The sequence below is a fragment of the Adiantum capillus-veneris genome, chromosome 6 (genome assembly GCF_014529385.1).
Source record: "Adiantum capillus-veneris isolate H3 chromosome 6, ASM1452938v2, whole genome shotgun sequence".
Taxonomy (NCBI): Eukaryota; Viridiplantae; Streptophyta; class Polypodiopsida; order Polypodiales; family Pteridaceae; genus Adiantum; species Adiantum capillus-veneris.
In genome coordinates this window covers 149,811,241-149,955,419 of record NC_140936.1, presented here as the reverse complement: position 1 = coordinate 149,955,419, position 144,179 = coordinate 149,811,241, and the positions used below count along the sequence as shown (strand labels likewise).

The following is a 144,179-nucleotide window of genomic DNA, read 5'->3' as shown; positions in this document are numbered from 1 at the left end:
ATCAACATCTACTGGAGCTACATCTCCACAATCAATCTGGGCTAAGTCAATGAGATTAATCCCAAATAGATTCTAAGCTTACCCTGAAGAAAACCAGCAAAATTTTGCAAATTTTAGTATAAATATAATCAATTCTTCAAATTTTGACATAAAAATCGAAAGAGATTTTAGTGTGCCCCTTAGTTACTTTAAAATTATTTCGATCAATAAAAGATTTGGTGCCCTTTTTGAGACCCCACTCTCCCCCCCCCCGGTTCCTCTCTCTCTCTCTCTCTCTCTCTCACACACACACACACACACACACACACACACACACACACACACACACACACACACACACACACACACACACACACACATCCTTCCATTTTGGGATTGTTCAAGAGGGCCTAGAGCCTAAGGTAAAGGAATAATGAGTGCCCGCATAAACGGAGACACTCTCGATGTGCTCGTCCTCTAGCACACGACCAGATCATAGGTGCATGTGACCTCGACACTCTAGAGGTATTGGTGAGTGCTCGTGAAGGCCGCTCACCTAGTTTTTTAGGTGTTTACAACTCAATTTTTTTTGGTATTTTTGGTCCCTTTTTTTTAACCGAGCCATGGAATATGGCGTGTGATAGCTCAAAACGAGCATTTTGGCTAGGGAGACGTGCCGTGCTTTATAGCCCCCGATTCGGTTATGTACAGCCCTCGGAATCCTAAAACTAGTTTTTTCCTAAGTGTGGGGAGAGGGCTAGAATCCAAAGGGTGAGTGTGAAGGGGATGGTGGAGGACTTGAGGAACTTGTCCCGCATGCCCTCCCTTCACTTGAGGTCCTAGTCTTTATATATAAAGTGGTGTGTATAGTATATCATAAGACTGAGGACTAAGGCCTAGGCTTGGGCTTGGGCTTGGGATAAGGTTTTTTTGTCGATCCTTCCTTTTAGGATAAGGTTTTTTTAAATTTAATTTCCGAATTTCTTTTCGGTCTCAATATTCTCGAGCGTTTTTTTAATTTTATTATTATTTTTTTAATTAAAAAAAACTTTTTCTGAGGATAATGTGACCGTGTGAACATCGAGCTCCCACGCGCACACAAAAGCTCCTAAGAGCTTTGTCTAACCTCCTTGCAACTAATTAACAGCTAATTAACTGTCTAACACAAAATTGCACACTCATAGACACTCAACTCTACTGCTCACTGTCTACTCTACTTCTCACTGTCTACACTCACTAACAGAATTACTAACACCTACACATTACAGATCTTGCAAAACTAACAAACACAGTACAATGCAACACTAATAGAGCTTACAACCACTCACAAAATTTGACAAAAACCTTCTAAAACTGCGCATTACAGTTACTTAATAGAATCTAACTGAAAACCTGCTAATCTGTCCATTGTAGCCACTTAACAATTCTCACAGAACTTAGCACAAAAAAAAGTAGATGGAAGAAAGGCTTCCAGAGGTAGCACTGAGTGCTCCTCAAGCTTAATGCAAGGATGTCCCCAACAACCACGCCAAAAATGTACGCTTTGTCGTACGTGTCAAAGTTGGGAACTTGCTTGTGCACTGTGTGCGAGCCTTGAAAGGCTGCAAACACACAATTAGAAGAGTCTAGCAAGCTCAAAGGGGTAGGGACGTGTCACTTACCGCTCAATGCTTACGTCGTGAAGGATCTTGTGCTACGAAGAAGAAGGAGCCGCTGTCGATCCCGCGCTCAACCGCCTCGCCGCCACTGATACCGCTGCAATGCTTGATCACACACTCTCTCTCTCAAGCGTGTGACAGCGTGCGCACGTGCGCGCGCGCGCACACACACACACACACACACACACACTTGTGAGCACACGAAGGAGAAGGAGATAGTGATGAAGTAAGAGCACTTCTTAGCTTACACCTCAGAAAATGAGGATTTTTAGGTCAAATGGACCTTTTATAAGAGTTTGGCCCATTTACACATGGACGCCCACAATGGACGGTCGTTGCAAAACTACTGTAAAAATAAGATTAATGGTGCATCTCTCATCGGCGATCACCTACACACCTATTGGATCAACAAGCCCGGCCCATGACTCAATCAAATAAATAATATGCATCCGTTGAAGGTTATAGAGTGTCCATGAGGATTAACAAGGCCATTGTTTGCTCGATGGCAGGCTAGCTGCCAAGGCTGAGGCGATAGGGGAAGCACGTTTGCGCACACGAGAGAGTGTGGGACTATGGACACGGAGACATGGGGGCATGATAGCGATAGGGCATACAATTTTGATTCAAAATTAAAAGATTCCTTGAGCATCCAAGGCACTAATTAATTGAATGTTAGAAAGTAGAGTGATTGTATTATAATAGGTCTATCCATAGAGAGAGTTCAAGTAAAATTACATAAACAACAACAAGATACAATGTAACATGCATAATCCATTTGAGTTGATTTGAGTCTGGAACTATTCTTTCCTATGTTTTTTTAATGCAAGCATGCGTCCTTTTTTTATACCGATCCTTGTAACATTGCAGCCAAAACCTGTGTTGGATACCATAGTGGAAGTAGACGTCGTTTCGACCAAGAGAGGTTGCATAAGATGAAGTGATATGTCTCTATGTGAATGCAACATGTACCATGATCCACCTACCTTTGCATGACTCACTCAGTGATGGGCAGGATGATTGCATGGTGGAAAGCATGCTAACACACATTTGCTACATTGCATCATACACCAAGGTGGCCCAAACAAATGCAAGAGATGTGTCTAGAGTAGTATATGAAAATGGTATGAAGTAGATACTATAGAGGATGCCAATAATTTAGTCATTCACAAACCAATGACGTATACATAACGTCACGTGAGTTGGCTATCGAGAACGTTTGAAGGGGTGAGTCAAATTGAGGCAACATCAAAGGGGAGAGTGGGTGGCCACTTGCCAATATTTAATGGAAGAGACATAGAGAGAGAGACAGAGGAGAAGAGAAGAGACTAAGAAGATGAGATGCTTTAATGGCATAGCAACAATATAAGGGACCTCATACCTACCCAGAGTGCTGAATTCCAAATTTCTCCTCAAGAGGGAATCTATCTATACTATTATAAAAGGGGGAGGGATTCCGGCCCCTCCCCCTGCCACATGGCACGACCTCCTTGATCCGGCATGTGTGCTTGCATCGTCGGCATGATAGTGGACTAAGCACTCGCGAGAGAGAGAGAGAGAGAGAGAGAGAGAGAGAGAGAGAGAGAGAGAGAGAGAGAGAGAGAGTCTAATAGTGCTTCTGACATGCTGAAAAGCTTTCGCTTTTATCTCTGAGTTTGTAATTCGCAAGCTGGTGGGTTTAAACTCATAGAACGGCACCTTTGTCTCTCACTCACTCTCTCTCTCTCAATCATACCTTTGAACGGCTCTACAGTTCTACCCACTTAGTTAGAAGGTCCTTGCATTGATATGCAAGTTGGGTAGCGAGCCTCAGCATTGATGATCACTTCCTATGTCTACTAGCCCTACTTCTCTAAACAGCGACATCTCGACAGCATCATGAGTAGTGTTCGGGAAATTTGTGAAGAGTGAGGAGCTTGATGGTAAGAAGGGCTATGCCGCCGCCGAAAGCGGCACCGTTTTACTAGTAAGTTTAACGGCTCATACATAGATTTCAATGATGAGAAATTTGGATTTGGTGCCTCATTATCCTATTATCTTCTTAATTGTATGCTCTCTTTGTCTCTCTTTGAAAGCTTGCTATGTAAAGGAGTTGCCTATGTACAAAAGATTTTGTTAGATTTCTAGAGCCATATTCTGCTTATATTTCTCCAAGTAGGCCCCCAAAACGACTTTTTCACAACGGCATTAATTAGTTTGGGGGGTGGGGGGAAGAAAGGAAAAGGGAAGGGTGGGGGAAAAAAAGGGAAAGGAGAAGGGGGGGTAGGGTAGGGAAGGGTAGGGGGTTGTATCCTTTTTTTAATGGGTCAAAGGGAGCTCAAGGACCCTTTGGTTCAAATGCTACTCATTAAGATTGGTTTTAAATGGTGACGTGCATGGACATGCTAATTGAAGATCTTAAAGGATCTTGGGGAGATTCTATGTAATGAAAAACAAAAGTAGAGCGAGTAGGTAATCTATGAAGTAGTCTGAGGTAAAGTTTACACACGTAAAAACACTTATGTCCAAAAATGTTTTCTTTTTCTCTTTAAAAATTCTCAAAACTAATTCTAGTGTTTAACGATCCTCAAAAATAATTATAGTCTGAAACACAAAAGAAGATAAAATATGAGTGCAACATATTTATCAATTCATAGATTACCTACTCGCTCTACTTTTGTTTTTCATTACATAAAATCTCCCCAAGATCCTTTAGGATCTCCAATTAGCATGTCCATGCACGTCACCATTTAAAACCAATCTTAATGAGTAGCATTTGAACTCATCACGTACATAGTATGAAACTCAAGCTAAACCACTAGGCTAAATGCGTGCGTTGGTCCTTGAGCTCCCTTTGAGCCATTAAAAAAAGGATACAACCCTCTTACCCTCCTCCTCCTCCTCCTCCTGCCCCTCCCCCCCCCCCCCCCCCCCCACCTTACCCTGCCCCCCCTTCTCCTTTCTCTTTTTTTCCCCCACCCTTCCCTTTTCCTTTCTTCCCCCACCCCCCAAACTAATTAATGCCTTTGTGAAAAAGTCGTTTTGGGTGGCTACTTGATATGAGAAAAACAAAACTTACATGAAGTATTTGTCTCTTTGTGGATTCTCAAAAACAATCCTCGTTTGTCATCGATCCTCAAAAACAATTTATTATGTAACATTAAAGAAGACACAATAACATTCCAATAATATCAACAATATCGTAAGACTCTAGGGTTGTGGGAGTAGCTTCTACTCGAGGTCTGCGGCTTGCAAAGGGCTTGGGGGTGGCTTGCGGTAGGGTGGGCCGATTCGTTAACTATTGGCCAAGGGAGCGCTATGGGGAAAGGGAGATGCCCGAGGGGTTGGGTGCGCCTCTGGAGGGAGGCCCATGCAACCCCACCTAGGGTTTTCACCATGGTCTTCACCCCCCCTCTTTTTGGCATGTCATGGGAGGTCGCCCTCCCGCCCCCCTCTCGGGAGGAAGCTTGGTGGCCAGTGCATGCGAGGAGGAGCCACATATTTGGTCCTGCTACAGCATGCGACTGATGTGTGGCAGACATTCACCACATGGTGGCAATATGCGGTCCGAGTTTTGACGAGTTCGTGGATTTTCGAGATGGAGCGAGGCTCTCCTTCAACAGCCTGGTGGTTGTTTCTTGATACTGGTAGTTCTCTGCTGATGGTCGGGTCGTCTCGACATGCTCGGGTTGGAATGTCGCCTACTAGGTATGACACTCGAGGTGATGAGACAAAGAACTCCACCCTATCTGCCGTGTTAACTGCCGTGTTCCAACCTATGGCCTGTCTGCGCGGCACTCAAATGGCTTCCTTTGTGGGGTGGCTCCCTTGTTAGCCGACCATCGTTGTTGGACCTCTCTGGTTAGTTTGGTCATTGTCATGGAGATTTTTTGTGGGGTGGCTCCCCTGTTAGCCGACAGTCTGTGGTGTTGGAACTCTATGGTTGGTCTAGTTGAGTTACTTGGATGCCATGGCTCATGTTGAGCATGGCTATCTTTGTAATTCTTTTTGTTTTCTGATATATATCTACCACTCACAATTGTGAGTACTGCAAAAAAAGAATAAAAAAATTCCAACATTATTGTCAATTCATAATGAGAGGAAGAGTACGCCTGACGGAGCCTTTTGCACTCTTCCTATCTTCCTTGGCAATAACATAAAGAAATATCATTTATGTATTTTCACTAAAAAAGGCACAAACTTTGTGTTACTTATAAAAACAAGGTAATATCATCATCCAAAGTATCAAACCACAAGCCTCTAGCCCAAGTAAAAGGTAATGCAAAAAGACTCCACTAGCCAGTTTTACAAAATTTGCAATACATGCATTTGTTGGATTGTGTGGCCAAACACACACATCACACTAGGAGTGAGAATATTTGTATTTTGTGATACAAAGATGAATTACTGCGATGCATTTGTTGTCTTACTGCACTATTATGAGGTCAACTAATGTACGAGCATTAATAAATTTGGAATGGCATGACATTTGTTGACTCCTCGATCGATTAATGGGTTTACTCGATAAGATTGAAGGTGTGCATAAGTCAAGGGATACAAGGTCTCATGGTAAACTAGGATTGCACTTTTCATTGTGAACCAAATTTTAGGCATTTGGGCATGCAAAATTTGATGCCATCCATAGGTTGTTTAATTAAATTTGAAGAGGTGCAATTGTATCATGTTTTTAGGGAAAAAAATTGAGGATTCTGATTTCCTTACACAATAAGTGGTTGTACGTGTTGAGAAAGAAGTGCATGTCATCATGGTGTGGCAATAGTTGTCAAGCAACCACAATACCAGGGAATGGAGTCATTGGCTCCCTTTGTTGGCTACATTTTGGAGGTTAAGTTTCCACAAGGCTTCACAAAGGTACAAAAGAGGGGGACTCATGAACAAGGCAAGTTTGTATCTCTTCCTAGAAGACACCCTCTAGGAAAGGATCGAGTGTTTAGAAGAGTACCAACAATTAAGAAAATTTAAGCCATTCTAAAAGATGTTCATAAGGAAGCGTATGGTGATCATTTTGTCCAAGAGTTAGTGAAGAAGATTTTTCTTGTGGATTATGTTTGGACAAGCTTGCATGTTGATGTCCAACATTGGTGTAGAAGCTATCACGATTGCCACGTAAATGGAAATAGAAGGCTGGTGCATGGTCCAAGGCAATTAGTGGTTGCAAATGGACCCTTTAAAAAATGGGGTAATGGTGCTATGGGTCCACTAACTAGAACTAAAAATAGAAAACTCTACGTTTAAATGCCTTAAAGTACATGACCAGGTGGGTGGAGGCTCAAAGAACGGTGAAGGTAAATTAGAGGATGGTGAGTTACTTTATCTACACTCATATTTGCTGCAGATTTGACACACCTATAGAGATTATTTTAATGGTTTCAGGATTCAAAGAGAGTTTATTGACAAAATATTTTGAAGAGCTTCATATTGTACATCGTTATAGCACACCCTACTACCTGTAGTCAAATGGGTTAGTGGAGAAGGCTAATCATGTCATTGCAGGAATTATAGGAAAAATGGTGAGAAATAAGACCAAATGATGGGATGGCTTCTTGGACGAGGCATTGTGGGCTTATTGTACCACCTATAGGGAAGCAACCAAGTTCACACCTTTTCACTTTGTCTATGGTCAAGAGGTTTTGCAGCCTATCAACAATGCAACTTCACGACAGCAAAGGGATAGAGGGAGATCAAGATGCATGGCCATCTCACCCTCTTACCTTGGTTGAACTTGAGTAGAAAAAATAAATGGATTATAAATGCTACAAGAGGAAGGTCATGCAAGAAAAGGAGAATCTTGAGAAGACATTAAAGAACACATGACTCAAAGAAGGTGCTCTTGTGCTAAGGTATGACTATTGTTTTGATAATAGATTTGATGTTAAATTCAATATTAGATGATATGTTGCTACCAGCTCATGGACTTGAATGGCAAAGAGAATTCTCGAATGGATATCGGCTAAAGCCCTACTTGAGTTGCATTCTACCAAAGGATCTACAAAAGACTGACCAAAAGACTACATCTACATGTAAGTTCTATTTTCTGGTTCATGTTTGTGATACCAACCATGGGGAGCACGAAGAACCAATCAAGAACCTTGTTGAAGGAAGCAATCATAAAAGCAACATTGCACCACCACTTGCACTATAGAAGAGGCCTTATGATGGTACATGGATATACCATCATCTAAGGGGAGGGCTAAATGATAGTCATTTTTTGGCTATCTATGTATGCCATAGTGAGTTTCCTCACCCAAGCAAAATTACCTTAACACTATGGCTATCCTTACCTTTTATTTGTACATAGGTGCATATGTGCTGGGGCACTTTTTCCATATCTCTTTGAAAACCCTTAGCTAACTAGTCACTTGGATAGATGAACCAAAAGAAGAAATTTTAAAAAACAAATAATATATTATTGTCCATTTGTGTGTAACTATTTCATCTTATAAAGGGCCTAGATATAATTTTTATTCTCATTTTGGTAATTATTTAAATAGTTGAATTTTGATGTGCATTATGTTTGGCCTAAGTATGGCACAAACATTGGCTCATTGCTTGCATAAGTTTCCTTATTTTTGTCTATACCCTCTATTCTATAAAGAAACCTATTCAAACAAGCCTTCTTGAATTTTTTTGTTTAATCCAATGTAGGAGACATTTTTCACTCAATCATTCATTTTTTTTGTTAATCCACTCTAAGAAAAATGCATGAAACACTTTTCACTCAATCATTGTTTTTTTTCAAGATAATTATTTTCTAGATACACTTTTGCTTTACATCAAATTGCATCAAGAAAAAAACAACTGTGGATCCTCTCACTTGATTTTCTTATATTTTCTATGTCCTTTAGCTCTCATGCACCATTTTTATACAGGTGCAACTCCATGTCTTTCTCTAAAACCCTTCCATACTACCATTTTATCTTCACCTACTCCACAAAACCACACAAATTTAGCAAAATATCCAAGTTAACCTCTACAAATGGAGAACTTTCAGCATCAAGTACTCCAAATTCTTCACCTCGATGGAACTTCAATGACAAATGAAAGTATAGAGGAGCTGTGTATACTACCACTTCATTGGTCGATGTACATAGGTGAAATTTTTCAATTTTTTCATACATTGCATTTCAAACACTCCATGTGATTGTTCATCCCTTTTAAGGACTTACCCATGTAAATTCTCATGTAATGCAACTCGTGTGCATATCTTAGTCATCTATCAAGTTACTAAACATGAAAAACCATCAACTTAATCATACAAGAAAACTCACCGCAATAGACATACAAAGTGAAAATTCTCTCTCTCTCTCTCTCTCTAATTTCATCTTCATCTACCATCAATAATGCCCTTCTCTTGAGCCCACATTCATGAGTCAAGAAAACAAGAAATGCCATACATATTTTGATATTCAAAAAATTCTAATCTTGATTATTTTTCTTGTAAAATAGGATTATCAAACCAATAATTCTAATGAGTGGTCTCAAACCTATAAATATGCCTCTCTCCTTCCTTGTAAATCATCTTTCACATAGCACCCTAACTCTATATGTGTGAGCAAAGACTATGTATAGTCACTGTATTATGGGTTTCACATACTGGTGCACTATACTTTTTGATGCTATACATTGCAAGTGAGAGAAATTGAGTGCCATATCTCAAGATCACCAATGTACATGATGTTTCATCATCAATAAAATTGAGGTTTGGTGCTTCAAAGGTGTGATTTGACTTTCAAGTCTTCCTCCTTCTACTTGTGCAACACAGTTTGATAAATTCAAGGTGTTTTGTATCTTAAAGTTGTGTCACTTGACCTTGTTGTGAAAGTGTTTTAGTGTTTTCATTGCCTAATTCTTGTCCATTTTAAGAGGGTATTGTGGTGAGAGATGTCCCACAACCATAAGACAATGTGTGTGTGATAGCAATGTTTAACACTCACCAAGCATCGGTCTAGTTTTATGCAAGCTCCATGATAGCATCATAAGAAACAACATTAGTGTGCAAGTTGCAAACCAAGTACCACACAAGATCCATTCCTTTCTCTCTACCCTTGCTCTACATATTTCTTACTCCACTTGATGAGTGTGTTTGCATAAGGTTGCTTGTGTGTGTTTTGTTGCATCTCTTCTTGGTGGTGACAAAACCTCTCTTGTGTTCGAATTCTCATGAGATCTGATGCACCAAATACATCTATCTCTATCTGAATTTTTGCATCCTTGTCATCAAAATCCATGGCTCCATCCATCTGTGCGTCTATCTATGATGCCATCCATCTCTACATCTATCTCTGTATCTGATCATTTATCTTCAAGTTCAAGTATCTACTCACCAAGAGCACCGACTTCAAACTCGATAGCCTCATCCCAGTCATTGGCAATCCATGTACGTGCTCATGTGTCTTTTTTTCCTTAACCTCCAATCCTTCACACATATTTACTCCATGGAGCAGCTTGGACAACAAAGAGCCAGTGTGGTTTGGTCAAATCATCTTCATCTTTTTCATTCCATAGTGGACATGTGATAAAACAACTTGTTCACAATGTCGCAAAAGTACAAATGTATCCCGATCAATTTTCTACAAATGTATCCAATCAACCGTCTACATTCCATAGTGGACCTATGATAAACACAGCGTGTTCACAATGTTGCAAAAGTATAAATGGATCGCGATCAACTGTCTACACCCACTAGAGTTCACTTGAATTAGTCCACTCCTATCTTTGTGCCTAATCGCATTGGGACCACTAGTAACAACCTTGAACCACTGCACATCAAAAATAAAAATATCAAACTTTCTAAAGCTAATTTTAAAGATTTCTTGGATGTAGCCAAAGATTTATTCAAGCTGGCCAGTTTGTATATTTTCATCCCTGGTACTACTCCGGCATTCTTAAACAAAGCTTTCCCCCCCTGAAACCACTGTCAAAAGTGACCCTTCATTCGTCTATCCATTGCATTTAAAAGTGTCGTCCATGTGATCATAATGCTCCGTATTTTTGATACTACAAGCACATAAAACAATATCAAATTCTCGCATTCCCTCTTCTTCTTTAGTGAACAATATTTCATTTTGCTTTGCCTAAAAAATTGTTGGTTCTAGCCAACATCTAGTAGAAAAGTGTAGCAGTTTTTGAAGATGATCTGGAAAGGGAAAATTTATACTGATAGGACTGTGCTTGAATTGCAATCGATCAACCAAATGTTTTTTCTTTTCCACTTCATATTTGTCAATTCACTTTTGCATGACCTCTAAATTGAGAAGACACAATTTTATAACCTTTTCACACATTTTGACATCCATCTTCATCATGATGCCCTATCCCTATGGCTCCTCCCCAGTTACCTTGGCGTTTGTCTCAAAAGTCCACATTCGGGGCATCTATGGGTCAATTGAACCCAAAAATGATAAAAACAAGAGACTCTTGCACAAGCCATCCTGCGGCTATGCTACCCTCAGGGCGAGCTCTTTGATGAATGGACCCTTTTAAAGTCTTCATGACTCTCTCCAAGAAGAAATTAACCTATAATCGACCATTCTAACTACCGCGACTTCATCAACCACATACACAAGTAAATGAATTTGGAAAGTAAGAATGTTTGTTGGAAAATACTTTCTCCACGATACACACTGCCCCTGTAGCGTTTAAGCAAGCTATATCTATGCAGTCTCTTCTGTTTTGATGATATTTAATGCACTAACTCACTCATCTTGTAAATTGTGATTCTAATGCCATCTATTAAATAGTCTTTGATGGCAATTAATAAGATAAATTGTAAAAATTTGTGCCAATTATGAGACTTAAGACCCCTTAGTTTATCATCTCTAGTAAAAGCTATTTTGAAACATCACATGCACCCAGTAGAAGTCTCAAATGTAAATATGGTATTCTTCACTTGTTGCTCCTCTATACGACTCAAAACTCAAGGAGCTTTTGGAATAGCATATTTTCTATTGGATTCAACGCCACATTTCTGACATTCGTCCCATAGCTTGCATGTGGTCTCTTTGGGCCTTGCTATCCCTTTTTCCAATAATGTTCTTCCATAAGATCTCCCCCACATTCTTAAAAATATGCAGTGGGTCGAGCAAATCATTGATAAGTAAGTCACTCCAATATGGGAGGTCATGAAAAATAGAGTGTCTTTTCAGGCCAAGTGGTATAAAATCTCTTGATTTTTACTACATGTTCTTCCAATCACTCGCCTTCAATGGTGCATGTCGTGTTTGCATATATTTGGTCCACAGAGCTCATGTCCTTCTGGCAAAAATCATCCATGCTTGTCATAAACTGTCTTGCCCAAATAATCAGAGTGACAAAATCCATGTCAAGGACCACATGCATGGTTGCCTGAGTATCTCAAAGCTTAAAATGAAAAACAAGGGAAAAAAAAGCATTAGGCATTGACCAAGCTCCACCTATAGGATACATATAGGTATGGGTTTCAAAGTACTTATCTAAACACTTACCAAAGCTTGCCCAATCGTGCATAGTCCATATGAGAATGCCTTACACATGGACATATCGTCGACTGACCGGTTGGGACCTGTCAACCACATCAATCCCTGTCCACAAGATTTGAAGCTCTTCTATAAGTGGTGCCAGATAACATAACATTATTTATCTTGTACTTCCCTAGAACAATTAGTGACAATAGCAGATGGACCTTCTTGATAGCCAATCACGATGGAAGATCATAGTTCACCAAGAAAATAGGCCATGTGCTCCATGAGAAACTCCAAATTCCAAATGGGTTCAGTCCATCCATTGCTAAACCAAAATGGACACAAAGAGGTTCTTCTTTTCATGTTGGCCATCTTTCTTCTCTGTGCTTCCATACAAGAGAATCAACAAGCATTCACACTTTCTCCACCACCACCCAAAGCTCTTTCAAGTACATACACTCTACTCTTTGATGGTGCTTTTTGGAGAGCCATAGGTAAAGAGGAGGGGAGGGGCTTATTTTGTTGAGCCCAAAAGGCGTAATAAATGAAGGACAAGTGACGCTAAAAGGATTGACAAGCAACAAAGATGATTCCATTGTCTTTTCCTTGATAAATTTTATACCCAAAATTTCTATGAGAAACAAAAGACAAAGGATCATTATTATTCTTTTTTTTGGTAATCCCTCAAAAAGAGGGTGAGAAAATAAATTAGTAAAGCCATGAGACTAGACATTACAACCTCCCCACCATCACCACTTAGGAGTTTCCAACATAGCCCAAAAATAATTATAAGGTGAGGATTACCCATCATGGAGCTTCATGCACCAAAGTGTCCTAATACCTATAAAGACAACAATAAATTCATACCACCTCATCAAGGGAGCCCAAGTCTCCATCACCTATCAAAGGAGATAGATAATCAAGGATGATGAGGATGTTTGTTGTGATTGATTGCTCACTTTCTTCTTTTATGGAGATACAAGCCAATTCTTGTCTGTTCAATTTTAATTGGGCTTCATTAAAAGGAATCTTAGGAGATGCTCTTTTTAGATAAAAAGTGATTGGAATAGGAAAACTGCACACGACACATGGGAGAGAGAGAGAGAGAGAGAGAGAGAGAGAGAGAGAGAGAGAGAGAGAGTGGTATATTTTTTTGTGTCGACTGGATGGAGTTGCAGTGCATCGGTTCAGTGAGGGACCAAATCTAGGTGCAAATTATTTCTCTCTATCCCCTTTGTGTGCATGTGCAATATTTTTCTCTGTTGCAATAGCGTGTGTTACCATATACATGTGGTAGTGATGTGTGTGAACACACTTAGCACCAGTGGGGCATTTTTTCCCTCACTAGGAGGTTTTTCCCTTCAGGCATTGTACATACACCCATCACTCTAGGGCTATCTTATCTTTCCATTGCATCATATAAGCCAACATAGGGTAATTGTTCCTTTGTGTAGAATGTCCTTGATGCTTTTCCAGATTCTGAACAGACTTTTGCTAGTACTTGGAGACTCATGATCCACAAAAATCCAAAAGTTGTCAAGTTTGATGCATTATGCACATTGCTAATGCAGGAGACTCTTTCAAGAAAAACCAGAACTAGACAAAATGCAGTTGAGCATGCCTTTGTTGCTGCTCAAAGAAAAGGTGGTAATTGTAATGAAGCCACTTCTCATGGGTCTTTTGTGAGTGGTAAATCACTTGTTCCTAATGCTTCTGCTGGCATCAATTTGTCTGGAAATTTTGGTGATAAGGGCAAAAAGAAGACAAGTTTCCATTATTATAAAGAACTTGATCAAGCAGTGTCCTAAGTTGAAGGCAAAAGAGGCTAAGAAGAAAGAGTCTGATTCCACTACAAATGCAGATATTCTTGAGTCTTCTGTGAAAGGAAATTGTGATGCTATGTTGATGTAGAATGGGCTTCTAGTGCAGAGTGCACTTATGATTCTATTGTCCATGATGCATGCATGCCAGTAGTTGTTGCAGATTCACATGTGTGGTACTTTGATGATGGTGCAACAAAGAACATTACCTCACATCGTGATTTGTTTATGTCTCTTGAGTCTGTCCCTCATGGGAATTCAGTCACTTGTGCCAACAATGCCTCTTATCCAGCTCAAGGAGTTGAAAAGATTGTGCTTACTGCTGCAAATGGCAATTCTTTCACACTTGTTGATGCATTGTATGTACGTGGGATTAAGAAGAATCTTTTGTCTATATTTGCACTTACTAGACTTGGTCTTGTAGTCAAATTTGTGGATGACAGATGTACAATAAATGATCTTTGTTTTGGTGATGAAATTGTTGTATTTGGCATTCTATCTCATGGGTTGTATAAGCTCACTTTGTATGACAAGTGTGAAAATGGTTTTGTGGATTCTAAGGCTATTTCAAATGCAAAACTTTGGCATGCACGTTTTGGGTATCTGAATTTTGCCAGTGCTGCGTTTGCAAAAATATGATATGTTTGCTTCTTTTCTACCTCTTGAAGCACCTGCCAAACATGTTTGTGAAGACTGTATTTTGGGTAAGATGCAACGTTTGAACTTTTCTAAGGATGGTTCAGTTAGGGCCACCTGCAGGTTGAAGCTTGTGCATAGTGATATTTGTGGGCCCATCCAAACTCCATCCTTGGGAAATTACCTTTACTTCGTGACTTTCATTGACGGTTACTCTATGCATGCATGGGTGTGTCTGCTTAAAGCAAAGTTCAAAGTATTTATGTGCTTCAAACAATTTCTAGATATGGTTGAAAATGTTTAAAAATATACTATGGGCACCCTCCGTTTCGATCGAGGGGGGAATTTAATGGATTCCTTGCTAGTTGTGGGATAAAATACCAACGTACAGATTCTTATACGCCTTAGAAAAATGGTGTTGCTAAGAGGAAAAATAGGTCACTTACAAAAATGGCATGATGTATGGTCAAAATTCAAGCTTTGCCGCATTTGTTTTAGCTTGAGGGCATCATGTGTGCCACTTATGTACTTAACAGTGAGAGGCGGAAGTGAAAAAATAGACCCGGTGGCCCCTACACCAAGACTATGCACAATGGCCTCATCATGGGGAATACACAATAGGGGCACCACCTAGCAAGATATGTGGCTAGGACACATACATATACACAATGAAGCATGCATGGAAAACAATTTCAAGATCCACGCCCAAATGTGGAATGGGGTGGTCGGAGAATAAGGTGAGAGGAGTGGTGAGTGAGTGAGAATGGGCTCGCTACGCGTGCATGTAGTAAGGAAGATAACGAGGTCAGGGATACATGCAAGTATGCTCACTTCTCATACAAAAGGTGGCGAATCCGCACACCTTAAGATGGAAGTAGCAAGATGATAGGAATATGAGAGGGAGAGAGAGTGTGTGTGTGTGGTGGCGAATCCGCACACCTTAACATAAGCAGAAAAAAAATGGCAAGGAACAAGCATATACCATACTCACAATGAGATGTATCCAAAGCGACACAAAGTATGGCACCAAGATGGAGTGTGTTGATTGCTTGCAAAAGATGAATACAATAGGTAGCGTATGACAGAAGAATGAGAAGGGAACAAGATCGTAGGAGGCATAATGGAGAGATGGGAGTTGATGGCGAGGAATATCACGAGTGTGTCCACCCTTCTTCTTCTTGAAATTGTGCCTTCAACCCTTAATTACAAGTGGTGTGGAGGTGTGGTGCTCATCTTTTGTGCATGGTGATGGTGATGATGATGGTGTTGTGATTATGTGATTCGGGTTCATGCTACAAGCATGTAGCACAAGAGTGTGTATGGATAGGTGTGTGTGAGTGTGTATCTCCCCCCAAGTGAGCTCTCATGGCCTCCTTATATAGGGAAGGAGGGAAGGATTTAGCAATATTTCTATTTGAGGTGAGTGTCCCACTTTGGTGACTAGGAAAATGGGGTGCATGTGACTGTGGCTCCCATCTTGTCTCCTCATTATTTAAAATACCAGAGTCAATAGAGAGAGAAGAAGAGAGAATGTGGGTAGGATGTAGAGGATAGGAAATATTTACAATAGTCTAGCTTTGGATAGAAATAAGCTTATTAGGGAGAGAAGAGAGAGGTAAGAAAATTATAAGAGAGGTTGTCGAAGGTGAATTATTTGTTGATGAGGATGGATCCTCCAAAAATGGTGATAGAATTACTCTAGACTAGCCAAGACCTCATTAAAAGAGCCTTGTCTCTTATAATCATGCTTGAAGACTTGTAGAACCATAGCCATTCTAGAAGGAAGAAAAGTGGGGATGGCCTGTGTCACCATTACACGAGAAAACTGGGGTCCACTACAAAAATCATATCTCCGTGTTCATAACTCCAAAAATTCTGAAAAAAATTGAGCTAAAAGTTGAGATCACGAGCTACATCTTTCATGTTGAACGCTCCTTCAGATTCGGGGTTCTTTTTTACTTAAAAAATTCAGCCAAATAATGTATTATTGTGGCTGCAAAAGTCTTTTGGTGGTCCCCTTTGAGTGGACTTCTCTCTTGCCTTCAAGTGTAAGCTCCTTCATGTGTATGAAAACATGACCTAGAGTGTTGAAAAGATTGGCAATCATCTAGATGGAGGTATTATTGAAATTTGAAAGTGGGGTTGAGGTTTGAAAATGAAAACTAGTGAATAAAATATTTGGTAGAGTGGAATAATATATATACATGAAAAAAATATATTAGAAAATACTAAAATATATATATATTTAATATTTAAGGTCAAAAGAGAGATCAACAAAGAAAGCTTACTTATTATGTTACATCGTGATTGGTTAACATAAGTATTATTTATTTAATAAAGGCTAAAACGTTAGTGAAAAAGGGAAGAAAAAATCAAAAGTAACTTATATAATAGGAAATATTTTTGGTAAAAGAGAAAAAAATATGGGGGGTTTCCCATGCATGGAAAAGCATGCCTCATTAGCCCTCCCCCTAAGGCTAGAGGTATTCATGCCTCTAGCGTTGTACCTGATTCTTCTTCAGTTGAGGTGGAGCAGTCTCCCTCCTCGGGGATTTCCATCATAGGTGTTTGATCAAATCTCAAAAAGTACTGCTTCAACCTCCATCCATTGACACGTGTTTTGTGGAGCCTACCATCTGCATCCATCAATCGGTAACTGCCATTGGCGTAGCGCTTTCTAATGACAAATGGCCCCTCCTATCTGGGTGAAAACTTTTTATCCTTCCTAGTGTCAAACCTGTTATCATACCGTAGGACCAACATACCTTTCTTGAGACCTTTTGCCCTAAGTCCCTTGTTGAAGGTAAGTCGACGTTGCTCTGCCTGTGTTGCATAATAGTTGATAGCATCTTCTCTGTCTAGTTGAAGCCTCTCTAGATCAAGCATGTGGTTGTGGAGATGAGCATTAGGACGTTCCACCTGCCCAGCTAGCACCCTGAGACTAGCCAATTGTACTTCAATGGGTAAAATGGCTTCCTTACCAAACACCAAGTGATATGGTGTGAACCCAAGGGATGTGCGAAATGAAGTGTGATAAGCCCAAAGTGCAGCCATAAGATGCTTGTCCCAATCACTTTTGTGATTGTTTACATGCTTAGTGATGATCTTGCAGATCATACCATTTACCTTTTCCACCAAACCATTGCATTGTGGGTAGTAGGGAGTTGAGTGTCGTCGTGAGATACCTAACTTCTCCATTAGCTCTCCTACAAGGTCTCCTCTAAAACCTGGTCCCCTCTGAGAAATTATTTCAAGAGGAGTGCCAAAACGGTAACAAATGTTTTCAAATACAAACTTCGACACTTCCTTAGCTGTAATCCGGGTGGTGGCAACTGCTTCAGCCCACCTGGTCATGTAGTCCACACCCATGATGATATAAAATTTACCTGATTGGCTTCTTGGAAAAGGCCCAATAGCATCAATTCCCCATTTCTCAAATGGTCCATATGAGATTATAGGAGTCTGTGGCTCATATGTGAGCCTCCTATCCCCTGCCTTTTGACATTCCTTGCATGTTTTACACCAATGATGCACATCCCTATGTAGACTAGGCCATACAAACCCGGCTTGTAGAATCTTTCTACTAGTGATGTCAAGTGCAAAGTGTCCTCCTCAAACACCATCATGGCAACTTGAAATGATTTCAGTGATCTCTCTAGAGAGAGGTACACGCCTAAGAATTTGATCCTTACCCTTGCAGTAGAGGTCGTCATTGATAAGGCGGTATTTTGTTGCCTTGCGCACAAGCCACTGCTTTTGGCCCTTAGTAAGATCCTTAGGACACTCTCCTGTGTCCAAGAAACTCATGATGTCAGGCATAGCATCGCTACCTTGGAAGAGAGGCAGCTTCAACTTGATAGCACCCACCACTGAAACATCTTGCAACTTCTCTCTAGCTAGAGCATCTGCTTCTTGATTTTCTGCTCGAGGGACATGATGTAATTGTACAACTTGAAATTTCCCTAAAAGTTCCTTGACTTTGCGCAAATGGCCTAGCAAGATATGATTTTTACAAGCCCAAGTTCCTTGTATTTGTTTTATTAAAAGCATGGCATCACCAAATACATTTAACCGTTGAATGCCCTGTGTCACACACCACTCTAACCCAAGAGTTAAAGCTGCATATTCTGCCTCATTGTTAGAGTGAGAATCCAAGAGATTCCCAATGGAGAAAACCTTGTCCCCTTGCTCGTTGAAGATGACAATGCCTGATGCAGCTTTGTCCACTTTCCTCTTGTAGGCTCCATCAAAGAAAAGAGAGTGAGCCTCCTCTACCTTAGGGACTTCCAGCACAGGTGTAATATCTTGATCATTTGGCTTTATCTTTAGCTTCTTTTCATAGTGGCGATGAGTGAGAATGCCTCCTAGACTGGCCCTTGTGGAGTTCTCCACTTGCATTGTGTAGTCAAACTCTTGTAGCCTTGTGAGCCATTTGGAAATCCTAGAAGAAACATCCATGTGCTGCATTACATAAGGAAATACTTCTTCCATTGTTAAGATTATGAATGGTCTAGACAATAAATAAGAGCAAAATTTGGTGGTAGCAAACATTAATGCAAGCACCATGTGCTCCATTGCCGTGTATTCCTTTTCTGATGGGGTCATCATTCGACTAGAGAAGTAGATAGGACGCATGAAAGAAGTTTGAGGATCCTTTTGCATCAATACAGCCCCAAGTGTGTCATTGCCCACACTAGGGTTTACATAAAATGGCTCGTCCCACTTTGGAGGTGCTATGGTGGGAAGTGAAGCTAGAATTTGTTTTACCTCATTGAATTGTTGTTCATTTTCTTCACTCCAAGTGAAGATCTCTTGATGGGTAACTTGTTGTAAAGGGAGAACCACTTGGGAGAGCAAGTGAATGAACCTACTCAAATACCTCACCTTTTAAAGAAAAGAGACCAATTGCTTTGTTGTGGTGGGAGAGGTCAAAGCCACCAAGGCTTGAACCTTGCTTGGGTCAGCTTCAATGCCATTGGCCGAGATCACATGGCCAAGAAGAGTAACCTTGCTTTCACCAATGTGGCATTTCTCCACATTGAGTTGGCCACCCAAAGCTTGTAGCCTAGCTAGACCTTCATAAACTTTCTCCAAATGAAGAGAGCGAGAGCTATAGATGCAAAAGTCATCAATAAAAACACGGATTGATTTTCCAAAGAATGGCTGAAAAACAAATGTCACATATCGCTGAAAAGTGGCTGGAGCATTAGTGAGACCAAAAGGCATAACCCTGTAAGAAAAACATCCCCATGGTGTGATGAAGGTTGTCTTCTTTTGATCTTCTTTAGCGATGCTAATTTGGAAGTAGCCTGAGTAGCCATCACATACCGTGTAGCGCTCATGTCCTGCTACCTCATTGAGTATTTCGTCTTGAAAAGGAAGAGGAAAATGGTCCCTCTTTGTGGCTGCATTAAGAGGCTTGTAATCAACACAAACCCTCCACTTACCATTCTTCTTTGGTGTGACTACCACTGGAGAAACCCACTCCGAGTCTTCAACAGGATAGATAAAACCGGCTTCTAGCAATTTCCTCACCTCTTGTTGAATTACTCCTAGCCGCCTGAGCTTCTGCACTACAGGTTTACTTCCCTCCTTGAGCTTAATGTGATGTTGAACTACTGTGATGCCAGTGATTTTATCATATTCATCAATGAACAATGTGGTAAAATTACTTAGCATCAAAATATAATCTTCACGCTCCTTCCCACACAAATCACTAGAGAGCATTTGATGTAGCTTACTTGCTTCTACCAGAGGTTGTATACCTGGTGTCTCCCCTTGGCTTGATGATGAGGCATCAGGTTGCTCCATCTTCTTAGGGTCCTTGAGAATGATCCCCATCACCTCAATGCTACTGTCACTTTCTTCACTCACTGTTGACTCCTCCTCTGAAGTGGTTGAAGAGTCACCACTAGAAAACTCATCCTCGGAGGTTTCTAGATCCATGTCGCGTTGTTGACCTATCTTCATGTCGTAAAGTATTGGCCTCCCTTTTGCATCCTTCATCTGGATTATGCCGGTGTCCCAGTCCTGCTTAGCTCTCATAGCCATAAGCCAAGGCCTCCCTAGAATGATAGGGTAGCCCTCCCCTTTGTGTGGAATGACAAAGACGTCCACATCTACCTCGGTGTTGAATGCCTTTATCCTAACTGCATTTATGACACCAACACATTGAACTTTTAAATTATTTGCCATTTTGGCTCGGCATGGTGCCGGCCGACTCACCTCTAAACCCAAACGGTGCATCATTTTTTCACTCATGATGCATATTTGTGCGCCACCATCGATGTAGATATTGGAGATGTGTTGCCCTTTGATGTAAGCATCCATCACTGGTAGTATGTCGTCTAGATTCCTCCCAGAGATAGCCCCAACTATCTTTGGCTTTGGTCGCCTCGTGTTAACCATCTTTGTCCATTGTCTCCTCACCCTAGGTGCTAGGTGGAGTAACTGGGGCCAGGTGATTTTTGGGCCCTGCACAGAAACATTTTGAACCAAATCATATGGTTTAGAACATTCACCCAAAGAGAAATCTACAATGTCAATTTTACGTCGTGACTTGGACGGCTTTTTGCTAGATTCCCCTTTAGTCTTCATCTTTTCTTCCTTTTGGGAAGATTCACCATGCCTAGCGCGTTTTACCCCAATGGCATCTACTCCTTTAACCTTGGTCTTATCCTCCTCCACTTTCTCCTTTCCCTTACCTTTAAGATTGATGACGCTTACTGTTTGATTGCCAACTGGTGGTGGGGGTAAGGGTGGAATGAGAGGTTGTGGTGGTGGTGGTGGTGGTGGTTGTGGTTGAATCGGTGGTTGTAAGATTTGCAACGGTGGTGCTTGTCGTGGTGCCCTCGATGGTGAAACCTGGTTTTGCCTGGCTCCTCTGTTGAAATTTTGCCTCCTTGGGTGTGGACAGTAGTACATGCCATGACCATCCTCCCCACAATTGTAGCAGTGGTATTCTTGGTTTTGCCTTCGTTGTCCTCTCCCTTGCTCTTGGTTGCGATTGTGTGCATGCCCTTGTTGTATCAAATGGACTGAGAGATTCTCAAGTTGATTGGTGATTCGGTTGAGTAGGTCTTGCTGATCTTCAATTGGTTCTTGTGGTTGAATCCTCTGGGTGACTATTGTAGGTGGTGCTAGAGGTGGTCGGGTCCTAACGGCTTCCTCTTCATCGATATTCCTGGCTTGTAGGCGCAACTTCTTGTCTTTAAGGCGGGCCACTTCAACTGCTAGCTCATACGTAGCAGGAAACCTTCCCTTCACCTTCTCTTTAAGAGTTGGCCATAACCCAGCCACAAACCAATCCTTCTTTAGGAAATCAGGTGCCCCCTCATCCTCTCTTAGCGATGCAACCCATCACCCCCATAAATCTACAAACTTTGACTCATATGATGCGTATTCTAGCATACTGCCCTGCTTCAACTCTGTCAACAATTGCCATAGCTTCTCTGATGTTGTGCCCTCTCCAAAACGCTTAACAAAGGCTGCCCTTAATAAGTCCCACCGTTCCTTGGTTTCTTGTGCCAAGGCATTGTACCATGATCTTGCCTCCACCTTCATTAGAAGTGGGAAGATGCGCAAGCGCGAAGCATCATCATCTCTCGCAGAGATGACACATGCTATTTCCAAGTTGTCTAGAAAGTCTGCAGCATCCTCGCCACCTTACCAGTAAAGGTTGGAAATGCTACACTTGCCATGATTACTGAGAGAGAGCTAGAAAGACACACTTCTTAACTTGTAAAATTTTTTCTTCTTTACAAGGAGGAGTGTATACCCTATTATACTAGGACATAGATTAAAACTTCAAACGGTACATTGCCTTGTACCAAAGGTAAAACAAATGGCTGATCTGATGCCAGAACCTCAAAAAATCGCTCCCCACCCGGCATGGTGTCAATGACGTGCTGGTAGTGAATCTTCAAGTCCAATATTACCTTGACTGAGCATACACGTGTTGGTATGTGTGATCTGTCTTGAGGTAGGTTGTACTGATTCATGTGAAGCTTAGAGGTGCTTAGTCACTGTCCAAGATTGTAGGAGAGGGTGGTGTTCTTTCCTGAAACAAACTCAGTAGATCCCTAGTTTCTCTAGTGAGAGTGTGAGCCAATGCTTCTGTTATCTGTGCTACAACATCAGGTGCGACTTGAAAACTGACTATGATAATTACCTCGGTGACTTGAGTTACCCGATTCTCAAAGTAGAATAGTGTTGATTCTCTATTGTGCAGAGCTCCTTCCATTTTGTTGTTGTTCGTTGGTTGTAGGTTGCGGACATGGTTTCCACCTTCTCCTTCTTCTTCTTGGCACTTGGCCTATGTATATCCACTGGGTTTGGCATGTTGGTTGACTCTCCCACTTCAAATCGATTACCGTTACGCCTGGCACTCGAGCTTCGATGGAGATGCGGAGTTCGTCTAGTTGTGCTTGGAGCTCTTCTTCTTCTGTCGTCCAGTTAGAAAATCCTTCATACTCATTCATCCATTCACAATAGTTTAGGGTTTTCAGTCTTGTAAACTGAAGGGTTTCAAGAGCCCTCCTCAGTGGGGGCACCAAATGAGAGGCGGAAGTGAAAAAATAGACCTGGTGGCCTCTACACCAAGACTATGCACAATGGCCTCATCATGGGGAATACGCAATAGGGGCACCACCTAGCAAGATATGCGGCTAGGACGCATACATATACACAATGAAGCATGCATGGAAAACAATTTCAAGATCCACGCCCAAATGTGGAATGGGGTGGTCGGAGAATAAGGTGAGAGGAGTGGTGAGTGAGTGAGAATGGGCTCGCTACGCGTGCATGTAGTAAGGAAGATAACGAGGTCAGGGATACATGCAAGTATGCTCACTTCTCATACAAAAGGTGGCAAATCCGCACACCTTAAGATGGAAGTAGCAAGATGATAGGAATATGAGAGGGAGAGAGTGTGTGTGTGTGTGGTGGCGAATCTGCACACCTTAACATAAGCAGAAAAAAATGGCAAGGAACAAGCATATACCATACTCACAATGAGATGTATCCAAAGCGACACAAAGTATGGCACCAAGATGGAGTGTGTTGATTGCTTGCAAAAGATGAATACAATAGGTAGCGTATGGCAGAAGAATGAGAAGGGAACAAGATCGTAGGAGGCATAATGGAGAGATGGGAGTTGATGGCGAGGAATATCACGAGTGTGTCCACCCTTCTTCTTCTTGAAATTGTGCCTTCAACCCTTAATTACAAGTGGTGTGGAGGTGTGGTGCTCATCTTTTGTGCATGGTGATGGTGATGATGATGGTGTTGTGATTATGTGATTCGGGTTCATGCTACAAGCATGTAGCACAAGAGTGTGTATGGATAGGTGTGTGTGAGTGTGTATCTCCCCCCAAGTGAGCTCTCATGGCCTCCTTATATAGGGAAGGAGGGAAGGATTTAGCAATATTTCTATTTGAGGTGAGTGTCCCACTTTGGTGACTAGGAAAATGGGGTGCATGTGACTGTGGCTCCCATCTTGTCTCCTCATTATTTAAATTACCAGAGTCAATAGAGAGAGAAGAAGAGAGAATGTGGGTAGGATGTAGAGGATAGGAAATATTTACAATAGTCTAGCTTTGGATAGAAATAAGCTTATTAGGGAGAGAAGAGAGAGGTAAGAAAATTATAAGAGAGGTTGTCGAAGGTGGATATTTGTTGATGAGGATGGATCCTCCAAAAATGGTGATAGAATTACTCTAGACTAGCCAAGACCTCATTAAAAGAGCCTTGTCTCTTATAATCATGCTTGAAGACTTGTAGAACCATAGCCATTCTAGAAGGAAGAAAAGTGGGGATGGCCTGTGTCACCATTACACGAGAAAACTGGGGTCCACTACAAAAATCATATCTCCGTGTTCATAACTCCAAAAATTCTGAAAAAAATTGAGCTAAAAGTTGAGATCACGAGCTACATCTTTCATGTTGAACGCTCCTTCAGATTCGGGGTTCTTTTTTACTTAAAAAATTCAGCCAAATAATGTATTATTTGTGGCTGCAAAAGTCTTTTGGTGGTCCCCTTTGAGTGGACTTCTCTCTTGCCTTCAAGTGTAAGCTCCTTCATGTGTATGAAAACATGACCTAGAGTGTTGAAAAGATTGGCAATCATCTAGATGGAGGTATTATTGAAATTTGAAAGTGGGGTTGAGGTTTGAAAATGAAAACTAGTGAATAAAATATTTGGTAGAGTGGAATAATATATATACATGAAAAAAATATATTAGAAAATACTAAAATATATATATATTTAATATTTAAGGTCAAAAGAGAGATCAACAAAGAAAGCTTACTTATTATGCTACATCGTGATTGATTAGCATAAGTATTATTTATTTAATAAAGGCTAAAATGTTAGTGAAAAAGGGAAGAAAAAATCAAAAGTAACTTATATAATAGGAAATATTTTTGGTAAAAGAGAAAAAAATATGGGGGGGTTCCCATGCATGGAAAAGCATGCCTCAACAGGTGTCCTAAAAAATCCTTGCAGTCTATGACTACATATGAAGCATGGCATGATAGAAAGCCTTCTATTGACCACATGCGGGTTTTTGACTGTTTGGCATATGCTTTGATGCCACAAACGCAACACAAAATTGGATGATAACACTGTCAAATGTATTTTTGTTGTGTATAGTACTGATGTGCAAAGGTTATAGGTTGTATCATCCACAGACAAAGTGTATCTTGGTCTCACAAGATGTTGTGTTTGTGGAAGACTCTATTCAGCCCTTGCTGTCATGTACTAGAGACAATAATGTAAGCTCACATCACATTTATGACACTTTTCTGTCTCATTTCAATGGTGGAAGTTTGAATGTAAATTCCAATGAGGAAAATGTACAACCTATGGGGGTTTCAAAAAATATTACACATCAGCCTATTACTGATGTAGATGTACATCATTAGATGTACATGATGTACTTGATGAGGAAAGGGCTGAGAATGAGAAGGCTAGAGGTATGCCGAAATGGCTGGTGCATACTTTTCCTGATAGTAAATTGGATGCACCTTTGTCTAGTCGTACTTGTTTAGGTTCTCGCCATGCATCTTATGCAATAAATTGTTATGCTTCGGCTGTGTCTAGCTTATGTGATGTTGTGGAACCTTTGTCTTTTGATGAAGCACAAAATTCAAAAAATTGGATGGCTACCATGCAATCAAAATATGATGCACTTATAAAAAATGACATATGGGCTTTATGTGATTTGCCTCCTGGCAAAAAGTCCAAAATGGTGTTGGCTGCCTTATTTATGTATGCAACACGAGGCAGGATATTCAATTTGTTGTCTCACAGGTCAGTAGATTTATGCATATCCCAGGGTCTAAGCATTGGTAGGCTGTCAAGAGAATGTTTTGCTACTTGAGTGGCACTTTACATCTTGGCTTGTTTTATCCCAAGGGGGGGATCATTGCCGCTAAATTTACATGCTTTTTTGGACTCAGGTTGGGCTAGATATTTTGACACGCAAGTGTCCACGAGTGGTTTTTGTTTCATGCTTGACAGTTCATGCATATCATGGTTGAGCAAGAAGCAACCTACTGTGGCCACTTTGAGTTGTGAGGCTGAGTACATGGTAGTCTTCATAGCTACAATTAAGTGTGTATGGCTTGTATGCCTTATGGATGATTTGGGTGTTGGACAAGACACTGGCAACACTATCTACACTGATAATCAGAGTGCATTGGCAGTTGCAAGGAACCCAATTTTTCATGTTTGCACAAGGCACATTGAGGTGCATTACCACTATGCATATTTTTTCACTAAGGCATTGTATCGTGAGAAGTTTGAAAGCCTTCCACAAATCTTTGGGCTTACTCCCCTTTGTGGACTGATCATGTCCTCAAGGCATGGCACTTCCCTATACTCTATGTTCATCGAATCACTCCCAGGGGGGATTTGTTACCATATACATGTGGTAGTGATGTGTGTGAACACGCTTAGGATCGTCATGGCATTTTTTCCCTCACTAGGAAGTTTTTTCCCAGTGCATTGTATACACGCCCATCACTCTAGGGCTCTCTTATCTTTCCATTGCACACTAAGTAATATACTCTCTGTTGTGTGTCTTGAGCTTCCTTCATCTTCTCCAAGCTGTGTGTGTTTTCCTGCAACCCTAATTCCAACAACGTGTGTGTGCAATCGGAGCGGGGTACGAGCATGAGGTGATCGCCGTTGTGGACAGATATAGGTGCAACATTGGATGGTGATGGCCGTTGTGCGTGTGAAGAGCCTTGCTAGGAGGAGGTGCAACGTGTTAGGAAATAAGACGTAGCTAAATAGATAATTGAGTAGATTACTTAATGGAGAGAGACAGATTTATATACACGAGATTATAGAGTAGAGAGAGAGAGAGAGAGAGAGTACACACGATATACGTGGTTCACCCAATGTGGGCTACGTCCATGGGAAAGCAGCCACTCAATGGCTTTAGTACTTCAAAACAAGAAGTAGTTTACAAAGGGATTATACCCTTAATGGAGCTCCCTCCTTGCTTCACTCTCACCACCTCACACTCACCTTGTTGCATAAACTTCACACTATGAAATGTGTGTAGAAATGGCCTCCTTTTATAGGCCAAAATGGCTGCCCTCTCTTATGAGAGACAGCTATGTGTAGCCGCCCTTGTGCGAATAAGTCCAAATCGGACCCTCCAATCCGCCCATGTGTGGCCGCCCTTGAGAAGACAAGTCCGCTTTTGAATTCGGCCACCGGCCACCGGCCATTGACTTCCGACCACCGGCCACCGGCCATTGACTACCGGCCACCGGCCATCGGCCATTGACTACCGGCCACCGGCCAACCGACCGGTTGTTTTCCGACCACTTTCCGACCGCCGTCCGGCCATAATATTCCGGAGAAAAAAGAATATTCCGGCGAAAAAAAAAAGTCTCTTTAAAGTTGCCCCTGATTCTTCTCCACGAAAATTTTGGTTTCCGGTGAGTGATTTTCCTTCACGCACGATGGCTTCTCCTCATAATGGGGGCCTTACAAATGTGCGTTTTTACCACAAAAAATTACAAGGGTAAATCAGGCTCCATACTTAACACAACGTTGCAGCTCATGGTGATAAGGAGAGTAGGAGGCAAAATTGTGTGTGCATGAGCTTGAGGAATAACAAGGAAGCCGGTAAGGATTTAATATTTACATAATTATGTAAAATTTTCTGTGATCACAAGGACTTATTAACATATTACGATCACAATTAAAATAATCACAAAATAAGCCGATTGGAGGCAACCTCGTAACCCAAAAAAAGTCCACTGGGCTTCTGTCAGGCTATGACAATTTACCACTAGGCCCATCGGGAAAATAGAAAAGCTCAACAAGTTTGTAACTTAATATATAGACGGGCCTGGGCGGGCTTGCTGGGTGTTTTTTTTGAGCCACACACACACACACACACACACAGAGGAAGGGAGGGGTCGCGTTCTCTGGGTCACAGTGCACGACAGTAGCAGAGCACCTAACCACACAACTCGAGTGTGTGTATTTTTGTGCATCGTGTGGTAGCGTGCCTATTGTCATATTGTACAAAAATGACAAGGTACCTTACCACACAATGTGAGTGTGTGCGTAAGCTACTCTATGGAATAGTGCTTACCACGAGGGCATCACCTCGGTTACGTGGGGAATATGATATCCTTGTGGTAAGTATTGGCTCCCCATTTGCGTACCACGTTAATAACGAGACGATATTGGTATCCATATGGTGATTCAACTTCACTTCCCCTTGCCAAAAAAACATATGGGCATCGGTCTGTAATGCGGCCATATGATGCTCGTATGTAAACTCGCTCAATAAGACGGCTGTAGAGTGTCGTTTGATAGAAGCATTTGTTTTACATAAATGTGGCATTCAGTTCGTTAACCGGAACTTATGAATCCCATATAATTTGTATGTGCATGCGCATATCATGTTTTTTAAGTATTTATGAAATACTTGGTCGGTAACGCGGCAGTGAAGAGTATTTCATATACAAATGCTTAAATTATTTGTAATTGTTATTTTTAAGCGTTCTTGTCAAAATTTATCGTACCCAATCATATTCAAAAGAAAATTTTAATCATCTAAAATGATCTATTGAATTCTTTATCAATCAACATTGCTTTATTAAAATGTTACATTTACAGAAGTCCTAAAAATTATAACGGATCTCTTTTGTACAACCTCACCAGTGTCCACACCAACGAATAACATTTTTGCAATACAATAGTTAAGTGTTTCACTAAAATTCATACTCTGGTATTCTCTATGTCTACAAATAGCTAATATATACATTCAATTAGAAAATTATATTTACACACTTTCATTAATTTTTTCATAACAATTTTTTTCAAGAAATTATACGCTATTAATATTTAAAATAAGCTAAAATTTATGAGATGTTTGTGAGTTTAAAACCTTGAATTACTTTGTTATTTGAGGTTAGCAATTGATACATTACAAATCTCGAGTATTGCCTTGATATCATTCCAAAATCTTTTTGGATGTGAGACGTTCTATTCAATATATGAATTGTTTGTTAAAATTGCATCAAGGATCTCATGAGCACTATTTGGGAAAAAAGAGCGTAGATTGCATGCCAAAGGCCGCACGAGTTGTTGCTTCCTACATGGATAAGAGAATTCAACCCCCCCTACTAGATTAGGATAGTGCTTGAAAATATGAAAGTATGGTGCAGAGATCTGAAAGAAGATCTCCCTCCCACTTGCGATATGGAAAAAACAAATATGTGGGATAAGCAATGGGAGGAGCAAAAGATAAAGATGAAGTGGGCCAGTCTACCTTACCCAAGCGACTAAAGATGGCACAAGATGCACAAGATGGCCACAGATAGTCGATTAGATGCTACTAGCACTGGCACAATCATGTACATAACATTGAATTCGAAGTGTGCACATCTCATTGGAATTTCCCACAAAGCCCTGGTGGAAGGTACAAGGATTAGAGAAAGATATTTTGGTGTTTACAGATTATGCACCATTAAAAGCATTTTTTCCTTTCCAGAGCACATCACATATGTAGGAAAATGCTACAAGGGAGGGGTTGAAGCAAATTTTAATAGCTTCCAGATAGAGCAAGACATGGAAACACTTCACTCCTCCCTTATAAGATGCATTGGATTTACCATGGAGGCCCCCTGGAACAAAATCTTCTTATACTACAATGGGGTACCATCTGGAAATCACCCAAGGAGCGTTCAGACTCTGCATGCACATGCTACAATATGGCTGGAGGATTTTGCCACGAGCAAATCAACAATTATTAGAGATAGAGACTACACAACTAAAAGGAGTGATTGGCTCATTGTTCTGCAGTAGTGTACAGTGACTTACATCCCTTCAACGTAATGCTAGATTTTACTCATGCAAATAAACCCCGCATATGCATTATTGATTGGTACATGATGCTTAGAACCCCAGGCAAGCATGCATCAAACAACTTTGTGTATCATGCAGCTCAATCCGACTTTGCAATTTTGGAGGCAAAGGAAGCAGGGGAACGAGAGCTCGTAAAACGGCCGTGGATAGCTCCAAAAATATATGATCCATACTGCACAGATGCATACTCAAAATCTAGCAAAATTTATACACTAGATTTTCTATTTGATATGTTAATAGACTTTTGGAGTGCAGTTAGGAAAGTGTACTTCCCAGAAGAAGTATCTTACCACCCCGACCAAGATTCTATGGGAGCTATTCAACAAAAAGTGGACAGCTAGATGAAATTAAGAGAGCACGAAGCTAGAAGAAATGCATATAATACTTTGATATTCTTTAAAGATCATTTAAAGATTGACCCTAGAGGTCTCTCATTGAACTTACAACATCTTTTAATCCGGCTTGAACATTTTGTAATTTGCTATTGACTTGTGTCTGGGTATTTAATTTGATTCAAGTCTATAATCGATCAGAATATTGTAACTTGTGGCTCACACCACTTGAAGTATATTTGGATCAGTTGTCTCTAGTCAATTGTGATTTTGTTTCTCACTTCCCTTAAATACATTTGGATACATTGTCTTTAGCCCATTGTGATACTGTTGCTCACCTAGTATAATCCTGAGGTACACAAAGAGTGGAGCATTCATGGCTTGAATTATAATAAATATGAGGGGGGTGCATGACCTCATGACCATTCCTTCACACTGTGCACACAGAGCCTTCTCTTGTAGACGTTTCTCTTATATCTTCTTCACCTTTAGCCGCTACACAACCGGATACACCTACTTGGTTTGGATCACCATCATCATTCTGTAATGGATTCTCATTCTCTACACAGAGCTTATCGTAGAGCTCTGGGATGATGAAAAGATGCACCATGACTTCTTAAGCCATGCAAGTGGTAATCAACAAGAAAAATCAAGAAATTGTTGACTTATAGCAAGGCTTGATGCCAATAAAATTGCAATGCGCAGTGCCTCACTAGAATAATATCAGCAAATATGGGTTTGGGGGGGGGGGGGGGGGGGGGGGGGGGGGGGGGGGGGGAGAGAGAGAGAGAGAGAGAGAGAGAGAGAGAGAGAGAGAGAGAGAGAGAGAGAGAGAGAGAGAGAGAGAGAGAACTATTACATATATGGGGCATGCATGTGGTAGTAGAAGCTACCAGGTTAACATTTGCTTCCACCATTATCCAACAAGTCATATACACCTTTGACTTTGACACATGAAGAGTCATAATCAATGGAAGCAATCTTCAGATGATTGCTGTGACCATTTCACATGTATTCAGGTTACCATTTGATTAGAAACTCCAACCCTGCACAAGAGATACCATCGATAGTTTCTTGAATGAAAATGCTCAAAGCAAAAAGCAATGCAAGGATGGGGGACAAGGCTAGTGATGGAAGCACTAAAGACATCTAGGACAAGCTTAGTGAACATAGTAAGAAAACTATTGCCACATCAATTGATGATAAAATAGCAAATCAGCATTTGAAAAATCTCCTAGAACATCAACACAACAACATTTGTGTTGCCAGACACCACTCTAGAGACTACAATTAAATTGCAGAAGAGTCTAGAATTGACAACGACCTCTTAACAAGCCACTATAATTACCTCCACCCTCAGTGAAATATCAATGGATAGGTTACATGCACTCCAAAAGAATAAATTGATTGGTAGTATGATCATGGGCACATCTCAAAAATTGCCAATTCCACATAAAGTCTCAATACTCACATACAAAATTGACAATTCAGACCCAGAGACATCACAAATGGTCATGTCTCCACAATCTAGATAGGATGGAATACAATAGTCAGTGATATTGGTTATATGATGGAAGCACAAACCTCTATCAAGCAGTCTGACATAACCCATATGGAGGCAGAAATGCAAAGAGAGATCCTTAAGTCTAAATAACAGAGAAAAGAGATCATTTCAATAAAAGAATATTTAATTAATGTAGCATGTAGTCGAGAACGAGATCAAAATAATATCAAGGCACTCCAACAATAGGTGGAACACTTGTCCAAAACTCCACTCAGTGGATAAGTGGAAATTGACCAAGGATATGCATGCATAGTAGTTGCAGCTAGACCAAAAGACCGCTTCTAAACAATTTGAAAGAAGTCCATTATGTCTTAAAGCACTCAATCTAGGATAAATACATTTTACCTAGTGGACATCTTTGATATTGATGGAAATCTCACTTTGAATTTGAAAGACTTGTAGAACCTAGTAAGTACCACAAAGGAAGATCCAGAAGAGAAAGCTTCACTTTACACTGGCACATTAGGCAATCAAGCTCTCATTGGATATCTCACTCACAATGTGGATGAAGATGAATACAATGAGCAAGATAAAGATAGGGAGATTGGGGGGGACCCTCAAATCAAAAAGCTGATGACAATGACCAACCGCCTCTAGCTCCACAGGGGACAACTAGTCGAGCCCTACTCAAAGAGGAGCTAAGAGTCCTACGGACCAATCACCTAATTAAGGGATAAATTAGGGTAACCAAATCCAAGAAATTAAACCAAAGACTACACTTGATCAGCCACTATTAGGTCAACCATAAAGCAGGGCTGCTAACTAGATTAGATAAAGGAAAAGGTTGTGTTGATTGAGCTAGATGTAGAGGCTGACCTAGAATATTCTAATCAATGTTTAGGTTTGAACAAAATCCCATGCCGAGAGAAGCCCCTCTAGATCATAAATTTCTTACATAATAACAATATGTATTCGAATCGAGAGAGATTTTAGATGCTTTTTGTGGGGGCAAAGAGGATGATTGAGTAGTGGATAATTATCAGTTACCATAAACATGCATCTTGTATCATGCATCTTGTAGCGTACTCCCACGCCCGAATGCAATTTAAGAACTGGACAAAGTTCTAGAATTTGTCCTGACAAAATACAATTTAATGGTGATTTCCCAAGCTCAACAATCTAGTACAATGAATGTACAAACTTTGGGTATCTAGTTCAAGATGTTGCTTGACAATCATTTATCCTATTAATGCATGAAACATATCAAATTAGAGACGCTAGCTCTCCTCACAAGATGCAGATTGCCAAGGACCAAAAGATAATGATGCTTTTGGAGAGCAATGGGTCCAGCAACAAAGGCAAAAAAATCAGAATGAGTCTCCAAGAGTAGGAGATTGCACTAAAGTGTTTGTTTCATTTGGTTTGCATTCTAAGAAAGATGATGCAAAAACAAAACCAGATTTTCATGAACTACATTAAAGCAGTACCTAATTCCTCTGTGATGATGTATGCTCTACCCATGAAAGATGATGAATTAATACGATTCTATCCAACATAATATCCTAAGTACAATGAACCGTCTGATAAACACATGTATATGATAATCATAGATCAAATAAGAGAATGGTAAGAGCAAAGAAAGGCATTGTGGGCATTCTTTTAGAACATGATAGATGAAACAAAACAGAAGACGATAATTTCAAAACTAAAAGATGAAGTCATGAGCTTTAGAGGAATAATGATGCAGTGGTAGAGCCAGATAAGTAGGCCTTATAGTGAAAGCCTCAAAAATTCCCTGAGAAGGACTTGTCTAGAAAAGCCAACTGTAAACCCTAGGTCAGAGAAATGAAAAAAATACTTTTTGAAGCTTGGATCAAGACCAACCAACCAAATCTAGCTAGTTGGATGCATACTGTGTCAATATGTCACAAGCTGTCCACAACTAGGCTTCCGATGGCAAGAAGACATTGTATGATCTTAGCACAAAGACCTAGAACGTGCTAAACCCCTACAAAGTGGAGATGATGACTGAGCATAGGAAGTAGCTAGAATAGGAGGCCATTTACCAAATCATCAAAAAGGAGAACATCAAATCAATGCTCAAGGAAGTAATCAACTTGCAACACTTTAGATTCCACCCCAAACAGTTAAGAAGGCCACTCCGAAGAAAGCTTCAGATAAACAAAAGTGGAAACATTGACATCAATGTGCTATCTTGATTTTTAGAATGCACCAAAATTCAAGGAAATGGGAGGAGGATACAGATAGTGGAAACTACTAGTATACAAGCACTTGCACATAGTTAAGTTTAGCATTTACCGGTAGTAATTACTGTAGTGATTGTATCGATACACAATCGATTAGAATCCAAACTTGCAAACACCTATAACCGCTACTTTGATTTTGGGGTTGATATCACTTCGTTAGACTATCTTGAGCCTTTTTAATTGTCAAGTTGTTGCTCTTGTCGTCATTAAGCTCAATTGTATAAACAACACTCAGTGCCAGTTGTACTCTATCTCATCATTTGAATATATATCAACTCCAATACTTTGTGTCCAATATCTAACTTTGTACTTTTAGTTCAATTCATATCTGATTTCCTATATTCATTTGAAGTCTGAATCTATTTTCTCTCCATTTGATTTCATATTTGAGTTTAAATCCCCAACCTGGAATAGCTGTCTGGGGTGACCAACTCATTCTAGTTACCATTCATTCAAGTTCTTTTTTCCTTTTTCCTTTGTTTTCAAAAACATAGATGAGGTGAACCAACATGCTCTCAAACCCACAAAGAAATATGTATCGAAAACAGAGACGATTTAAGTTCTTTTGTAAATTTTAATCACCAAGGAAGAAAGAACAACAGTTTTCCCCAACAACCACCCATGAAATCCATCATTACATAAGATAGTAAGGATCAACAAGTAATATATGTGAAAATGAGTGGGTGATATATGCAATTCAAAAGAATGAATTAAGGTAAATTAAATGAAGAAAGAAAAACTCTATACCAGGCAATCAAGAAATATCTTTTTTTTTGTGAACAACCAATAAAGCACACTTCAAGCTTCAAGTATCCAAAATTCTTGATCATTCTTATTCAAAGATGTGTGAGTCAGATCAAGTAATAAAAAAAAGCCAAGTTAAGGAGGTTATTTTGGTAAATTAAACCCAAGGTTACTATAACTTCTCTAGTATTCCACACGCATAGCCCATATAGGTCAAGCTTGATAAATAGAGACAATGCATGAAAAAGTGTTTAGAGAAAGGAAAAATCTTTAGGCATTAGACCAATAGAGGACACATTAAACAAGATCAAAACACTCAAAATTGAGATAATGGTCATGGCTAAGGTTACAAAGCCAAGAAAAGGCCCAATAGCAAGCAACATGAAGCTCGTCAATAGTTTTATGTCAAAACAACATCACTTTCAACCCTTTTTTTTAGTAAGTATTAGGTACCCCAAAGTAAAAAGCAACCCCAAGGCTTGACTCAAGAAAAACTGCTTAAACTGAATGGCCAAATAATGATGCAAAAGCCCCAAATCTGATGTCTCAAATGTGGCATTCAAATTAGTCTTAAATTTAGCAATATGTGTCTCATTTGAACCACTAAGTAGTAAATCATCCACATACACAACCATGATAAGATATACATCCTCAGTAAATTTTACATACAGATACATCATTCACATGTTTTACATATAAAATGATCTTAGTCGAATAATTCAAAAACCATGTGCAGTTGAATGATTATCTATTTTTTCATACCAACCACGAGAATATTTCTTTAAACCATATAATGTGTTATTACATGTGCACACTTTCTTTTCTTGTCAGTTTTAGACAAAACCACAAGGTTGCATTGTTACCATATACATGTAGTAGTGATGTGTGTGAACACACTAGGACCGTCGCGGTATTTTTTCCCTCTTTAGGAGGTTTTTTCCCACGTGCATTGTATATACGCCCATCACTCTAGGGCTATCTATCTTTCCATTGCACACTAAGTAACACACTCTCTATTGTGTGCCTTGAGCTTCCTTTGTCTTCTCCAAGCTGTGTCCGTTTCCTTGCAACCCTAATTCCAAGAGTTGGTATCAGAGTAGGTTACATCTTTTAGGAAATAAGACGTAGCTAAATAGATAATTGAGTAGATTACTTAATAGAGAGAGACAAATTTACTCACAATTATAGAGTAGAGAGAGAGAGAGAGAGAGAGAGAGAGAGAGAGAGAGAGAGAGAGAGAGAGAGAGAGAGTACACACGATATACGTGGTTCACCCAATGTGGGCTAAGTCCACGGAAAAGCAGCCACTCAATGGTTTTAGTACTTCAAAACAAGAAGTAGTTTACAAAGGGATTATACCCTTTTGGAGCTCCCACCTTGCTTCACTCTCACCACCTCACACCCACCTTGTTGCATCAACTTCACACTGTAAATGTGTGTAGAAATGGCCTCCTTTTATATGCCAAAAGGGCTGCCCTCTCTCATGAGAGGCAGCCATGTGTTGCAGCCCTTGTATAGATAAGTCCAAATAGGACCCTCCAATCCGCCCATGTGTGGCCACCCTTGGGAAGACAAGTCCGCTTTTGAATTCAGCCACTGGCCATTGAATTCGGCCACCGGCCACCGGCCATTGACTTCCGGCCACCCGACCGGTCGTTTTCCGACCAGTTTCTGGCCGCCGGCCGGGGTCATAATATTCTGACGAAAAGGAATATTCCGGCTCGAGACTGGCCGTGAAAATTTTGATTTGCAACGAGTGATTTTATTTTTCGGCGAGTTATTTTCCTCACGCACGATGGCTTCTCCTCATAATGGGGGCCTTACACATGTGCATTTTTAATGCAAAAAATTACAAGGGGTAAATCAGGCTCCATACTTAACAATCTCCCACTTGGAGACTGATCTCCAAGCCAAACTTGTGACTGCTTTTCATCCTGGCTTCTTATCCTTGAATTCAGATTGAAGATGAGAAAAAACTCAACTTCCCCTTGTTGACCACCTTTGTAAACATGTCTGTAGGATTTTCACTTGTATGCACCTTTCCTAGCTTTAGCTGTCCCTCTTCCAAAAGAGTGTGTATGAAGTGATATCTCACCTCAATGTGCTTTGTCCTTGAATGAAAGGCTGAGTTCTTTGGAAGATGGATAGCGCTTTGTCTATCACTATAGAAGACACAATTGTCTTGTTTGTATCCGAGTTCTTCTAAGAATCTGTGAAGCCACATAATTTCTTTGCTTGCTTCCATCATTGCGACATACTCTGCTTCCGTAGTAGAAAGTGATACCACTTTCTACAACTTTGAAGCCCAGCTTACTGCTGTGCCTCCAGCCATGAAGACATAGCTAGTAGTGCTCCTTTGAGTGTCTTTGTCACCTGCCATATCTGCATCAACATACCCTTGAAGAAAAATATCAGTTCCTCCAAAATACAGTCCCTTTTAGATACCTAAGTATCCACTTCACAGCTTACCAATGCTCTTTACCTGGGTTGTCCATGAACCTACTCACAACTCCCAGTGCATGTGCAATATCTGGCCTTGTCCAGACCATAGCATACATTAGAGAATCTACCGCTGCAACATATGGAACTTCAGACATATAGGCTATCTCCTCTTTGTCTTTGGACACATATCTTTGGTTAATGTTTTTGCATTTTTCATTGCAAACCTTTCTAGTACCTTCTTGATGTAATCCTCTTGAGATAGCTTTATTGTCTTCTTCATCCTGTCCCTTGATATTTTCATACCAAGTATCCTCTTTGTAGCACCTAAATCTTTCATTGAAAAATATTTAGACAGCTCCTCTTTTAGGTCTTTGATGTCCTGCATGTTAGCGCTTGCAATCAGCATGTCATCAACATACAACATTAGGATGATGAACTTCCCATCTCCCAAATTCTTTGTGTAGATGCAATGATCCGAGCTGCATCTTGTGAATCCATGATCCAAAATCCATCAATCAAACTTCAAGTACCATTGTCTTGATGCTTGCTTTAAACCATACAAGCTTTTTTTTTAATCTGCAAACCATTTTCTCCTTACCTTTTACTTCATACCCCTTTGGTTGAAGCATGTAGATTTCCTCCTCTAAGTCACCGGTGAGGCATTTAACCTTAGTACATGTTTCATTCTCCACAAAGGCTTTCCACCTTTGAAATATGGAAAACACATCGGATTTATTTTTCATTACATAAACCCATGTTTTCCTAGTTGCATTGTCTATGAATGTTACATAATACAATGAGCCACCAAGTGATGGTGTACTTGCAAGACCCCAAACATCAAAATGGACCAACTCAAGTTTTTATTTTTTCTTTCATTTCCTGATTTTTGAAATTTTACCCTCTTTTGATTACCATAAACACAATCCTCACAGAATTCTAAGTCCACTTCTGTTAAACCTAGTAGAAGATTCTTTGTTTGAAGGATTTGCATTCCTTTGGCACTCATATGCCCAAGCCGGTAGTGCCACACCGCATTGTCGACTTCTGCAGTTGTTGCATAAGCTGAAGGTTGCGTGCTAACAGTACACAAGTAAAGTGTACCAACCTTTTCTCCCGCGGCAACCACCAAAGATCCCTTTGAGATCTTCCACCGTTGGTCGTCCAATTGTCCTGTAGAGATCAATTTTTTGCAAAGAGAAGGAACATGCCTAACATCTTTAAGCTTCCATTCATTTCCGTTAGCAGTTTTGACACAAACTATACCTTTTCCGACAATTTCACAAGCTTCATCATCTCCCAAGTATACATACCCAAAATTACCTTTGGTGTAATCTTGGAAATATTGCTTGTGTGGTGTTGCATGGAATGAAGCCCTGGAATCTACTATCCAGGAATTAGACACATTGTCTAATGAGAGAATTAGAGCATCTTGCTCTACTTTACCTACCACATTGGCCTCCGATGTTGGCTTTTTGTCTTGAGACTCTGACTCCTTCTTCTTCTTGGATCAACAATCCTTCTTGACGTGGCCCTTCTTGCTGCAGTTCCAACATTCAAGAACTGACTTTGTGCGTGACTTGCTCCGTCTTGAGCGATCACGGACTTTTTGGTTTTTGAACCTCTCCTTAGGCCTTCCTCTTGTTTCCACTGACAGTACAGCACTTGATGATTCTCTTGTGCTTCTTCTTTGCATTTCCTTGCTTAGGAGAACACCCAAAACATCATCAAACTTAAGAGTATTTGTGCCAGAAATAGAATTACTTAAAGCCATCACAATGTTGTCCCAACTATCCGGTAGAGACGACAGTATAAGGAGAGCTTGCACTTCATTATCGAAATTTACTTTCACCGACCGAAGATGACTTATGTTTGTGTTAAAGTCATTTAGGTGTTCTGCAACTGAACCATTCTCTGCCATCTTTAGATTGAACAAGCGCTTCATGAGAAATACCTTATTGGATGCCGATGGTTTCTCATAGAAGTCGTCAAGTGACTTCATCAAGTCCTCCGTGTCTTCATTTCCAAAACATTGAAGGCCACCGTTGATGCCAAGCTTAACCGGATTTTTCCCAGTTCCTTTCAATCAAGGACAATCAAGGACGTAGCTGAATAGATAATTGAGTAGATTACTTAATCAAGAGAGACATATTTTCTCACATGAGATTATAGAGTAGAGAGAGAGAGAGAGAGTACACATGATATACGTGATTCACCCAATATGGGCTATGTCCATGGGAAAGCAGCCACTCAATGGCTTTAGTACTTCAAAACAAGAAGTAGTTTACAAAGGGATTATACCCTTTTAGAGATTCCGCCGTGCTTCACTCTCACCACCTCACACCCACCTTGTTGCATCAACTTCACACTGTGAAATGTGTGTAGAATTGGCCTCCTTTTATAGGCCAAAAGGGCTGCCCTCTTTCATGAGAGGCAGCCATGTGTAGCCGCCCTTGTATAGATAAGTCCAAATCGGACCCTCCAATCCGCCCATGTGTGTCCGCCCTTGGGAAGACAAGTCCGCTTTTGAATTCGGCCACCGGCCACCGGCCATTGACTACCGACCAAACGACCGATCGTTTTTCGACCACTTTTCGGCCGCCGTTCGGCCATAATATTTCGGCGAAAAGGAATATTCAGTGAAAATTTTTGATTTTCGGTGAGTGATTTTATTTTTCAGGGAGTTATTTTCTTCACGCACGTTGGCTTCTCATAATGGGGGCCTTACACATGTGCGTTTTTAACACAGAAAATTACAAGGGGTAAATCCGGCTCCATACTTAACAACGTCCTTCCAAGCTTAGTCGCCAGCGATGCCAGAACACCCTTGTTCATTTTATTATATTTCAATGAGCTTTGGTGAGCATCAGCAGGTCGACAAAAAATTTGGGCAAGCTTGTAGAGCTCGGTCTGCTCAGAATTTCATTTTGGGCTCATTTTGACCTTCGTTTACACTACAACCAGGTTTGCACAGGTAATTTTGTCATTTTATGCAAGATTTTTGTCAGTGTCAATTACTGTATAACATGTACTACAGTCTACTTCGGGTTGTGCTATATAGCACATGCTGGTCTCACTTGGTTTCTCCTCATTTCGGGCAGTTTTCACATTAGGTGCATGCATTTTCGATGGCTAACAACAACACAGATGTGTTCAAGATGTTTGTTGTTGAGGATAGATTGGATGGGGACAATTACCCTATGTGGGCTAACATGATGCAACATGTACTTGTATTGAAGGGAGTTTGGAACATTCAGCAGGACATTGATGTAAGTCCTGGTACTGTGGATGCAGGCGATGTTGAGGATGCTCCGGGTTTTGTTGCCATGGTTGTAGGCTCATTGGGATGTAAGAGATGCGCACGCTTATGCATTGATTGCATTGTCTGTGAAGCGCACTATCACTCCTCACATCTGTTGAGCAAAATTTGCAAAACAAGCTTGGGATATTCTAGCAGGTCTTTATGCAAGCCGCAATGAGGCTTAAATTGCTTTGCTTGTAAAGAGCTGGAATCAAAGATTATGCATGAGGAAGATGAAATGGACACTTTCCTTGCTAGTGTCAAGGATGTTAATGAGCAACTAATTTCTATAGAAGAAGTCATTTCTGTCACTTCACTTGTGCAGACTGTTCTTGATGCTTTTCCAGATCCTTACCAGACTTTTGCTAGTACTTGGTGACTTATGACCCAAGGAAATCCTGAAGTTGTCAAGTTTGATGCATTATGCACATTGCTGTTGCAAGAATCACTTTCCAAAAAAAATAGGACTAGGCAGCGTGCAGTTGAACAAGCTTTTATTGCAACTCAAAGAAAAGGATGGAACAACAATGTAACCACATCTTATGGTTCTACTGCGAGTGGCAAAACTTCTTTTCCTAATGCTTCTGCTAGCAGCACCTCGTCTGTTAATTTTGGTGAAAAGGGCAAAAAGAAGATGCGTTGTAATTATTGTAAAGCTAATGATCACTTGATCAAGCAGTGACCGAAATTGAAGGCAAAAGAGGCTAAGAAGAAAGAGGTTGGATCCACTACAGGGTCCAATACAAGTGCAATGATTGTAGAGTCTTCGATCAAAGGACATTGTGATGCTGATGTTGATGTAGAATGGGCCTTTAGTGTAGAGTGCACTTATGATCCTATTGTCCATGATGCATGTATGTCAGTTGCTGCACATTCACATGTGTGGTATTTTGATAGTGGTGCTACAAAGCACATTACCTCTCATCGTGATTTGTTTACATCTATTGAGTCTGTCCCTCATGGGAATATGGTGATTTGTGCCAACAATGCCTCTTATCCTGTTCAAGGAGTTGGAAAGATTGTGCTTACTACTACAAATGGAAATTATTTCACACTTGTTGATGCATTGTATGTACCTGGGATCAAAAAGAACCTTTTGTCTGTATATGCACTTGCTAGACTTGGTCTCATAGTCAAATTTTTGGATGATAGATATACAGTCCATGATTGCAGTTTTGGTGAGATGAAATTGTTGCATCTGGCCTTTTGTGTCATGGGCTATCTAAGCTCACTTTGTATGACAAGTGTTGACAAAATTTTTCAAATGCAATTGCAGATTCAAAGGCTGTTTCAGATGCAAAACTGTGGCATGCACGTTTTCGGCATCTGAATTTTTCCAATTTGCTGCGTTTGCAAAAATCTAATATGGTTGCTTCTTTACCGCATCTTGCGGCACCTGTCAAACATGTTTGTGAAGGCTATATTTTGGGTAAAATGCAGCATGTTAAGTTTCCAAAGGATGGGTCATTTCATGCTACATATAGATTGCAACTTGTGCATAGTGATGTTTGTGGGCCTATGCAAACTCCGTCCTTGGGAAATTACTTGTACTTTGTGACTTTCATTGATGACTATTCCAGGCATGCATGGGTGTATTCGTTGAAAACTAAGTCCGAAGTGTTTATGTGCTTCAAGCAATTTTTTGCTATGGCTGAAAATGTCTTGAAATGTACTATGGGCACCCTCCGTTCCGATCAAGGGGGGGGAGTATATGTCTCATGAATTTAATGCTTTTTTGGCTAGTCGTGGGATAAAACACCAATGTACGGTGCCATATACGCCTTCAACAAAATGGTGTTGCTGAGAGGAAAAACAGTTCTTTTTCGGAAATGGCATGATGTATGGTGAAGAGTCAAGCTTTACCACATTTGTTTTGGCTTGAGGTTGTCATGTGTGCCACTTATGTACTCAATAGGTGTCCTACAAAAGCATTGCAGTCTATGACTCCATATTAAGCATGGCATGATAGAAAGCCATCTATTGAGCACATGCGTGCTTTTGATTGTTTGGCTTATGGTTTAGTGCCACAAGTGCATCACAAAAAATTGAATGATAAGGCTGTCAAATGTATTTTTGTTGGTTATAGTGTTGAAAGAAAAGGTTACAGGTTGTACCATCCGCAAAAAAAAGTGTAATTTGGTCTCAAGTGATGTTGTGTTTGTGGAAGATTCTGTTCAGTCTTTGTTGTTATGTACTAGAGATAGTAATGTAAGCTCACAGGAGATTTATGACAGTTTATTGACTCTTTTTAGTGGTGAAAGTTTGAATGTAAATTCAAATGAGGCAAATGCACAGCCTATGGGGGTTTTTGAAAATGTTATAAATCAGCCTATTACTGATGCAGATGTAAATGATGTACTTGATTAGGAAAGGGCTGAAAATGAGTAGGCTAGATGTATGCCAAAATGGCTGGTGCACGCTTTGCATGACAGTAAATTGGATGCACCTTTGTCTAGTCATACTTGTTCAGGTTCTTTCCATGCCTCTTATGCATCAGATTGTTATGCTTTGGTTGTGTCTAGCTTATGTGATATAGAGGAACCTCTATCTTTTGATGAAGCACAAAATTCAGAAAATTGGATGGCTGCCATGCAATCAAAATATGATGCATTTATAGAAAATGACACATGGACTTTATGTGATTTGCCTCCTGGCAAAAAGGCCATTGGTACAAATTGGGTTTACAAGTTGAGTGACAGAAGTTAGATGGTGAGGTTGATCGCCATAAGGATCAACTTGTTGCAAAAGGCAATGCGTAGCAGAAGGCATAGATTATGAAGAAACTTTTGCTCCCACTTGAAGTATGACTCTTGTTCATTTTCTATGTACATTGGCATCTCATTTTGGTTGGGGTGTACATCAATCGGATATTGTTACTACTTTCTTGAATGGTGACATTTTTTAGGAAGTCTATGTAACACAGACTTGCTATTTTGTCAAGAAAGGACAAGAGGACAAAGTGTGTAGATATAAGAAGGCTTTGTATGGGTTGAAGCAATCTCCTCGTGCTTGGTATAAGAAAGCTGACACTCATTTGGTCAAACGAGGCTTTTGCAATATTCCAACAAAAAGCACATTGTATGTCAACCGTGAGGGCAATGTACTTCTCATTATTGTTCTTTATATGGATGATTTGTTGATCATTGGTCCCAATGAGGCACATATTGCTGAATTTAAGACTGATTTGAATGCTACGTTCAAGATGAAAGATTTCCAGGGCTGTTGCATTATTACTTGGGTACACAGTTTAAGCAGTGTGATGGTGGTATTTCCTTGTGTCAGAAAAGTTACATAGAGACATTGGTATGTAATTTTGCACTTAAGGATTTCAAACCTATTGCCACTCCCATGGGAACAAGTTTGAAGTTGCGTCTACATAATGTTGGTGATCTTGCTGATGTCACTCTTTACCAAACTGATGTTGGCTGCCTCATTTATGTATACAACACGGGGCCGGATATCCATTTTAGGTCAACAAATTTATGCACAGCCCAGGGTCTAAGCATTGACAAGCAGTCAAGAGGATTTTTCACTACTTGAGTGGCACTTTTCATCTTGGCTTGTTTTATCCCAAGGGGGGATCATTGCTACCAGATTTACATGCTTTTTCGGACTCAGATTGGGCTGGTTGTTATGACACAAGAGTGTCCACAAGTGGTTTTTGTTTCATGCTTGGAAGTTCATGTATTTCATGGTTGAACAAGAAGAAACCTACTATGGCCACTTCCAGTTGTGAGGCTAAGTACAGGGTAGTCTTCATAGCTACGACTAAGTGTATAGGCTCAGACGCCTTATGGCTTATTTGGGTGTTGGACAAGACATTGCCAACATCATCTACATTGATAGTCAGAGAGCATTGGCAATTGCGCAAGGAACCCTGTTTTATGCTTGCACAAATCACATTGAGGTACATTACCACTATGTTAGGGAGAGGCTCTTAGCAGGAGAAATCAGCTTGGCTTATGTGCCAACACAGGACAACCTTGCAGATCTTTTCACAAAGGCATTGTCTCGTGAGAAGCTGGAAGATTTCGTAAATCTTTGGGCTTGCTCCCCTTTGTGGACTGATCATGTCCTCAGGGCATGGCACTTCCCTTTACTCTTTGTGCCAGCCCTCGTTCATCGCATCACTCCCAGGGGGATTTGTTACCATATACATGTGGTAGTGATATGTGTGAACACAGTAGGACCGCCAGGGCATTTTTTCCCTCTTTAGGAGGTCTTTTCCCACGTACATTGTATATACGCCCATCACTCTAGGGCTATCTATCTTTCCATTGCACACTTAGTAAAACACTCTCTGTTGTGTGCCTTGAGCTTCCTTCATCTTCTCCAAGTTGTGTGCGTTTCCATGAAACCCTAATTCCAACATGCATTACATACACCTCCTCATACAAGCTACTTGGGGGGTTCACTATGTGTAAAACTACCATATCACGTGTATTCAAGACATGTTTGTAAAACCCCTTATCTGTGAATTTTGTTAAGAATATAATGTACCCTTTTCTTTTAAAATCTGTAAGTTTTTTTCAAATTTGAAAAAATAATGCCCTTATGTATATATATTTCTGTAAGTTTCAAGAACTTTAAATACCCTTCTGTTGAACTCACGTGATATGTTACATTTTGATTAGGTGACCTCCCCGGGACAAGCTACCATTCAAACAACAATTTTAATGTCCGACTAATGAACATTCAATCCAAAATAATCTCCAAATGCACAAATGATTCAAATAGTTTTCATACAGCAAGTGGGAGGAAAAGTTTCTTCATAATCCATGCCCTCTTGCTGAGCATAACTTTTTGTAACAAGCCTTGCCTTGTAGTGATCAATACTACCATCCAACTTACGTTTTGGCTCATACACTCAAGTAAAGATCAAGTTTTTACATACCAAACATCCAATTTTTTAACCTTTGTGCTTCACCAAATGTAAGAGGTTTTTGTCACACATACTCGGCAAAGACATGATGAGAATCCAAACAAGTATGATTAGACAAAGGTGCATCTAATTTATTGTCATGAAAAGTATGAACTAGCCATTTTGGCATACCTCCAACTTCCTCATTTTCATCCTTTCCTCATCAAGTACATCATTAACATTTGCATCAAAAATAGAAAAGTTACATAGATTGAATGTTTGCCTTATTTGGACTTACATTTATATTCCCACCATTGAAAAGTGGCAACGAGGTATAAAACACGTCCTGTGAACTGACATCTATTCTTTGGTACATGACAACAAGGACTGAACTACATCTTCCATAAAAAAAATAGCTCGAGAAGTCAACGTACATTTTGACTTTGGATGATATAGCAGTCAACCCTTTCTCTCAGCACTGTAACCAGCAAAGATGCAATTAATAACTTTATCATCCAAATTTTTTCAGTGTTGTTGAAACACTAGAGCATAATGCAAGCAACCAAAATGACACAAGTTAACAAGATGGCTTCTTATCATGCCATGCCTCATGTGGAGTCTTAGAGTGAAAAGCTTTGGTGGGACATCTATTAACCAAGTAGCATCACACATGATAGCCTCTAGCCAAAAAGCATGTGGTAAAGCTTGGCTTCTTATCATGCCATGCCTCATATGGAGTCACAGACTTCAAAGATTTTGTGGGACATCTGTTAAGCTTGTAGGAATCTCACATGATAGCCTCTAGCCAAAAAGAATGTGGTAAAGCTTGACTTTTGACCATGCATCATGCCATCTCCATAGGTGACCCATTTTTCCTCTCAACAACACCATTTTGTTGAGGTGTATAAGGCAATGTACATATTTGTCTCATCCCATGACTAGCCAAAAATGCATCAAATTCTTTTGACATATATTTACCCACTCAATCAAGATGGAGGGTGCCCACATTACAATCAGATACATTTTTGGTCAACTGCAAACTATTCAAAGCACATAAACACTTTAAACTTAGCTTTAAGCAGGTATACCTATGTATGCCATGAGTAATCATCAAGAAAAGTCACGAAGTACAAATTATTACAAAAATAATGAGTGTGCATCAGACCATTAACATCATTGTCTGCAAGCTACAACTTGCAAATAGCCTTCACTAAACCATCTTTCAAAAACCTAGAATGTTGTATTTTCTCCAAAATATAGAGTTCACAAACATGCTTAGAGTGTGCCTCCAAAGGGAACAATGAGGTATCCATATTACATTTCTATATATGCATCAAACTTGCAAAATTCAAATGCCCAAAACATGCATGCCATACTTTAGTATCTAAAACAGCTTTAGAATCTATAATTATGTTTGTAAAGTTTTCCACACAGACTTGTTAATAAGAATTAAGCTTGCCACAAGACAACATACTTGAATCCCCATTAGCATCACGTGAGCTAAGATCATGACTAGTGCATTTATCATCCATAAACTTTATAACAAGACCAAGTCTTGTTAATGTGAAAACAGACAACAGATTCTTCTTGATTTGAGACACAAAAAGTGTGAAGGAATTGCCATTAACCACAATGAGTACAGTCTTTTCAACCCTCTGAAGTGAATAAGAGGCATTGTTGGCACAAGAGACATTGTTCCCATTGGGGACAACATCAAGAGAAGTGAACAAGTCATGATGAGATGTAATGTGTTTTGTAGCACCAGTATCAAAATACCACATATGTGAATCTCTAGTCTCAATCATGAATGCATCATGATCAAAAGGGTCACACTGACACTGTGGACTAAATTCTATTCTATGTCAACAACTCAATTTGCAGATTTTGTAATCCTTGCATTTGAAGAAGATTCACTTTCTCTCTATGTGCATGTTTAGCCTAGAACATTGCTTTATCAGATGATTAGTAGCTTTGCAATAGTTGCAACACAAATTTTTCTTTTCTCTTTCAATAATTGTTTCATATGTATTGATGTTATGGAAGGAATTTGTCACATATGATTTGCTACATGAAGAAGAAACATTAGAACTAATAGTGTTGTTATTGCTACCTCTTCTTTATGCAGCAAGAAAAGCCTAATCAACAACACGTTGCTTAGCCCTATTTTTTCTTGACTGAGCCTCTTGTAATAGCAAAATGACCAACCCATAAAACTTAACAGCATTATCATTAGCCTATTCATCAAGCCTCAAAGTAAAAGTCTGATACAAATATAGTAATTGTTGGGTTCAAGCCCTTGTCGGTCAGCCCGTGGGAAAGCCTCTTATAGGCATGCAATAGAAAGATCAGTTAAAGTCAAGTTTTTCATGGTTTTTGTGGCTTTATATACATTGTAAGCTCTCTCATAGAATATAGCGTATTACTTTGTATTCATACTGTGTCGAGTTTCTCTTTCCCTCTCTCTCTTTCTTGTTCTTTTCTGCTGCACCATGCCATGGTAGTCCTCTGGATTCATCCTCCCTAGCCCGTTGTCCCAACAACTGGTATCAGAGCGTGTACGTGTTGCTAGGACCACCTCCCAAGACGCTGTGGGCAGGGGCATCAACACAAGCGGCAGTTGTTCCTAGGCGGCACCACACGTAGGAAGGTAGAGCCACAGATGGGGTAGCATCTCAAAACGTTGCTAGCAAGCGGTTGCTCAAGTCGATCTTACTTGCATCTCAAAAGGCCACTGTGTGGCGGAGCCCAGGTGGGCATCTCAAGACGCTCAGTGGTGACTGATCTTTGGCGGGCAAGAGCACTTCAGCATATCGAAATGCTGCCCTAAGCAAGGGACATTGTCACAGGCAAATCGGACTACATCTTAAAACGTGGTCCATAGCGCAGGGCAAATTGGGAGTCACAGCAGCATATCAAAACGCTGCAGAGAAAAAAAAAACTGCTAGTGGGCAATAATTCCAGCATATCAAAACGTTGTTGTGTGTAGAGAGCCAGTGGGTGAGCTTTTCAAATCAATATAGGAGGTTGGCTTGGCAACTAGAAGGGGATTTCAAAGAGAGCTAGGCTTCCTTTGACGCTTAACAACGAGCAGCTCAAAATGCCTACTACAGAGGGGGATGAGGCACAAGTAAAGGTAAACAAGCTTTTATCCATCAGCTCCCAAACAAGTATTACGCTCTTGAATATTGCAGGCCTCCCAAGGTTTCTAATACTGTTAAATATGATCGAGGTCCTGAGAGGTGATCATGTTGAGAACTCTCCGTGTATGTTGCAAATGCAAGAACAGAAGCTATGCAATCTACCTTGCAAAATTGACAAGCTAGATCTTACCACAGAAATGGTAAACAATTATCAACGTGATTATCCCCTTGGAGTCAAGATCCCATTCTTAAGGGAGATGAAAACCGCCCAAATTGAAAGTTTTGCTACAACAAGTTGGTCAACCAACACATGCAAAGTCCACAAAATATTTTTATATGTTCAATGTCATAGATCTCTTATGTTTTGTCCTTTGTCAACACAATTATGTTTTTCAGTCAAAGCCTCTTTTACCTTATTTGTTGTCAGTCATGCCATTTCAAAAGTTGTACGTCAAAATTTGTACGGGTTATAGACACTGCCACGACAATCATGTGGTAAGACCTCCCAAAAGTATTTGTTCTCAGCCCTATTGTTTCACTTTCATGAGGTTACTGGGTACACCTTAAACCCAAGGTTTGGTAGTGAATCAAAAACTCCATTTTTTGGTAGCTAAATATTTTGGCCTACACCCTATCTGTTCAAGGGGGGGTTACTCATCTAGCACTAGGTTATGGATACACCAAAAATCCTTGGTTGTGAGAGAACCTAAAACTCACGGTTGTCGAGTATAACAAAAACTCGAGGTATCATGAGAGGGTCTGTCTAGTTCGGGCTTGAGGGGGGGATTGTTGGGTTCAAGCCCTTGTCAGTCAGCCCGTGGGAAAGCCTCTTATAGGCATGCAATAGAAAGATCAGTTAAAGTCAAGTTTTGCATGGTTTTTGTGGCTTTATATACATTGTAAGCTCTCTCATAGAATATAGCGTATTACTTTGTATTCATACTGTGTCGAGTTTCTCTCTCCCTCTCTCTCTTTCTCGTTCTTTTCTACTGCACCATGCCATGGTAGTCCTCGGGATTCATTCTCCCTAGCCCGCTGTCCCAACAGTAATGCATCTTGGACACTCTGCACATAGAGAATGACTTCCCCTGTAGTAATAATGGGTTTCTCCTTGATATCTTTTATTTCAAAAAGATAAATGTATATTTCATCTTCTTCATTCATGATCTTTGATTATTTCTATTTGTGCAAAAATGATATTTTTGTCTCATTGTGACATGCATACAACGTAGTTAGAACATCCCACGCATTTTTTTCTATTTTGGTTGAACGGATGCAAGGAGTAATGGTGTGCTTGTCAGACAACACAATTAATGCATATGCCTACATATCTCTACTATCCCAATGAGCCTATCCAGTTGAACGGATGTAAGGAGTAATGGTGTGCTTGTCAGACAACACAATTAATGCATATTCCTACATATCTCGACTATCCCAATGAGCCTATCCAATTGTAGTTAAAACAATACTAATAGTAAAAGTAGAATTGCTAGAAATATCCTCTATAGAACTTGGACCCATCAAAATTGGCGTACATAAAAACCTTTAACAATGTTCCATACACCCTTGGAAACTAAAACATGTTGCATCATAGAAGTGTTGGGATTCAGGCCAACTAACCGGACATCCCGTTTACTACTAACCCATCTACTAACTTCACTCATGTATACACTTATTCTTTAATACACAAAAGAATAAGGAGCTGCAACAGGATAACGTTGCTCTGTGCGCTCCACCCAAAGCAGGTCTCTCTCTCTCTCTGCTCTTGCACTTTCACTCGCACACGCTTCCCTCGGTACCTTCAACTGGTATCAGAGCAAGGTTTTTGCTTGCCGTTTTCACGCGTACGTGCACACTTTCAAAAGTGCAAACAGGTTTCCAATTTCGGCATCGACAAATTCAGCGTTCCAAGAGCATCTCCAGCAGGTGTCCTGGATTTTCACCCCCCTTTCAAAGTTGTTCGTGCAGTCAAAAGCTTCATCCGAGCTACACTTCAAGAGTTGTATTTTTCAACTCCACTTTTGCTACAGCTACAGGTACATGTAAGGACATAGGTGCAGGTTGTTCAGAGAATATTTTGGGATTGTATTTAGCCGTTTTATGGCTATTATATGCTATTGAGACGGTGTTTATGGACTGATTAGGAGCACTTTTTGGCATCGACATTGTCTCGGGTTTTTCAGGCATCCACCTCCTCATAGATTCTTGCATACATACAGGACATCTAGGTTTCTTACAGGTTGCAGTGTTTAGCATCAGCACAGATTTCAATGGGGGTACTTGATGCACATATGCATTGTTTTGGCACTTTTGATAGTGCTTGAGCTCTTTTGAGAGTGGTTTTACTCCTCGCAGGGATTTGCTTACTGATTGCACATTTGGTTTGGCGTCTGTTTGAGCGTGTATACTGCATCTTGCAGTATTGTTGACAGTGGATGTACGTTGAGTTGTGGAAACTGCCATATGTACCTTTTGTGGAGCCGATTTGGCTTGTCTCTCACAGTCTCAACCGTTTTTGAGATTCGATTTGGAGGCCCTTTCTGAGACTGGGCTGGTTTCTTGTCTGCATAACCTTTTGTGAGGGTCGACAGCGTGAGGTTTTCTTGAGTTGTGGGATTCTCGAATGTTGAGATCCTTTCTGTGATACAGGTTGCTAGAGTACCCCTTTTTTGTGGCCTCGCCATAGGATATGTATAGAGAGGGCTAGGTGCATTTGACGCCGTGTTGGTAGTCTTGGGTCAGCTTTTGACTTTTTATGCACAGTTAGTGGTTGATGCGCCTGTCTTATGCTCAAAGAGCATTACTTTTGATGCGTTACTGATCTCTTGTGACACAATTTTGGATTGAGATTCTGTCAGTTTTTTTGGGGGAACTCTACGAATTTTTCCCAGAATTACCAGTGTTTATTGCCATATTATCTTTAGCTTGCAGGCATGTCATCTAGCGGTGAAAAGGATATTCACAATATCCGAAAATTTGATGGGACAAATTTTGCTATCTGGAAAGAGAATATTCAAGATGTTCTCATAAAAAAGGGCCAGTTGGATCCTATCATGGAGCGCCCAGAGGGCGAGTATACAGATGTTGAGTGGGAGAGACTTGATGCTAAGGCCAAATCTACCCTCCGTTTGCATTTGGCCAAATCTGTGTACTTTACTATAGTTGGAGAAAGGACTGCTAGAGATGTATGGGATAAGTTGTGTTCCAGTTATGAGAACAAAAGTGCCACTAATAAGGTTTTCTTGATGAAGAAGCTGTTTGACCTCGTATGAAGGAAGAGGCCACTATTTCTACTCACATTAATGAGTTCAATATCATTTTCACTCAGTTGACCACTCAGGGTTTGGTCTTCGATGACAAAATCAAATGTATCTTCTTGCTATGCAGTTTACCCTCCTCTTGGGATACGTTCTTTACTACGATTAGAACCTCAACACTTGGTACCAGTCTAGTGTACAATGAAGTTCTTGGGAGTCTGTTTATCAAGGAGATTCGAAGGAAATATCTCGAAGGTAAGAAGGATGGTGATGTGTATGTTGCTAGTGATAGACAAAGGGGTCGCACTCAAAGTCGTGCCAAAAGCAAGGAACGTGGGGGCTCACGCAGTAAGTCTCGGGGTTCTATGTGTAATCGAGTGCTATCACTACCATAAAAAAGAGCATGTGAAGAAGGATTGCAGGAAATGGCAGCAAAGAAATAAGGATAAACAATCCGGTGACACTTCTAAGTCCGATGATTCAAACAAGGGCAAAGCAAAGTTAGAGGAGATCAATGTGCTAGAGTCTTCAAATTCTCTTATTGTAGAGACTCTTCCAGTGGTTTTTATGCCACTTACCTCTGACGAATTGATCCTCATAGCAGATCTACCTATTGAGGCTCTTGTTACAGAAGATGCGCAGTATGTATAGAATTGGATAGTAGATTCTGGTGTGAGTTTCCATGTGACACCACATAGAGAGAGTGGTCTCTACTTATTCTCACTCTGGTGGCAAAGTGAGACTTGGTGATGCTTATGAACTAGATATTGAGGGTGTCAGAAACGTCAAATTGCAGTTAAGAAATGGCACGCACTTTACTTTATGTAATGTCAGACATGTGCCCAAGTTGACTAAAAGCTTGATTTCTGTTGGTCAGCTTGATGATTTGGGCTACAACACCACATTTGGCAATGGTTTGTGGATAGTACGCGAAGGTAATCTTGTTGTACTCAGAGGTCAGAATCATGGTACCTTGTATTTCATGCATGTGTCAGATGTTGGTCATGATACATATCTATAGCCAAGCTGCCATCTATTGAGTTGTGGCATTGCCGGCTAGGTCATATTAGCCAAAAAGGAATGAGAACTCTGACCCGTTTTGGCTACTTACCTGTCTTGTCTTATGTTAACTTTCATGTTTGTGAGCACTGTATCTATGGCAAACAAACTAGGTCTGTGCACTTACCATTGGGTCAAAAGCGAGCTGAACCTCTAGATTTAGTACATAGAGATGTTTGTGGTCCTCTGTCAACCAAACCTCTGGGTGGGGGGGTGGGGGGGGGGGGGGGGGGGGGGGGGGGGGGAGGGGGCAGCTATTTTGTGACATTCATAGATGACTTTACTCGAAAGGTGTGTCCATATCCTTTTAAACATAAGGATCAAGTTCTTCCTGTGTTCCAAATTTTTTTGGCACTTGTTGAGAATCAGTCTGGCAAGAAACTAAAGAGGTTGCAGACTAACAACAGTGGAGAGTATGTCTCCAAGGAGTTTGACAATTTTTGTGCTAAAAGGGGGATTAAGAGGCATTTTACTGCACCATACACACCAGCTCAAAATGGAGTTGCTGAGTGCATGAATTGTACGATTCAGGAAAGAGTCACAGCCATGCTTTCTAGGGCAAATCTCACACAAGGATTTCGGGCAGAAGCCGTCTTGATCGCAGTGCACATTATAAATTGTTCCCCTAGTATGCCATTGAATTATGAGATTTCAGAAGAGTTATGGTCTAAACATAAACCCCACTATGACCATCTACATGTTTTTGGTTGTGAAGCTTATGCTCACGTGCCTAAACAACTTCAACAGAAGTTAGAGCCAAAGTCACACAAATGTATTTTCATTGGATATGGTGCTGATGGAGAGATGGGATATCATCTCTGGCACCTGAAATCTCGTTGAGTCATCCCTAGGTCAGATGTGATCTTCAATGAGTGGGAGTTTGTTTGGATTCAGGCCAACTGGCCGGACATCCCACTTACTACTAACCCATCTACTAACTTAACTCGTGTATACACTTATTCTTTAATACACAAAAGAATAAGGAGCTGCAACAAGATAACGTTGCTCTGTGCGCTCCACCCAAAGCAGCTCTCTCTCTCTCTCTCTCTCTCTCTCTCTCTCTCTGTGTGTGTGTGTGTGTGTGTGTGTGTGTGTGTGTGTGTGTGTGTGTGTGTGTGCTCTTGCACTTGCACTCGCATGCGCTTCCCTTGGCACCTTCAAGAAGCACATAATGGATAGTTTTTTCCATCCAAGTTGTCATCAATAGACAACATCTTGAAAGCATCATTGCTCTCAACCATAGTGAAAGACTGAACTTGACATAGAGAATGCCAAATCCAAGTAGAAATTGAAGGAAAATTGCAAAAGTGCTATATAGAACAAACCACTCTAGACTGTCAAAGATGTGAGATGAAAAAATCTGGAAATTATGCACAAAAGGATAAAATTGCCTTCAAATTACTTGTAGTGATGGAAATAGAGGCCAAAATGGTCCGAATCAAAATTCTGAACATACCAAACTCTATGAGTGTTCCTAAAGTAATTATTGACCTATTGATGCTCACCAAAACTCACTAAAATTAGAGAAAGTGAGCAGGGGGTGCTAGCGATATTGGTGATTATGCCAATTGTTGAAGGTAGGGTCACAAGAATGCACACATAGCTTGGACATGCAAAAAAAGCTCAAGGTACACAACAGAAAATGTATTACTTGGTGTGAAAATACAAGATAAGATAGCCCTAGAGTGATGGGTGCATATATAAAGCACAAGGGAACAAAACCTCCTAGTGAGAAACAAAGTGCCTCGATGGTCCTAAATGTGATCACACACATCACTAATATATACATGGTAGCAGAAGGTTGAACTCGGGGATGGTTCCCAAGAAAGAGCTTACAAGGTATGAGGAATATTGATAAACTCTAAAAGAGGAACAAATAGGATGGGAGGTAAATTAGTATAATTTTAATTCCTAAGAAAAAGGTGATGTTGATTACATGAGAAGAGTAAAAAGAGAGATCAAGGGTTCTGTCACCTTGGAAAGAAACGGAATTCTATGCCAAAATCACATATCTCTCTCATATTTATTATAAGAGCTTCATGATAAAGTGATTATTGTATGCAAATAAGGAGTCATGGTGGTAGTAGAGTTCTCTATACAAGAGCAAAGTAAATGTAAATTAACTGAAGACCGAGTTGTAGGTTGTCCCACTTTTTATTTTGTTGGGTTGATGGGGTGGTATCCACCTTCTTCTGGATTCTAACAAGAAGCTAACAAGAAGGTACTCCTCCACTTTTCAATCATATTTATGTGTCTAACAATTATCAAAAGTAAGTTTTGTTTGTGGCAAATTTTCCACAAATGGATCTCAACCTAGAATAGGATGTAAGCACCTTTATGTTTGATTTATTACCAACATATCTAGTGTATCTTAAAAGGGGATTAAGATATATTTGCTCAAGCTCTCTATGAAAAGATATGAGCAGAGTTTTTTGATGTTTTTAAATTTGAAGCTCCTTTTGGTTTGCCTCCACAAGGGATTGTGAAGTGCAAGATAGAGTGTACAGAGAAGGAGCATCTCTTCTTAGTTTGTCTCCTTTGAGAATAAGTTTGAAAGGACCAATGAGTAGCTAGAGAAATAATTGATCTAACATAGTTTTCACCCTTTTATTCTACATTTTTGCTCGTAAAGAAAGGTGAATATTTTAGAACATGTATCGACTACACGGCTTTGAGTAAAATCACAACAAAAGTGTAGGGATTATAAATGATTTTCTAGACGCTCTAGATGGAGCCATTGTGTTTAATAAGATAGCTTCAAAGTGTTACCACCAAAATAGAGTGAGAGAACAAATTTAAAGACAAACTTTGGTCATTATGAATATTTAGTGATGGCTTTTGGTCTTATTAATGCTTCAACTATTTTTATGATGCAAATGGAAAACAATTTATAACCATTCATGAATCATTTTGTTGCTGGTTTTATTAAGTCTACAAGAATATAAACCACATTAGTTTACTATCTTTCAAGCGTTGAGGGAAACAGTTTGTATGCTAATGTGGATAAAACTTTCTTTGCATACATTTTGTCTTTGAGAAAAAAAATCATAAAAACCACCAATGTATCCAATCATCTACGAGGTGTATCTCTTTTCTTCAAGCACACTACAAGATCACAAATTTATTTCAACTAGCAAAGTAGACACTTTGATTTACATCTATCATACTTATCACTTATTCCAATCATTGTTATCTATATCATAGGCCATAAGCATTTTTTCTTCAAACGTTGTCAAGAATATTACATATTTCTTATCAACATCATGACATAATTCTTCTACATGATTTTAACATAGACACAAGTACTACAAGCTTAAACTTAAGGAAAGTAACCCCTTTCACAATAATCACTTGTAGCCCGTCATTAAAAAAAGAGCAATAGAGTAAGAGAGAGAGAGAGAGAGAGAGAGAGAGAGAGAGAGAGAGAGAGAGAGAGAGACCCTTGTTATGGCATATGCAAGGAGATAAAGAGAGAATGACGGGAGAGAGGATGAGCCTTGACATATGAGAGAGAGAGAGAGAGAGAGAGAGAGAGAGAGAGGGAGGGAGAGAGAGAGAGAGGAAATCAAGGAGAGAGAAATGGGATCATTCAAACTATGTGTGGGTTGATGAGAAAGAAAGATTTGATGCAATCATGATTGAATGTGTGTAGAGACTCAAGAGAGTGAGAATATGTACTAGGTAGCTTGCTATTTGTTATGAACACACACAGCAACATTGTTAGTCTACTGGAGTGTAATATGCTCTTCCTCTTATAGGACCTTGACCCTCAATTAGCTTATACAACAAACCTTACTAAAATCTTATCCCTAACATTGCTTTGCTACTAAAAAGGTTGCATGGCTTTGATGGGAGCTCCTTCCAATCCCCCCCCCCCCCTTCAAATCTTGCCATGAATTATGTGTGAGCGGATCCCATTTGAGTAAAATACTACTCTGACACTTTCTAAAGACTTTGTTCCTCCCTCTTGTCCTTCGAAATACTTTCCCTTTTGGACCTCTTTAGTCTTTATGGATTGAGTTTTCCTTGGCCTTGTGGGAATCAAACCTTGGGGGAAATTGCTTCCTCTATTGAGAATGATACCTTGACTTTCCCTTAAATAACTGTGGGAAGCCTTATTGGAATTATCCCTAGATATGCTTGGCAATAGTAACGTATCATGGGAATTTGGGAGGGGCATTAACTGCCACCCCTCTTTTCCCTCTCGCAGATACCTTGGGCTCTCAAGGCCCTGTGGCTGCACTTCACTCACTCTGGTTGAGTCCCTTCTCTCTCACCCATCATCATGATCCTTGCATCAACACCTAGTACTCCCCTTGCATTGGTACCACCCTCTGACTGGTTATGGAATTAGTCCTGGATGGTGAGTAAACAATATCCTTGCCTCACATCCTTCTAGGTATGATGCAATACTCTTTTTGTGGTCTATTTTTTATTTGGATAGCTTCATGTGGCTATTGCACCATGTCATGTGGTTGGATTGCATACTTAGGACTTAATTGGTTGGCTGGCTATGGAATTAGGCTTCATGGATGGTGAGTAAACAATTCCCTTGCCTCACGTCCTTATAGGTATGATGCTATAATCTTTTTGCGGTCTAGTTTTCATTTGGATGGCTCCATAATTAAGACTTAACTAGTTGGCTGACTATGGAATTAGGCTTGGATGGTGAGTAAACAATATCCTTGGCTCACATCCTTATAGGTATGATGCTACTCTTTTTGTGGTCTATTTTTCATTTGGTATAGCTTCATGTGGCTATTGCACCATGTCATGTGGTTGGATTGAATACTTAGGACTTAATTGGTTGGTTGGCTATGGAATTAGGCTTCATGGATGGCGATGAAATGATTCCCTTGCCTCACATCCTTATAGGTATGATGCTATAGTCTTTTTGCAGTCTAATGCACCATCTCATGTGGTTGGATTGCATACTTAGGACTTGATTGGATTTCATTGAGGAAATGAAGATCATGGAGGAACAATAGGACATGTTGGGCCTAGCATAGAGAGGTAGTGGATGTCTAGTCTGCAATCTTCAACCTCCCTCCCTAAATATCCATAAAAGATGAGTGGAAATCCCTCACTTAGACTTGCGTTCTTATTTTTGGGTCCATCATTTTGGCTACTTACCTATGTTAGATTACAAAGACTTTCCATTGTGTGAACATTTTCTATACGGCAAACAAACTAGGTTGACATCTTTGCCATGGAAAATGAAACTAGGCGAACCTCTAGACTTGGTGCACAGTGATTTGTGTGGTCCAATGCCACATAAAACTCTAGGGGGGGCGAATTACTTTCTCACATTCATCGATGATTCTACCATAAAGATGTGGGTGTATCTCTTTAAGCGTAAGGAAGAGGTCTTTTCAACATTCCAAATGTTCCTCGCCATGGTTGAGAACCAATCAAGAAAAAAGCTCAAAGATTTTTGCACGGACAATGGTGGAGAATACGTCTCCATAGAGTTCAATGCTTTTTGCAAGTCTACCTGATGTTGGAGATTTTCTAGATGGTACCCTCTACCCAACAATTGTTGGTTGCCTCATTTATGTATGTATTACAAGGCCAAACAATCTATTTGTATCTCACAAGCGAGTAGATTTATGCATAGCCCAAGGTCTAAGCATTGGCAAGGAGCTAAGAGGATCTTTCTCTACTTGAGTGGCACTATACATCTTGGGGTATTTTATCCCAAGGGGAATCATTGCTGCTAGATTTACACATTTTTCTAAAACTTGGATTAGGTTGGTTTCTATGACTGAGTGTCCATGCGTGGTTTTTGTTTCATGCTCAAAGGTTCAAGCATATCTTGGTTGAGCAAGATGCAATCTATTGTAGATCTCTAGTTGTGAGGTTGAGTATATGGCAGCTTTCACAACCACGATCGAGTGTATGTGTCTCAAAAACATTATGGTTGATTTGAGAATTGGGAGTCTAGCACTTCCATCTACAGTAACAGCTAGAACACATTGCCAATAGTGAGGAACCAAGCCTTTCATGCTTTCACAAAGAACATTGAGGGGCATTATAACTACGTTAGAGTGAATCTCAATTGGAGGGATCAACTTGGCTTATGTGCGGACATAAGACAACGTTGCATATTTGTTCACAAAGGCCTCATAAAAAGTTTGAAGCTTTTTGAAAAGATTGAGATTGCTTCCCTTTGTGGATTCATCATGTCCACAACACTTTTCTATACTCTATGTGCTAGCTCTCATTCATTGGATCATTCCCAAAGGGGATTTGTTACCATGTATATGATGGTGATATGTGTGAACACACTCTACGTGCTAGATCTCATTCATTGCATCAACACACCTAGTGGCTAATGCAAGATCACGAATCCACTCAACCATCTTGGTTGAACACTTAAATATGAAAAGGTTTGGTCAACTTCTTACTAGGGATCATGGAGTGCTTTGCACGGAGGGGTGAGCATGCTCAAGGATAGAATGGAATCAACATGTATACAAAAAAGATTAGTGAATAGAAAAGAGATTAGCGATGAAAGAAGATTTGAGAGACTCCATAACAAATTCCAAAGTTTCTTCTTCTCCAAAAGGTGAGTTAACTGTTGGAATTAGGGTTGCAGAGAAACACACACAGCTTGGAGAAGACGAAGGAAGCTCAAGGCACACAATAGAGAGTGTGTTACTTAGTGCGCAATGGAAAGATAGATAGCCCTAGAGTGATGGGCGTATATACAATGCACGGGGGAAAAAACCTCCTAAAGAGGGAAAAAATACCCCGGCGGTCCTAGTGTGTTCACACACATCACTACCACATGTATATGGTAACAAATCCCCCCTGGAGTGATGCGGTGAACGAGAGCTGGCACATGAGTAAAGGGAAGTGCCATGCCCTGAGGACAGGATCAGTCCACAAAGGGGAGTAAGCCCAAAGCTTTGCGGAAAGCTTCAAGCTTCTCACGAGACAATGCCTTTGTGAAAAGATCTGCAAGGTTGTCCTGTGTTGGCACATAAGCCAAGCTGATCTCTCCTGCTGAGAGCCTCTCCCTGACATAGTGGTAATGCACCTCAATGTGCTTTGTGCGAGCATGAAAAACTGGGTTCCTCGCAACTGCCAATGCGCTCTGACTGTCAGTGTAGATAGTGTTGGCAGTGTCCTGTCCAACACCCAAGTCAGCCATAAGGCGTCTGAGCCATACACACTCAACCGTAGCTGTGAAGACTGCCCTGTACTCAGCCTCACAACTCGAAGTGGCCACAGTAGGTTGCTTCTTGCTCAACCATGATATACATGAACTGCCAAGCATGAAACAAAAACCACTTGTGGACACTCGCGTGTCAAAACAACCAGCCCAATCTGAGTCCGAAAAAGCATGTAAGTCTGGCGGCAATGATCCCCCCTTGGGATAAAACAAGCCAAGATGTAAAGTGCCACTAAGGTAGCGGAAAATCCTCTTGACAGCCTGCCAATGCTTAGACCCTGGGCTATGCATAAATCTGCTGACCTGTGAGACTGCAAACTGAATATCTGGCCTCGTGTTGCATACATAAATGAGGCAGCCAACAGCAGTTTGGTAAAGAGTGACATCAGCAGGATCGCCAGCATCATGTAGACTCAACTTCAAACCTGTTTCCATGGGAGTGGCAATAGGTTTGCAATCCTCACGTCCAAACTTACATAGCAATGTCTCTATGTAACTTTTCTGACACAAGGCAATACCACCATCACACTGCTTAAACTGTATACCCAAGTAATGATGCAACAGCCCCAAATCTTTCATCTTGAAAGTAGCATTCAAATCAGCCTTAAATTCAGCAATATGTCTCTCATTTGGTCCAGTGATCAGCAAATCATCAACATAAAGAACCACAATGAGAAATACATCATCCTCACGCTTTACATACAATGTGCTTTCTGTTGGACTGTTACGAAAGCCTCGTTTAAGCAAATGAGTGTCAGCTTTCTCATACCAAGCACGAGGAGATTGCTTCAACCCATACAAAGCCTTCTTACATTTGCACACTTTGTCCTCTTGTCCTTTTATGACAAAACCGCGAGGCTGCGTTACATAAACTTCCTCAAATATGTCACCATTCAAGAAAGCAGTAACAATGTCTGATTGATGTACATCCCAACCAAAATGAGCTGCCAATGCACATAGAAAATGCACAGTAGTCATACGACAAGTGGGAGCAAAAGTCTCTTCATAATCTATGCCTTTTTGTTGTGCATAACCCTTTGCAACAAGTCGAGCCTTATGGCGATCGATCTCACCATCCGGCTTGCGTTTCAACTTGTAAACCCACTTCGTACCAATGGCCTTTTTGCCAGGAGGCAAATCACATAAAGTCCATGTGTCATTCTCTATAAGTGCATCATATTCTGATTTCATGGCAGCAATCCAATTTTCTGAATTCTGTGCTTCATCAAAAGACAGAGGCTCCTCAACATCATGTAAACTAGACACAGCCAAAGCATAACAATCTGATGCATAAGATGCATGGCGAGAGCCTGAACGAGTACGACTAGATAAAGGTGCATCCAATTTACTGTCACGCAAAGTGTGCACCAGCCATTTTGGCATACCTCTAGCCTGCTCATTTTCAGCCCTTTCCTCATCAAGTACATCATGTACATCTGCATCAGTAATAGGCTGTTCTAAAACATTTTCAGAAACCCCCATAGGCTGTACATTTGCCTCATTGGAACTTACATTCGTATTTCCACCACTGAAAAGAGGCAACAAAGTGTCATAGATGTCCTGTGAGCTTACATTACTGTCTCTAGTACATGACAGCAAGGGTTGAACAGAATCTTCCACAAACACTACATCCCGTGAAACCAAAATACGTTTTGTTTGCGGATGATACAACCTGTAACCTTTGCTTTCAGCACTATAACCAACAAAAATACATTTGACAGCCTTATCATCCAATTTTCTGCGCTGCACTTGTGGCACCAAAGCATATGCCAAACAGCCAAAAACACGCATGTGCTCAATAGAAGGTTTTCTATCATGCCATGCTTCATATGGAGTAATAGACTGCAAAGCTTTCGTAGGACACCTGTTAAGTACATAAGTGGCACACATGATGGCCTCAAGCCAAAAAGAATGCGGCAAAGCTTGACTTTTGACCATACATCGTGCCATTTCCGTTAGTGACCTGTTTTTCCTCTCAGCAACACCATTTTGCTGAGGTGTATAAGGCACTGTACATTGGTGTTTTATCCCACGACTAGCCAGAAATGCATTAAATTCATGAGACATATACTCCCCCCCTCAATCGGAACGGAGGGTGCCCATAGTACATTTTGAGACATTTTCAGCCATAGCCAAAAATTGTTTGAAGCACATAAAAACTTCGGACTTCGCTTTAAGCGGAAATACCCACGCATGCCTGGAGTAATCATCAATGAAAGTCACGAAGTACAGGTAATTGCCCAAGGACGGAGTTTGCATGGGCCCACAAACGTCACTATGCACAAGCTGCAACCTGCATGTGGCCCTAACTGAACCATCCTTTGGAAACTTAGAACGCTGCATTTTACCCAGAATACAGCCTTCACAAACATGTTTGATAGGTGCTTCAAGAGGCGGCAAAGAAGCAACCATATCAGATTTCTGCAAACGCAGCAAACTGGCAAAATTCAGATGACCAAAACGTGCATGCCAAAGTTTTGCATCTGAAATAGCCCTTGAATCTGCAACAGCATTTGCAAAATTTTGTCCACACTTGTCATACAAAGTGAGCTTATACAGCCCACGGCACAAAAGCCCAGATGCAACAATTTCATCACCAAAACTGAGATCATGAACTGTACATCTGTCATCCACAAATTTGACTACAAGTCCAAGTCTAGCAAGTGCGGATACAGACAATAGATTCTTCTTGATCCCAGGTACATAAAGTGCATCAACAAGTGTGAAGGAACTGCCATTAGCAGCAGTGAGCACAATCTTTCCAACTCCCTGAACTGGATAAGAGGCGTTGTTGGCACAAGTGACTGAATTCCCATGAGGGACAGACTCGAGAGAGGTAAACAATTCACGATGTGAGGTAATGTGCTTTGTAGCACCACTGTCGAAATACCACACATGTGAATCTGCAGCAACTGACAAGCATGCATCATGGACAGCAGGATTGTAAGTGCACTCTGTGCTAAAAGCCCATTCTGCATCAACATCAGCATCACAATCTCCTTTCACAGAAGACTCAACAATGGCTGCATTTGTAGTGGAACCAGCATTTGCAGTGGAACCACCCTCTTTCTTCTTAGCCTCTTTGGCCTTCAACTTAGGACACGACTTGATTAAGTGATCATTGGCTTTACAATAATGGCAACGCATCTTCTTTTTGCCCTTATCACCAGAATTGCCAGACGAAGTGCTGCCAGTAGAAGCATTAGGAACAGAATTTTTGCCACTCGCAGCAGAACCATAAGAAGTGGCTGCATTACTGTTACCACCCTTTCTTTGAGAAGCAATAAAAGCCTGTTCAACTGCACGCTGCCTAGTCCTGTTTTTTCTAGAAAGTGACTCTTGCAACAGCAATGTGCATAATGCATCAAACTTGACAACTTCAGGATTTCCTTGGGTCATCAGTCTCCAAGTACTAGCAAAAGTCTGGTAGGAATCTGGTAAGGCATCAAGAACAGTCTGCACAAGGGAACTGTCAGAAATGACTTCACCTGCAGAAATGAGTTGCTCATTGATATCCTTGACACTAGCAAGGAAAGTGTCCATATCATCTTCCTCATGCATAATCTTCGACTCTAGCTCTTTACGCAGCAAAGCAATTTTAGCCTCATTGCGGCTTGCATAAAGACCTGCTAGAATATCCCAAGCCTGTTTTGCAGATTTTGCTGAACGGATGTGAGGAATAATGGTGCGCTTCACAGACAACGCAATCAATGCATGAGCCTGCGCATCCTTAACATCCCAACGAGCTTGTTCTGCTGTAGGCAAAACAACTCTAACAGCTGCAATCCTTGCAGCAAGACCTGCAACATCCTCAATATCGCCTACATCTTCAGAACCAGGACGTACATCAATGCCCTGCACAATGTTCCAGACACCTTTTGACACAAGAACGTGTTGCATCATATAAGCCCACATAGGGTAGTTGTCCCCATCCAACCTGTCCTCAGCAGCAAACATCTTGAACACATCTGTGTTGTTGTTGTCAGCCATGGTAAATGCTGCACCTGATGTGAAAACTGCCCGAAAATAGGAGAAATGGAGCGGGAACAACTTGTGCTATATAGCACAAACCGTAGAAGACTATAAGGCACCTGTTATGCAGAAAACGGCACTGACAGAAAATCTGCACAAAATGACGAAATAACCTGTGCAGTACTGCCCGTAGTGGAAACGGAGGCCGAAATGAGCCCAAATCAAAATTCTGTGCAGACCGAGCTCTTCGACCTCTCCCAAAATATTTGTCGACCTGCGAACGCTCGCCAAAGCTCACTGAAATCGGAGAAAGTGAGCAGGCGTGTGCTGGAGCAGCTGGCGACTAAGCCCGGGAGGACGTGACCTGCTCTGATACCAATTGTTGGAATTAGGGTTGCAGAGAAACACACACAGCTTGGAGAAGACGAACGAAGCTCAAGGCACACAATAGAGAGTGTGTTACTTAGTGCGCAATGGAAAGATAGATAGCCCTAGAGTGATGGGCGTATATACAATGCACGGGGGAAAAAACCTCCTAAAGAGGGAAAAAATGCCCCGGCGGTCCTAGTGTGTTCACACACATCACTACCACATGTATATGGTAACATTAACAACATATATTTTACATAAGAATTGTGTGGATGCTCAAAAGTTGTTGGGTTTCAAGCCTAGTCCAATTTGTGTGGGGAGCTACCCTGTCACAGACAGATAAAGACCACTCCTTTATTCTGGATTTTTCAGGGTAAAATGAGTGGTTATTAGTTAGTCCAATTCTATATATATGTAAGAGTTTCAATCAATCAAACATAGCATGCAAGTTTGGTCTGTGTGTGTGTGTGTGTGTGTGTGTGTGTGTGTGCACGCTTTTAGCTCTCATGATTTTCCTTTGACTACAACCTTTATAATTTTGTTATCCCAACAGTGGTATCAAAGCCCAGGTAGTGCATTTCAATACTCTATTGAATCTTACACAGACAGAGCAGAGGGTGTTCTAAAACAATACCTTTTTTGTGGCATAAAGCAAGGGTTCAATAGCAAGCTCCTTTGTAGCAATAGTGTTCTAAAATACTATCGCTTGTTGGTAGTTTCGCAAGCATCCAATGGAGGGTAGTTGCCAAGATTTTCAAAGGTTCAAAACATTGTTCAGCAATAGAGAGTCCCAAACGGCTTGCACAGAGGCCTTGTCAACAAGTATAGCGTATCAAAATGTTGCAAGACTTGCAAATCCAAAGCATTATCAAACTCTCTTCTGGGGAGAAAATAACTTGTCACAACATAAAAACATATTGCATATCCTGTAATATTGCATCTAATACCCACCTTTCTTCTAGAGACTGAAATAATATTATCTGCCTCGAAAACAATTAACAAGCAACTTGTCCTGAAACATAAATTGACAGACCCATTAAAGGCCATTTCCATGGAGTACAAAAATTTTGGGCACAAAAGGAATTCAACAATTTCTTCCATATAGGCCAAAATCACATAACAATCAGCAAAATCGACAAACCCTGATTTGTACTATATCGTGTATGAATGTAGAGAGAAGGCATGATGGAACAACTTGATTGAAACTTGATAAATTTCTTCGTCAAAACTATATGACTGGCCATTTCACACTATCCACATAGATTATAGCATCATGGCTTCCCTTCTCTCAAGTAGGCAATCTAAGGTCTCAATATTGGTATCCTCAGGATTTTAAGGTATTACACCTTGGGTTATACACTGAATTACAGTGTGATGAAAATGTGCTTCTTGGAGCACCCACTTTGAAACCATCTCACCGTCATAGCCACCAATCAACTTGAAATGTTTACTCACTACCACATCCCATTTGGATTGGCACAAATATGCTTGATAAGATTCCCAGCCAAAATTAGATCCTGACAGACACATCGAAGCAAGCACTGGTTGACACCCCTCTTTTTTGCCAACATCATTGCACAGTCATATTTTGGCACAAGCATGGCCTCCATGCAAGTTGCACCAACCTAAACAAGAGAACTAGGCTGTCCATCTACCACTCTTCGCAAAGTGTCATATCTTGCCATATAGCCACAATACAGAAAGAATCTATCAACATCATGACCAGCAATCTGCTTTTCAACATCCTACAGGAATCATTGCAAGGTGACTGTTATTCAGCACGGATGACACACCCTTCACACTGCAAGATGGCTTATCTTCCAGGTGTGATCATGATTGACAACACAAGTATAGTGAATGCAATTAGGTTAAGACTCAGATGTCTTGTGCTCCCATCTTGATAAGAAATATTTTTTCTCACTGCACCAACCCCAAGCCTTACCCTGTGTCTTAATTCACTTAAAACATCAAGATGAGCCATCCATGCATGTGATCTTTGAGGCAAAGACTCTTGAAAAAAAGGATGTTTCAAGGCCTCTATGGTAGTAAGCCTATCCAACAGATCAAAGAAGAACATACACACCAATAGATTCACTTTTGAGCTTGGAGCCTTCTTGACATGCTTCACCAACAAATCCTAGAAATGGAGAGACAATTGATGGTCACAGAACATAAACTCAGCTACATCACAAAAAAACTCATTTAACAGACAAAGCATTTGCATGACGCTCACTTTGACTTCAAAGAACCGTTCCATACTCTCCCTTGTCATATACTGATTAGGCTAAGCATTCTCTCATGCCTGAAGTACTTGTAAGCTATTCCCCTGTTCAAATAACCATAGGACAAGAAAATTGCTACCCCTAAATACAACTGCTCCACTATTGTCATCCATGGAATGATGTAGATGAACACCAAAAAAAAACTACAATACTAGGAATATCAATTCTCCCAGTTAAGAGACAAGATCAGGGCCCATTCACCATTCTCCCAACTAAGAGACAAGATCAAGTCCCATCACCATTAGTATATCATACTTACTTAAATGACCTTCAAACCAAATAAGAGGGTATTGGGCCAAAAATGCGTTCCATCATGGCCAAATGTACTAGATTTTCATGTGTTTGAAACAAGACTTCACCCTATAGCAGGACATAGATTTTTAATCATTGCACTAGCACTCCTATTCAGTCCCCAAATTTTCATGCAAAGTCAAGTTGAGCAATACCAATCAAAGCTCAACCACGATACATGCCATGCTCCAAATATCACTTGGATAGCTCCACCTAGATCCTAAGATACTTGAATGTTTGTGTGAACAACAATTAAACACAATAGGTAGGGTTGAAAGTTCCTCAGGCAGACAAACAAGGGATTACTATTACTAACCCAAAGTAACCTTAGGAGTACGATAGTGCCTGGTAGATACAACTGAAAAACTACAATCCCTGTCATAGGTGGTGCTACCAAAGTCAATAAGCTTTATCCTATTTGACTTAGGCACCCATCTCATTTGAGCTAAATGCTTTAAGGTGTCCTATAAGTGCCCAACAACAAGAACAAAGGCAAGCAAAGATCATGTTAGGCTATCAACTTTGTTTGGGGGAATGCATGTCATTTTATGGACCCATTGATAAAAGTATCTTTCGCTCAACAACTTTCACATAATCAGAAGTGACCAAAAAGACATTCTCAAGTTTAAGGTTTGTGTGTTTGAGGCTCAAATTGTGCATGTCTACATTGTCAAAACATTGCTTGTAAGCTAGCAAGAAAGTTACATCACTTACAAGTATGTTAATAGGCATCCAAAAGTCACTTCATATAAGCAGACACAAACATGCTATTGATTCCAAAATCTGTCGTCCAAAGTCTCGGGCTAGATCAATAGAAAATGAATGAGAGTCATTAGTCCACAAAAAGTCATACAAGCTTGGACCAAGCCTTTCAAATACCTCACAACAAATGTACATGAAGCTCATTATTCGAATAACAAGCCATAGATACATATCCCTCTTACTCGCTACACATATGTGGTTTCTGTAATCAAACCATCTCTTGATCTGGACACCCCCTGTATAGATAAAAAATGGCCCCATTAAAGCAACAAAAAATTTCACCATTTAAATTGTCCTCCAATGCAAGCTCCTCACACTAGACACACACACACACACACACACACACACACACACACACAAGTACATTACCAATATGATCTTGGTCTCTCTCTCGAGGACAATCTCTTTGATCGTCGCAAAGACGCATAAACACACGTACACACACACACACACATTTTTCTTGGCATAAATATTTTTGATTAGCCTCCAACATGTGGACCTCTCCTCAGAAATGGGGGAGGGCCAAGCACGCGCGTGCGTGCGCGTGCGCACACACACACACACACAATCTTGTAAATAACCACTCAATTCTTTCAACATGGTGTTAAAATGATAATTGGCAGAAGGAGCTTCATTAACAAGTGTGAAATTTATGGATTTTCTCTTGCCTCTATAAGAAGGTATTCAATTACTTGTGAGAAAGCTTATGTTGTCATATCAAGCAGTTTTGCAATATTCTTTTTTGTTTGAGAAGTATTTCTTAATTTTGGAATGGCATGGCAATCCTTTTAAGATTTAATTAGGCTTTCATAGTCATGCTGAAAGCATTTCTTTCAGCTTTGCACATAGTTCTTATACAATACTTTATGTCCTTGGTAAGAATGCCATGCCTAGGATTGAGCATGGTGCAACTGTAGCTTGTTTTTCTTCTCTATAATATATTCTCTCACAATATAAGAGATCATTTGTGCTCATTATGTTGTCATTGTGACCTTTTTGCGAATATGTTTGCGGAACACTGTACATGCAAGAAAATGCTACTCTTTGCTTTTCTTCTCTCTAGTTATTTCCATCTCCCTATCTTTGTCTCTCTTCCCCCCATGCTATGCTCTTCTTATACTTGTTGTCCTCCCCCCTGTCTCTTTTTTCCTCTCTTAACAAATCCTCCCTTGTATTAGCTTGCTAGTCTGCTTCTCTCATCGTCTAGACTTGTTGGGTAATTCTTGAGACTGATAACAAGGGGAAGGGGTCGTCGACACCTATCTTCTCACATGAAGCATGCTAAGTACTAACTTAATGTTTTTGTGTGGATGGCGGCAGGTAATAGATCTCTTCCTTGGGATTACTACAATGACGGGAAATGTAACATCAAATCCATATGGATGATAACATATTTATTCACATATTTTTGAAGATTCATAATTAGCCATACTCAATGACTAATTCTAAATTTTTGAAGATTCATAATTAGCCATACTCAATGACTAATTCTAAATCTAGTTTGTAACCATAGAGCTTATGTATGAATTTATGATGTAGTATAATGTATCATTTATAGTGTAGTTGTATTGTCTCTGGTCTTATCCATTGTATCGTTCAAAAAATTGTACATTTCAATCTATTGTTGGGTTTTCAAACATAAACACACACACCCTTGTCCCAAGCTAGCCAGTGGTGTGGCTAGCACTATACAATGCATTTAGACCTAGACCCTTCTTCTTTATTTTTCCTGACCCACCCATTCCAAGAGAAAGGGTTGGTGCCTAACTTGGTTAAGTAATCATTTCTTCTTATAGGTGCTTACTAATTAGGATAGTGTCTATCTTTATAGACATGATAGTGGTAATCCAATCCTCTTACAATTCTAGTGGATAGACGATAGTAGTGTATATTTAAAGTTCTATTTCCATTTATATACTTATTTTCCTTTGTCTATGGGCTTTTGTTCTGTCATCAAGTAGCTATCACTCCTTTGTAGGATGGATTGTGGTAATGATTACCACCTTGCAAACAGTCGTATATACTAAACGACTAAAACACATGATTAAAGGTGAGAGCATATCTCTTACTCAGTATTCTTGTTTGTATCATTTACTTGGCAAGATAGGGTGCAATTTTTGGGTGACCGATTTTTGGCAAGCGCTTTTTAAGAATCGAGCGAGCGGATTCCCAAAAGATCCTCTCTCTCCCTCTCTCTCTCTCTCTCTCTCTCTCTCTCCACATTTTCAACTAAAATGTAACATTGAAGATTGCACTTTCAATGCTAACTCACATTAAAAAAAAACATAATTTACCACCATGGATGCATTCAATACACTATTGATAAAACAAAGAGAAGTTCCTTACACACAATTATGGTCTATTTGATATAGCAAACCCTAAATCTATGTGTTCCATTGCATCAAAAGTAAATACATATTGGGGGGGGGGGGGGGAATACATCATGGGTGAGGTGGAGGGTGGTGGGGGGCCGTATGCTCCGAGAGGAAACAAAGGTCGTGCCAACGAAGGCAGTGCACCAAATGGTTGGGGAAGTCCTCCAAATGGCAAAGGGTACAAACCATATGTGGGGAGGCCTATAGGTAGTGAAAGAGGCAATGAGCCAACTCCAGGCGGGGCCTCAGATGTGGAGGCACTGAATGCACTGGTGGATGGTCTAGTTGCACGCCATGCCAACACTGGGGTTGTGAAATTAGTATGTGGAGAAGCTATTGCCCCCCCCCCCCCCCCCCCCGGCTGCTGAGTGGTGTCAGCAAAGGTGGCTCCAGCGGAGGAATCTGCTCTGTCACCTACTTTGAATGCTCACTTACATGAACTCTATCACTCCTAAAAAACATCAATGTTGAGCCTAAATCGGAAGGTAGGCATTGAGCCGGTAGCACTGAAAATTGACCAATCCTTCTCACAACTGATGCAATGCCTGCATAGCAGTAAACATTGTGCTGCCAATGTCCCCACTCCTGCAAAATAGTCCAACACAACATCTCCCATGTTTGTGAAGGTACCTAATAGCCACCTACAAAACAACAAAAATCCTTAGATTTGTTATACTTCCAATTTTTTAGGAACATGAAGTAAAAAAATCCAATAAGTTTCTAGCACCTGGCAAACGTTGGACTCCTCTCAACACCTGTATGATAAGGCCTACCCATACAATCAAGCAACGACTGTGTGGGATCTATACCTGGTAGCTTCTCCGACAACATGTCGTCATCTGTAGAGAAGCCACATGCATTTGCTGCAATCTCTCCATCCGCTCGATCATACCTCGGAAGCCGACACATGCTGGTTCTAGGGGGTGAAAAAATGACTAGCAACAAAGTACCAACCTACGAATAACATTAAAATGTAGGTATTTTAAAATGTGAACAACAAAGATACTGATCAATGTCAATACAAAAAACAACATACCCCCTCTACATAGCCCTGAACAGTCATGCAGCTAGACTCCGGCAGCCGCATGTACAATATCCTCAACAATTGCAAACTAGCTCCCTCTACCTTCGAAGTGACAATAGACAGATGTTCTACACGATATGTCGCCACAACCATGCCATCAACCAAAAGAAACTCGATTGCAAGAAGGAATGCAACATCCACAAGCTCACTATCCCATTGGTTCCATAAAGGAACTCCACCTGTGCTAGCTACATGTGGCCTATTGTGTAAGGGAAAGGCCATGTACATCAAACGTATGCCACCCAAACTCAAGTCTGGGTTCATCGGCCCTGTTTCTGCTAGAGAGCCCAAGAATCTACGTAGTGATTGCATAGAACTTTGTGCAATCTTTGCTAGCACTAAAATTGTGGACATAACTATGAAGCTAAAAAAGTGCGGCTTACCTATCATTGCACAAAACATCTGGAATAGATTTTTCCAAGCACTTGACACTAGAATGCACTACAAGGTGGTGTGACTCTACATGCATATCTGTATGCTCAACATAAGATCAAATATATCTAGCATGCAATGCTAAAGAGAAAAACACAACATTAACCATTTTCACGTACCTAGAGGGTTTTCTCTGACCACTCTAGCCATGTCCGATAGGTCCTCTGCAGCCCTGCCCTGTGCTGGTGAACACGGAGGGGACTCTTGGGTGGACCCTACTAGTCTCGGAGTGAAGGAAAGTGTTGATACACAGTGGCTCATAGCACCAAGGCTCTGAGCACTATCGCTGAATTCTACAGAATATTCCTCAACCACATGCTCGCTCTCACTATCATTGAGGCAACATCTCTCTTCCTTCTCTTGCCACATTGCCAGTCAGCTGAGGATGCTTACGGGGCCGATGTGGAGCCAATCTTTGTGTCTTTCTTTGAGGCCAGCTTCTTTGAGTCTGGTTTCTTTGAGGCCGGCTTCTTTGTTGTGTTCGGAGAGAGTTCATCCTCTATCACAAACAACGGATTTCTTCCGTGAAGCAGTATGCTCCGCTATTGATTAAAAAAAGAAAGTTATTATGCCCATGTCGTATTGCATGGAAAAGGCTAAAAAAACATAGGATGATACCTATGTAGAACGCTTCCTCTTCGGGTGGGTAATCCAGCCATGAAGGACACTTGAGCCATGCTCCCTTTGGTGCAAGTCATCTATCCACGCGTCCGGATATAAGCCCACCTCCTCTCTCTCTGACCTGCACCATGCATCACTGGGGTGCTCGGGAATGTGGAAGACTAGAGCATCTCTCCACCATATACAAGACAACAAATAATGTTTTGGCCACTGTGACAAGGTTAGTGTAACCTACAATGTACGTAATGTGTCAATCAAAGATTCCAATTTGTACAACATGCATCCTGCCATGCAAGCGGTGTGTTGGATGGCAACGTGTTGATTCTCGCCCTCCATTTTCTCGGCCATCGCAAGCACTCTCTTGCAGCAAATAATCTGACACAAGTTACATCACCAACAAATTGATTCAAGGACATAATCACTTGATGCACCTTTCTAATTGCCACCAATATACGTGATATTGAAGCCACTGGATCCATGCCTTCTCCATCAACCCTATAAGCACGAAAGTTTGCCATCACAGGGAGCTCTATGAGAATCCACCCAGTCCAAAGAAATATTCTTGTCGATCACATTTCCAAACGCTTCATTTTCTAGTATTCTATTGTGGTAGCAGTTTCCACACGATGGCTAAATTCTCCACTTGATTGCGTTGCTCCACCCACACCGATTACAATGGACACAATCCGATCTAGAGAGCTTAAGACATGAGATTGTTCGCTCTCTTGAGTGCATCGCGGAGGGACTTCTTGCGACGTAGTAATATAAACTTCATCCACGGCACCATTTTTTTTGGATTGATTTCTTGTTCTCATAGTTTAGGTAAAGAATTAGAGAAAATAGATAAAGGTATGGCTTATGAGAAAATGAAGTTAAGAGCTTGAGAGAAAGAAAGTGGGATCAAAGAAAAGCCTAACGGAGAAACTATTGTAACATAGAAAAGTAGAGAAGAGGAGAAATATGAAGAGCTAAGAGTTGAGAATGATATGAAAAAGACCTTCTAAATCTCTTTAAAAAGTTTTCAAATTAAAAAGAATATTTTTTAACTTTTTTTAAAATATTCGAGATATGTGTGTGTGTGTGTGTGGTGGGTGCACGTGTCTGTGTGTGTGTGTGTGGTGGACGTGCGGTGTGTATGTATGATGGATGCACGTCCACACACACACATGTGTGTGTATGTGTGTGTGACACAAAACACACACACCCCCATGGGGTGGGTAGGATTCAACACACACATACACACCTTGCACTAGCATGTGCGTGTGTGACACAACACACACACACACACCCCGCGCTGACGTGTGTGTGACAACACACACATGTCTTAGCGTGCGCATGGTGTGTGTGACAATACACACATGTCTTAGCGTGTGTAACACACACTCACACACACCCCGCATTGACGTGTGTGTGTGAGAACACATACACACACACGCCTTAGAGCGTAAGGCATGTGTGTGTGTGCGTGGGGGGCAAGCGAGGGCCCATGGGCCACTCGTCGCCCACTGGCGAACCACGTGGCCACGGAGCGGCCACGTAGGCCGCCTCGTGGCCACGTGGTTTACCACGTGTACCATTGTAATCGATGGTACACGTGGCATGCCACGCTGGCCACATCTTCTGCCACGTCAATAGCATTGTGACCAGGTGGCATGCCACATGTACTGTCGATGGGCGACATTACATGTGGCATGACACGTGGTGCCAAAAATATGCCACGTGTATTGTCACCTAGCGATAGTACACGCGGCATGCCACCTGGCCACCATGCTGTCGACGTGGCAGACTACATGGTCAACATGGCATGCCACATGTATCATCGACTGGCAACGGTACATGTGGTAAACCACGTGGCCACGAGGTGGCCTGCGTGGCCACGAGGTGGCAAACGTGGTCTATCACTGGGCGATGTGTGGCCCTTGGGGACATGCGTCGTCGTGGGTGGCAGCGCTTGGCTATCGCATACTGCCTCCCCCTTCCCCCACTCCACACTCGGGCACCCCCCGAGCGTCCACACACCCCCTCTGCCCCACACCCAGGCACCTCCCCGGATCTCTCACACACTCGGGCGCCCGCACACCACCCCCCCTACCACACAAACACACACTGCCATCGATCCTTAGCACATTGAGAAGTGGCCACACGCCACATTTGTGGCAATGTGTGGCCCATGCATGCCGCCCTCTCCCACACACACACACCTCACACCAAATGTGTGTGCTTGTCACACAACTTATTCGCGTACCCACACAGTCGCACAAAAAAATCATATTATATATAATTTTTAAAAATAAGATTTTTAAAAGTTATATATTTTTAACATTTTTTAAAAATAATTTGTTAAAATATTATTAAATTTAAACTTATAATGGCTATATTATTAGATGTGAGTATATAAACAATTTGTTAGTTTATATAATATGAATTTATGCTTCATTATTTGTTAAGGTTATTATTGGCTTGTTCTTTATTTTTCTTTGATAAAGAGATTTCTTATCCTTTTTACAATGGTAAATTTATAATATCTGAATCATTTCTTTTAGAAATAATTTCTCCGATACAGTTTACAACTTTAGATGCAGTGATCGAAGTTGGTGATATTGAGATGAATTTGCCTCTTGAAAGGGTGCTCAACAATTTGGGTGGATTCATCTATGTACTAGATGAACAGCTTTCACGTAAATACAAAGTCAATGTGTCCCATCAAGCACACTATGCACGCTCACCTAGCACGTCCCATTGCCATTGTGGATAGTTCATCAGAGGTATACTTACTCAAAAGGAGTTAGTAGATCTTTGCACCCCGCCTCGAGTTTTGCTTCCCAAATAGCTTCAAAAGGAGTACAAGACTGAAACTTTTGCAAGCAGAAAAGAAGGGCACACTGATAAAGCTTTTAATACAAATACAACAAGTGGAACTTCCAAGGGCTTACAATGGTGATCTTGTTTTAGAATTTCCACCTACCATGGGAGGTTGCACCATATGGATGCAATGGAGCATAAGTATGATTCTCATTTGTGGTCGAAGCCACAAACGTCCAATATAGTTTTCCCGCGTGTAGTGCGTCTTAGTCATTGCATAGGATCTCTGAAGTGCATGAATGGACAATGTGCCCGCTTGGCTAATTATCATATTCCCAATACAAGTCATTTCAAAGGGTACATACAAAAGGCAACTGCACCCGGACAATATTATAGGATTGGAGATAAGAGCCTTACATGCCACTTTTGCAAGGCAATTGCTTTCTGTATTGCAACATGTGATTGTGTAGTATACTATGTCATGCCATCCGATGAGACCACCACCAAAGTCATGATTCATTGTGGCACTCATAGACACGATGTGTGCAGCAGCGGCACATCCAAAACACTAACGGACAACACCAAGGTGATGGTGCAAAGGATTTTGACTATTGACCCATATGCAGGAGCCAGAAAGGTTCAAATGTGTTTGGCAAAAGAAATTATAAGTACAACACTTCTTCACAACATCACTAATGAATGAATTTTAGGCGAGCAACAGCTATTTGCAATCACTGAGGAGCTGGGTAATTTGGTGCAAGATAATTGGTATGCGCATTTCCTAGATTCTTATTTCAATGCAAACCTCTAAGCTAAATTGTTTTTGTTCTAAACACTATGAGCCTTGTTAGGTTTTGAGGTCAGTATCTAATTTATGAAGAGGGGTTGACAAAGAATCTTTTGGCATTGATGCACTCCTAAAGCTGAAGTGAGACTGCACATATGACTTTTTCCATGGAAGCAGGTTTCCTGGTCAAGGTACGGAGGGGGAGAAATGTTATTTCTTCAAAATGTCCACAATTTGTCCAGCATCTAGTGTGGACATGGTGAACCGAATGAGACAAGATAGGGATAGCGATCTTCAACGTGCGTGGATTTAGTTTGATCACACCAGACGTGTTAACAATTGGGTGACTATGGCCTCTATCATGTCTATGATCCAAGGTACATGGCGCACCTTGACAACATTGTAGGTTACCTTTGACTCTCTCTCTAACAATTTGTTTGCAGCATGCAAGACCTTTTGACTATGGCAACTTGTGAAATGAAACAGGAAGACATGGAAACGCAATGTCTGTTTTGGGAGTGCCTCAATGATGTAATGCAATCATGTGAGTGTGACAAAGCTAATTTCTTTGGCTTCATGGTGGATAAAGCTCAAGCAAACTAGAATGCAGTTTCAATGGTGGCAACAAGACCAATACAATGAGCGGTCGAGAGCGTTCTTGTCTTTTCCATTGGAAGCAAAGCTTGAATCAACACACAATGAAGTATGTGGTGCAAGCTTCTCAGCACACACACAAAGAAATGTGTGAGAAGTGGAGGCAAGCACCAACAAAAGAGGCTGCAACAGCAGAGGCTCGTCTGATACGCCAATGGTGGCGTAACGGTCATTGCATAGACCGTAACATCCCATACATGGATTCATGGCTTAGTTGGTGGGAATTTCGTATTGCACATTGGGGTGGCATTATGACGTGCGTAGAAAGAAGCTCCAATGGACCAAACACTCCAGAAACCTTATGGAGAGCAATCATGGTAGCTGGCTAGCAAGGGAGGGTTTTCGTAAACACACATTTCATTATATGATGCATGTACAACCGACCTTGAAAATTCCATCTTACAGAGCACAAAGACCATTTCATACAGCCATGGAAAACACATTGGGAAGGGTACATCGATAGAGAAGCTTGCGGAACGCCATGAAAAACGTCCCAGTCAAGTAATAAGAGCAGTGAACAAGGCTACTGAGGGCACTCTAATGTATAAACAACCGGCTCCATTGACAAGAGAAACAAGACATCAAGGCGAAAACACAAGCCAAATGAGGTTATCAACGTGGAAGATGATGCATCGCATAGGCCTGAGTACAACTCGATCACCAAAGATCGCAAGAAGTGTGGAAGACCCCGTAAGATCAACTTTGCACAAGAAGGGATATTACAAACCCCAAAATGAAGTATAGGTTCGGGTGGACAATATGTAGTGGGATGCAAGGTCAATGAGGCAATGTGGGCCATACGCCAAACTCCACAAGGTAGTAGAGTCACATGTAGTGGCACGCCAAGAGGAGGACGAAGGTGTAGAAGCAATATTGCAGGTTCAAGCGTTGGTATACCAGCCCCATCTTTTGAAGGATATCGAAAGCATCCGAATGGTGTGGTGTGCTAGTGGTTTTGGTTTTGTCCGGATCATGTCTTGCATTGCCATATAGTAGACCAGAACATTGAGCCGCAGCCTCAACATCCACACCACACTTGGCCTGTGCATGTGGGCACCAACCTATCTGCGGATGAGGTGCAAATATTGCATGAAGGGGGGTATCAAGTGGAGTTCAAAAAGAAGGAATCTCTAATGTAACACCCGTTGTTTGTGCACAAAATATGACCAACTCTCCTTTCAAGTCAAAAGATACATCCACTCCTCAAGGCATTGCACCAAGCCACAGTGCGAGATGGTATGCGTGTACGGTATCAGACTTCCATTTCCAAGGGTGCTGCTCACAAGGTCAGTTTAGCACTAGCGCTAAATGCCAAGGTTGTAGAAGAGATATGTGCGGCAGATGGTGTTAATGAGGTCTTCAAAGTAGAGACCAAAAGTGAAGATGGTGATGTCAGGTTGTACAATGTTTGTATTTGCAACCAGCCATCGTGCACATGTCCAGACTTCATGGAATGAGTGTCACCGCAAAAACCATATCCTGCATGTAAACATTTGTATTTTATTTATCTGCATGTGCTAGGGTTAAGCCAAAATGAGAACATGTTTATCCATCAACAATTCTGGCAGATGCTGATATCTTCAGGGCATTGAGCCGAGGGTGGACCTACCCAGGCATGGATGCATAGAACTTGTCAATTCTCATTTTTTGTATGTCATTTCACAAAATGGACAACTCTACCAGGTTCTAATTTTATCTTATGCTGGCCACATTTTGGTACATTGTTTTGCAGTTTTTTTCAAATTTGGAAAGTGGTTGTTTATGTGTCACATCATGAATAAAGAAATAATATAATATTCCCACAGTTGCTATAAATTGGCATTGCTTGAATTATTTTTGTGAAAGCATCCACTAGCTAGCCTAGCGCACTTCTCTTACTTTTCACGATGTCCGATAATCTTGAGAATAAAATCAAGTCTACGTGGGATGCCATGGAAGCCATTCCCAACGAAGAGGCGTTGTATGGAGCCGACAAGATCTGAAGGCAACAGTCAATGTGTATCACCTCTATCATTTCCGCATAGAATTCAATATGCGGACCTTGCTCAGCTTGAACGAGAAGGGACAATTTTCTTTCTCTTGCTGGAAGAAGATTGGGCTCATCATAGAGGAGGATGAGGAGCAAATGACGCAGCAGCTAGGGAACATGGTGAATCTTCTTTCGCCACTCGAGGACAACACAACTACTCCTGAAACCGGGCCTTCAAGAAGATAAATGCTTCTTGCCTATGTAATGCAAGTGCAATAAAATGTAACTTTCTATGATCAATGGATGTTCTTGTTTCAAGTACCCTTGTCTCTGTTGTTTCTGTGGTATATCTTTGTCTATGTCTCAACCTCCCTAATACCTCATTGCCTATCTCTACCCTCTCTCTCTCTCTCTCTCTCTCTCTCTCTCTCACACACACACACACACACACAGAAGAAAAAGAAGGAGCCGATACTAGCAAAATTTCACGAGAAAGAAAGAGAAGGAGGAAGAGAGAATCTTTTTAGGAATCTGCTTGCTTGATTCCTAAAAAGCGCTCACCAAAAATAGCTCACCTGAAAATATCGTGGCAAGACATAGACTTGTTCTACATAATTTAGATTATCATTATGAGGGTCGCTCAAATTTTAACACTCTATTTGAGACATAACTCCCAATGTGTAGTGGATTATAACTTTGCTATAAGTTGTTGGTTAGTTGGATTACTTTCCATTGACTTTAAGAATATTCACCTTTCAGGTCTCGTATTAGATCTTTATCCCTGTCCAATGAGTAAGATCATACTACTCAATCCTTTACCCCAGACAAATTTGCTCAAAACACACTTATGAATTCACACTTATTTTTATTTTTTTAATTTTAATAAGGAAATCACGCTTGACATTTTTATGACATGACAATGCCGGACTTTGTGTTAGTCTGTGTGAGAATTACTCATCTAGGGTGAAACACTAAAGACATGACAAGTCAATATTATATTTCTTGACAAATAGTAATACAATGGTTCATTTTACTAGGGAATATATTTGTGGTGGCACCAAATCATTTGCATAACCATTACTGCAGAGAGATATGCTAAATTGTCAATATCCATTAGCTGTTATTCTTAAACCCCTCAAGCGACCCTTGCTAAACACTTGAATCCCTCTAGGGACCCCTTTCTAACACTTGATATACATGTTTTAGCTTCCGTTTTTATTTTGGTGGGGGGGAGTAGGGTTCCACATAGTGGGCGCTTTTCCCCACTATGTGGATCTTACCCATGAGTTGGGGGAGGGACACACACACACACACACACACACACACACACACAAGTACATTACCAGTATGATCTTGGTCTCTCTCTCGAGGACAATCTCTCTGACCGTCGCAAACATGCATACACACACACACACACACTTACACATTTTTCTTGGCAAAAATATTTTTGCTTATCCTTCAACATGTGGACCTCTCCTCAGAAATGGGGGAGGGCCAGAAAAACACACACACACACACACACACACACACACACACACACACACACACAATCTTGTAATAATCACTCAATTCTTGCAACATGAAGGTCATTGTTGTTAGATACACCTCTCTCTCTAGATTAAATCCTTGGAGTGCTCTACCAAGCCTTTTGCGCGATGACCTATTAACATTTCTTTCATTAATGTTCTTTGGGATGCTAATGCTGAGGGGGCTAAAGTAATTAAATATGCTATTTCACCTTCTTAGAGAATCAAACCAAAGATATTTTGTGTAGAGGTAAGTTCTCAAACAAAGCAAGTGTGGATAGCCTATGCACGATTAAGAAATTGGAAACTTCCATTTTGAAAGTAAAGGCATTAGTGAAGGAAAAGTTCTTTTTGTCTACCTCCCCATCCTCATGCCATGTTTCCAGGTGACTTATCTTAGCTATCTACTGAACTCTGAACTCATGGAGGTTAAGCATGTGACTACGAGATAAGGATTATCCATTTGGGCCCGTTTTAGATCATAATTCTCACACATGCTCCACACACTCCAAGGTGCGAAGCTCTTGTTGGCATTTTATCCTCTCATATATGCTATTTGTACCTATGCTCTTCATAAGGTTTTGCATGCTACATGCATGGCTTCCACCTAAATTGCCTTGCTTCGTTCCTCTCTCTCTCTCTCTCTCTCTCTCTCTCACACACACACACACACACACACACACACGCATACGCACACACACGCACGCACACACATACACACACACACACACACAAACAAAAAAAACAATGCGGTGAGATCTCATGATGTGTAGACGGCTATTGAAATGTCCACTTGATGGTGTTAAAATGATAATTGGCAGAAGGAGCTTCATTATCAGGTGTGAAATTTATGGATTTTCTTTTCCCTCTATAAGAAGGTACTCAATTACTTCTGAGAAAGCTTATGTTGTCATATCAAGCAGTTTTGCAAGAAGTTTTTTTGTTTGAGAAGTATTTCTTAAGTTTGGAATGGCATGGCAATCCTTTTTAGATTTAATTAGGCTTTCACAGTCATGCTGAAAGCATTCTTTGCAGCTTTGCACATAGTTCTTATACAATACTTTATGTCCTTGTAAGGATGCCATGCCTAGGATTGAGCATGGTGCAAGTGTAGTTTTTTTTTCTTCTCTATAATATATTCTCTCACAATATAAGAGATCATTTGTGCTAATTATGTTGTCATTGTGACATGTATGCGGAACACTATACATGCAAGGAAATTCTACTCTTTGCTTTTCTTCTGTTTAGTTATTGCCATCTTCCTATCTTTGTCTTTCTTCCTCCCATGCTATGCTCTTCTTTATACTTGTTGTCCTCCCCCCTGTCTCTTTTTTTCTCTCTTAACAAATTCTCCCTTGTATTAGCTTGCTAGTCTGCTTGTCTCATCGGCTAGGCTTGTTGGGTAATTCTTGAAACTATAAGGGGAAGGGGTCGTCGACACCTGTCTTCCCACATGAAACATGCTAAGTACTAACTTAATGATTTGTGTGGATGGCAGTAGGTAACAGGTCTCTTCCTTGGGATTACTACAGAGACTGTAGATGTAACGGTAGATCCATATGGATGATAACATATTTATGCACATTTTTTTGAAGATTTACAATTAGCCATATTCAATGACTAATTTTAAATCTAGTTTGTAACCATAGAGCTGATGTATGAATTTAAGATTTAGTATAATGTATCATTTATAGTGTAGTTGTATTGTCTCTAGTCTTATCGATTGTATAGTTCAAAAGATTGCACATTTTAATCTATTGTTGGGTTTTCAAACATAAACACACAAGCACATAGAGCGAGAGATAGCCCAACCTAGAGCACAATCTATCTTTTTGGCAAGGGTAAGAAAAACATCAATTTGAATCATTGCAGCTCCCTTGTATTTCTCAGCACTGCGGCGGACGACTAAAAATGGCATCTACTTTTTCAGCTTCTTGATCCTAGGATTCCAACACCCGCCCAAATTAAATGTGCCTTCACCCATTTTCTGTAAAATTTTGTTTGCACATGACCAATGCTATTTTAAGTGTATTCTGCAATTAGTCAAGAAGTAGCATGGCTTTCAAATTGCTCTATGGTAGATTAGTATATCTTGAAGTCAAGCTTTCCCCAACAACTAAACTGAAGTGATCATCTTTGTGCCAAGGAGGAGACATAGAATTCACTTCAAGACATTCATCGCCAGACCCATTTTAAAGTTTTTGACATCAACCTTGCAATACTTCTTAGGGTCAATGCAAAGGCTGTCACCATGGACAATACAAGAATCCACCACTTGATTGTCTTGAGCAGATATAAGGGAGGGATAAACCTAAAGGCAAATAAAACAGCATGCAGATAGCAAGTGATCAACAAAAGATTAAAGGAAGCAGTTTGGACACACTACTGGCATACATGAAATAATAATTCAATTACTCAAACCTCAAAATATCTCCCCCCCTCCCCCTTTCCACGTCAGCTTCCTCATGGGAGACAGAGAGAGAGAGAGAGAGAGAGAGAGAGAGAGAGAGAATTGCGTCCCCCTTTTTCCTGCCTTACCCCCTCCACCTCCCTCTCCTCGCCCACAAATGTGCCCCCTACCTCCTCATCCCTTTGTAGTAGAGACTAGGTTGCATGAGCTCGTCTTGCTGGTGCCCCTCCTATGCAGACCAGATCTCTCTCTCTCTCCACCCTCTCGCTTGAGCTCTCTCTTCATCTGCAGACCCCCCCCCCCGCACACACACACACAAAAGGGGGGTCGCCTCCTCTGCAAAAAAGAGAGAGATAGAGAGTTCAACCCACAGGTTCAACATCCTCATAGCCTCATTGGGTATATTTCTTGGAGCCCAATGTGATAGACAATGTCAGGACAAGAACATATCATCAACGAGTGAGAGAGAGAGAGAGAGAGAGAGAGAGAGAGATTGCAGAGCGAGTGCTCTTGGCTCTTTCTTGGCCTCCTGCACAGATTTCTCTTCCGTGCTTTTGCCTATCCCTTGGCCTATTGCAGCCTACTTGCCAAAGAGAGTGTGCTCATGGATTAGTTGTCGATCGCCTCTGAAACGGGTTCCAGAGAGAGGGCCAACCGTTACCTCATTCTTTCAGCTCGCCACCTCACCCTCGCAGGATGCCACAAGTCATGGGGAGGGAGACACACAAGGAGAAACTACGGGTTCCCTTCATTTGCAAAACAAAGAGAGACAAAGACTCATTACAATGTGTGTGAGTGTGTGTGTGTGTGTGTGTGTGAGAGAGAGAGAGAGAGATCTCCTTATTGCTTACTTTGACTCAACAAGTCAGGATCTCCCAATCATTCTAGCTTTTGATAAATTTTTAAGAAATCGTGCACCCATGCTACATTCACAATGGACACTCTTTTATTCAGTCCCAACAACACATGGGTGCCAAAGAAGGATCTGAATTAAACAAGAAACCCGCATCAGCCACAATTAAAAAATTAAAGCACCCATACCCTGATCTTTGGCACAATAATTGAAAACCTAATGAATCCAAAAGAATGTAGATAGACAAAGACAAAAACTATCAAAGCCACAAAGTAAGAGACTACCGCTTTGACAGAAGCACAAGTGCAAAAGAGAGAGAGAGAGAGAGAGAGAGAGAGAGAGAGAGAGTCGACAAACACGCGCAGAGATACGCAGATGGTTTTCTGATGAGAAAGCACCGTGTAAGGTGACGGATTGCGATGGCCTGTTAAGATATCGTAGGAGCGAGGAAAGCTACTAAGAAAATTACTTGCTCTTTCCTATGTCTTGCTCAATAGGTAACAAGGTGAGAGGCGAAACAAAGCTTCACATTGGCCTACCATGGTACTCTTGTCTAATGTAACTTGTCTTAAGCCAGGCTTGGCACCATTGAAACCAGTGCAAGTGTTCACAAAGTAGGTGGGGCACCTTTCACAAAAGAATAAATGTAAATAGGTGGTGCACCTTTCACAAAAGAATAAATGTAAAAATCTTATATGATGCTGAAAGAGGAGCGTGGAGAATTGAACAAGAGTTGGAGCTAAAAAACACTTAAAAGTCGAGACTTTGAAAGTGAAAATAACCGGGGCATGCTGCATGCAATGAGAGGTATTGTTTGCGGGGGTTGTGGCGGGCTGAAATATCTGTGTGTGTGTGTGTGTGTGTGTGTGTGTGTGTGTGTGTGTGTGTGGGGTGATCGAGGAGGAAAATATGGCAGCGATAGGGCTATTGCATGGTAGAGCTGAGTGGGAGGAAACGACAGGATTGCCCATGCACATAGAGACGAGTGGGGAAAAAATTGGGAAGAAAAGTAGGCTAAGGGGTGGATATAATATTCTGCATTATAGCATTTTATAAGAGTAGACCAGTAGCAAGTATGCACGATAAGGAAGTAGCCAAACCTGGATGGTACAAGGAGAGGGCAAGAGAGGTAATGAAAATGTGAACCTTAAGCGCTACTTGTATAAGCCGATCACCAAAAACATAGTTGTAATTTGGGGGGGGGCTATATCTATCTCTTTTATAAGGTAACGAGGGAAAGGATTCTTGCAAGGGGGTATGACATGTGGAATCAAATGCCACCTCTGGAATCCTTTCAAGTTCCCCTTCCCCTTTTCTCCCCTCAAAGGTGGCACTGTGTACTGGCAACAGTGCCAATGTCTCCCTTTGTATCTTTATCTTTGGTTGGCTCTTCAGAGTCACAGATGTTTGCAACTACTGACCTTCATTGTTGGAAAATACACTTCACATAGTCATATCTACAATGCAACCAAAGGCATCTCAAGGGTGAAAAATTCTCTTATAAACCTCTATTCCATTCTTCCACATAATTGTTGTAGTAAGGTTGGTTGACACAACTCCTTTCCCGACATCTACCATGGTTTTGTTTTGGGAAAACATGGTTTTTTATCCAATACATAAAACAAGTGGTTATTCATAGTCCAAGATGTTCGCGACATTGCTATTGGGGAGAGAAAAATGCTCAAAGTAACAAGTTATGTACAAATATCCACTGACTGGCCATCAAAAACTTGAGCATTCTTTTTTTCATTAGTAGCACTAGCTTGATTTCTCAAGCTCTGAGATCCAAGACTCAATTGTGAAATGAAGATAGCAGCTTGCAATTCCTGGAGGAACTCCATACACACCATTAGCTTTCAACCCCTCGCGATCTAATTTGAAGGAGCACAAGCGAGATACTAAACAAGCTCAGATGATATGGCCTTACAGAGGTGGGGTGCATCCAAGATGCAAGAATTGCTGCATGCCTTCTACGAAAATGAAGCAATGGACCTCAAACACTAAAGAAGAAAGCCACAATGAGGATCATTGTGACAGAAGTGAGCTTAGCATCTAATCTACTTCCACATAAAACCTGCTTAGTCTTTCTATCCAACCTGTCTCAATATCCAATATGAATTTATTTGTTTGATACGACACAAAGGACAATAGCATGCCTACTTACACTCCACGACTGTGGAGAATAGCATTAGAAAAGAATTTATTTACCAATTTTCCTATTTACAAAAGCAATTAAGTTTGTACAGGGACAAGAGTAGGGCAGCCCAGTAGAAGTGGTGCACATTCTCCTCTGGAAAGACATTACCCTCTACCAAAAATATTTATATGGTTACACCTCCTTAGTTTCATTATGGTTGCACACATAATTCAAATGGTTTAGAAACCATTATGTTCCAAAATGACATAAAATGTGTTCAAAAAAGGCAGCAACATGTACGACCTTATACTCTATCTGGCAGATCGTGAGAACATTCAAGCATGTTCAAAACTTTTGAAGGCAGCAACATGTGAAGCTGATACAAAAATAAATAAATACAATTGACCCAGGTTGGAAACATAATCTAGAGACACAAGTCTTGGATCACATCGTAGAGTTTCTTCATGCTTATCGTGTACCATCCGGACAACATCATTAAATTCATTGTTCTTGCCTCCATTCGTTATACATCATAGGCTAGGAGGATCTCCCTAGCTCCAAAAACCCAAACTTGGATACAAGTACAAGCTATAAATTTGCATGCTCACATTGGGACAACACACCCAATGGTAAAATCAATGTAAATACTAATTTACACAAGGCTCTCATACAAATTCATCGTTCTCTCAAACTTTAGCTTTTTCCTCCTTTTGTAGATGGCACAAGTTCAAGGAGTAGCCTTCCCCTCCTCTTTTTCGTAGCCTTCCCCTCCTCTTTTTCCTCAACCTTTAGGTGTCTTCTTTGCTCAAGACACGTAGATCTAGGTCACAATCCTCTTAAATCCTTCCCAAATTGAATGTAAGATAAATTGCCTTTCATTGGAGCATGAGAGAACCCATGCTCACAATACCTATTCTTGTCAAATTGTCCTCTAATTGGGTATCTACACCATGATCTTCACCCAAATTATCAAAATGTTGCAAATTCAATCCATTTGAAGCCCTACCATATTCTCATTTTTCCTTCTGTTTTCCAGAGTACCTAGAGCTTGTTTCGTCTTCTGGGCTTAGGTAGGTAGATGCAAGGACTAGACACAATCGGCATTCCAAACTTTGGGCTTCATGAAATTTTGAAGGCACTTCAATGGCTCCTTTGCTCTTTGATATACTGCTCCAAGTTTTTGAAGGAGGGGCTCTGTATCTCTTGACAAGTACTAACTTTTGCAAATGTTACAGGACAGCGTGATCTCTAAATAAACTAGATAGCATGGAGCTTCTTGAAATGCTTTTACAATGCTAGTTCTTGCTTTCTCTACCAAATTTCTATGCTCACGGTACCTAAATGCCAAGTGAGTACCATCAAGAGTTACAAAGTAATAAGGTTTCAAAGGTAATGAGCTTATAAGATACCCATTAGATTGTCACATCATAAACCATTTAAAAAAATTGATGTAAAGCATCAGTCCCATCTCCCTGCTTCATGAAAATCTTGAAGCCTCTTTTTGATGGAAACTAGTGGCATACAAAAGAAGGATGCGTTCTTGAAGCCTGGGTAAAAAAATTGTTAATTTGGACGTACTCAATACCCTTTCATAGATATATTTTCCCTATCTATCATCAATTTCCTAACTTTTGTTACCTATACACCTAAACAATATACTAGTGTAGCTACAAGGTGGTCTAGAAAACCAATATAAGACATTCCAAGTTACCTAGCATGCTCAACCTGTAAAGCAATACCCTTATGAAGTACAAGCATGATACCTTTTACAATAGGTCATCTTTGTGGGCATGGTTCTAAGAGCCTTAAGTGGTTGATTGTTGTAATTGACTATTGTAGCACCTTCAATATAGCAAATACATCTCACAAATAAATTCTTCATGGATTACCATAGTCAATACTTGCAAAAACCAACAGAATAAAAAAGGTGTCCAGCTTGAAAAGAGCGCTATAACTACCTTGGTGACGGAAGCGAAACTAACTTAGCCTCTCCGTGGAATAGTTGTTGACAACAGTGGATTGATTTTTGTCTAAAACCTTCTTGCAGATGCTCTCCATGGGCATATTTGTACATGCTTGCCTTTCATCTAAGTTGTTCAAGGTGAGAGGGACTGCCAACCAAACATGGACCCAAATTTTGAATGCTCTGGCTAGGTCCTCTCTTGTGATCCCCACTCTAAGCTCTCTCACTCATTTGAGGACTATAATGGGACTCCCACTCTACATCACCGTCCGTTGTTTCCTTCTTGTTGGTGTCAAACAAATTCACAAGGCTTTGCATGATACTGGTACCAAGTGAATAAGGTGTTATAGCATAGCTCTACCTCTCTTTATGGTTCCTCCTTGCATTTCTTGTACCTTGGCTTGAATCTCCTCCAAAGTACCATATTTGTGGAACCATCCTTTCTGCTATCAAAGGAACAAACATTTTATCGACCGTGCATCAAGGACATTTAATAGACATCTTTCTGCTAAAAGAACTTATAGCTAGACTTGCCTCCAATGCGTAGATTTGGGATTTTAAGATCCTTGTGTGATATATTTTGTGCTACACAACAACACCCCCTTTTGACATTCATATACAGCGAGCTCGAACCCTCACCAATGCCTGCATGCAGCAAAGGGTCGCATCAGCCTACGTCCTGACTTGATGGCCACAAACCAATGCTTGAAATCTCACCAAACCTTTTAGTGCTTTCAAAGCTCTCCTTGACTAGATATCACAAAACGATAAAACCCTAGATCAATAAATGGAAACCGCGTACCTGAAGCAGACAATTACTTTGCTTTCAATGCTTCAGGTTTGCAAGATTAATCCTACATCTCTCTTTAGTAGATGCTTTGGGTGTGCCATGTTGTAGGTGCTAAAGTTGCATAGAGGATTCTACTTTACTCATTGCATGAAAAAAAGAGCAAGATTCAGTTGAGCCATAATGCGTGCTTTAATCATCCCATGTACAAATTGATATAGAATGAATGGTAGTAACATATTGTAGAAATCTATGGCTAAGCAGAGGGGATTTCATATCATGCTTAAGTCTATAAGTTGCGGATTGATTATTACCCACAAGGATGTTGATTATCAGAGTGGACAAATGAAAGATTAAATCTAATGCATCTACTCCAAATTTCATGATGTCCCTAATTTCCTTCACAATGTTGGACGTATTTGGTGGCCACCTCAAGAAAATCTATGAGTTTCTTTTCACTGGTAGGATTTCAAAATGACGTGATCACACTACAATTTCAGGTTAATAACAATAGAAATGCAAAATAACAAATATTATGTTAATTGACATTCATCTTTTTTGAACTGCAAGGAAACTTGGAGACCGGCTCGAGGCCCGCCGGGTAAAGCAACTTCCCTGTCGGGCCCGCCGTGGCTATATAAAGACGACGCCAGTGCTTGTCTTTTTCACAAGAGAGGTACATTGAAAAGTCTTCTTCACCAAACTTTTTGGCAGCTTTCCACGTTCTCAAAGCAGTGTAACAGTAATTTTTTAATCCCTTCCTTATTTTATTGATGTTTTTTTGAGTTTTTTGCGTTAAAACTTAAAGGTATAAAATTTCTTTTATCAAATCATCGTACGTGGATGCACTGGCATATGGTTGCGATTGCGGCTAGGTGTGTCATTGCAAAAGCGTATGATGATTATGTTTTATATTGCTCCTAGTCATTCATGCTTCGGCACATGGTTGCAATTGCGACTAGGTGTGTTGCTGCTAGAATGACAGGAGCATCTGTTTGAAAGAAGTCCAATTTCATAATGTTTCATATGCTTGAATCTTGAAAGAAGACATCGTGCGTGGATGCACTGGCACATGGTTGCAATTGCGACTAGGTGTGTCATTGCAAAAGCGTAGGATGACTATGTTTTATGTTGTTCCCAGTCATTCATGCTTCGGCACATGGTTGCAATTGTGACTAGGTGTGTTGCTGCTAGATTGATGGTAGCATCTGTTTGAAAGAAGTCACCGTGCGTGGATACACTGGCACATGGTTGCAATTGCGGCTAGGTGTGTCATTGCAAAAGCGTAGGGTGACTATGTTTTATGTTGCTCCCAGTCATTCATGCTTCGGCACATGGTTGCAATTGCGACTAGGTGTGTTGCTGCTAGAATGACAGGAGCATCTGTTTGAAAGAAGTCACCGTGCATGGATGAACTGGCACATGGTTGCAATTGTGGCTAGGTGTGTCATTGCAAAAGCGTAGGGTGACTATGTTTTATGTTGCTCCCAGTCATTCATGCTTCGGCACATAGTTGCAATTGCAACTAGGTGTGTTGCTGCTAGAATGACAGGAGCATCTGTTTGTAATTTGTTGTACGGTGAGGCATTGGCACATGGTTGCAATTGCGATTAGGTGTGTCACTGCAAAAGCGTACAAGATCTATGGTCTATACTGCACTTTTTCTTTCACGTAGAAAAGATCCAAATGGAGTGGCACATAGTTATATTTCACAATGTGTTGTTTGCAATAATACCATTGTAGGCAAAATGGATCCTTCTGCTACTTCAATTATAGAGTTCAAAAAGAAAATTAGACAATTGTTGATTACAATCGTCAGTGCACTAGATCCCGACGATATAGCGCAGATTGTTGCAGATGAGTCTAGATTGCAATCATTATACAGTGAGATTGCCCGCAAAATTTTTTTGTTATATCTAGACAAAACAACCGAATCAATAATCTCATTACTGAGCAGTTGGGTGGGCAATTTGCCCAAGGTGGCCTCTGATTTGAAAGAGGAATGCCCTCAAGAAGTAATCACCAAAGTTATGGGGAGCAGCCAAGTTGGAGAACCGTTTATTGAGGAGGCTGCCATTGAGGGAACATCGGGTTCTACTGCTTCTACCAGTCACCTAGAGAGCAGTATATACAATTCTGAATGTAGTATGACTTTCGGCATTCCAAATAAGTCCATTAAGAAGATCAAGAAACTTGGGTCAGGGGCTTATGGCACAGGGTGGCAAGTTCAAATCAAAGGGATCATTTTCCTTCCTGCAACGAATACTTATTGTGCCAAGGAGTTCAAAGGACAGGCCAAGCATCAGTGGAAAAGCTTTGCATCAGAAAGTGGGGTAGATCTCAACCATAGAGGGATTGTGAGGAGTATTGCCCACTCTATAACATTGCCATGGTTTCTGATATTCCCCTACTTCAATGGGGGAACTTTAAGTGATCTTATGGAGACAGTGCCCCTTCCACATGGCTCTTTCACGACGCTTGTAGCGCATCAAGAGGGGAAAGGAAAGATCCCTGAAGACTTTAAATGGGAGCAGCCCTCTGAAGACAAGAAAACACGTATCAAGAGCCTGTGCAATCATGCTCCCTCGTTGATCCATGGCTTGGTGAAGGCATTGCCATTCGCACATGACGAGGGAGTGATCCACAATGATCTCCATCCATGGAACATCATGTTGGAGTTTACCAAGGATCTCACTCCCCGTATTGGAATAATTGATTGGGGATTGTCTCTGCGTGTTGGCTTAGAGACACAAAAGACCAACAATACCGATGAAAACTGGCAAAAGCTTCATCCTTGGCGAGCTCCTGAGTTACTAGATGGCAAGAATTTATGCCCATGGACCAAGGCCACAGATGTGTACGCCATAGGATGGGTGATATGGCAATTTTGTAAGTTTTGTGGAGAGTTCTCTGACTACTATAGCACATATTGGTTCAAACATAAGGTTTCAGTGGAGGTACAAGCCATAGCTAGGATTTTTGTGGAAGGTTGGGTGAGGAAGAAATCCACAAACAGAAAGACCTTGGCACTTTTGAACGAAGAATTAGAAAGATTTGAAGCCCAGCCAGAACGATGCTTACGCCCTCCCTCTGAAATGAGTGTAGCCTTTTTTTAATGAATATATGATGTACTTTATGAATCAGGGTTTTCTGAGACTTTTGACTTATAAAAGCACTTTTAAAAATTGGGTTTTATGCGCCATGGATGATGTATGAGTAATAAAAACACTTTGTTATATCTCAATAGACAACAAATTTTCTATGAGTTTTGTTTTTTCTCTTAAGTTTCAAGCAATAAGCCACGTGGAGTCACTGATTGTCATTCGTTGATTTAAAAAATGGTGGTTCTCTTATATCAATTGATTGTCGTAAGATGGTGGTTATTCTAATATCAATTGATTGTCGTAAAATGGTGGTTACTCTTATAGCAATTGATTATCATTAAATTTGTATGTCGTAACTGAAGTATAGTGTTTAATCAAGATATGGATAATGATAATCAAAGGGCTAAGCGCGCTTTTGAGCGTCTCAGATCCATGTGTCAAGGCGATGGAGTGAACGACACCGCTCGAATTGCAGCTCGTTGCTCCCATTGGGCCAACCCAGTGGGTACACAATGGAAAGAGGTGAACACTAGGATTGACCAAGAAATGGTCAAATCCATATGGCCAGGCGTTGCAGATGACAACATCAAGAAAGGCCAACTCAAGCTATCACAATGCATTAATGCAGACATACAAGACAATGGAGAGAACATATATCTCGATGTTATGGGTCATCCTATGCATCATATGTATTGTCCATTGTGATTTGCCAAGATTTTATACATGCATTATGTCTTGGGTGAAGTAGTGGACTTTAGCTCAAGGACACTTCACATGATGGTTGAGGACATTCGCAGTACTGCAATCACCGTCACACGGCAAGAGATGTCATTGGCACTAGAATGTGCATCAATGGAAGTGCACCACGTTAAGGAGGAGCTTCAAACTCAACTCAGGGAAGCATCACAAGCTACACAAGGATCTCATACAGAAGAAACCCTAAATAGAGACTTGCAAAGGGAGGTGAAGGTGCTATCTCGCCACGTAAAAGAGTTAGAGGCGACTATAAAAAAAACAAAATGCTTCCACATTGATTGAGCACCCAACATCTATTGAGGCCCCTCCAGCTTCTTGTGAGCACGGTGGTCCTTGCCCCATATGTAGATCATTCTTTCATGAGTGGTGTAGTCACTTCAACTTGCCATGCGGACATATGTATCATATATCATGCTTGATGCAAAGCATGATGAATAACTTTCATTGTGCTATATGTGAGTTTGAGATATCCAAAAAGCTATATACAATGTTCAAAATGTCTGAAGACTATAATAAGCTTAAAGGTCAGCGTGAACAGGAGAATGAAGATATTCTCACAAATATTTCACTATCACTTGGATAGTTTTTTTAACATTTGAAAACATTTACTCGTTGTCTTGCGAGAATTTATTAGTGAATTGTGAATTGTCTTCACTTCAGCTTCAATTATGATATGTGATAATGCAACGATTTGTTAGGGCTTTGTATATTATGAAGCTTTAATAGTGATTTGTGGCCTTGTAAAGGTTTTTAAGGGCTTCGTTTATTATTAAGCAAATGTCTAAACCTTAAACTAAATATTCAAAAAGCTTATAAGATAAACAGTTTCTGAACTTAACCAGAAGTCACTCAATGGATTCGATAATCTATTAATTAAACCACCGTCGCTTGCTGCGACGGGTCAACGCTGGTTCAATTTCCAAATTCTCTTCAATCTCTTCTAAAGTACATGTAGTTTCTACTTCATGAGATTCCCCTTGCAGCTCACTGTCTTCGTCCACCTCATCATTGGTTACATCATAAGTCCAGCGCGGCATCTCCTCTTTGTAGTTCTCAGCCTGCACTCTTACCAATAGCCGATGGTTGCAGTACATATACACCAATTTTTCAGCTCTTGAATTTAGAAGGCGGTTTCTGATGGTGGAATGTACATATTTATATGTACTCCAGTTTCTCTCAGAACTTGAATTGGATGCACATTGGGCTAGGATTATAATAGCTAGGCATTTAAGGGTGGGTGCACTACCACCATTCAACATCCACCACTTCCACGTTGGTTGCTCCGTGGCAAGTTTCTGCACAAATTCTGTACCAAACTTACCCTCTTTGAGTTTAAAATTCGTAAGATCAGTAATAGCTGATGCATGCTCATCAGGATCATCATAAAATCTGCCTATCACATCATAAAAGTCTTCCAGCACCTCCTCATCAAGTTTGTCTATTTCCATTGCCCAATACTCTGGATCCAATAAGAAAGCTACGCTGTGTAGTGGACTATGTGCTCCAACCCATCGACCATGCACATACTTTCTCAAAATTTCTCTCCTCTTTTGAGTGAATGGTGTCTTCCAAGGCTTCACAATTGGCTCCTGGGGATCCTCTGGATTTGCAAGGCTTTCTTGAACAGTCCACCAAGCCATCCACACCTTACCTATGTTAGGCAAGGCAGAATCCAGTTGGCGTAATGCGAGCATAATTGGCATCATGACATTTTGCACATCCACCACATCATCCCAGAAGTGGCGATCAGCTAGTAGATCTCTGATCACCCCTATTTTGCTTTTTATCTTCTCCCTTTGACCAGCCTCCCATTCTGAAAAAGTGGGACAAACAAATGTCTCCATCACAGCATTCTTATTTTTTATTAGTGATTCTACCGTATAGTAGTTGGTGCAAAATCTAGTTTCGCACGACAGTTTTAACATAGTAGACATCCTCTGACGGTACATGTCAAGAACCCTCTGACGCTTCAAAACAAACTTGACTATTAAGCCAGCATTGTCTACTATCCATTTGAACCACTCTGTGTCCTCCCTCTTGTACCAATCTTGCAATACCAAGTTCAAGTTGTGTGTACTGCAACCAGCACTATATAGGTGAGAGAAGCGACTTTCAAGTATCCTACCTGCAGCCTGCAATTTTTGGCATTGTCCATGATTACTTGGACAACATTTTCTTTTCCAAGTTCCTCAACTGCGTCGCCAATGATGTCAGCTATAAAACTGCAAGACTTTATTTGACCAGAGCTATCCACGGCTTTGATAAAACATTCACCACGAGGACATACAAGCATGATGTTGATCAATGGCCGCCTTTGAACGTTGGACCAACCATCACTAACTATGGTGTATCCAGATTTTTCTGTTGCATTTAATATTACCCTTTGAATATCCTGTTGTGTGCTTGTGTAACATTTATCCAACAGTTGTTTTCTCATATGGTGATATGTTGGAGGGGTAAATCCAGCACCATACTCCCCAATGCGTTTCCAAGCTGACTTCCATGCATCACGGGTGACAATGGCCAATGATCCCCTAGTGAAATAGACGGCTTTAGCTAGTGCAAGTTGTGCTTCTTCTAAGGCAAGTGCTTCTTCTAAGGCAAGTGTTTTGAAGCTCGTCTGTAAGCTAACTTGTCTACTTTTTGACGATCCTACCTGAAAGTCAGGAGATCCATGGTTTGGAGGTGTAGTTCCATCGATATGAGAAGTTGGTTCCCTACTTTGAGTGCCTCCATTGGTGGGCGTTACACCCAATGATCCCTCATACTGGTTTGATCTTATCGATACGGGGGTGTGATGGTCGAAAGTAGAGAGTTTTGATCTTTTGCTCGTGGAAATTAGCTTACCAATTAAAGCTTTTAAGCGCATAGCTGCTTCTTTGGCACCTAAGCCCTTGCACTTTCCTCCTTGGATTCTGGTATTGCCACCTAGCAAATGATCCCTTATTCTTGGTGCTCCTCCAGATTTCTCTTCGCCACAAAAGTTACATTTCCAATCTTGATACTTATTTAAATTTGTGGAAAAATTCCACTCGGGTCCTGGACTTTTTCCACCTGCCTTTCACTTGCCCTGCGAAGTGGTGCCCTGCGAAGCAGGACCTGGCATCGAGGTAGGAGGTCTCCTTAAGGAAGCCAGGCTTGAGACACCAACATCACTGCTCACATTCCCGGTGGAAGACATACTTATTGGATGCCTGCAATACCAGTAAACATAGCTCAGTATGCTATCTCTTCTTTCAAGTATTATTCAAACCAAACATTAGTGTTATAATCAATATCACACACAAGCGTAGTAGTGAAGCCTGAAGGGAATAAACCTCAATCTACTCAAACATGAGCAAGCAAATACAACGGTGAATCAAATATGTGATCAATCCATCCCAAAAGTAGAGATATCGACCCAAAGATTCACCTTCCTACCCCTTTCATGAATCAGTCCAGTCCAAAAAAGAACTAATGACCCATGATTGGAGCTCTAATCGAAATAGCAAGCAAATACAGCGGTGAATCAAGCATGTGATCAGTCCATCCCAAAAGTAGAGATATCGACCCAAAGATTCACCTTCCTATCTCCTTTCATGAATCAGTCCAGTCCAAAAAAGAACTAATGACCCATGATTGGAGCTCTAATCGGAATAGCAAGCAAATACAATGGTGAATCAAACATGTGATCAGTCCATCCCAAAAGTAGAGATATCGACCCAAAGATTCACCTTTCTATCTCTTTTCAAGAATTAGTTCAGTCCAAAAAAGAACTAATGACCCATGACAGAAGTTCTAATCAATATAGCAATCAATTTAGCAAATATAACGGTGAACCAAACATGAGATTAGTCCATCCCAAATGTAGAGATAACGACCCAAAGATTCACCTTTCTACCTCCTTTCAAGAATCAGTTCAGTCCAAAAAAGAACTAATGATCCATGATCAGAGTTTCATTAAGTTTTAATTTTTTTTAAAGACTATTCATTTTTTTACCTTTAGTTTTTCTTCTAAATTTTAAAGGATGACCAAATTTAGAGGAAGCGGTGATGTGATGTGATGTCTACTATAGGGTTATATAGAGCCTCCAAATATGGAGGGGGTACATGACGGGGCCGGCTGCTTTGCCAGCCGGGCCCGCTGGGGTTTATAATAAGCCCGTCGGGCCTGCCGGGGTTTGTTGGTTGCCCCGCCGGTTCTACATTTTCTACCGGTTTTCATAGGTCATGACATTAGATATGTTATTAACATGAAAAAAATAGTGATAATAACAACAATAATTAATGTTTAACAAAATGCGTCATCGCGTAATTAAAATCCTTGCTTTTCAGGTATCATCCAAACGGACAAAAGTGAGTGAAAAGACAACCTATTACCACATAAAGGACATCACAAGAAAACTACAAAGGTGTAATTATGTATACTAGCTCCTGCACAATTGAGAGAGTAGCTCTCTTGCCAAGTAGAAAAATATCTAGAGCCTTCTTTGCATCTTGCAAAGAGTCATTTGATATGCTAGCAATAAGCTGCAAAGCAATAACCTCTATGCTAACCCTTTTAAACAAAGAAAACTTCTAGAGCCTTGAAAGTATATTTGAGTCTTTGATCTTTGAGAACATGAACTTTTGACACCAAGAGAGATCCATGCAATACAACTGCTCTACATCGGTTGTGATGAAAATGAAAATCACACAGCTAGAGGGCTCTTCAAAAAAGCATTCCATGCATCCACTATCTAGGTATGGTACTCATCTATGATGAAGACTTTATACCAAGAAGAGAGTGGAAGAGATAAGTGCTTTGGAAGAAGATTCCTATTGTCAATCCCCTTATTTCTGGGAGCATAAACTTCCCTAACATGATTTTTTTTAATTCGACAAAAGAGGAACATTCCTCGCATGTTGTGCAAGGCCTGAGCTCTTCTGAAGACAGAAACTCAATGCAATAGTGAAAATCCTCATTGCATAGGTTTTCCCTATTCCCCTTGGACCTTGGAGTAGGTACATTGGAGCAATTTTGGCTAATAGGGTCCAACGGAGCTCTATATTGCACAACCTCCAACATCACACGGCTCTGCCATAGATGCTTAACACACTAGGAAAAATTACTCATAAATCAAGAGTGCATATCTTCTCAACTAGAAGAATGTGTCTTGCATTGGACAAGAATTTTCAGTTCACTCTCCACTAATTTGTTGGCCTATTGACCTTTTCTTTTATCTAAAACTTTTATATGCCTTGCAAGCTTCAACAAATCAGGATTGACATATGACTCACTAGAACAAGCTGACTTGCAATTTGCAAAGCACAATAACTATGGGAGAAATTTCACCATAAAAACTTTGGATGACACCACTATGGGGAGCTCTATTCCCCTTCACCTAGTGTATAGAGATCATTTAATGAGCTTAGTCAATGACTTTATTTTGAAGAGCGACACTAGAGTAATAGCCTTCTCTAAACGAGTAATAGTAGATGGACACGTACTACAACAAGTTCACTTTCGTACACAATTTTGCTAGCATGGTACATGAGCGGCCCTTGTTTGACCTACCCTGTGACAATGATCCATGGCTTGCACATCCATGTCTAGATTTCGTAGATATCAAGTTGATGCCCATACCACCAGCACTATGGGCAAAAGAAAAATAAAGTTCTTACTATCATGATGGTCGAACTCCTGAATCTGCAACATATAAAGAATGACACATGAACAAAACTATCATATGTTATCCCTTCCGAATGTGTGTTATATCTTGCATTGACTTGATGTTGTCTCTTCACTTGTAAGAAGTACTCTAAAATATCCAAGACTCTTGTCATTTGGGAGAAAATGAGCACTTGGCACGACAAAATTTTATCAGAATGGATGATCATAAAGCAAGCCAAATAGGTAGTCTGGCTTGGGAGTAGAATACCTTGTGGCCCCTCTCTCAAAGATGAACCAGAAGTTTATGTAGAAGCTTCAGCTTGCCTCACTATTCCATGAGTTTGTCTATGGGGGGCCAAAGTCTTATGATATTTTGAGCACTCTAAAATATCCAAGATTCTTGATCTATTTCTGGAGAAAATCAGCACCTTGCACTATAAAATTCTATCAGAATGGATGTTCATAAATCAAGAACAAAAATTTGTGTCAGGCACAAAGCACTCTCACAAAGTAAGTTGCTAGTGCAAGGCAATCTCTGTTTGGCAAAAGGAGAAAATCTTACGTTTACACAATCCTTGCTTGTAGTAGTGAATTGAAGGTTTATATGAGGAATAGATCCTACAACTACATTAATCTAGTAAGTGTTTCAACATGAATATCCTCCTCATAAATAGTAAATGTCAGCACAAATAGGAAGATGGTTGGACTCCATAAGCTTGAAGGGATCTGTTAAAGCATCTTTGCTAGAAGCTGAACACATAGAATTTTTTCTTGCATGCAATAGAATATGATGTTAAGAAGCGTGACCATAGTCTAAAGTAAGATGGGATGGGTAGTTTGTAGTGTACTTCTCTACACATCATATCTAATGAAATAATGCATCCAAAGCTAAGAATATGACGAGCACATACTCATCATGCACTAGACTAGGTTTTTTGCTCTTTTTTTGAATGCATGCTAGAGACATGACTAATACACTCCTCCACAAACAAAGCTCAAAATCAATCTCTTGGTGTTTGCATGCTAGAGACATGAATGATACATCCCTCCATAGGCAAAGCTCAAAGTCACTCTACAGTACATAGAGGCTACATGCCTATAACCACATGGGAGAGGGAGAGAGAACATACCCTTTCATGAACTCACAACCATCTTAGCAAATGTTTGGGTAGTCAGTGACTATGTGTATCCCTTCTCATGTGATGTTTGATGTGCTTGTACATTTCTTCCACAAAGGGAGATATGACATGCTTATCTTGGATTCAATGCACAATGAAATAGTGAACTAGACCTACTACATCAATGCCACCCTTTGTTCTCTTGCAACATAACGCATGATTACACACTTGTTTAAATCAAACCTCCGGGTGTTCTTCAATGTCAATGTCCTATAGAATGTCACAAGATTTTTTAGTGTGCACAAAGAGAATTGTATCGGGAGAAAGCCATTCACTCTACATCTCTTGAAACCACACTATCTTTAGATGTATCCTATAATTATGCCCAAGTAGGAGGATCATTAACTCTATTTGTGGATGACAGATCAAAGCACTGGCAACTTTGGTTCTGCTAGTGGTGGTTGTGGTCATGATTGGTGGAACTCCATATGCTGTCAGCAAGGCTAGTGACACAGGTTTGTACATACATCCGCTCAATTTTAGCTGGCATTTTGAGATGGACGTGCACAAACACACAAGCACGTGCATGTACATGCATGCACACACATACACCCACACACACACACACGTGCGCACACACGCACACATGCGCATGCACGAAGATGCAAAGGGAAGCTAGTGGAAATTTTGTTTCAAGCAAAAAACAACATCCAACTTCCATCAAGTTGAGATGACAACATATGGGTGAAAGCATGTATAGGTGGCCTGGAAAGTAATGCCAAGGGCATTGCTTTTTTGTGCTTAAAAGTGGGTGTTTTAAAAGTGCTTCAAATCTCAAAAACAATATCACTCTCCTAAGGTACGTCAATTAAGTCTCCTAACGTACCACAATTAATGAGACTAAATGTAATTTACTGTTGAACGCTGGATTATTGTCCGCCTCTTCTTTCCCGCTACAACCTGTCTGAGCTTTCTCTCTGCTTTGAGTTTTCTTTGTCTCTGAGATCTCTCTTGGAGCTCTATCTAGCTCCTCTTTGTCTCTCTCTCATAGAGCTCTTGCTGAGCTTTCTGTATTGCTCAATCCCCTCTCTCTCTCTCTCTCTCTCTCTCTTTCTCTCTCTAAGCATGGCCCCTCTTGTGTCTGAGCTCCCGCTCATCTCTCTCTCTCTCAGCACTCTTTCTCTCTCTCTCACGAACTCTATCTCTATAGGTTCCTCTTCTACTTCATGATTCTTGAGGTATGTAAACACTTATTATGATTTGTTAGTATCTTGCTAATTAGTGCAAGAAGTGCCATGTATTAATTAAAAGTATAGCGTGTAGTTATGATTTGTATTGTATTTCTTGTAGAGCAACCTTTGAAAGTACTGCAACAATGGAGCACAGTGAAGAACTGTCTATCAGCTCATCGTCATTGAGTAGAGAAGCTCAACTTCAGCGCAGAAAATTAATGAGGGAATATTGGGCTGCTCAGAAACGAAAGCAATGTAAGGCAACGGTCAACTTTGTGACGGAAAGAAATACGGGGGAGATGGATGAAAGAAAGAAACGAAGGATATGTCAATCTATGGTACAACACTTTGATACATTAACCGTGGGAATGGATGCAAGTGGTAGGAAAGAAACCTTTGATGAACTTCTTCAACATCCTTGCTTCCTTACTATGCAGACTAAATCCAAAGAGTTGGAAGCAATTATGCTGAGAAACATCCGCAACACTTTGAATTATGTGAAGGTCCCAAGATCTTCAGACGAGTTTTTTGTGAAGAAATCAGCAATGTTGATGTTGGTGAATGGTGGTGAATGGTGGAAGCAAGGAGCAAAACACTGACACGAGCATACCGCAAGCTGCCAAGCATATGGGGATCCACAAAAGAAACTTATATTCAGCCAAACATCACTTAATAAGTGAATCCGATCGTTCGTTCCCTGCATCTGCGTGTCATAGAGATGATGCACAGAGAACTCACATCACTCAAACTGCTAAAGACATAGTCTTTCAATTTTGGACGGATGAGACGAGGGTGTCCCCCAACAAGAAAGATGTTTGCAGTAAGAGACTAGCTAGATGTTCATATGTAAAGCATCCAATCCACCTTCTTGAGGAGCCTCAAGTAATTGATATATTTTTTTAGCACTTTTTATTGGTGCTACAACTCATATTCTTGCTACAACATTATGTTTCTATACCACTTTTTATTGGTGCTACAACTCATTACTGCCACAACATTACGTTTCTATACTTCTTTTTATTAGTGCTACAGCTTGTTTTGGTGTTTTGCACCACTTTCTAGTGGTGCTGCAACATTAAAAAGTGGTGAAACGTTACTATACTGGTCTCTAATTGTATTTGAACCACTTCTAAAATTTGATCAATAGTTCTAAATGTTTTTGAAGCACTTTTACTTGTGTTTCAACACCACTTTTTAGTGTGTTTGAACCAGTTTTTAATGTTTTCCAGCAGGTTTTAATGTTTAAGAAACAATTTTTACTAGAAATGCACCAACGCTTCACCGTAAACACTACAAAGTGGTGTTCACCCACTAAAAAGTCTTGTTTACCCAATGCTAACAGACGTGTTTTACAAACTCGTAGGGGTGTTACAGGTGCAAACGTTTTTGGTGGTGCAGCTCACTTTTTCCAAGTGATGTAGCAGCTTTTATTCATGGTGCAACAGTTATAGTAGTGCCATAGACTTTTTACTGTTGCTGCACAAATGGTGCCCACCACCTTATGATGGTAACCAAAACCATATTAGTGGAGTTTGAACACATTTTGTTAGTAAACACTTACAAGTGCTGTCACACCACAATGAAGCGGTGCACACAACACTTACACGTATAAAAACCACTTTCACGTGGTGTCTGACCGCATTCAAGTGGTGAGAAGCGACTTTCATGTGCTAAGTCACTACGTCAGTCCATCACTCCATGCAAGTGGTGAGGCACCACTCCCAAGTGGTGTGACACCACTTTCAAGTAGTAACTAAGACCTTGTCACTGCAATCAAGCGGAAAGTTCCTGCTTTCAAGTGGCCAGACACCGCATTCAAGTGACCAGAAAATGCGTTAAAGTGGTGACTGCCCACTTTGAACTAGTTTCTCACCACTCTCAAGTGGTCATCAAGTGGTGAGACACCACTTTCATGTGCAAAGTCACTACGTTAGTCATCACTCCATGCAAGTAGTGAGACACCACTCCCAAGTGGCCAAACACCGCATTCCAATGACCAGAATCCGCATTCAAGTGGTGAATGCCCACTTTGAACTAGTTGCTCACCATTCTCAAGTGGTCATCAAGTGGTGAGATACCACTTTCAAGTGGTAGATTAAACCTTGTCACTGCAATCAAGCGGCAAGCTCCCGCTTTCAAGTGGCCAGACACCGCATTCAAGTGACCAGAATCAGCGTTCAAGTGGTGACTGCCCACTTTGAAGTAGTTGCTCACTAATTTCAAGTGGTCGTCAAGTGGTGAGACACCACTTTCATGTGCTAAGTCACTACGTCAGTCATCACTCCATGCAAGTGATGAGGCACCACTCCCAAGTGGCGAGACACCACTTTCAAGTGGTAGCTAAAACCTTGTCACTGCAATCAAGCGGCAAGTTCCCGCTTTCAAGTGGCCAGAAACCGCATTCAAGTGACTAGAATCCGCGTTCAAGTGGTACTGCCCACTTTGAGCTAGTTGCTCACCACTCTCAACTCGTCATCAAGCACTTTTCACAAGAGCTCCTCCACTTCCAAGTTGTGTTGAACCACTGTCTAGTTCTGATGCTAGTCTGTCGCCTAGTATTTTGTCCCTCCCAGCTACTTTTTAAGTGCTAGATTTTAATTGGTGACTGGCCACTTTGAACTAGTCGCTCACCACTCTAAAGTGGTCATCAAACACTTTTCACAAGAGCTCCTCCACTTTCGAGTTGTGTTGGACTACTATCTAGTGCTAATGCTGGTATGTTGCCTAGTATTTTGTCCCTCCCAGCTACTTTTTAAGTGCTAGTTCTGAACTTCCCCAGAACTTTCATGTCCTTACTCACCACTTTTTAATCGTTGCCCACCATATTCAAGCAGTGCACACCATTTTTTATTGGCGGTTCATCACTGTCAAGTGGTTTGAATTTACTTTTAAGTCGTGCCAAACCTCTTTTTAGTTACACTGAATGCGGTTTCTCACCACTATTAAGTTGTCCTCACACAACCTCTTAATATTCTACCTTTTTGTATGGTTACTAGTTTCAGACTACACTAATTTGTATTTGTGGTGAATTATTTTCACAGGTAAAACAATACTACTCAATGTATCATCACTAGTTTTTAGTGGTGCACACCAGTTTTTAGTGATATAGAATCACTTTTTAATGTTTTGAAACAATTTAACCAGTTTTGAATGCTAAGTTTATTTTTAACATTTGTATACATGTATATTGCAAGTGGAGCTTTATTTAAGATTCAAGATAAAGTATGCAGATATTCAGATTTCGCAACGTTTCTTCGAGTCTATGAAATCGTTCTTTGTCCGAAAATTGAGGGATCGCTACACTTGCTGTTGTATTGTGCATGTACAAATGATTTTCCTTAAAGAGGCAATAAATCACATGCGAACTCGAAGTTTTGATCTTCATGGTTCTTGCTGCATGTGCAGCTGCTCTATATGCCTTCATCATGATGAAGTTGTCAACCATGGATGTCTTGCATACAAAAATGCAAGTATGAGTACCACTTCATTGTTGGAGTCTATACTCTGCCCTATACTTGCAGAACATAGTTTCCATAGCTACCAATGCTTAATGGGAACATGCAATGCATGCAGTGTAGGTAATATTCAGATCTGTCCAAGAGAAGAAGTTGAGCAGAGTAAGCAAGTATTTGTGAAGTTTTTTGAAAATATAGTGGGTGCTACTGGATTAAACAATGAAGCTAGAAAGAGCACTGTGAAAGACATTGTCCACAAGAAAATGCTACCTAGAGAACTTTTGCGAGTGTACCAAGACCAGTTGAAGAAGTATGTCACTCACAATTTTATATTTAGGTGGAAAGCACAACAGTTCAAGGACTGCATTTCTTTGTTTCCAGATGATGTGGTTGTCTCCAACGTTGACTTTCCAGAGAACTACTCCTTCAAGGAGAAAAATGAGATCCAGTCAATGCATTGGTACACTAAGCAGGTCACTATCTTTGTCCTGATTACTTATTTCCGCATCGCATCAGGTTCAATAAAGAAGACCATGCACTTTTTTGTCTCAGATGATAAACAACATGACACCTTATTTGTGCAGCATGTTTTTCTCTTGCATGCTCAATGGTTGAGAGATCAAGGGCTAAGCTTTAAAAAACATTGGGTTTGGTCAGATGGCGCAGCTTCATAATTTAAAGCAAAGCGACCGTTTTACTTTGTTGCTAGATATTGGAGTCTTACTGGCATGGAAATGAATTGGAATTTTTTTTGCTCAAGACATGGAAAGGGGGAACATGATGGGGTTGGGGCTGTCATTAAAAGGGCTCTAACTCATGAGCAATTGAAGCAAAATAGCGTGCGGTTGACTTGTGCAATTGAAGTTGTCTCTTTTTTGAGAATGCATCTCAGTACTGGAGCAAGTGCTATGTATGACAAGCAAAAGAGGGAGGTCGGTAGGGTGTTCTGGGAGGTCAAGCTAGGCGATGTTCAGCGATCCCATCAATGGGACTACAAACCATTGAAGGGCTCAAGAGCAATGCACTGTTTGAATGGGTATTCTGAGAACAACATTTGTGCATTGCGATCAAAACGGTTGTCATGCTTTTGCTTTCCTTGCAGGCTTGGCCATTGGAGAAGGCGTATGAACAGATCACATGTGGAGACGTGGCAATATCACACTTTGGAGCCACTTGCTAATGATTCCCAGTCATACGGAGACTCAGACGATGAGGAGTTCCATGGTGCCACTTATGCAGGTCATTATGACTCCTTAAGCGATGCTCTCACACCTGGAGACAATTTTGTTGTCACTTCTGAAGAGAATAATGAGGAGGCTGTTGACTTCTACATTTTGAAGTGTGTAGTAGCTAAGGGCCTAACAACTAACGAGCAAATTGATGCATGGGGCAACAATATAGAGAAGCATACTTATATGGTCACGGGTCATTGGTATAAATCCCTACAAGCAAACTTGTATGAGCTGTGGGATAACAAGTCAGTAGTTTTCATATATTCCCACTTGATAAGGGCAATAAAGTTCCCTATGGAGCCTGTAGTGCTCGATGGCATAAGAGAAGTGTTTGAACTTTCCAATGAAAACCATGAGGCAATATACAATAGCATGCCCTTTGAATTGTAAATCAAATCTGATTTTATATCATCTAGTGAAAGATTGAACAAGATGGAATTGGTGTAAACGTACGATGGAATTGACATGTTGGTTTTTGAGAATGCTTCACCACTCCCCCCTCCCCCCCCAAACACCACCACTAAAAAGTGTTGCAATTCCAGAAAAACTCAATAAAAGTTTACCACTTTTATTGAGTTTTTCTGGAACAAGATGGAATTGGTGTAAACGTACGATGGAATTGACATGTTGGTTTTTGAGAATGCTTCACCACTCCCCCCTCCCCCCCCCAAACACCACCACTAAAAAGTGTTGCAATTCCAGAAAACTCAATAAAAAGTTTACCACTTTTTAGTGGTGCTAAAGTGGTTTAGCACCACTAAAAAGTGGTTAAGAATGCTTCACCACTCCCCTTGAACATCACCATTAAATGGTGTTGCAATTCCAGAAAAACTATTGGCAATAACACAATGAAAATTTAACCACGTTTTAGGGGTTTAGCACCACTAAAAAGTGGTACTGAGACATTCAGAAGTGTAGAGACATGTATAGTACAGAGACATATAAAGTGCCAGAACTTCTGTATATTACAAAAAGTATATTACAACAATTATCCAGAAATGTCTACATATCCACCAAGAATGTACAATATATAACGTTTCTTAAATTACAGATGTACAATCTCATTCATCTCCATTTATAACAAAGTGCTCAAAGACTAGACTCAAAAGTTCATCTTTGGGATTGCTGATGGGGTTTGCCTTTGTATACTCCAGGGAATTGGGGGTTAGTGCCCATCTGCACAGCCATGGCAACAGTGTGCATGTGAGGTAATCAGGGTCTTGGTCTTCATCAAGAGGATCAAAGGTGGGTGGACATATACAGTTGTCCCAGACATTGCGCATATTTTAATATCTGGAGTCATCTACCAGCAATGTCCGAGAGGAGTCATATTCTGGAAACTTGTTCCAGACATGGTAAAGGGGCTTGAAAGACACAGGTTCACCTGCAAGGTCTCTTGGAGCTCCAGCAATCTCTTCAAAATACGACCACTTCTCACATTGCCAGTTTGAGAAGAGATCTCTAAAGTAATAAGTCCTATGTTCCCATATGTCTTGCCAACATGTATTGAGGATTAGCTCAATGTTAGCAGCAGTGCAAGTGCTCCAAATAATTGCATCTGCTATTTGCCTCAAATCCCAAACAAATTGCTCAACATCTCTACGGTAGTAGATCCACAACTTCTCGTCCACTCTTTTTAGTTTAACTCTATCGGAAGCTGGATGTGGAGGGTGTTTAAGTTGTCGAGTCTTTGGATCACGTTTGCTTACATCTCGTTTCACGAATAGTCCATCGAGATCAAGGATGATGAGCTTTTTGATCTTGCAGAAATTCGAAACAAGATATCCCCATCCAGGGTAGTTTGGCGAAATCTCCTCAATTTCGGGGCAAACTGCTGGTTCCTGGTCTTCCTCTACTTTATCTGGTGTTACATCTGCATCCTGCTTAGCTGCTATGTCTTCAACCTTCTCATCTGGTTCTTGAACATCTCCAATCCAGCTAAGTTTTTCCATAGACAAGTACCATGCCTTAAAAACCTCAATCAGACTGACATATTAACCTTTTCAAAATACACTTGAAAAGTATACCTTTCAGGCTATTGATTTCCATTTCATTAATTTCCTAACTTCTATGGCAACAACAGTCCACTTGGCAGTAGACACTGGAGAAAAAATAAGCTCTACTTGAAGATGCTCATGATGATGTAGGAAAGAACAATACGAGTACAATAAATAGACAGGCAATGAACAATATGAGTACAATAGATAGACAATCAATGAGCAATAAACAACTAGTGAACGAAAAATAAAGCCGTCGTTTCATTATCATCAAAATGAGGGTACAAAGACCAAATTACAAAGAGGCTACAAAGCACAAAAGGTTAATAGGGGCTACAGAAGTTTCTTGCGGGACTTTGGTTGGGAGGTTTAAGGTTGGGTGCTTGGAGGTTAGTCTTTTTCCGAGCAGATGAAGGCTCCTTGGATTTTTTACCTCCTGGAGTAGGCTCTGGAGGCTCGGATGCAACCTTAGCTTTTTTCTTTGGTGTGGCGCGCTCTTCAGTGTTGCTCCTCTTTTTCCTACGCCCCAAAATCTTTGCACAAACATCTGAAATAAGAAGATACGTGTCCTCATCAGAAAAGTTCACTGTTGTATCCTTTTCAATTGGCTTCTCAGATGATTTTTGAGTGTCCTCCAACGTCCTTGTTCATTGTAGGTTCTGGCTTCAGAGGCACCTCGGCTGACTCCTTGGATGCGTCACCTTGAGCTCCCACCACATCTGCTCTTTTTTTAGCCCTTTTTTCTGCCCTTTGTTGGTCCGGAGTGTCTTCACCTGCTTGTTTCTGGGATGCATTCTTATCCCCGCACCCACCACACATGATATCAATATATGGGCTTGCGTGATGACCCAGCTTGGGAGTGTGCTACATAAAAGACAATGTAATAATACTCAATATTAAGTTGTGTGAACATTCAAAGAGAAGAACGTTCCACAGAATATTACCAATTCCATCAACAAGAGATCCAAAGATGCCTTCCATTGGATCTTTCTCTGCAATTACATGGAGAAAAGAAACAAAATGGTCAAGAAATGAATCTACAATCAGCTTCATATCATAAGGTATAAAAACATCGATTACCTGTACCAACATGCTCATCCATGTTTGCCTCTCCAGGTGCCAACAGCTTCAAAGCATCTTTTGAAGGTTCCTCACATCCATGAAATAGACACTGGCCGGCAGACTTACAGGTAGTTACAAAACAAATTGGGTGATACGGATGTGACACGGAGCATGTAGACACTGGTAACAACAGTCTGCATGATAGACATCCCACAAGCAACACAATCACCTAACTGCACATAGTTGTTAGCAGCGGCTAACGGCTACACCAATTATGCACCAAGTTGTGGATGTCCCATAGTGCACAATATTTACTTTTCATTGTATAGTGCTTGGGCTCATTTAGGAGTTCCAAAGTTGTATGAGTCTAGGCTAGAGAGCTCATTTTATCCCATAGTTGAAGGGTTTGAGGCCCAAAGCTATAAAAGAGCCCTATGCTTAATGAGAGGTCATTCTAGAGTGATCCTTTTGAGAACTCTCTCCCTAGAGTAGCTCTTGATGGCCTAGCCTTTGAGCTTAATGCCCATGCTTAGAAGGCTAGTGCTAATCACATGTAATTACTGTAATCCTCTCTTAATTAATCTAGTCTTCATTATGTCGTCAATCATGTTTCTCTACTTTCCTTCATTGTTTTGAAGTGTTGATCTTTTCTAATCTAACTCTTACTTATGCTAAGCTACTCCGATTAGTGGAGTCTTTATCTAACTCTCTCGATTAAGTGGAGTGGACGTACTCGTGATTGAGGGATTAGAGTTGTCCTCTAATGGTGTGCTTGTGTGTGTGTAGGTTTAAGAAGCCTTGAGGTTAATTTGATTATGTGTGACTTGATTTGGACACCATGATTGGCATGGTTGGGGTGGCCGACTTGAATGCGATCTTGTGTGCTTAATCGTCAATGCATGTAATTAGAGTTGTGCTTGAGAGACTCCAAGATTAGTGTGTTTCACTTCGTTGCTTGATGTGTGTAGATGATTGCTTGTATTGATGCTTGATGTACAATTAGTATTAGTTGATTTGGGATGATTTCTATTTGCATTGGAGGATGCACGCTCTTGAATCCTCTCAATCTTTGCATCCGATGACGCTCTCACACATTCTTTGTGTGATGCCTCCAAGCCCTAGCCGGGTCATGCTCTCTCTCTCTCTCTCTCTCCGGATTGATAGATTTTGTGGGAGATTGCCTATGCTATGGAGAGCCTCCAACATTGGCGCCGCTGTCGGGGACGGGTTGCCTACACTAGTGGAGTTGAGGTTGCATAGATAAGAGTAATTTGATTACCGATTTCTTGTAATTAGGTAGGATTTGATTTGTGTGTAGTGTAATTAGGTTTAATTAGATGTGTATAGAGTCATTTCACCCCAAAAACCCCTAAATTCTCTTTTGATTTTGCTATTTTTTCACTAACCTTCACTAATTTTGCATCCCATTCATGCTAATTTCGTGCTAATTATACTAATTCCATGCTAATTGTGCTAACCTAACCACTAATTTTGATTTGGAATGTATGCTAAATCCCCTTAATTGAGGAGGATCATCACTCTTAATTGCTCTAATCTATGCTTAATCATGTGATTGAGTGTTGATTTTGGTCAATTTTTTTATCAATTTTGGACCGAATCGGAGTTGCACACATGTGTGTGCAATGGAGTGTCTACGCAAGGAGCAAGGACTAAGCGAGCAAGCAATCAATTGTAAGTGGATTGACCTACTCCGTTCAATTTTTGATTGATTAAGTTGATCCCATTAAGTTGCTAAATCATTGCTAAAATTAGGTGTGTGTGCCTAATTGATGGAATTTATGCCTAATTTGATGAAATTGGAATGAAATTGTAATCCAATTGAACACCTAACTGCTTGTAGATTGACGATTTTGCAAGAAATGTGTGTGCAAACCTTAAGAATTGGCATAATTTTGTTGCTAATTGAGAAAAAAAATGGATTTGTGCACCTAATTTTTTGTGTGTGCAATGCTAAATTGAGTTAAAATTTGATCAATTTTTGATTAAAATTGAGTTACTTTAGCATGTAAATACTCATGTATGTGTGATCAAGTGTGCAATTGATGAAATGCAATGAGTGTTTAATGAAATTTTTGCACAAATCGACGGCCTAAATTTAGGTGTGTGTGCCTAAGTAATGGCCAATTATGCCTAAATTGGGGATGAATAATTGGTCTTGGTTGCCAATTATGATGATTAAAAGACCTAATAGATCGGTGTGTATTTGATTGATTGACTTTGGATGATTCAATTGATACCCAATTGAAAATGATTAATCTACATTACCATTGTGATGTGAATGCCAATTCTATTGCATATGAGCAACTTGAGTTGCAATGATTGAAATTGGATACAAATTGGCATTTGAGAATTAATGGCGCACTACATCCATGTGTGTACACAATGCTTGATGTAAACCGCCTTTAATATCAATTTTTTGAGCTTGCATTACTAGATAATTTGGGAAGCTATGACCAATCAATTCACTCAAAACACTGTGCATCAATTTTAACTTATGCTTGATTGAGGTATGGACGAAGGAGTTATTGTGTGATTCATATTATTGAAAACAAAAATATATATGAAATACGTGACATCAATTGTATTTCCCATTGTGTGTGTCAATCTTTAACCCACCCTGGCTTGAATGACTGCCCACACACCATATACATTCATGATCACACATCCTCAATGGCCATGTGAAGCTCCCCTTATAATTTTGTTTATATAAAATGAGCTTTACAGTGCTCCTTGGTGCACCTTTTTGACCTACTCTAGCTCGGGCAGCACGCCTACACACACATACGCGCTATCGGCTAAAATTCTGCCGAAAATGAAGCCATAAGCTGTCTTGGCGTTTTTGCCACACACACACAGTGCCGAGTTGCCTTGGACTACAATACAAGAACACACACACACACACACACACACACACTCTTCGTGCTGTTCGGCTAATAAATGCAGTGTTGGAACCTACTGCACGTCATTTCCACTCCACACACACACCAACCAATTTGTCAAAGCTGCAGGCCCGCTCTTCGTGCTGCTTTTCACCCCACTTGCCCACTACCTTGCTTGCACATGCAGCCCGTAGTAGCCCATCATCAGACCCCACACACTCACACTTGGCTTCTATGCGCCATCTTGGCTTTCAACACACCCACACACAATCTCTGTTGCTGACCTGGCTCGCAGGCTTTAACCACACAGGCTCTCAGATCCCACCTTGCTCGCCAATTCTTCGCAGCAAATCACACTCTGTGGCGCTCTACTCACTGTTCCTGGTCCCACACAATCGCGCGAGTCGGCTGCACCTGAGTCCCGCAGCTCCCGCTGAGCTTGCCATGGCCCCCTGCAAACGACGCACGTACCCCACACACACACAACATCATCTCTCTCTCTCCCACTCTGGCGGCCCCGCACTGAGACGGCCCATACCTACAGCTCGCATCAGCAGGGTTTTTTTCAGGAAATTTAAAATAAAAATAAAAATGTAAGCAAGTGTTCCCACCCTTCTCCTTGCCCTCAAGCTCATAAGGCTAAAGCCCTCAGAGCCCCTACCTTTGCACTGATAGATACTGCTCGCACGTTCAACAAATCCTAGAACATGAATTTCATGCTTGCATGGGTTTGAGAATTGGATCAAAAATGTGGGATTTTTGTGCATGGCTTTAAGCTTGATCGAACATTTTTTCAGGTTGTCATCACAATTAAAACTGATTGAAATTCTCTAATCAGGTCGGCTTATGGGGATTTGAGAGCATATTCATGTACATTTATTAAGAGGTTCAGAACATTTTTGCATAGATTGCATTTAAAAATGCATGTGACATTGTAATTTAAGATGCAATTTTTGTTTTGAACCACTTGAGAGAGAGTTTTGAATGAAGTTCTGATAGGTGCAATCTTTGGCCAATGCCATGCTCTCTCTTTTGTTGCTTTGTATGTCAAAATATGCTACATAAGAGCATGAGAAGCAAATGCATTGATTTATTGTGTGATGGGTGAACAATTGTTCATAGAATTACATAAAAATTGCCAAGTTTGTGGTGGAATGTGATAGATTTTGGAGCTTGGCTTGAATAAAAACTTCCTGCAATTACTAATCAATGATCTTTTTTGAAGGGATGGTGGCCAATAATACAAAACAAGGTTTTGATGCTTCAAGAGAGCTCAATTGACACTTCATAATTTGCTCTAAATGAGCATGATGTATACATCGGTTGTGTGCTTTGATTGTGTGATAATTTCTATGCACAAATTGTCGCATTTTGCACTCATGGTTGGCTTGTTGCTGAACATGCTTAGTGCTTGGCTCGATTGCATTATCATTGCACTAAATGAAAAAATTAAAAAAAATCCGTATGACATGCATGGGGTTTGAGAGCTACATGGGATGATAAAGTTGATGCTCGGTCGGGACTTTGTGCTTAAACTTAACATTGCTTGTGCATTTTTAATGCTTGAATTGAATGGGATATTATTTGAAAGCATTAAAATTGAGCTTGTTTTGATGGACAAGAGTGTGTGTAAAAATTTGAACTTGGCTTTGTGCATTTTTTAGTGCTTGTATTGGATGTTCAAAATCTAAAGAGCACTAATGATTTGAGTCTTTTGTGAAGGGATGTGGCAGGTGTGATTCCAAATGATCCAAGAAGGGGTCATCATTGCAATCTATTGCAAAACTTGGCTAATTAGAGCCATTCCAAATGTTTGGATTAAAATTGTAATGCTAGCTCATATCTTGGTCTAGAAATGCAATTTTTTTTTATTTTGAGCTAGTGTTTAGCCAACTAATTTCAGCTTTCAAGTACAAATTTGGCTAGTAAGAGCCATTCATTTCCATTTCATTAAGTTGCAGTCATCTCTAGCTCATGGAGTGCACTAAAAAATTGAAAATCTCATGTGAGCTAGTTGTTAGCCAACTTTTCGATAAGCTTTAAATTGTAAAATTTGGCTATCGAGAGCCACTTCATTTCATCAAAAGTTGCATTATTTTCAGCTCTTGGCTTGTTTAAAATTCCATATTTCATTGAGCTAGAAATTAACCGACTTTTGAATCACGCATGAGAGTTGGTAAAAATTGTCAAATGTACTTATGTAGAAGCATATTTTATCTCTCATGGTTGATATGTATGCATAAATTTGCTACTTTAGAGCATCATGTGCATAACCAAAGGCAATTTTTTTCCCTTGGGTTTTTTCCCTTTGGCAAATCTAGGTTCCAAGACCTTAGATAAAGATTCAATAAAAGTTTTGTGCTTGTTGCTTTCAAAAGGGTTTCTTTGCATGATGTGTTATGCACTAACCTTTAATGCAAGAACCAAGGATTTCAATAAAAATAAAGAAGGCCTACAAGGATACCACTTGCCAAGATGATCCAAATTGGTAAAAGGTGAACTCCTTCCATGCTTAGCAATTTCTCTTTACACATTCATTGCTTGGTTGAGTAAATTTGCTTCAAATTTTGGTTTTGTAACGGCCAAATTTAAATTATCATTAAAGTTTCAACATTAGGCTTTGTCAATATTAATCCGTTAAGAATTTGAGTTTATTTTTGTTAGCATGTATGTAGGTAATGACCTAGCTTAATGTGAGCTCATGGTGTGCTAGTCTAGATATCCTAATGCCTACCTTAAATGTAGCATTCTCACACAGCTTGTTCTAGGTTAGATTAAACTCCCCTATCTCTTAGTCCAAATGCTATATGAATTTATTAAATGGTGGAAGAATGTGCTAATAAAGCAAAAATCAAATGCACAAATTGCAAATGTATCTAAAAGAAGTGGCCAAAAATGGCCACCAAGACACATGAACTAAACATGTTGTGATGTGTCTAAATGTTACCTAGCGCCTTATTAGTCTTTGGTAGGTGGGGGGACCACCTTGGCATGCGTTGTTGAGGCCTTGAACCGATGCCCTAGATTGATAGGGGTTAGCTGTCGCCTTGGTAGGCTAGTAGACTTTTGGAGAAGGCCTTGTGGATAACAAGGAACTGAAAGTCGTAGCTTGACCTGCCATGGGATGGTCGCCTTGTGTTGTGAATTAATTTTTTCAATGATATGCAAATCAATCTTCCATGAGCTTTCAAAAAAGTGCCTAAATGACATTGTACTAATTGTGAGGAAGTCTAATTATAGCCAGAACATGTCTAGGTGTAGGAAGTTGCATTAAGCATAAAACATTTGGGTTTTAGATAAGCATAATTTTGAGTTTGCATTAATTTAGGTTCATAACTTTACTACTTGTGTTAGCATTCATAAACTTGCAATTTTTGAAGGGTTAATCTTTACAATAGTCTAAGTGTTTTTTTGCTTTATGATACTTTAAATTTGGCCATACATTAAACTCTAATTTTTACAGCAAATTACCTTGCATGCTCAATGTACTTCATATTGAATCTCCATGATAGCTTGTGGTGCTTAATCAAATGCTTTCTCTTTTTAACATACCTACCTCCAGGACATACGACTACATGCCTTCGTGACTACCTTGACGGCACACGAGGACGTGTGCCAAATTAGGAAGGGGGGAGTGTTAGCAGCAGCTAACGGCTACACCAATTATGCACCAAGCTGTGGATGTGTCATAGTGCACAATATTTACTTTTCATTGTATAGGGCTTGGGCTCATTTAGGAGTTCCAAAGTTGTATGAGTTTAGGCTATAGAGTTCACTTTATCCCATAGTTGAAGGGTTTGAGGCCCAAAGCTATAAAAGAGCCCTATGCTTAATGAGAGGTCATTCTAGAGTGGTCCTTTTGAGAACTCTCTCCCTAGAGTAGCTCTTGATGGCCTAGCCTTTGAGCTTAATGCCCATGCCTAGAAAGCTAGTGCTAATCACATGTAATTACTGTAATCCTCTCTTAATTAATCTAGCCTTCATTATGTCATCAATCATGTTTCTCTACTTTCCTTCATTGTTTTGAAGTGTTGATCTTTTCTAATCTAACTCTTACTTATGCTAAGCTACTCCGATTAGTGGAGTCCTTATCTAACTCTCTCGATTAAGTGGAGTGGGCGTACTTGTGATTGAGGGATTAGAGTTGTCCTCTAATGGTATGTTTGTGTGTGTGTAGGTTTAAGAAGCCTTGAGCTTAATTTGATTATGTGTGACTTGATTTGGACACCATGATTGGCATGGTTGGGGTGGCTGACTTGAATGCGATCTTGTGTGCTTAATCGTCAATGCATGTAATTAGAGTTGTGCTTGAGAGGCTCCAAGATTAGTGTGTTTCACTTCGTTGCTTGATGTGTGTAGATGATTGCTTGTATTGATGCTTGATGTGCGATTAGTATTAGTTGATTTGGGATGATTTCTATTTGCATTGGAGGATGCACGCTCTTGAATCCTCTCAATCTTTGCATCCGATGACGCTCTCGCACATTCTTTGTGTGATGCCTCCAAGCCCTAGCCGGGTCATGCTCTCTCTCTCTCTCCGGATTGATAGATTTTGTGGGAGATGCGTATGCTATGGCGACCCTCCAACAACAGCTATTGTCCGATCCCAAATGAACAGGCGGCCTGACAGGAAGGATAGGCATTCTTGACTTGGACAAATTAATAATCGTTTCCACAAATCGAAGATGCCCTGTCGCCACTTCTACTTCCCATAACAAAGTATCATGCTAACCCTGTAAAAAAATAGCACTGCGTACTTTATAAAACAGTATAAGTGTTTGTGCATTACTTTCAAGAGTCTTCATCACTTTATGTGGTACTACTTAAGAGTGTTATATGAACACATTTAAGTGGTCTTTTACCATATAAAATGGTCTCTAACCATTTTTTTCTAATTAGAGTTTAACCACTTTTAAGTAATATCAACTACTACTAGGTGAATCAATCAAGCTTATATACCTGTAATTGTGTTGTCTCTTCACCTAGGTTATCGAGATTGTGCACTTCAATATCAAGTCCCATGTCTTTCAGAGCCTCCTTTCTTATTTGAATCAAGGTCTCAAGCTTTGCCATTGCTTCCTTGTTTGGTACAAGCCCAGCCTCATGCAACTCAAGTTCCTCCATATCCTTGTTCAGTCTCTCTATGATCTTGGCGGTGCCTCGCATCAACCAACCTGCTCATCTCTCTTTGTCTTTGATTGATCTAAAGCAATTTTTATTGCTTCGAGACATTGCTGCTTCTCTTTTAACTTTTCAGCAGCATTAGCCTTCAAGTTAGAAATAGCTACTACATCAATCATTGACGCAGAAAATGTAGTCGAGGAAACATTTGACCCGCTTCTTTAGAAATTCCTCCTTAGCCTACCCTAAAAATTGATGTCCACCTGAGTATGTCTGCCAGTCAAAGCTTGTGCCAGTACTATCAATGTAATTAGGCATATTTTCTGCATTAAATTTCCACTTGCTTGCAAGACATGGACCGTTTGTGGACCTTCATTTCTCCAATTTCCTGTTTAAAGTTTTCTGTTGGCGTAACATTTTGATAACACCTTCAACATACACATCCCATGCAACTAAACCTTCAGAATCTTCAGCACCCTTGCACTTCTGCCTCGTAAATCCATGTGCAAAATGCACGTCTACCTCGTTGTTTGGGGGAGCTCCTTGATATACTTTGTGGTATAGCAGGAGACATTCTTCATACATTTCATGCCTCAGCCCCTTTAAATGCGTCTTCTCCTTTTGGTGGCGCTTGTAAAGCCATACCCTAAGCCACTCCTCATCTGAGAAATCATCATCACATAGGAGCTTCGGATCCTGGCCAACCAAGCATAGCCCATATTTGGAATGAAAATATTCCTTGGTGAAGGAAAATTTTGTTTGAGTGGGTAAGGCCACTTGTGGTACTGTCCCCCTCCCTGTAAAAACATATATGAATGCATGTTAGTATGTAATGACCCATAATTAAACTTGTTTTATCAACAATAAGAAGTGGTTGAAATGATTTCTGCACCATTCTCAGTGGTACTGCAAAATTTTTAAGTGGTGGTGTACCACTAAATGGTTCTCAACCACTTAAAACTGGTTAGCTAACACTAAAAAGTCCTACTACACCACTATTTGCTGGTGATACATCACCTTTTGGTGTTTCTTCACCACTTTAAAGTGGTGCTCCAGCACATAAAAGTGGGCTGAACCACTATTCAGTTGTGCTACACCGATGTGAATTGTTGTACACAACTTAAAACTGGTGCTACACTCCTAAAAAGTGGTGCTACACCAATAGAATGTGGTATCTCCTTGTAAAGATTCATCACTTAAAAGCACTTAACCACCACTTTTAGCAAAGATGCAGAACTAAAGATTATTGCACTTTTGTAAAGCATCACTAAAAAGTGGTTCTACAGCACTGAAAGTGGTTGACCATCACGCACCACCACTTAAATGTGATTTGAACCACAAAAAGTGGTGAACACCACTTTATTGGTGTTTACCACTTTATACCAAATAACGTTCAGGTTAAGAAGCACCACTTTTCAGTGGTTCTACACACTTTTAAGGTACCGATTAACGTTCTAGTTAAGAAGCACCACTTTATAGTTGTGTTCACCACTTTATAGTGATGTTGACCACTTTATAGTGGTCTTCACCACTATAAAGTGGTGCTTCTTAACTAGAACGTTATTCGGTACCTTAAAAGTGTGTAGAACCACTGAAAAGTGGTGCACCATCGTGATGCTTCGCTTAAAAGTGATGCTTCACCACAAAATAGTTAGGGTTTTCCATTGGAAAGTGATGCACCCATTGTATCACCAGTTTTTACTAGAGCCTTACCTCTTTTTAGTGATGCCTAGCACTTTAAAGTGGTCTAGTATCACTTTTAAGAGATGGTGTACCATATCAGCATAACTATGTAGTGATGCAACCATGGTTTATGCCCAACTTTAAAGGATGCTACAGGTGCACCACTTCAACACAGCCTATCAGTGGTGTTGTACCCATAAAAAGTGGGGTTCACCCACTTGATATTTACTAGTGGTGTGCACACTACTTTTTCCTACTAAAGCAACACTTTGATTGAATCCATGGGGGAAATACCTGCATCTAACCTGCTGAACATTTTGCTTCTTAGGTGTACCCATGGGGGACTCGGAAGTTCTTCTTGTAGCATGCATGTGCAAAAAATTCAAAAATTTTACAAGACATAAAACCAATTTTAGAAATGCATACATGATGCATCTAACCTGTTTTGATAGGCGACTCCTACGTAGAGCTCTTTCCCTTCCTAGGTGTACCCTTGTCAGAGTCTGAAGGTCCTTTTGTAGCCTAATTCTTCATCATGAAAAATCACAAATGCCACATAGATACAACATCAATAGTTAAATGCCTTCATGCTTGAACCTGCATGATGCATTCATATAAGCATGCACACACAGTTGATAAAATCTGCATTCATGCTTTAAGCTGCATGATGCTTCAAACTGGATGATGCATTTTTATAAAGCATTCACAAGGGTGATCAATTAGATGTGCACAATGCATATACATTCCAGAAATAAATTCTAAACTCACACATGCATTATTAATAGTTACAATCCACGATTATCTTGCCACACATTCTTTTTTTTTTTTTTTTTGCAATACCCTCCCCAACAGAGGGCAGACCATATCGCCAGGGGTTGAACCTGGGTCCTTACACACCCGCCCATTCACTTTAACCACTAGGCCAAGTCCCCCTATCTTGCCACACATTCAAAGACAAGCATACAACGCTTCTACATCTGCATGAAGCATGTTAAAACATGGATCAATGCTACCTGGAAATGCTACCTAGGAAAACCAGCCACATTCAAATTCAACCAACATTCGAGATAGAATGCTTCAAGCTACATGATGCCACATACCTGTTGCTATTGCAGGGGATTTTTACTGAAGCTGATGACCAACCCAGCAAAAAGTACTCCTACTGAATTTGCTTACTGTTGCTGTGATGTTGTTGCTTGTTGCTTCGGCTAGCAGAGAAACGCAAAGGAGGGAGGAAAGAGGGAATCAAAAACCTGAATGGTGCGGGCGAGACAGAGAGAGGGGGGAGGAACGAGCGAGACAGAGAGGGAGGGACGAGACTCGAGAGAATATTTGCATTAATTTCTTGAAAGTACCTTGAGGTGATCATTAACCACTAAGCGCTTTCACTTAGTACACGTCAAATTTTAACCCTTTTTTTCCATAAATTTTGAATTTAATCCCACTGTTTCAAATGCCTAAACCACCTATTTTCTCAACCCCAAAAACTATATACTATATAGTGGCAAAAGTTGTCCACCTATACATGCTTTCACCCATATATTATTGAATGATCTGACCAATAACAATAATTTGTTCCTATTGTGACACAGTACAGATGTGGTCCAATTCAAATATAATTCAATTTTGATATGTGAATTGTTGTTGGATTTTTGATGCCTTGTTAGAAACCATACATCCCAAGTAGAAGAATTAGTTTGTTGTAAGTTGAGTTCTCCGTACTTGTTGATATATTAAGGCCGCTGATGATAAGTAATCAATTGCTTATTTTTTGTGTTGAGATATCCGTCTCAATGTCTCAAAGAAGATTTTTTTTTTAGATAACAAGTTTTGATAAATAGACATCACATGTATCATGAAATTGCTTCTAAATGTGAAGGCTGCAAATATTATTTCCAACTGATTGGAGATGAATTTTTTGTCATGATGTAATTTTATTTGCTTACTATGTAGCATCATCATTCTTGATTGTCCTTTTGTGGCAATGATTTTGAACTTTTTAAATTTGCCAGGGACTGTGTCTACTCTTGTTTCTTGGAGACAGAGAATGTGTGATGACATCACGCTTGAGTCATTAAAAATATCTTCCTGATGAGAGGCAAACCATGTTGTGTTCAGAGATTGAATAATAATACTGTTGTTTGTGAAACTATTTAAGTTTTTTTGAATATTGTCGATTTCGCTCATTCCTTTTGAGACCTCAGTTCATGCATAACCTCGATGTCAATCTTCACTTGGTCCACCTCTATTTTTGGCAAAAAGGTAGAAGTGAGAAGGATCTTTACCCTTGATAATGAAGTGTATACAAGTCCATGGCTTTTAATGTGTGGAGGAAGATAGAGCTTCATGATGATAATAATAGTCAAGATATAGGTTTAGGGTCTCTGCATGAGTCTGACCAGGAGGAAGCAACAATTGAAGCCTCATTGCAGATAGTGCCCCTTGAAACAAGACCAAAACTTTGACCAAGTGTTGTTGATGAGGATGATAGCACACTACATATGGATAGAGGGTAGGATACTACAAGGCCCATTCTATATCTAAGAACTAGCAAAATTTTCAACACAAATTTAAATGTGAATTACAAATAGGATCCATCAATACAATTGAATGTCTAAAAGTGGCATAACATTATTACTTCCATGCATGCAGACGTTAGTTGCTTGTTTACAAGATTTACAAAAATTTGGTGCTGCATTACAAAATCAGGATAAAGTAGGGCTCACAAAACTATACACAAAGATCTAATCATGCTCATGGCACAATCGACGGGCGAGTTACATCTCTTTCGCTTGTATTGTGACTTACTTAGCATGGATGGCACAAAGATTAGTCCCTTCAAAGAGACCTCGAGGGTATATCACGCGAGTTTAGTAGGGGAGGTCGCTAATGCAAACATTTTGGGAAAATTAATAGAGATACATTAACAAAAATGGTTTTTATATTTCATTTTAGAAAAGAATCCTAAAATAAGGGATCATTTTATTCATTCAAATATGTTAAAAAGGGTTTTTTAATTACCTTTTGAACGCATGTTATATAGGTGGGTTCTAAATAGTACACCCTCCCAAGAAAGAGACCAGTGAGGTATGCTTCAACGTCTTCTTGTATCGCTTCCAAAGCCACTTCCTACATCCACATGTCCATCTTATAGCTTTGAATTATTTATCTCCAAGGGGCCTTGCATATTAGCAATGCTATTGTCTTCTGATAGTGTCATATCTTAGCAAAAGCCTTGCACTGCTTCTACGATTGAGCCCTCCTCATCGGTGGAACAACCCTTACGGATGCATGCCATGGTGCCATCTACTTGCACCACTTCCACAATCATTGAGCCCTCCTCATCAGTGGAACAACCCTTACAGTTTCATGTCGTGGTTCCACCTACTTGCATTGTTCCTCCTCATCAGTGGAACAACCCCCACGGGTGCACACCGTGGTACCACCTACTTGCATTGATCTGAGTCCTCCTTATCACTTGGGAGGGGCCCCAATGGTGTTAGCAATGTTTTACAACCTTCTCTTCTTTGTTCTTTGAGAGTTGGGATTTCATCATGGTCCCATGGAGCCACATTTTAATTCCTCTCTACAACTTTTTGTCTTCCGAGTGCTCCTCATTGGTGTCCTCATGCTCTGTATCCTCTTGATTAGAGTGAATCCTAGAAGAAGTATCGTTGCTATTCTGCTCGCTTAGCACCTTGTCCTTGCCATGAATGGGCTTCTTCAACAATTTGCATGATCTAGCATTGGTTCTAGGTTGTTTCAATCCCTTTCCACGCCCCAAACCTGTTGTGGCTCCTTTTGCTTTGCCTTCCCTTTGCCCTTCTTCTTCGTGGAGCTTTGTGCCTCTTGGCACTTGCGGGCGGCCTTCTTTGCGTAGGTGACCTTTTTGATGTTCTTTGTGCATGCCATTCTTGTCTATGCAAGAGGTAAAGTAAAAAATGATCTCTTCATGCCTTTTTATAGTACAAAAAGAAAAAGAACAACAGGTTCACAAATCAACTTTTCATACTATCCGATTACTTAGCAAAAAGTAACCTATGATTCATTACGACACACCCAAACTATTTCTTGATGGATTCTTGTGGCATGCCATGGGCTATGAGTTTGAGGCCCTTGGGACCTATGCCATTGTCGAGAATTGTTGATGCGGCCAAGTTAGAGTGCATCCAAAGGTCGTCCTAAAAATCAGTGAAATACCTTGGCAAGATAATTAGATGGTGTGTTGCCACCACCATAATTGATATTGTTAAAATGGACCCCCTTTGCACAATAATGATATATCTCCATTCCTTTAGTGATCCACATATTGAATGATCCATTTGCATTCATGAAAGCTCTCCCTTACCACGATAATGAGATTTCTCCTTTCTTTGAGTGCTCCATATTGAACGATCCATATGTGTTCATAAAGTATGCACCATGGGCAAACAATATATGTTGCACCCATGCCGAATAGACTAGAGTGGTCCTAATGAGTTCACATTGTGCTTCTTAAAATTCTTTACTTGCTCTAGAGTAGTGCTTGAAAGATTCATTAATTGCACAACCTTTGTGAAAGATGCCCATATATTTGCAACATCCACACAGTGCAAGTTTTACATGAGGGTCCCTTTTGGATGAGGAGCATATCACATGTTATATGCTGAGCTAATTGAACGTAGATATGGGGGTGGAAAATGAGGGTCCACAAACTGGTTGGAAGTGAAAGGTATGTGGAGTGGTCTGATTGAGATCAAAAGCAAGCTAGAAGCTAAGCATTCAAGTAGGATAGGATGGCTAGACTCTCTAACTTGCAAGTGGCATAGTGTGCATACACAAAAAGTCTTCCCTAGTGCCCCAAAGCCTAATCTCAATTGAAGGGAGTGGGAATTATGCATGATCATTGCTTTGGTGTGGATTGCAAGTAATGCAAGGATAGGTTTAGGCACACATGGTTGAGTATGTATTCCCTAGTCTCTCTACACAAAACTCCAAAACATGTAAACATATTGTTTTTGACTCGCAAGACTTGATGACACATTAATACTAAATAGCATCAACAAATTCCTATGGCAATGTTAACCCTCCACTATATCACATGGGGATGTTTCAAATGGGATCTACAGTGGGAAGCATGTGGACCGTCCATTGCATATTTGTAAAATTGGGGTGAAAAGTAAATTGGGTAGCTCGTAAGTTTGTATTGGTTCATGACACAGTCTTGAATCCACTACCGCCCCATAGCAAGCCATGTGCTCTAACCACTACATCCACATATGTTCATTGAAATAAAAGTGATTGGGTGTGTCATTTTGTAAACGCAGGTGGATCTATAAATTCGGGCCATGCTCTCACCGCCCAATCCAATGGACAATGATGTACATGTCTCCCTATGGTTGCCCCAACCATTAATCCCTTTTGAACTCACCCTTGTGATATAGTGTAGAGAAGGCCAACCAAGCAAGACTAGTTTTAATTTTCTTTTCTAATACAATTTCAATTTTTCTCAAAAAACAAGGTGAGGAGTCAAGAAGGCCTATTAAAGTCTAAAGGTGACGAGAGTTATTGGGATTAGGTTTTGTTTTTGGTTAATATAAAACTCACATTAGTGAGTATATTTATATATAAACCAAAAATAAAAAGTTACAATGAAGGCCATGCTCCACCAAGCCATGGTGTCTAACAACGTCCACTAATCCAAAGGACCACCTCGTACATCAGCTGATAAAGGGAGCCACCCTTAGACCATAGAAAACATCAAGAGACACAGCTTGACTTTTCGAGGAGAAGGCCCTGCCACAACCCACCCCTTGACCACCAAGCCAAGGGAAGGAGAGTCGAAAGCATCATCTTTTCTTCACCTTTTGCTTACACAAGCTAAGAGTGTTTGTCTTTATACCCTTGACCTCCACCAGATGACTAATGAGTTCCATTTGTATGCCCTATGTTTCACTTGCATTCGACTCAGGTTGACTAGATACACTTGTTAATTGTGACGCAATGACAGGATTATCCATCGGCTCTGGTTTGTCCTGCTTCTCCTCAGCTTTATTCTCCATACTTACCTTAATAGAGGGACCGACGACGCTGTTGATTCCTCTTGCATCTCCATTGTTGGGCAATCCTTCTCTTTAGCCACCTCCCCACTTGTCCCAGCCTCTTCAATGGTCTTTACTTCCATCTTATCAACATCTGCTGAAGGCATGAACTCTCTAGTGACCCACCTCCAAGTAGTCATGATCCTCTAGATAGGGGCAATTACCACCTTTGGACAATCCCTGGCATAGTGTCCAATTCTACAACACTCATAGTAGGCATTTGGGAAAGATGCAAAAGGATAATTCTTGTCAGTATGCACCAAAATTTCCCATGATCAAATCTAGATATTTGGGGATGGGCTTGCTCATCTTCCATAGTAAGCACACCTTTATGACTAGGCTAGACCTTACTCGTCACAATTTTGGAGTGAGCAACACTCTTCCTAGCAATGCAGCTATGGAGTCGACATGATCTTGAAGCCATTGAGGAAAACCCTTGAAAGTGACCCACACCGGGAAATAGTCCATAAATTCCTCATTTGGACAGAACTCTGGTGTCCACGGCATATCATACACAAATGAGAAGCTCCCCGTATGCCTGCTCTTGCACACTCTTTTCAGAAGCACATCCTCCAAAATAGAAACTTTTTCCAGCTACCGTGAGCTAGCCGATCGCATTTTTGTTTGCTGGTCGATCGCTGCCGCCCACTCCCATAGGCCTTAGGTCTACATACGTCGGTACATAAAATATAGCACCACTGAGCGAGCACAACACATCTCCATGCTTCGAATTGAAGGGTCATGATTGAATTCCACCTGCATCACATACCTATCCTCCGCTTTATTTTGAGTTTGCATGATTGCCCTGTATGGAGTCGACATGATCTTGAAGCCATTGAGGAAAACCCTTGAAAGTGACCCACACCGGGAAATAGTCCATAAATTCCTCATTTGGACAGAACTCTGGTGTCCACGGCATATCATACACAAATGAGAAGCTCCCCGTATGCCTGCTCTTGCACACTCTTTTCAGAAGCACATCCTCCAAAATAGAAACTTTTTCCAGCTGCCGTGAGCTAGCCGATCGCATTTTTGTTTGCTAGTCGATCGCTGCCGCCCACTCCCATAGGCCTTAGGTCTACATACGTCGGTACATAAAATATAGCACCACTGAGCGAGCACAACACATCTCCTTTCTTCTAATTGAAGGGTCATGATTGAATTCCACCTGCATCACGTACCTATCCTCCGCTTTATTTTGAGTTTGCATGATTGCCCCGTGGATAACTTGCTCTGATAATGTATAGGCACCAACGTTGATAACTTTAACTTCTCTTGATTGGATGAATTAGCCTTAGAGTCAATCGTCTACTTCATAACTTTCTTAGACATGAAGGTGTCAATCTCAAAATCATTCACCCTTTTCCTACTTTCCATTATAAGCACGAAGTCCGCATCTAAGGGCTTGCCACTGCCCTTTGGATTTAACCCCTCCCGAGAGGTGCCAGCTCCATTTTCTAGGTCCATTCGCACCCAGAACCTGCCGGTGAGACAAAACCTACCCCCCCCCCCCCCCCCGCCCCCCAAGTCTAAGCTTAAAGAGAAAATCGTGATCAATACCTCATAACTCATATCACGTTGAAGATGGCCAAAGAAAAAATGATAAAGTGTATGAAGTGATCTAAGACAGGCACACCAAATCGCAATTAATAGCACCAAGGCGAGATCGAGCAGGGTTGTGACATTAATTAGTGCAGCAGATTCCGTCTCTCTTTGGAGAACGTAAGCCCTCCCGCTTCGAGCCAGTTCCCACAAGAACATCTGCCGCGAAGATCTTCCCGTGTACCTTAAGTAGCAGGGAGCTTTTTGATCTTCCCTCAATTACCTCGAAAGGTGCTTTTCCCATGGAAGTATGTGTAGTGTTATTGTAGGTATACTCCACTAAGGGTAAAGACTTCTCCCATTGTACCTTTGATCTACTTCTGTTACATAGGCTTTTAGTAGATCAAGAATTGTTAGGTTAGCTATTTCACTTTGGCCATCCGTTTGTGGGTGATAGGCAAAAGAAAAATTTAGCCTTGTCCCTAAATTCTCAAAGAGACCCTTCCAAAAGTTACTGGTCATTCTAGGATCTCTATCCGACACTATGGACATTGGCAAGCCATGGTACTTGAAGATTTGTGATATGAAGAGGGTTGCCATTTGATGGGCTCTGATAGTTTTTTTAACTAGTATAAAATGAGCTTGTTTACTAAACATGTCTACTATCGTCCATATTCCCGTATTCCCATGGATAGACTTAGGCAATCCAAAGACTTAGTCAATCCCATGGTGAATTAGGGATTGGTAAAGATTGACGCAATCCAAGTTGCTTCCTCTATCAAACTTCGTCTTTTGGCATACAACACATTTAGAAACATACTCTTGTATGTTTGCTTTCATGGTAGGCCAATAGAAATATGTTTCAATCCTTTTTAGAGTAGATTGAATCCCTCTATGCCATGCATAAGGAGGAGCATGAGATTAATACATTACTTTCTCACATAGTGAGTTAGTAATGCATAGTCTATTGCCATAGAGAAGATAACCATCTTGTAGAGTAAATGGTTCTTCTTTCTTTCCTAATGCAAGGACTGAAATCACATCTCTAAAATTAGGATCAATAGCATACTCATCTATCATAGAAGATATATCATTGTGAGTTGCTATGGAAACCGCATTCACTCTCGGCCATCTTGAGAGTGCATCGGCTACTTGATTATGCTTGCCAGCAATGTGAGCAATATGAAAATGAAATTGCGAAAGGAAATTTGCCCACCTCATTTGTTTGTCGGAGAGCTTGGTCTGCGTCATAAAGTAATTAAGACTTTGGTGATCCGTTCGCAGAATGAAAAGAGTCCCTAATAAATAGTGCTTCCATGAGTCTAAGGCATGTAGAACTGCGAGTAGCTCCTTTTCGTATATGCCTAGAGCTTGCTCAACGGGGTCGAGCCTTCGACTTTCATAGCCTATGGCGTGCCCTTCTTGGAGCAAAACAGCTCCAAGGCAATCACCACAAGGATCACATTGGATCTCAAATGGCTTTGAGAGATCCGGTAGTGTAACACAAGTTGAGAGATAATCTTTTCGAAAGCATTGTTCTCCTTGGTAGACCATGTATACCTAACGTTTTTCTTTGTTAGGTCATGTAATGGTCCTGCAACTTTTGAGAACTTTTCTATGAAGCATCTATAGTATGCACACATACCTATAAAGCTTCTTAGTTCATGAAGATTCCTTGGTTTAGGCCATCCTTTTATTACCTCTAACTTTGATGGATCCATTTGGATGCCATCTTGAGAGATAATGTGACTTAAATACTGAATCTCTTGCAAGAAAAATACACTTTACTTTCGATTAACATAAAGTTAATTCTCTCTTAGAACTTGAAATATTACTTGGAGGTGTTGCCTGTGTTCGTCTAATGAATTAGAGTAGATGATTATATCATCAAAGAACACTCCAGTAAAGGTTTGGTGAGGCCTGAATAGCTTCTCCATCAAGCGGTTGAATGTGGTTGGTGCATTGGTCAAGCCAAAAGGCATGACAATGTATTCATGAAGACCAAATGTAGTGCAAAATGCGGTCTTTACAATATCTTGATCATCTATACTTATTTGGTGATAGCTACTTTCTAGGTCAATCCTACTGAAGTAGGTCTATCCTTGTAGCTTATCAAATAGGTCTTCTACCTGTGGAATGGGAAACCTTATTCTTGATAGTGATCCTATTTAGTGCTCTATAGTCGACACACATTCGCTATGTGCCCTCTTTCTTTTGCACTAATAGCACGGGTGAGCAAAATGGAGATGAGCTAGACCTAATCATGCCCTTCTCAACTAACTGATGCACTTACCGCATAATCTCCTCTTGTTGAGCTTGAGAAACTCTATAAGGAGGTTTGTTAGGCGGTGAACTTCTTGGAAGAAGTTCAATTGCATGGTCATCATTGCCTCATTTAGGAGGTAGTTCACAAGGGATGTCGTCAATAAAGACATCTTGAAACCCCTTGAGAAAATTGGATAACTCTTATTCCTTTTGATTGTATATATTTTCTTTTGCTAAAACATTACGTTCATTTTGAGAATCTTTAACAAAAATCATGTACACGAAAATAGAGCTCTTTATTGACTTATTGAAAGCTTGCGTATGTACAATGGGTATGGTGTTACCCATTTCCTTAGCATCTATGTACATATCTTTTTCCCTGAACTTAAAGGATATTCTCCTTTCAGGGAATTTAACATTGGCAGCCATGCAATCAAGCCATGGTGCCCCTAGGATTACATCCTCATGCTTGAGAGGAGAGATAAAGAAGTCCTCTTTGTCCACATAGCTTTGGACATGGAGCCTCAATTTCTCGATTAAGGGAGAGACTGAAGCTTCTTGCCCCTTGAAAGCACTGTCTACAGGTAGGACATCTCGAATCTCGTATGTTTGTATGCCTAGCTTGGTGGCCAACTCTGTGGATATGAAATTGTGAGTAGAACCAGGGTCAAAGAGAATAAAAGCATCATGTTCTCTTACCTTTCCCCAAGCATGGCATAGATGAGATCCTTTGTGATGAGTTTCCTCCTCTTGTATTTCGACCAAGGTAATTCTAGGAGGCTCATGGCGGTTGTTCTTTTGGGTACAAGCATGGTACGCATGCCCTTGCTCGCCACACTTCAAACAATGGTTATCCTTGCGATAACACTCAAGCTCTTCAGGAGAGAGTTTATTTTTTCCTTTGTAAACTCCCTTCTCTTTAGCTTTGTTGGAGTTGCCCTTAGGAGACTTTTGGACATTGTCCTTCCCCTTAGGCTCATTGGAACCCTTGTTTTTTGTGAGCTTAAAATACCTTTTAGCCCCCGTTTGGAGACTGATTCAAGAAGCCACCATAGTATGGTGTATAACCGTTGATATGGTGCGTGGCCTTTGGGAGTTGAGATACTCCGCCATTTCTTCGGTTAAGCCCGCACAAAATTGTTGCTTTTGCTCTCCAAAATCCAACTTTTTGAAGACAATGGCTTTGATTTGTAGGTCCAAACACTTGTCTACATATTTATGAATGGATTCATAGGGAGAGAGCTTCAAGCTTCGCCATTAGGTGAGTACTTTGTCTTTGGCATCGGTGGCCAAAAACTCCTTCATAATGGAAGCTCTTAAAGCTTTCCATGTTCGTGGAGCTTCACCGTTGGCTCGTAGGCTAGACCACCATTGCCTGGCGGACTTTTAAAAGTGAATAGCTACATGGTGTAGCTTAGAGGACTCCGTAAAGCCCTCATCTCCAAATGCCACATCGAATTGTTGGATAAAGGCCAAAACTTTGTCCGTAGCACCGAAGGTGCCATCGTAGGTAAGGAAAGAGATGCTCTTCCCTCCCTCTTTTAACTTCTTGAGCTTGGATGACCTCTTCCACGCGGCATAGGATTTCCTATGGACTCTTCTTTTTGATGGTTCAAAAGTTGCACCATCACTTTCTCCAAAAGATGAATAATTTGAGGAAGATGGAGAAGAGGGTGACCTCTTTCTTGCATTTTTCTTGCCTTGATCTTCTTGGTCTTCACCATCACTTTCATAAGAGGAAGAGGATCAAGAACATGGAGAAGAGGGTGTCCTCTTTCTCGCCTTTTTCTTCTCTTGCTTTTTATCATTCCTCTTTGAACTATGGTGTGGAGAAGTGTGCGATGGTCTTCTCTATTTTGGAGATGATGGAGAGCGTTTAGCCAGCCATCTTCATGGAGCCATCTCCATCGAGGTGGCAGGAGACTCACTTCTTTCTGGTTTCTTTGGTGGGGGCTCTTGAATTCTCCTTTTGGAAAGGAGATGCATCATCAAGGAGAAAATTTATGAGCCCTTCATATGGATCCTCTTCTTCTACCCGAATCGGAGAGAGGCCTCTTTTGGAAGTCTCACAGGGAGGCTTCCTCGGTGCTCCCTCGTCATGGTGGGGAGCTTGGAAAATCCCATGAGCACAAAGCTGCCGTTGCACTTCACTTTGGAGGGATGGATTGCCCATGTCTTGTTGAAGCCTAGTAACAAGGTAGTTAACGACCATAGGGGCATCATTATTAGTAGCCTGGTCATTAGCAAAATCAAAGTTGTCAACATTAATTTCACTCTCTTTACTATTTTCAGCCATTCTAACAACTTTTAGGTGTACTTTGGCACTTCAAGCCCTGGTTGCTACTCCTCTCTACCCCTTTAGAAAAAGCACTCAAGCTACTATACCCGTGGCTCGAATACCATTAATTGCAAGGAATAGAAGAGAGGGTCATTCAACACCAAAATAGCACCGGCTCCTGTCAAGTTTTTAATAGCTCAATAGTGGTTAAGACATAGGCAAGCCCCGTAGGACTCCACTATTAAGACCATAGCTCTCGACGATGATGCCCCATTATCTGCACAAAGGCAGGCGCACTGCAAGACTGAAAAATACCTATTCTACTTACTCGCATGCAATTAATAATACCAACCATTTATAGCTAGCTTGAGAACCTCCCTTCTTGAGCAAGAAAAGAGAAACCTTGTGCTCTGATACCAATGTAACATTCAATGGCCTAGTAACTTGTGTGTAGCGGAAAATAGCATGAACATAGTGAGCATTTCATTAGAACAGATTCCTAATGAGAATAACAAGAGTGCTTGGGTGGAGGGAGCAACAAAAAGTATAACACCTAGTTAGATAGCATGAACAATACTTCAAAAGAGAGAGTAATTAAGCTATTGACAACAGTTGAGGACTGGATTTGCATGGGGCCGGTCCCCCCTCCAAAAGGCTTTGTATTATGGTTTTTCCCATCAAGAGAGACATTTTACAATACAATTCTTTGTGTTCCTTCAATACTAGCTAGCGCAATGAAGATGGAAACTTCAAGCACTAAGCACAACACTTATTAAACACAACATCAAGTCGCTCATAGTCTCAGACCCAAGACCTCACACACCTTCGAAGATGGTGAGAGCTAGCGGGGTATGAGAGTAGATTGAGAGGAAGGAGTATTCTTACGAGAAAGATATACATCTCCTTACATAATCACTCATATTGGCATAGCTTAGCTTAGTAATTAGCATGGTAGAGGAGATGAGCATGCATTGAAGCTTGGCTCTTGGTTGGATTTGCATCACAAAAGCCAAGAGTTGTTGGTGTAGGCCTCCCTTCTCACAAGCTTGGAGTAGGTGATAAGCTTTCCATTAAAGCTTGAAAAGAGAGAGAGAGAGAGAGAGTCTTCTTACTCTATACATGAGCTTGTGTGAGTGTGTGTGGATAATTCCCTTTGAAAAAACAGTCCCCCTCTCTCTCTTGGTCGACCCCTCTTGCTATTTGCTCTTGCTAGCACCTCACTGGACCTCCTTAGGCTTAGCCAATAGGATTTCAGGAGCATAAGTGATAGCCTTCTGACATGTGTCCCCCTTTCCCCTTTTGTGAGAGCTTTAGGTAATTAATTAATTCAACTAAACTCTCATTGGACCCCTTTGCCTCCTGGCCACTAGGAATCAGGCAAGCCATTGGGCTGTTGAATGCTCATTGGACCCCTTGGGAGACTGTCCAATAGTCTTCAAGAGAGCTTAATTCTTATTGGTTCTTTTATTAAGTGTTTTTAAATTAATTAAACTAGATTTACTCTAGCCTAATTTTCATTGATCCACCTCCATAGCCATCCAATAGGATTTGAGTAGACCTTGTGGGCATCTGGCCTAGGGAGCTGACATGTGTCCCTCTTTCCCCTTGTGTACAAATGAAGCTTGTGAGTGTGTGTGGGTGTTTCTCTCTCATCCCCTACTTCTTGGGCTCGCCCCCTCCTATGTAGGGACTTGTGAAGACTTTTGTACACACACACAAGGCATCCAAATTTCCTAAGCTTTGACCTTTGGACACAACCTTTGAATTTTGGAACCTTAGCATTTTGGAAGTCTTAATGGGCTGAACCTTAGGGTCTTTTAAGCCCATTGTTGCACATTGCTCTTTTGCAGATGGCCCCCCCTTTGGATCCCTATTGTGGCCAGTCTGCCAGCTTAACCAATATTATAGCTTTTTCTCCCATGGCACTTTCCCATATTAAATGATCAGTTTAACATGAGAAAATCATTTAGGAGACTTGGATATTCGTTATTATGACACACCATGATAGAGATTAGAGCATCACAGTTAGAAGCAGCTAATCAAACCATACATAGAGATAGGCAGGTAGGCATGGGCAGGCTGAACCTATCCTTATTTATAGATGAGCAATGAGATAGAGGCTAGATGAGTTAGAGCAGCCCCCAGATAGACCCCGTGAGGTAGGCTTGGGCACGCATAACCTATCCTTGTTTATAGACGAGTAGTGAGGTAGAGGCTACATAAGGTAGAGTAGCCCCCGAGATAGACCCTCTAAGGAGAGGTTACCATATCAGGATTTAGAGGAGGTCTTAGAGAAGCAACATAGAGGAATAGAGCATGAGGACCAGCATAGAGGTCCTAGAGAAGTTGGATAGAGGGATAGAGAAGAAGGACCAGTAGTCGATGGCAATTCATGAGAAACCAAAATTGCCCAAGATAGGCTAGTTCAACAAGCTTTGAATCCCTTGGAGATTCATTTGTAAGTGCCTCTTACAATAGGCCCTATCAAGGGTGAGCAAGAGAGTGGGTCTTCTCAGTTTGCAAAGGAGTTTGACTATTCAATAGGTTTGCATTATCTGAGATCTTGCATGCATAGTTCTTTGTGACTGGTCCACGTGGATTCCAAATGCCTCTTTGAGGAGTGGGCTCGGAGTGGACCACTATGTGTCAACATGTTCTTATTGTAATTTTCAAGAGGACATTTTCTTTGGTCCAGAGAGAGCTCCCATGATAAGATTTAGAGTGCAAGTTTCACATGTCAGTCCCTTTTGGATGAGGAAGGTTGTTTATGATACGTATAGGAGCAAACAATGGTTGAAACCAACTACATCATGGATATTCTAAAATTTGAAATTTGTTTGAGAGTTAGCTTAGTTGGGCCTCGGGAAAGTTGGTTTGGTTGGAGAGATGTGATTCTTGATACCTTCCATTGGCTTTTGTGGTGATTGGATCCCATCCGCCTTTCTTGCAATATGGTTGTGCCATAGATTTTCATCCTTTTTTTGGGATACCATGATGATTTTGGAGGCATGACCTAAGGGTTTCATAGTCGCTTGGCATTTATGAGCTACTAGAGGAGGTGATTACAATGGACACTTTATATCAGTCACATACATAGCATTAGAGTTGTGATTTTGCTACATCTCCAAAGGTGGAAAGAGCATTGGGGTAGAGTTGTGTAGGCTTATCACAAGCCAAATAGATACATTTCACTTCCTAATTAGAGTATATTCATCCCCAGATGTATGATGTGGTTTGTTTTGGGTATTTTATGGTCTCATTGTATATCTTTTAGGGTCCTTCCCATATCTCTTGTATATGGTTGATTTTATGTAATGCAAAGGGCTGAAAGCCCCAATGTTTGCATGGCCGAGAGAGAGAGAGAGAGAGAGAGAGAGAGAGAGTTTGTCTTCATGTCCATGACAGTCCAATCTGACCTACTGAACCAAATGAAACATGTCATATGCTATATGCTGAGCTAATTGAACGTGGATATGGGGGTGGGAATGAGAGTCCATAAATTCATTGGAAGTAACAGGTATGAGTAAAGTGGTTTGATTGAAATCGCAAGAAGGTTCCAAGCTAAGAAATCAAGTAGGATCTGATGGTTAGACTCTCAAACTTGCAAGGGGCATATAGTGCATACACAAAGAGACTTCCCCAATGCCCCAAAGCCTAAATCTCAATCGAAGGGAGTGGGAGCTATGTCTGATCATTGCTTTGGTGTAGATTAGAAATAAGGCAAGGATAGGTTTAAGGACACATGGCTAAGTATGTTTTTCTTGCAAAGAGTAAAACACTTTTGTAATTCGTGATGGAGAGCGAGAGAGAGAGTTACATCAAGCTTGCTTAAGGGTCACATCCACAATTTTGCAACACGTGCTTCATTAAAACACACACACACACACACACATTAAGCTTGTTGATGGGTCATGATCTCAATCTTGCAATGCGCTCTTCCCTTTAAAATAATGTCCAATACATCTAATAAGATAAACAACTAAGCAACCTTTTTTTTTTGCTTTGTTGTTCTCAACTTTTAAGGTGTCAATGGTGCTTAAAGTTAGCAATATACCATCTGCACCTTACAATTCGAACTTGTTTATGCAATGTTGTGATTAGATAATAAAATGCTTTGCAAGAAATTTATTTTGCACATCTTACACACAATACATAGGTAGAGATACAAGCAAGTAGGGGATTTAGAGAGCAACATAGATGGTGGGGCCAATCATAAGAACTTAAAGCTCTACTACTTCATTGGCAACTATAAGCCCTCATGTTGCCACAACTAGTTTATACCACCAGGACTCATGTTGTCAACCCAAGGTAGACAACGAGGAGGATGAACTCTTTAACTGTTGCAAATAAGGTGATTATGCCGACTGTGCAGGGGAGTCCACATTTCAAGCAAACAAAACTGAGCGACACATTTTTTTTTAGCGAAGCTTGTCAAGACTTATAGCATTGTTGACCCAAGGTAGACAATGGGGACGATGACCTCTTTGACTATTGCAGATAAAGTGATTTTGTCCATTGTGTGGGGGAATCCACATTTCAAGTGAACAAAACCGAGCGACACATTTTTTGAACGAATCTTGTCAAAAACTTGATACAAAATGCACAACTTGCTTAAGTTATCTAGGCTAACAAAATGCAACAAGTACTATAGGCCACTTGGAAAATTGTCCATTACAGGTTGGAACAAAATGTGAATCCGTATGGGATTGAAAAAATTAGCTTGTCGTGGGCATGATGCTATACTAAAACTCTAGACCACTATCCCAACCCCTGGACTAGCTCTAATTTTTATAGTGCATCCTCATGGAAAAATTCATGAGTTACAGAGTCTAACCAGAGGACATGGAAAAACACAAAGGTAGATCGAGGAAAGTCTACAATATTCATGGCATAAGTCACCCCCTTTTGAATTGAACCATAGTGCTAATGTGGAAAATGTGTGATACATTTGGCACCCATATTACTTCCATTACAAGATTTGCTTTCATGCTTCATCCCCATGTAGTCGTGTGATGGAATTCCTTTGGTTGTTTTGACCTCCATCTCATCACCTGTTTTCCATCTCTGAACTTAGCACAAAAAGAACTAGGCTACGTTCCACTTTGCCTTGAAGGGTGTTAGGTTTAATGGCCATGTGGCCGACCACCCATCACTAACTGCTACTAACCCTAAGTGTACAGCTATACACTTGCGTGAGCCACTAACACTAAGTATAATGTGTATTATGCCTTAGTGCATAAGGTAGAGAAGAAAGAAAGGGGGTACACAGTACGTGTTGGCTCTCCCCCTCCAACCTGTGTGTGTGGCTATGGTGTTGAGTGCTCCCGGCTCCTTCCCTTCATTTGGTATCAGAGCTTTGGTGACGCACGTGCGAAGGCTTCCTGGTGAGATGGAAGCGATAGAGCTCGGGTATGGCGGCTTGATCTCAGCGGAGGTGGATACAACTCAACGGTGTCAGATCTTAGCTTAAGAATGTATATTCAGCTTGTATAGAGCTTGTGTAGCAAGCCATTGCTGAATTTTGCAAAAAAAGAGCAGGAACAAGAAGTATTGTAGCTCGTTTTTGTTGTTTTTGGCTCCCCGAAACAATGTTTTTTGCATATCTCCATCACATGGAGTCGGATGGATATGATCCAGGAGTCTAGGTTGGGGTTTTGGCACATTTCAAACACGATGTTGATGTCCATTTTTTGAAATTATACTCTGAATTATAGCACGTGCAACAGAAAATTTATGTCTAACCCTGGTAAAAAGCATTGGGATGATGTCAAGTCCATTCTCAGATACTTGAGTGGCACTACAGATAGACAGTTATGCTATGGTCATGGAGAGTCATCCATTCAAGGATTTCTAGACAGTGATTATGCAGGCTGTATTGACAGTCATAAATCAACAACTGTTAGTTGGTTCTGCTATTTCTTAGAGATCCGTTCTCAAGACTGTACATCCATTCCTACTATAGAGGCAGAGTATGTTGCATTGAGTGAGGCATGCAAAGAATCTATTTGGCTTGCTTACCTAGTGAAATATCTTGGATTGGAGCAGTGTACATCAATTCTTCATTGTGATAGTCAGGGTGCTATTGCCTTGGGTAACAATCCAATGTTTCATTCCAAAACGAAACACATTGATGTGCGTTATCACTTCGGTCGTGAATGCCTGGCAAACAAGAGCCTTGATTTAATGAAGATTCCTACATCACAGAACACAGCGGATACACTCACTAAAAGTCTCTCCAGCCATCAGTTTCATCACTATCGTGAGTTGATGGGCATCAGATGAAGAGTGGTTCTCTTCCATTCTTATGGTCTCCCACATTGGCCATCAAGTGGGAGAATGTTAAGTTTAATGGCCATGTGGCCGATCGCCCATCACTAACTGCTACTAACCCTAAGTGTACAGATATACACTTGTGTGAGCCACCAACACTAAGTACAATGTGTATTGTGCCTTAGTGCATAAGATAGAGAAGAAAGGAAGGGGGCACATAGTACGTGTTGGCTCTCCCCCTCCAACCTGTGTGTGTGGCTATGGTGTTGTGTGTGAGTGTGTGTGTGTGCGTTTCTTCTTCCGCTTCCACAAACAAAGGTATCTCTGGGGATGCACAGCTTGGTCAGTCATCAGTTGAGGTTACATTAGTTGAACCAAAGACCAATGCATTGTTCTATGATGTATCTGATATGTTTGAGGGCGACAGTGTCCTTCATACAGCTGTGAATGATTGCAATGGTGCTGACTTTTTGATTTTGCAGTCATTCTCAGCAGATATGCCTCTGCCAGACGATGCTGACATGGTGATGGATAGTCAGATGGTTCCTGATGAGGATGCATATGGCACTGAGGTGACAAGGATAGGTTGGCACACATAGTGCATGTTTTGTCGGCTTTCGGGTCTCTCATGTTTGAACTTTTGGTCTCGACACCTGATCTTGCTTATGTTGTTGGTGCATTTGCAGTGGGAGTTGTCAGTCGTGTGATGACTGACACTGGCATTGTACATTGTGGAGCCATGCAGGTCATCACTCGATACCTGCATCAAGAGTCTCTAGTGGTACGCAGTGCTCTTGGTTGAACTCGGTATGCGGGAATGGGAGCTCAAGAGGCCCAATGGGAAGTAAAGGGTTTAAGGGGAGCAGCACGGGAAGGTGGGCCTTGGGGAACACAATTAGTCGGCATGTGTGTGTGTCCATGTGTGTGTGTGCGCGTGCGTGCGTGTGTGTGTGTGTGTGTTGTGTGTGTGTGTGTGTGTGTGTGTGTGTGAGAGAGAGAGAGAGAGAGAGAGAGAGAGAGACTTTGGGCAACTTTTAAAATAATATTTCTAATTGAGGCCCAAATAATCAAAATATTATATCTCATAAACTAGTTTTGGTTCAAAAAGTAAGGCCATCCCATTGTACGCAAAAAGATGAGCTCGCGGGACCCACTTATGGTGGGTCTCACTCACTCTTAGCAAAAAGATGAGCTCGTGGGACCCACTTATGGTGGGCCCAAATGAGAGATGGTTTGTCAAAGAGCAAGGTTAACCAATGGAGCATAAAGACCTTAGGGTTCGCTTCATTAAAGACCTCCAATAATTTTAAAAGTCCTTTGACCTTAGTTAAGCTAGGGATGTGCTTGAGGTGGGAACCCGGCCCAAGCTTAAGGTGCTTGTCGTGCTTGATGACTGAGATGCTTGAGGTACTTGATAACTGAGATTCTTGAGGTGCTTCTCATGCTTGAGATGCTAGGGTTGTACTTGATGTGGGAACCCGGTCCAAGCTTGAGGGGCTTAAGGGCCAAGCTTGTGGTGAGAACCGGGCCTAAGCTTGAGGGGCTTGAGGTGTCAAAAAGACAATCATCAATCTCTATAAGGAGGGGGCGAGCCCTGCAAGAGGGGCGATGAGAGAGAACACACACACACTCACACAAGGCAAGCTTGGTCCAAAGAAAGCAAAAGGGACACTTGTCAAGTTCCTCCTCATGTTGCCCTCATGGTGTGCCTAAAGCCTATTGGTTGGCCACCCAAGGGGTCCAATGATCATTTAGAAGATTTAATTAGTTGTTTTTGCATTTATCAAGTCCTGTCTCTCAAAGGGGAAAGGGGGGCACTTGTCCCAAGACTACCCTTGTTGCTTGTAATGCCTCCTGCGTATGATTGGCTAGGCCTGGAGGGGTCCAATGAGCTTCAAGCATGAGCTACAATGGGGGGTTGACCAAGGAAGCTAGGGGCATGCTTGGGGGGTATACTCTCCCACACACACACACACACCCTCATTGTGTGAAGTACAAAGTGCAAGAGCTCCCTCTCCTTCTCCAAGCAAGTAGAGAGGTTGAGAGCCTACGCCAACACTCTTGGAAATTGAATTCAAATCCAACCGAGGGACATGCTTCAATGCTTAAGCTTGCCATCTTCTCCATCTTCATTACTATGCTATTATGTATGCTAGCAAGAAGAATGATGATAAGTGAGGAACTAATTCTTTCTCCTATGAAATGTTTCTTCTTCCTCTTCCCTACCCTCATTCCATGCTAGCTCTCTCCACCTCCTTCGAACGTGTTTGAGGTCTTGGGACTGAGGCTTGGGATAGTTAATTCTTTCCACAAAGTTTATGTTATGCTTGTGATGCATGAAGCTTTCCATCTTCATTGCATCACCTAGGTCACAAGGAACACAAATATTGTATTGTAACAAGTCTCTCTTGATGGAAGAAACTATAATATAAATGCCTATTCGAGGGGGGGCCGGCTCCACATAAATCCGGTCCTCAATTGTTGTCATGTTCTCTAAACTCTCTCTCTTGCAAAAGTATTGTTCATGCCAAGTTAATTATGTTCATCCGCTATGCTCACAAAGTACTTTCACAAAAGTACTCTCTATAATCTCCGCTACTCTCAAGTTAATTATAGGCCAATTCCATTACAATTCCCACTATCTACAGTGACTTAGGATGATACTCTTTCCTATCTTGAGCATGCAAATAAGATTGACATCGACGCCTCACTATAGTAGTTCTAAATCTTGGAGATGTGTTGAAATCTAGCAGAACCTAGATTACAAATGAAATTGTTTTTTTTCATATTTCATTAGATAAACTTTTTAGGTTGTTCATGTCATACTGTTTTGATAAAAAATCGAAAGCAAATGATATACTTTTAGAAAATAGTCTATCTTTCTAATTTCTACTTAATATCTTCTGATAACACGAAGGAATTTATTTCGTTAAGAAAAACAAAAAATTATTTAGCAATTTTTTTAGAAAAATAAAAGATAGTTATTGCCATGCTCTTCCAAAGGGGTGATGGCCTTTTGAAGAAAATCAAGATTAATAAAACTTTATACTATTTTAAAAAATAAAAAATTGAAATTAGATGGTCATTATAGAACATTATCCTAGAACCTTTTGAGGAAGTCATTGCCTGTTTAGGAATCCATAGTTTGTTGACTTTTAACAAAAGACAATTCAAGCTTTACTACCAACTTTTTTAAAAAATTGAGCTAAATAGAACCGTAGCTAATGTGATAATTTTTAATTTTGACATGGATAACAATTGATAGGTTCTTTGAAACCTGTAATACATGTCCAAGGTAAATGGAATCCGTTGTGTTGTTTATATGGATGCAAGTGAGATTCCTATCCTTGCTTAAAGAGGTTTAGTTTAGCTACAGTCTTGACCTTGAAGATGAAGACATGGTTCATCCATAGACTCACTTTTTGTCCTAATGTGTAGGCTCATTGAAATGTATCCTCATTCGGTTTAAATTTTGCAAATATGATTGTTAATTGAGTCAATGTTAGTTAACAGGAGCTACTAAAGGCCGAAGACATACAGATGCACATCAAAGATCAACATGAAGAAGCAGTAAAGATTGGAGTTACACATTTTTCATATTTTTTCGAAATGGTCACGTATTGTAAGTTCCCGATTTATTTCAAGCCATTGTAATATTTTAATGTGTTACAGGCTCAATGGAAGTTCCAAGTTGTAAAGAGCAAATCAGCTAGTGTGCCTAGGTAGCAGATTCAGTAAGTGGTGGAGCCCTAAAGACCTTGGGCGCCCGGACATTGCATATTTTTACCCTAGGTACATAAGGCAGTGTGTAAAAGAAATTAGGGTTCTCAAGCTCATTTGTAGAGAGCACTCTTTGATGAGAGCTCTTGAGGTGTGTGGCTATGGAGTCCTTGAGCTTCTCCTTGCTCATGTGACTTGGTTAACACTAATCAATGCTTAATTCTCTTTCACTATGCCTCTCTCATGCTTCTTGTGATTGCCTTTGATGCTTAGATTAGCTAGATCTTAACTAATTAGTGATTAATCCCTCTCTAATCTTGTGTGATTGGCCTCTTTTGCTTGTGTGTGCATGTAGGTTTGATTGGAGTATGATACTCGATAGATCTATGTGTGTGTGCTTGCAATTAGTGTGTTGCATGATAGGATTAGTGTTGTGTGTGTCTTGCAATCGTTAGTGTGTGTGATTGGGTTGATTGGAGGTGAAGAGAAGTGGATGTGGAGATTTTCCTTCATTGTGGCTTAGCTCCTCCATAGGGCCAGAAGCTCACCTCATAGAGTCAACCATTCGTGTTGCCATGATTAGCTCACTAACCGTGTGAGTGTTTCCATGCTCTAGCCGGGTAGCTCATCCCTCCGGATTGATAATTTTGTTGGTCATTGGAGCTATGCAACAATGGAACCCCCAACATTTGGCGCCGTTGTCAGGGGCGATGGCCTATGCTAGTGTAATTGTGGCATAATCGGATGTGTTTTCTCACTAATTTCACTTGTGTGTTTATATTTTTGTGGATTTTGGATGTGTGTGCATAAAGCAATGTGTTCATAATTCCCTAATTTGTCATCGTATCTTGCCAATTGTGTGTTTACACACTCTAATTTCACCCTAACCCCTTGCTAATTTCACTAATTTTGCTAACTTACACACTAATTTACTATGAAGGATTGGAGCTTTCAACAGTTCACCGATCTTCATTGGAAAGATAATCAAGGTGGTATTCTCAACCTCCCTAGAATCTAAAGATGTGTAGAATTGTGTAGAGACTCCACCATGATGCAATGTAATGTTGATGCTATGATGCTATGAAATTTTTGGATTGTTCGTTTTCATGCCGTTGTAATGCCGAAATTTTTCAGATTTGGTGGCGCTTGAAATTGACAAGTTTCAATTGTTAATTGGTGAATGTGCGTTGCTAATTGTATGCCTAATTGAGTTAATTGCATGTTTGAATGGTCAGTTGCAAGTATGTGTGCACTAAAATCAAATGTGTGTGCATTCTAATTGAGTGTGTGTGTGTGTATGCTTATTTTTAGGTGTGTGTGCATTCTAATTGAGTGTGTGTATGCTTATTTTTAGGTGTGTGTGCACTATTTTGCCCATGTTTGTGCACCTTCAAATCAATGTGTACCTAATGGTTTTTCAATTGTGATGATTGATTTGTGTTATGGTCATGCCAACTAATGATTTGTGAAATCACATTGCAATTCCGACAAGATTAGCCATTTTGTGTGTGCACCTAAATATTGGTAAAAACTACCAATTTTATTAGTGTGTGTGCCTGAAAATTGCTTAATGTGCATTATTAATTCAATGTTTTGATTGCATATTTGATGTGTGTAATGGTCAATTGCTGCATTTTGTAGCTCAAAACAGAGATTTACACACTTCAATTGCGTCGAATTTTGACCTAATTTTGCCGCTAATTTTGTCGGTTTAATTGCCTAGTCTTGATTTTATTGATGAATTTGTTTGACAATTGAATTGATGTGCTTTTTGTGATTTTATTTGGCTGCACTAATCCCCAATGTGTGAAGAATTTTTTTTAAAAAAGGATATTTTTCGAATAATTTTTGCTAATCTTTTGCATTAATTTTTGCTTAATTCCATAAAAATTTGATATTTTTCAATCTTTACGAGCTACTGTGAAAGTGTGTTTACGGCTTGATTTCAAGCGCATTTGGGCTTTCGTTCGTTAAACTTGTAGCGTTTTACTATTTCCAAGGGCTGGCGGGTTGATGATTTGGTCGAATCTGGCTTTTTTGGTAAAAAAATGCTATTTTTGGTGTTCTTGTGCGTGTCAAAAATGGTTGGTTGTGAAAGACGATGATTTTCTAAGGTTTTTAGAATTTTCTTGTAATTTTTTTGGTATTTTTTGGGATTTTTGATGATTTTCTAGATTTTCGGGTGATTTTCGGCCTATTTTTGGCATTTGTGGGTGTTTGAAAATAAAAAATTTAATAAAATGCCGTTTCAAGCTCGATACCGTGCCTTGCGGCGCATAAAAATTCTTCATCGAATAGATCTTTACGGTCTCTTGGGACAGTTTCCTGCGATGTTAAAATAATCTTCCTCGATCGTCCGCTCTCGTCTCGTTCCGCGTGAACACACCCCACACCCCCACTCTCTCTCTTCTCCTCCCCTTGTCAAAACTCCGATTATCATCCCTCTCTCTCTTACCCACCCCCCGCCAAGCGATGATTTACATTCTCTCTCCTCCCCCTCACTATCTCTCTAACTCCCTGTCTCTCCCAGCGTGACCTCCTTCTCTCTCTCCATTTTTGGCCTGCCCAAAGGGCAAAGGCTATAGAGATGCAATGTCTTTTTGCTGACTAAAATATTTTTCATTTATTTTGTTCATTTTGTGGATTTATATCAAGAACCACTATGTGGTATGATTAAATGCACAACTTTTTGGTAGATGAGTAAGGTAGTGGGCACTCATTACTACCTATGGTGGGATAGATACAATATACTTATTACTATCTTATAAATGCTTGCAACTAATAAATCTAGAGAGAGAATCAGTGTCCTGGAAAAGTGTGTCTCAACTTAGCCTTGAGCCGTTTGCACAATCAAAGTAGCCAATTGATTTTATTGTTTCCAATTCCAGGTGGTAGTGGGCGCTTATTATTCATAAAATGGTTCATTAGTGAGAGGTTGAAAAGGTAAGGGTTATTAGTTAGCTCCCCAAATTAAAAAGCCTGAAGGAAAAGGATGGACGAGGCCTTACGAGTACTCCTTTCTTCTCTGGCACACACGTGCCTTTTGTACATGAAGCTCAGCTCCACTATCTAAAACACTACTATCTAATAAAGCATTGGTGGCTTCATCAAGTAGCAGTATCTTGGGGTCCCTCACCGTAGCCTAGCCCTCGCTATGGCAATCCTCTCTCTCGGCAGAGCTCTAATGCATTCGCCAACAATTCAGTCCCTCTCGAATATATGACTCGATAGAGCTCCCCTCAAGTTCAGGTGGCGTGCGATGGCAGGAGGGAAGAAGAATGAAACCATTCCCAACACGAGCGAGTAGGGCATGGCGATGACAATGTCTGTAGAGCAATTGAGGGGAATCTGCCAGAACCTCTTGCGTCAGCACCCTTACGCCCTTCTCTTTCTCAACCATATGCCTGACAGGGCTCTCATGTCGCTTTTCTCTTGCCCATGCGCCCATTCACCTAATTAGAAGGTTCAAATTGCTAGTCAGGGCTGTTGTTAGCAAGGGATTTCTTCATCTACAAAACTGCGGCCGAAAGCAGACGCTGCCGGAGGACATCGCGCCTTGCAGCTGAGTGGCAAACAGGTCATGGTCGCACCCTCCAGGTTCACGGGCGACCCCCCCCCCCCCCCCCCCCCCCCCAAGCCGTCCTGCTCTCGCCCAAGCAAGGAGATGAGTTGCCTATTGGCTGAATTGCTGCTGAGGAGAGTCTCTTAGCTGCCGCCTTGTCTGACCTTTGTGCTCGGACATGCGTTCTGGTTATGAAAAGGTCTGCGTCCATAGAGCTCCAGGTCATGCATGGCCATTGTCCATGTGCGACAAGGGCCTCAGTTTCATGAAGTGGGGAACGTATGCAAAGCATGAGCAGGAGGAGTATTAGCAGCAAATGAAGTTCTGCATGCAAGAGCACTAGGCAATGTGGCGGTGGTAGTAGTGCGAGCATGCCTTATGAGCCATGACGATTCACGCAACGGCTGAGCTTGCAAATTCTACCCCAATGGATTATGGGGCAGCTGCCTTCGACTTCCAGGTTATATTTTCTTGAGTCTCGCAGTCTCCATTTCTAGAAAGGGGGGCCTGGGCCTCGGCTAGAGCTGCCTGCTAATTCTATCGCCCTGCGGTATGGGCTTGCTACACTCGGGGGATGATTTCCTTTCTTTTCCCTACTTAAAAGTCCCCTCTCCCCTTTAACCTCTCTTTTGCGGTTTCTTCGTGCAGGGTGCAGCGGCAATAATCTCTCTCTCTCTCTCTCTCTCTCTCTCTCTCTCTCTCTCTCTCTCACACACACACACACACACACACACACACACACACACACACTCATGTAAGACACCTCAGAATCTTCGCATTCTCATGCACTCTTCGCCCAGGCGTCTCCCTCCCCTAAAAGCTAAACAGATCTCTCTCTGTCTCTTCCCCCTCAAAATATCACACCACCATTTTTGTACAATGTATGGGAACTTCCATGGTTATATGGTCTAATCTGATTCATTATCTAGGTGTTGGAGAGTCGGGGCTTTTTACTCCACAGGACATTACTCTACTTCAAAATGCAGGAGTCAAAGCAGTATGTGAAAAGCTTTGTATATGGCTTTTATGATAGAGTATTTGCTTTTGTATAATTGCAAATTTTTTGCATAATGTAGGTGTTGGT

General features: G+C 40.8%; 3 pseudogenes; all 3 read right to left on the bottom strand.

Annotated features, from left to right (window-relative positions):
• Positions 1-65,976: 65,976 nt before the first annotated feature.
• On the bottom strand, positions 65,977-82,092 carry LOC147456467 (serine/threonine-protein kinase AFC2-like; annotated as a pseudogene).
• Positions 82,093-86,029: 3,937 nt separating this feature from the next.
• LOC147456466 (uncharacterized) lies at positions 86,030-87,094 on the bottom strand (annotated as a pseudogene).
• Positions 87,095-88,278: 1,184 nt separating this feature from the next.
• LOC147456465 (protein STICHEL-like) lies at positions 88,279-123,598 on the bottom strand (annotated as a pseudogene).
• Positions 123,599-144,179: the final 20,581 nt, after the last annotated feature.